Source organism: Microtus pennsylvanicus, chromosome 3 (assembly GCF_037038515.1).
Source record: "Microtus pennsylvanicus isolate mMicPen1 chromosome 3, mMicPen1.hap1, whole genome shotgun sequence".
Lineage (NCBI taxonomy): Eukaryota > Metazoa > Chordata > Mammalia > Rodentia > Cricetidae > Microtus > Microtus pennsylvanicus.
The window spans coordinates 124,957,375-125,101,553 of record NC_134581.1 but is presented as its reverse complement, the minus strand read 5'-3'; the positions used below and the strand labels follow the sequence as shown (position 1 = coordinate 125,101,553).

General features: G+C 43.3%; 3 protein-coding genes across 3 annotated transcripts; all 3 read right to left on the bottom strand.

Moving 5' to 3' along the window:
* Positions 1-513: 513 nt before the first annotated feature.
* LOC142847324 (epidermal retinol dehydrogenase 2) lies at positions 514-13,331 on the bottom strand. Its single transcript, XM_075968039.1, has 6 exons — positions 12,864-13,331; positions 10,157-10,288; positions 7,750-7,849; positions 5,307-5,451; positions 3,606-3,731; positions 514-861 (listed from the first exon to the last, which is right to left on the bottom strand). Exons 1-6 carry the CDS (start codon positions 13,194-13,196, stop codon positions 768-770), a joined length of 930 nt encoding a protein of 309 aa, XP_075824154.1. The 5' UTR covers positions 13,197-13,331; the 3' UTR covers positions 514-767.
* Positions 13,332-40,207: 26,876 nt separating this feature from the next.
* On the bottom strand, positions 40,208-63,134 carry Sdr16c5 (short chain dehydrogenase/reductase family 16C member 5). Its single transcript, XM_075968038.1, has 6 exons — positions 62,814-63,134; positions 56,466-56,597; positions 52,274-52,373; positions 51,724-51,868; positions 42,252-42,377; positions 40,208-40,331 (listed from the first exon to the last, which is right to left on the bottom strand). Exons 1-6 carry the CDS (start codon positions 63,132-63,134, stop codon positions 40,208-40,210), a joined length of 948 nt encoding a protein of 315 aa, XP_075824153.1.
* A 27,075-nt stretch (positions 63,135-90,209) lies between these two features.
* Positions 90,210-95,631, bottom strand: Penk (proenkephalin). The gene is made up of 4 exons (XM_075967032.1): positions 95,467-95,631; positions 95,329-95,383; positions 94,670-94,810; positions 90,210-91,396 (listed from the first exon to the last, which is right to left on the bottom strand). The coding sequence occupies exons 3-4, from the start codon at positions 94,805-94,807 to the stop codon at positions 90,725-90,727; spliced, it is 810 nt and encodes a 269-aa protein (XP_075823147.1). The 5' UTR covers positions 94,808-94,810; positions 95,329-95,383; positions 95,467-95,631; the 3' UTR covers positions 90,210-90,724.
* Positions 95,632-144,179: the final 48,548 nt, after the last annotated feature.

Below are 144,179 nucleotides of genomic sequence, written 5' to 3'. Positions count from 1 at the left end.
AACGCTCTTTCCCAAGCTCCTTTTGTCACGTGTTCTGTCAAAGCCGCTCAGACAACTGAAGCAGTAAGCCCCTTGCATACTCGTGGCCCAGGTTCAAAGGAGCCCAAAGTGAGAACAAGGCCATAGAAGATCTGCCTTTCTGTGTGTCGTCTGGAGAGAGGTCTTGCTGCAAGAAGCTCAAGGCACCTCCTTCGCCCCGTCAAGGTTCAACCACGGCGACCTGCTCCGTAGGAGCTGCCGTAATTAGGGCAGCTCATTGACCTCACCTCTATCTCCTAGAATTAAAATTTTTGTTTCGTTTCTAAAATGTTTTAAAATTGAAATACCCCTCCCCCATTCTCCTCCCTCCAGCCCTTCCCAGTTACTCTACACTCATTCTCTTGGGTTATATTTGTTACATACACATATATCTGTAAGCATCAATATGTATAAATAGAACTTGCTGAGTCTGTCTTTGTTGTTTGTATGTGTATAGTTTCACTGACATAGGGGTTGAAATAGAAATGACAAAAGAGTCATTTTTATTTTTCAAACAACAAACAACAGCAAAAACACCAAACGAAAAAGAAAAACACTCAACCAAAAAAAAATAAAACAAAACAAAACAATTCAATTGCATTTAAATGACACTGGAAGGACATTCTGGTCCATAGAGGAAGATGGGTTATACTTGTCTTTGGGTTCGGTCAGACGGAAGCACCTTTCTTCTTTGATAGAAGCCTGCTGTGGCAATGGGCATCAGATGACACTGGGCATGGAGCTTGGCTTTAAGCTTTCTTCTTTGGGCCAGTGAAGCCATCCATCACGTGGAAGACTCCCAGATAGTCAGCTATCAGCATTCCTGTCTTGACAGGCAAGAAGCTACAAAGAACGCAAGAGGAAACGTTTTTGGTTACCATCCGCGAACACATCTCTGCTAGGTCAGTTGAAGACAGTCGCTTGCGCAGAAGAAATCACTTGTTCATGCATTCATCACACGGGCTGGGGCTCAGAGGGTTCCTGCACGGCTTGGGATATTCAATTCGCTCATTTTGGTCTCCAAAATATCACCAACTTAGAGTAGCGTGTGTGTACTCTGAAGATACTGGGATTGTTGGCACGTGTTGGAGTAGGTGGGTCTGCCACTGGCACTCTCAATGCCAGCTTAGGCAATTTACCAGCTTGTACACCTCATATATAAGCTGAGGGTGTCCCTCTTCCTACGACCACTGCGAGGATGAGACACAACAGACTCTCCCGCAGCTGGCTAACCAAGCTAAGGTATTTGTGCTTTCCATCCCCAGCTCTGCCTGGGGGGACACACAGATGCCTCTGCCCCCCCCCCCCCCCGCTGACCTTGACAACTAACAGTTCAGAGTAACTGACGGTAGCTGCAGAGAACCTGAGATTTGTTTTCGGGGTGGGGTGAGGGAAAGGGTTTGGGCCCACTGCTGCTCTATTTGACACGCCAAGGCCTACACGTGGTCTCTGTGTTCCACAGCTTCAGGGCTCTGGTAAACTGTTGACATACTAGGGAGATTTCCATCAGTCAGCCCTTAAATCTTCGCTTGCCGCCCCCTTCTCACTGCAGTTCTGAGATTCTCTTTCCTGGCTTGATACGTATGCCAGACTTATGATGCCCAGGATAGCTTCTTTCGGTAGGGCTGGAGGTCTTGAGACAGGATCTCACTATGCAGCCCAGGATGGCAGATGCACAGCAGTCCTCTTGCTTCAGCCTCCCTAACGCTAGTGTCATGGGTATGAACAGCTTGCCCACCTAGTCTTTTTTTTTCTCACATGACATCTATCCCCGACAAGCCAATTTCTAACTCAATAGGGGATGCTTTGTATCTTGTTATTTTATGTAACCCCAGGTCCTTGAACAGTGAGTGCCGCATGGCTAACACACAGCTCTCTACGTGTCTGAAGCAGCGTTTCATGTAATTTCTCTCTCATTGAACCCATTTGTTTTTCTTCTACTTCTCCAGAATGATGTAGTCCTTCAGCAAAACATGTCCCAGAATGGGCAGGCCATAAAAGTCATAGATCATGATCCAGAGTAAAAAAAAAAAATGAAGCTTCATGTTCTTAGAGTTAGCTCTGTCATAGCGCCATCTGCACGTACACAAGCCCTACCCACTGTTCTGTGGGGACACACACTGTCCAATACCCAGATATTATCTAATCTGTATGCACCGCCAAAAACTATCATTGTGGACAAGGCAACTGAGGCCTGGACAGCAGAGGGCATGTAAGAATTACAGGCTTGATACAGAGCGGGGCCATAAGTCTGGGTTTCGAATTGCTTCTCAAAGACCGCTTGTGCTGCCTCCCACAGCCTCTTGGCTGCAGGGTTCCCTCCTGTGGTAGAGGAAGGATGGAAAAGGAAAGCCTGTAAGAACACTTTCTGTTTCTAAGTAGATACACTTAGTTAGTGGGAAAAGCATGTCTGTGACTGTTAGCCATGTGGCCAATGTGAAGAATAACGACTATGCTCGAACATTTGAAGAACTGTCATTGTGATTGGGAGTGGAGCCGTGTACAGAACCGGTGGGCCAAGAGAGGAGTAACAGGAGGTACCGAAAAGACCGATTCTACTCAACAGGAAGTGGTGACTGGCCGTGGAGTGTGTTCTTCTTTGTAAAGGTGTGGTCCCTGGGAGGGGAAGCACAAACACATCCATCACTGAAACTGAACTGAGAGACTAGGAATGAGCAGGGGGCTCAGCAGCTCAGCAGCTCAGCAGCAGCCTGCATGTGGGCCAGTGTTCTCAAGGTGTTGGTGCTGGATTTCAGCAGTGAAACGCAGTGTAGGACACAGGCGTAGGCAATGGTGCTCTCTTCTCCTCCCTCCCTCCTTCTTTTTCTTCCTCCCTTCCTTCCCTTCCTTTTTTATTCCTTTCTTTCTTCTTTTATTTCCTTTTCTTCTTCCTTGTTTTCCTTTCATTTCTTTCCTTCTTTTCTCTTTCTTTCTTTCTTTCTTTCTTTCTTTCTTTCTTTCTTTCTTTTTCCTTTCCTTCATCTTTCCTTCTTTTCTTCTTCCCTCCCCCTCTCCCTTTTCTCTCTCATTCCTTTCTTCTTTTCTTTCTTTCTTTTTTTTCTGGTGCAGGAACTCAAGCCCAGAACCTTGTGTAAGCCAGGAAAGCACTCTACTACTAACCTAGACCCAGCCCTCTGTTGCCTGGTTTGAAGATTTTTTTCTTCTCTAGTTGATAAAATTTAGCAGCAATTGCTAGTTTTACCAATACTGCAGATTTTTGAGGCATCTGGCTGACTGTACTGGAGGAAGCACAGATTCCATATCTACACTGACACAATCATTTTAGGACGAATGTAAGAACGTCGTTACCAAACAGAAACCAGGTATCTATTTAAAGCTATCCAGAGCTCATTTAGTAAGACCACTAAATTTTGACAATAAGGCTAAGTTGTTAGAGAGGGTCTCTGGAATCATGGTGGGGGCACTGCAACTGAAGAAATTGTCATGGAGATGAGAATCAGTATGGAGAAGATTTTCCTTTTAGAAATCCATTAATCTAACAAGTGCTTTCCTAGTGGCTCTTCCTGGTAGGATGTGGGAAAGGTGGTGATTGGCGCACGGGGAAACGTGGAGGCGGATGCCATTACCTTTTTAAGAACATTATGAAGTATAAAAACTTTGGCATATACAGGTACAGCTTCTCCTGCAGAATAGCTTCCACTATTTTTCTGACTGCATATTCTGGCTCCAGAATTGGTAGCAGAGAAGGACACCTAATGTAAGACAAAAACTCAAATTAATAAAAAAAAAATCATTCCTCAGGGTTAGGGATAAAGAATTTATAAGACATTGCCATATCTATTTCTTGCTATTTCTAGATTTGTGCACTTATTGTCAAAGTAGTAATAGCACAAATATAATATGAAATGGAAACATATTGTAATGAATACATTCATGTTACAAATAGTCACCCATATAGAACCTTATTGAGTGATCTAATGATTTGGGATTCCCCTCTGTAATCTGTGACTATGTTTTATTATGGTTAATAAAGAAGCTGATTGGGCCTCTCACAGGGCAGAACAGAGAAAAGCAGGAATTCCAAAGCAGAGATAGATGAGAAAGTAGGCAGAGTCAGTAAGACGCCATGTAGCCGCCAGAGGAGACAGGCACCTAGAACTTTAACTGGTAAGCCACAGCATTGTGGCAATACACAGATTCATAGAAATGGGTTAATTTAAGATGTAAGAGCTAGCTAGAAATATGCTTAAGCTATTGGCTAAACAGTATTGCAATTAATATAATTCCTGTGCAGTTATTTTGGGTCTGCGCAGCCAGGGAACAAACAAGCAGTCTCCACCATGGACTAAGCGTGACATGAGTCAGTGGGAAAAAACTGGGCTGTGTTCAGAAGATGTAAATCTGGGTATTTGTGTCTGTAAGGCCTGAAGGCATAAGGCCTAAATTTACACCTAAGCCTGACGTCCATATGGCGATTTGGATCAAGAGTTGGGGCTTTGTGGGAGCCTAGCCAGTTTGGATGTTCTCCTTCCTAGACCAGGATGGAGGGGGGAGGACTTTGGACTTTCCACAGGGCAGGGAACCCTGACTGCTCTTCAGACTGGAGAGGGAGGGGGAGAGGAGTGGGGGAAGGGGGGAGGAGTGGGAGGCTGGGAGGAGGCGGAATTTTTTTTTCTCAATAATAAAATAAATAAATAAATAAAAAATAAATTAAAAAAAAAAAGAGTTGGATCTCGGAAAGTAATTAGGTCATGGGAGCGGGGCCCTTGTGAAGGAGATTAGTGCCCTTATGGGAAGAGCCACAGCAGAAGTGGACCCTCCCTCTGTCCTTCCCACTCTTTTTATCCCTTGGCCAACAAGGTCTAACTAACAAGACAGTGGCCATACACTTCACTCCACCCTGGCTCTTGAACTTGCAGCCTGTAGTGCTATCAATAGGACCTTTCTGGGGTTGATCCACACACGGTGTTATTTGGGGAATTCTGTTGTCAATCCAGACATGTGGTGTTCTTTTAAGGAATCTTGGGGCTGTTTTCCTTTAATGATGTCTAGTTTAACTGGGCTCAATCAAGAATGCCACTGAATGGCATTGGGTGGCAGAGAGAGGGAACAGAGAAGCAGAGCTGGGGCCACAGAACATATCTGGACACTGGTGATACACCGAATGCACCAATCAGCAGCTTAAACACATGTGTGAGCTACAATTCTGAAACCACTCATGGACCAGAAAACATTTTAGAAAAGACCCAAGCAACTCCAAGAAAAGAGTACAATCGGGCGGGCAGACAGTCAATTTAAATGCCTTTAAAATCAAAAGGCATACTTACGCAGTCGTGCAACCTTCAAACATTCCGGTTTTGATAAAGAATGGGCACACAATTGTAGTTTTGATCCCATTTTGTTTTTGAGCAGATGTTTCCAGAAACACAGATTCAGCGAATCCAAAGGCTGCGAATTTACTTGCACAATAGTCTGGGGGGGAGGGAGAGAGAGAGAGAGAGAGAGAGAGAGAGAGAGAGAGAGAGAGAGAGAGAGAGAGAGAGAGAAAATGAGAGAGAGAGAGAGAGAAAATGAGAGAGAGAGAGAGAGAAAATGAGAGAGAGAGAGAAAATGAGAGAGAGAGAGAGAAAATGAGAGAGAGAGAGAGAAAATGAGAGAGAGAGGAATTGTTGTTCAGGTCTGCATGGCCCCTTGCATTCTGTCACCATGTGGCTCAGTGACTGAGTTTTTCATCATGCAAAAGTTAATGACAGCTGTGCACTGAGCAAGTCTGCCTCCATCTTTCCAGTTGCTCAGGTGATCATTAGCATCAGCTTTTAGCAGTTCCATGGTGCTCGCTAGTTTGAAGTAAATTTGACACAGCTAGAGTTATTGGAGAGGAGGGAGCCTCAATTGAGAAAATGCTTCCATAATTCCAGGCAAGCCTATATAGGGAGTTTTCTTAATTAGTAATCAATGTGGGAGGGCCCAGTGCATTGTGGGTGGTCATATACCTGAGCTGGTGGTCCTGGGTTCTATGAGAAAGCAGGCTGTGTAAATCATGTTGAGCAAGCCAGCAAACAGCACCCTCCACGACTTCTACATCAGCTCCCTCCTCCAGGATCCTGCTCTGTTTGAGTTTCTGTCCTGACTTCCTTCAGTGATGAACAGCAATGCTGAAGTGTGAGCCACATAAACCCTTTCCTCTCCAAGTAGCTTTGGCCACGGTGTTTCATCACAGCAATAGTAATCCCAACTAAGACAATTTTATTTTAAAATAAATCAAGGACAACACTTTTTAAAAGCTATAATTGCATGGTACCTTTAAGAGATTATAGTTATATATTTATATAACTTTTATTTGCTTGGAGTAACTGAAAATGTTATGTGACTTACTTTATTATAGTGATTTAGAACCAGATGCATAACAGCTCCAAGGTCTATTTGTATTGTCAAGCTTTTAAATGACATTACATTAAAGTCACTCATGATAGTAATTACAACAGAAGATGTGGCAACCATTTCAAAATGATCGTATGGGGAGGAATATGCAGTAAGTAGGAACATGGGCCATGAAATGATATGTTAATAACCGAGTGGACTCCGAGATGAGAAAGACTGCAGGATGCTCTCCTAGACCACAGTGCCAGAGTCACTTACAAGCCATTGCTTGTTGAGCTGTGACAACTATGACACAGGATGTAGGATGACCAGTCCTTACTTCAAATCACATAACCTCAGCAAGTACAAATACATACAAAATACATAAAATAGTAAGTAATATAGGGACCTAAGCAAGGATGCTCAGCATGGTCTGCGGAACTTGGGACTATAAATGTCCTTCCAACCATAAACCTTGTATTTCCAGTAATGAGCTTCTGGAACACAGCAAGACAGAGTTTCCAGTCAGTGCCACTCCCAGGGTTCTGCCAGCTCCCCCACCCCTGGGACAAAACACTGAGATAATCAGCTTGGAGAGAGGAAGGCTTTACTTCGCCTTACAGCTTTAAGGGTTTTTCTTCACGGTTACTTGGTCTTGTTGCTTTTGGACCAAGGCAAAGTAATATCATCATGCATGGGCATGTGACAGAGGAAACCAGCTTACCTCATGGCGGTCGAGAGACAGGGAAGGTAGCAGGAAGGAGCCAGGACTTCAGCCTCTGCTCTGTGGGCACACTCCCAGTGACCTCCTAACTTCCTTTCACCTGGTCACATCCTCTGTCAGTTCTACCATGTCTCCGGAATGCCAAGGCTTTTACACAAACCCCTGGCAGTTTTACACACAGAGTTTGGAAAGCAAAGGAACCTTCTCACTTCTCCAATGGCCAACCGCCTACACGTCCTGTCAGTCTCTGCTCTCTCCCCATGCCCAGCAGATTTGATAACCAAAGTTGCCAAGTGAAAAAGAGATTCACAAAGATCTCTGTAGATTACATCAGGGACCACCTAACAGAAGTCCAGGGGAAGGCTGCTGGGCTCCTTAGCATCCTGCAACAGTGCCGAGTGAATTTGATCTCTGAACACAGCTGTGTTGCTGAGCTCTCTTCCTCCCCCCCCCCCCATCTCCCTTCTCTCTTGAGTAGACAGGGCTGCACGAGACCTCAAGACTCCAAAGCGCGTAGTCCAGGTTGACGTCTGTCTATCAACAGCAGTTCTGCTGCCTAGAGCAAGTCTCGCCCACATTACTGATCAGACCTTCAGTGCGTTGACCTTTTTATTCTTAGGGCATGAGGTGAATGCTAGTGACTTAGCGCTATTCTGCAAGCTGAAGTTGGTCAGAAATGGTCTTACCTGCCAGTCCATTGACTCCAACTAGTCCAGCCGAACTTGAAATGCAAACCAAATGGCCATGGTTGTTAGCAACCATGGCAGGCAGGAAGGCTTTATATGTCTAAGAAGAGCAAAGGAAAGCCCTTAATACTTAATAACACGTGCTATGCTTTTCTCAGATGTATATGTGGATATTGTGATTAAAACATTTTTTAAACTAATGAAATGCTTTAAAGGCAATGGATATAAGAAACTAAGCACACATTAAAGAGTATTTTATACCATTAAACTATTATCTCACCATGACATTGTCAATAATATTAAAACAGTTTATCCATATTAATGCTTTGTTTGTATATGCAATATATTATATATAATATATTAATACAGTATATAATGTTGTATATGTGTGTACAACATTAAGATCACAATCAACGTGGTGCAGGAAAATCTTTGTTGTGACAGTCATAATCCAAAACCCATAAGCACTTATGGACATTGTTGTTTTGGTGTATATTACATTTCTTTCTTTGGCTTAATTCTAATTTTAAAACCTTTCCTGAACACAGTTCACAAGACACACTGCTTCCATTGAGGAAGAACTTTGTTTTAAACCAGTCTATACTTCTTTGAATGGTGGCCTTTTATTTTCAATACTAATTCATAAAGTAAAATATATTTTTAGACAGTGGGCACTTAGGCTGTGTCTCAGTCATACAGAACACCTTCATTTTTTAACTGAGACCCTACAGAAAAGTGGTACAGGAAGGGAAATGGACTTCTGAGGAAGATGTCTTGAACAACAAGCAGAAATTAACCACAGATACAGACAAGGAGATTAAGAAAATGGGTTCTAGGCTTGAGAAACAATTCTGTGGGTGTTTGTTGTCTGTACACACACACACACAAACACACAAACCAAACTAACCCCCCCCCAAATCAAAGCTAACAACAACATTAAAATAGAAAGAACTAAAAGCAGCCTCCTATAAAGGCCCAGTCTCTCCTCTCTTCAGTCATCTGCTTGACACTGCTTTGTTTCAGAGAAAGAGGCAGAAAATCAAGTGAAGAAGACAGGCAGCATCGTAACAGGGACCCTGTGTTCAGGGTCCAGGGGCCCCTCTGTGGCTCTGCTGTGAGGACTGGAGCCCAGCGGTCAGGCAGTTATGTGAGCCTCTGTCAATCAAGTCGTATGCCCATGCTTGGTCACACACAGGATTTCAAAGATATGAAGCACCCAGAAGGAAGCAACACACAGGAGAGGACAGTAGGGGCCGGGGAAACAAGAATGGCAGAGAAAGAGAAGGAGACTAGGGAAAAACAGAAGTAGGACAGCCATGAAAGCCACGGGAGCAGACTCCAAAGGGAACTGAACTGTCTAGATGTAAAGATGTAAGTAAACTCACCACACACCACACACACACACACACACACACACACACACACACACACACATCCCACAAATGAGAGGACATTTGGGACAAAATAAGTAATTCCATAGGGATACAACAGTTTCTGACATCTGGGTCTTTCTATTTTTCTTCCGTAAGGACTCGTGTGAGTTCCTACCCATAGGCTGTGTAAGGACCCATGTCGGTCCCTAACTTTAGGCTGTCTAAGGACCCATGTGGGTTTCTAACTTTAGGTTGTATAAGGACCGTGTGAGTTCCTAACCATAGGCTGTGTCAGGACCTGTGTGGGTTCCTAACTTTAGGCTGTGTAAGGACCTGTGTGGGTTCCTGGTGTGGGAGGCCCTTCTGTCACTGTTTTTATTGGTTAATGAATAAAGAACTTCTTTGAGCCTATGGCAAGGGCAGAACAGAACTAGCCAGAAAAAGCTAGGCTGTATGCTGGGAGAAAGGAGGGCGGAGTCAGGGAGTCACCCGAGACAGACCTGGGAATTTTACCCGGTAAGCCACAGCTATGTGGCAATACACAGATTAATAAAAATGGGTTAAACTAATATGTAAGAGTTAGCCAATAAGAAGCTAGAGCTAATGGGCCAAGCAGTGATTTAATTAATAAAGTTTCTGTGTTATTATTTCAGGGCTAAGTGGCTGGGAACAAACGAGCACCCTCCTTACTGCAGGTTCCTGATATTAGTCTGTGTAAGGACCCATGTGGGTTCCTAACATTAGTCTGTGTAAGGACCCATGTGGGTTTCTAACTTTAGTCTTTGTAAGGACCCGTGTGGGTTCCTAACTTTAGTCTATGTAAGGACCCGTGTGGGCTCCTATCCATAGGCTGTGTAAGGACCTGTGTGTGTTCCTCACTATAGGCTGTGTAAAGACCCCTGTGGGTTCCCAACCTCCCCCATGATTAAGATGTGTGTGTTATTTAGACCTTGATAATATTGTTATAGAGCAGGAGAAAAATACTTTGAATGCCAGAATAAATTTGCATTTAGTACGAGAATAAAAAGAATCACCCATAAATGTGCTTTGAAATTGACATCAAGTGACTTTTCCATGAGGTCATCGGGACAGTCGAGGAACTTCTTGCCTGTTACAATGCCAGCATTGTTGATGAGGATAGAGACGTCACCGACTTCTTTTTTAACCTGGAACGGATGAGAAGAATGCCACCATCAAACCGGTACTTCTGTATATGATCTCTTTCCCGACATTTATATAGTATTGATCCGTACTTCAGGCTGGATCTACATGCTCATCACAGACTCCACGCTGCTGCAACAGATGTCTAAGCCCAACACTGCACTTCCTTCTCTCCAGCACAGACGGGAATGCTATGACACCACTTTCCTCCTCGACTCTGAGCTCACCTTACCACCTACGTCTAGGAACCTTGTTGTGTGTTCTGCATTGGTAGCACATCATTCTAGTCAAATGACAGATATAAGAATAGCTTTAATATAACCAAAAAGCACATAGACCCCATCCTGGCATCCGCGGAGAGAGGGAGGAGGCAGGAGCCCATGAGAAGAAAGAAAATATATATCTTGAATATAAGGCAGATTAGAATCTGCCTGTCTTGTTTTCCTCAGCAGACTGGCTTTCTTCTCTCCACCTCGAACTTTTAGGAACAAGATCTGTGAGTCATGTTTGTTGCTGAAGTACCAGCTTGGAATAGCATCCAGGCACTGTTGCTTTAGAAGGTGTAATACTGGACCCCTCCCCTCTGACAGCCTTCAGTTTGTCATCTTGGTTCCTAACACTTGTGAGCCTTTCCAGGATGATGACAAAGCTGCTAATGTCCCTATGTTCTCCTTTGTGTCCCCTATTTCATCAGTGCCATTTAAATCACACACTAGCAGTACCTGACCCCAACCGCTGAAAAAGAATGACCCATAGAAGTTACCATGTGTCACAAAGGACACTCACGGCAGTTCCTCTTGTATCTCTAGCTGTGAGTGTGTGTACCCATGTGTGTGCATGTAGGCATATGAGTATATGCGTCTGTGCATGTCTTTGCATATGTGTGTGTACACAGATGTATGTGTGGGTATATTTGTGTGTGCACATGTACATATGAATATGTGCGTGCATGTGTGTGTGTGCACCTGACAGAACGGATAGTTTGAAGGACATCAAGTACTGCAGAATGGTACTGGCGAGGACACGTCACGGTGGAAAGGCGGAAGCTGCTGTGATGGGAGGCCTGGCCTCAGCATCTGAGTGACACGCCTGGGTTTTCCCTTAGCTGACACAGAGACAGTGAGAACCTGCATTCTGTACCAGGTTTCACATAAAGCACTGGATTAAAATCTAAATGCGTGTATGACACGAGCGAGACTATGACACGGTGGACCATTTCAGAGGTCAAGTATCTGGTAGAGATTCAGGAGACAGGGAGGGAATGATTTATAGAACCCTGCACTAATTTGCCATTGAGACGAAGGTCTTCCGTGTGTGAGGATAGGCTCATGACGCTGAAGCCTGGCTAGAGAGGTTGTGTGTAGTTAGTGCAAGTCAGCAGGTTAGGCGATAGGTGCTTCCGAGGTAAAGAGCTACAGCTGACCAGTTGACTGCACTTGAGATGCGCTCCCAGAGTGAGCCTGGCTGAGTTTATCAGGTTCGGATTCCCAGACAGCATCAGACAGTCTGTCCTGGAATAAGTGACAAGAAAGAAGGGAAGTAGAAAGGCTGTTGGAGCAAGCTGACTTAGATCCTTCCTTTCCACCAAACTGGGCAACACCAAGTCCCCTAGTTGGCCCGGGAGAGTAGTGCGTGGTGTATGTATCTCAGCGTGGATATAGAAAGCATTTAGAGCAGTGGTTCTCAACCTTCCTAATGCTGAGACCTTTTAATACAGTTCCTCATATTGTGGTGACCCAACTATAAAATTATTTTTGTTGCTTCTTCATAACTGCAATCTTGCTAATGTTATGAATTGTAATATAACTGTCTGATATGCAAGATATACGATCCCTGTGAAATTGAGAACCATTGTTTTAGAGGCTTTGGATGCAAATCAGTACTGGAGCAAATGCTTAGAAAGTACCAAGACCCTGGGTTCAAGCCCCACTACCATCAAAATCAAATAGCTATTCTCAGGATGAGAATTCTTGTTTTCTTATGAGTACCTGTAAAAAGCACATATTCTGATGGAAGGCATGAAGGGATGGGAGGGTGGACCTATCCTGGGTTTAACTCAGACTGTACAGGGTGCCCACATACTAACTATCTGATCTCGGACAAAGCACTTGGCATTTGTTTCTGGCCCCTCGAAGAAGGATTCTTCCACATTTTATTCCTTCTTACACTGCACTAATACAGTTGGCACATGGGAGGGGTGTGATCCAGAGCACAGGGTGCCACACAGGAATCAAGAAACTCAAGTCCTGGCCATACCCTTGTCAATTATCAGCTCTGTTCCTAAAAGAAGCTACATGTCGGCACAGATTCCCTGTCCTTATTTTTGGAGGGGAGTAATAATTTACCTTATAGGGTTATGTTACATGCAGGGCTTTTAGCAAAAGCATTGTGCATACAACAAGAATAAAAAATTTCGAATTCTTATTCCCCCAGGTTGTTTTGAAGTAGAGGTATATTGGAGACAATTGGAAGGCACTAAGACAGAGAGGCCGGTGAGCAATACTGATACATGCCAATGTAATTGCATAGGATTCTCACAAGCCACAGAAAGCAATGAGACCCCCCCCCCCCAAGATGTACCTGGTCGGCCACTCTGTACACTTCTTCCCTTTGGCTGCAGTCGCAGGTGTAGGCATGCGCTCTGGTGGCTCCTGCATCCCGAGCTGCCTGTAGGCTCTCCTCATTGGCCTCTTTATTCACATCCCAGAGAACGAGCACAGCTCCCAGGCGGGCGAACTGTAGGGCTAAGAGCCTTCCGAGTCCACTCCCAGCACCTGTTATGAGGACTATTTCTCCAGCAACATTCTTCTTGGGCTTTGAGATCAACTGGAAAAGTAGGGCCTCCAAAATACTAAACAGCGACTTTCCTAAGAAAACAAACATGTCCTTTGCCGATTCCAGGTTGGAAGACATGGTCCGGCCAACACCTTGAAGGCAAGAGAGAGTTTTTTCAGTTTCCTTTCCTGAGGGAAAGTATCGAGAACGTGATACAAATGTTCTTTCTGGCAGCGGACACCGAACTCAGGGGCAGACAGGAATACAGCAGCCTATGACATTGGGTCCAGCTTTCACACACGGCCTCCAGCTCCATTCAGATCTGCATACCAGCTTTGGGCCACATGTAACAATGCTTGTTAATTGGCAACTGGATCCACCTCACCCAAACTTATGCCAAGGGGCGTGCCTGGATTCCTTTCCAGTTAACCTTTGCCTCACTAACTATGCATCCTGACGTGCTGTTCAGTGATCCTGCCACATCCTGATATGTGTGTTATAACTCTTAGGGTGCTACGCTTTTGTCTCCTTTTCAGTTTCCTCTTCCTCATTTGTAGTACAGTTCTTTCATTTGGTGGCGCTGCTTAAGATTTGAAGGGAAAGGATTTAGTTCGGTGTAAGGGTGCTGGCCTAGCCGGTGTGAAGCCCTGACTTCCATCTGATTCCCAGTGCAAGAGCAAAAGAGATTTGAGAGAAAGAGGAAGCTGTAAAATCCTATCTGCACAGAGTATTTGAGGAGAAGTGACTGGGGCTCCATCTACACCCTGAGTCCCTTCCGGAGGCTGAGGGCCCCGTCCAGTCATCTCCCCTCACTTACAGGTTGGGTGAGATGAACTCGGATGCCTTCTCTGCCTCTGGGAGATGCATGGCAGTCCTCTGTCTCTCTGGATCTCTCTCCTCTCTCCTAGGCTTGGGTGTTAGGAAAGTTCTGTACCTGAGATGAGAATGTGCCTTGATCTCTCATAGCTCTGGCTCACAGACAGTGTTTCACAGATGGTACCAGTTGTCTTGGATTCATAGTACAGATCACCAAAAAGACCCAACAGGTTTTTGGGATGGGATAAGGGCTTCCCTGAGTGGGATGTCCTATTGAGAGGCTCAGATGCAGGTCTAGGTTTCCAGAGATAGGGCAGACAGTAGTGGGCCTGCACTTGGCTGGTTGGCTGAGGACCAACTAAATGCTGTCAATGATAAGGGGTAGTCCAGTTCACTTTTAGAAAAGTTTACACGTGGGTTAACAAGGGTTTGGCATGAAGTTGATGCGGCCTAAGCTCATTTCTGGCTTATTCTATACAGATATGACTGGCAGATAAAGAGGATATGTATGGGCCTGCCCAAGGCCACTGAACTAGCACTAGGCTGGGCTGGCTCCACGTTATGTGTTCATCAAGTATCAGCTTCAATTGGCTCTCTGTACGCTGGAGCTGCTGGCCCTTGGTTTTCTCATAACCTCAGGATCAGGACCCCAACTGTTCTAAGTGGAGAAACAGATTGTCAGCACAGAATTGGCTCATCACAAGCAAGAGTGTCATAAAGAAAAGTTCTCTCTGGTGGGAGACTTGATCCAGATTGGAAAAAAGCAGGAGGGAAAGATTGCTGGGAGTAACCTTACCAATGATGGCCATCAGGAATCAGAGACTGGGCAGTAGCTTGATGGGTCCTGATCTGTGCCTCTGGGGTATTTCTGGTTAACAATGCTCCTGGGAGGGGACTGAGGCTCAGATCTGTGCTTCAACACTGGGTTTTACTGTACTCTGGGAGCAACAACTCAAACCCTCTGCCAGCGTTGCTCTGATTTATTCCCAGAGTAACTTTGGAAGATTGACTATGATCCTTAGGCAATGTGCAATGAAGTCTTGAAGGAAGACTCCCATTTTAATATGCAATCCCAGGGTGTGTTCCTGCAGCCCCCGTCAGGGCTGTATGTGAAGGGACACTCTGGCCACCCTTTGGACACAGTGCATCTCACTTCCACTATTCTTCCCACTAGAAAACATACAGCAGGTGACACAGCCAGGCCACTATGTCCCCTTTTTGGCACAATATCATCATGCCATCTCCTGCCAGAAGACAGAGCTCTGCTCAGTGGTCCCCAGCCCTGTGCAGAAGGGTCAGGACGATGTAAACCCTACAACAAGGCCTGGCTTTTCCCTGTCTTGGCAAATGTGTCCTCGGAGCCTGGTAGCACATAGTAGCCTCCAGGTCAAGTTTAGGGTGTCTTCTGTGTTTTCATATGAGGACAGAGGTTGAAGTATTTGGGTTGGAATTCTACATCTGTCAGTGCCTTCCTTGCCAACTCTGATCAGCATTATTTCTTCGCTGGGATCTCAGTCTTCTCTAAGAAGCTAATGTTCATGCAAATGCTATGCTCTGGGGTTGCAGGAGGGAGCAGGAGCAGCGCAGGGCCGCTATTAGTGGTTAAAACCATTTGGACCACTTAAGAAGAAATAAAGTAGGCATCAGCCTGCACACAGATGTCACCTAGGAAACACAATTCAGAGAAGCTGGCTGGCTTTTAGTCACAGCATCATCTCCGTATCTCCTTCACAGCCTCCAGAAGGTGACATATTCAGAATATGCTGTGCTAGAGACAGGCCCAGAGGCAGCTCTGTTAGTCCCTAGTGCTGTCATGGGCATTTGCAAGAACAAACGGCCCAATGTTCTCTAACGAGACCCTTGAAAGGTGGTTATAGCAAGCACACTGACAAGCAAAAAGCGATCGTACACCTTAATTTCATCATAATGATTTTTTCTTAGGAAGATGCAAATGCACTCCATTTAATCAGGCTGAAAACTTGGCATCTTCCTCCCCAGTCCAAAGCCGAGATAACTAGGCACAAAGTAAGTCCACAGCAATTGCTCTAAGCCCAGGGTCCCTATGACAGCAATACTGCCCTGGTTCCAGGGAGATAGACATGGTCGTGGTAGATAAACCAACAACCACAGCTCCGGAAAGGGGTGAGCGAGAGGTTGCAGGGAGGAGGTTGTATATATGCAGGTCTGGGCAGCATGCCCTAACAGGGCCAAGCAGGCACCCATGCTGTTCATCCTCGAGGGACAGACGTCTGGATTTGTCCAGAACACTGCTGTCCTGCGGTGGGGGCCGACAAATTGTTGTCTCAGGGCTTGATGTTAGTCCAGGACTGCTGAGGTTCCCCTGAGCTAAACTTTCATGACTGGGTCTGGTCACCTGGCCGCTTCTGCCACCTCATTAGAAGCAGCCAGGGACTCTGGGATCTCACAACTCACCTGGGACACAGCTTCCTCTCTGGCTACCACGGCGAAGCAAGCCACTTCGTAGGTTTCAGGCACCTAGGTCCCAGGCTGGCAGCTCAGCGAGGTTCTTGTGTTTATCCCTGGGCAGGCTGAAGCACAAGCCCAAGGGCGGGACTGCGCTCCCGCGGTGGGTGGAACCTCAGCACGCACACAGGACTCTCCACACTGCGTGGGTCCGGAGTCCTTCCTGCAGGTGGTAACCGGATAGTGGGGACTGTACGTGCTGTCCAGTTCTGCCCACTCCTTTTAAAACGTCCCATGCCCAGGCAGGATGCAAGATTCTTAAAACAGAATCTCTGGGTTGAAAAGGGCAGAGTCAGGAGTAAGAGACTTTCCAACCCCAGGTGTGCTTGCAAGGGCATGTGGGGTTTCACAGGGTTTAGGGACCAAGCAGCCTGCAGTTCAGGGCACAGATGTGAAATTCTTCAACGCTTTTTGATTCTGTCACTTGGAGCCTAAAGTCTCAGGAGTCTGTAAGGAATGGAGGCATGAAGTTGGGATCTGTCAGGAGGTGGGTGCGTGGTGACTGGGGTGCCTATGGCTCAGTCAGGCGGGGGGCCAAGAGAGAATTTGTTTTAAGAAGACAAGGTTGAGCAATAAATGTAAGTAGAGTAATGGTCATTGGTGTACGATGACCTGTTTCTTTTTTTTTTTTACTTAGTAGTATTATTTTTTTTATTAATTTATTTATTTATTAAAGATTTCTGTCTCTTCCCCGCCACCGCCTCCTATTTCCCTCCCCCTCCCCCAATTAAGTCTCCCCCCAGCCCGAAAAGCAATCAGGGTTCCCTGTCCTGTGGGAAGTCCAAGGAACCCCCACCTCCATCCAGGTCTAGTAAGTTGAGCATCCAAACTGCCTAGGCTCCCACAAAGCCAGTGCGTGCAGTTGGATCAGAAACCCATTGCCATTGTTCTTGAGTTCTCAGTAGTCCTCATTGTCCGCTATGTTCAGAGAGTCCGGTTTTATCCCAGGCTTTTCCAGACCCAGGCCAGCTGGCCTTGGTGAGTTCCCAATAGAACATCCCCATTGTCTCAGTGTGTGGGTGCACCCCTCGCGGTCCTGAGTTCCATGCTCGTGCTCTCTCTCCTTCTGCTCCTGATTTGGACCTTGAGATTTCAGTCCTGTGCTCCAATTTGGGTCTCTGTCTCTGTCTCCTTTCATCACTTGCTGAAGGTTATACGATGACCTGTTTCTAAAGCATTGCCTGTGTTCAAAGACCCAAACAAAGCACAGCTGTAATATAACAGACAAAAAACAAGCGAAATCAATAAAATTAGTGAGTGATCTGATGGGAGCGGCTCGCCGCCGAAGAGCTTATAATGGAGAGTGCAGTTTCATGGGTGGCACCGCCGCGAACAGGAAAAACCGGAAGCAAGAACCAGCTTGGGTGTGGATGTAAATTTCAAGAGTGGGAAGGGGCAGAGCAGGTGGGCAAGGCCCAGAGGAGGGCAGCTGCAGTCAGACTTTGTCTGGGACAGGCTCAGGCAAGAAGAGAAAGCCTGGAAAAGAAGTGGGTAGGGAAAGCTTTGTCTGCGTTCTCGGTGCTTAGAAGTTTGCCTGGCAAAAGCAGGCCAAAGTTTGGGTGGCTGTCCTGTGGGACAGGTGTGTGGGCATTGCTGTTAGGTTAGCCATCATCACCCGGGCGCATCTCTGGGAAATCTGAAGAGTTTCTAAGGAGACCATGAACGACTGTATAACGATTGTATAATCGTCTCAGATGCCCCTAGGCGCTGTGAAAGCAGGCAGCCAGCCAGCCAGGCAGCCTAGCAAGAAGACATAACAGGATGTAGAGACCTGGGGGTGCTGCAAAGGGAGAACGGACCAGGGTGAACAGGGGAGTGATACCTAGGGATGATGGTGGACTGAGGTTTGAGGGCGCCTCCGTCATACAGTCTGTCTGTGGGTTCAGATGGATGGACACTGGAGAACACCAGCTTCCATTGCTTCATGGCTTCTCTTAGCAGAATCCTGGAATGTCACCTGTCTCTCTGCCGAGACATCGGGGAGTGACCTCAAGGAAGAAATGAGCATTATTAGGAATTTCTTCAGTACAGAATATGGGTGTGGGCAACATGGGTGCGTGGCGGGCGCAGCCGGAGCAGCTGCGAGCCTGAAAGGCAAGGGCTCTGCTTTGGCTTGACGGTGGGAGACCCAGGCTTGGTTGCTACCCTGAAAGCTACGAGAGGGTTCCTGAATGGAGTCCCTCCACAAGGGAAAGAAATGCACAGTTTATGTTGGAAACCATTTCATGGGCTAATTGACATAGGGAACACGGTCTCGGTGCAGTCTGAGGTTCTTGGATTAGATAGAGAAACACTGAAGGATAATTCCTTTCAAATGGACAGATCCTTTGAGAAAGAAGATGTGTTCATATCGGGAGGTAGGGTGTCAGTTATGTAATCCTCAAATACTGACACGCGTGCATACACACACACACACACACACACACACACACACGACCTGAAAAGCATACACCCTCTGACCCCATTCTTTCCAGGGAGTCAGGCACTATTGTTGCTTTTCAGAGGGGAAAGTGGGTCTCGGGTAGTCAGAGATGGAAAAGCCTTTGACTCTGACTCACAGACTCTGATACCACCTCAGGAATTAGATCTCTTAAGGAAAGTCTTTGATTACTCATTTCTGCGTTATGTGCAAATGGGACAGTCTCAATGGGCTATACAGTCAAGGTGTTCAAGGCTATGGAAAATACTCCACAAAATACGAGTTTTATAGACATAAATATTTCCTGAAAATTTCACCTACGGGCATTGAAGCAACTGCAGATGATTCACCAAGCTTAGCACCTTTGCTTATTAAAGCAATGGCATTCTGATCGATTTTTACTGCTTCCTTTGGCTTTTGTTTGCCTTCTTCAAGAGTTCCATTTTCAAATATTTTTGTTTCATAATAAAATGATTCTGAACACGCACACATGTTTTCAGATGGTGAACTCCGGATATGCAGCAGATCCTGCTTTCTCCCCAAATTTCACTGAAAAGAAAGAAAAGACATAGCATGTGGATAGATAGTGTGACGGAAAAAAAAAGAAGAAAGAAGAAAAGAAAAGTGGCTCCCAGGGAGTGTTGCCTAGCTAGTAATTGATCCCATGTCCAGAAACCAAGCAAAAGCAAAAGACACCAAGAGCTGGAACATACCCCGGAAAACATCGCAGACATGATTCATCCTTCCCCACCCCAAGGACCAGATTCCCTAAGATGCACACAGAGTGGAAGTGGGGCATGGGGCGCACAGATGCCCTAAGGATGTCAGTGTGACAAACAACTGCTCGAGTATTGTCAGGAAATGAAGGAGATGATTTTATAATGGGGAGAGGCAGGACAAAAGCCACGCGTAAATGCCTAAGCCATGTAAACTTCCCTACAGCAAGAAAATAAGCCAAGTAAAATAGCAGCCTAGTGGACTATGATCACAGGTAGGTAGCTAGCTACCGCAGTAATGTTTTCAGGGACCAGTTGGAATACACGAAGAAAAGTCGGGAGAAAAATGACAGAAAATTCACTGGCTAGCAGAAATAAAAGAAGGACTCTGAGAAGGGGATAGATTTTACTAGTTTTCATGGAAGTCAGTTGAAAGGATTGTTGTGAACTGTGTGGGTGTAACCTGGCGTGTCCCTTGTGAATGACAGTGGGACCCTAGTTATGTCTGTTGATTGTTACATCACTGAGTGTAATAGATCCCTGGACACAGAGAGTTTTCACTGGGGCTTCTTTCTGAAAGCAAACGAGCTGGGGACCACTTGGCCACCTCTGCTTCACTAACTGTGCTGTAGTCCGGCAATAAAACTATGAGGCTAACACTACCTTTACTGGCAGGAAAGCTTCAGAAAGTAGCTAAGGAAAAAAAAAAGCAAAGAATAGCTCCATCAAGTTCACTTCACGATCACACTGTTTGTGCCTGTGTACACTTGCTGGTGTGCTGGTGTGTTTACTATGCATGGAGACACACAGAGCATTGCGCCTAGAAGGATTCTTTGCATTCCTCACAGTGGGGAACAGATTGAGTGTGTGTGTGTGGGGGAGGGGATGGTTGCTTCCCATGTTTTAACATTTGCTTCTATGACGTCTGGTATTTTTAAAAAGTCGTTAGTTGGTCTGTGATACTAAAAATAACAATAAATTAAACATGTAAACCTTCTTTTTTTTTTAAACTTAAGAACATATCCTCAGGTGAATACTTTATAAAATACTTAAAGGAATACAGCCACCAGCTGATATATTAAAGATGTATCCATTTCATCAAATACATTGTACTGATAGAAGGGGGTACTCAAACACTTTCTGAGAACTGATTAGTCAAAAACCGTCTGTTTCGCTTGTGTTGGGATGAGAGGAGAGCTCTGCTGATTGGCTGGAGAGTGGGAGAGACACATCTGACCTGTGAACGATTGGGGCGTGTTTGTGTGAGTCATCAAGGCTGAGTCGATGGGGGCGTCTGTCCTGCTTCCTCACTGGGGGAAAGTCAGTGCATAGCAGAGTCGTGGACATGTCAGGAACCTGAGATTGGAGGACGGTGGTGACGGGGCCAGGCACATGACTGGACTTCTCTATGAGCTATGTTTCTCGGGATGGCCGGGCAGGAAGCCAAACGTTCATTCCACCTCACTCAAGCACAAAAGGACGCATTGTTATATGTTGGTTCTTGGTCTTCTATTTATTTCAAGATCATTATCACTGCTAACAATTTCCCCCCTGAGTAATCACAGTATGAATGGCATGGTAATGAATTTATGGGATTTGACCTAGATCGCTGTGTTTCCATCACGTTGGAAGATAAATCAGACAGAGCCAGTGTCCCATGGCCCAGTTTCCCTCTTCGTTCTCCCTTTCTTTTCTGAGATTTCTGTTCCCTTTAGAATCTTTGATCAGAGGAAATACTACTAACAAAGGACTTTAACTGTTTTATATCAGTTGGGGAAGAATGATTTGGGAATAAGTGACCGAGGTGAGGAGCAAGACGCTTTCTGTCCCTTTGCCTGTTTTTCTTGGTTTTGTTATACTGTATTATAAAGCTCATGCATTTGAAGCATACAGCCTGAGTGTCAGTATGCTGTGCTGTTTTGTGTTAACGCCTTTATCAATAAGTTTTGCTGCAGACATTTTAAACCACATATTGACTTAAATTTTATTGGATAGTAAGAATAAAACTGAACACCGGGCGGCGGAACGCAACGCGGCCGGAACACCGGGCGGCGGAACACAACGCGGCCGGAACACCGGGCGGCGGAACGCAACGCGGCCGGAACACCGGGCGGCGGAACGCAACGCGGCCGGAACACCGGGCGGCGGAACGCAACGCGGCCGGAACACCGGGCGGCGGAACGCAACGCGGCCGGAACACCGGGCGGCGGAACGCAACGCGGCCGGAACACCGGGCGGCGGAACGCAACGCGGCCGGAACACCGGGCGGCGGAACGCGGCCGGAACACCGGGCGGCGGAACGCGGCCGGAACACCGGGCGGCGGAACGCAGCCGGAGGACGCCCAGCGCAGCCGGTGGGGACCCACTGGGACCAGAGCGGCAGCAGAGGACTCAGGCTGCTGGCGGCGGGAACCGTCCCAGCAGCAGAAGCAGGCTGCAGGGACCGCGCGCAACACCAAGAACAGATCGCCCCACTACAATTAAACCAAAGAGGTAGGCCTTCGGTTGGGGAGGTCCCTGGCAAAGGAGGAGCCGGGTCCTATTCCTGAAGACCTTTCTGAGGGGTGAGAGGGATCTTGGCCCCCGGCAGGAACCAGGAAACAGAGCAAGGGCATTTTGTAAGAGGAGCCCCTGGCCAGCAGGGGAACCTGAACCAGTTTTAAAAGACCCCTTAGATAGCATCGATAGGAGGAGATGGGCAGGCGCCAAGGAAAGAATTCACCCAATAATCTGAAAAACAACATGAAAACACCAGAACCCAACGATCTTACAACAGAAGGTCTCCAACACCATAACACAGAAGAAGTGGAAAAAATTGACTTTATGAAAGCTGTAGAGTCCCTTAAACAACATGTGAAAAATGCCCTTATAGAAATGGATGAGAAGTATAACCAAAAATTTGAAGAAATGAGTAAATACGTACATAATACCCTGGGAAACCAAGAAAGAACGATCAAACAGGTAATGGAAACAGTTCAAGAATTGAAAACTGAAATGGAAGCAAGGAAGAAAACACAAACTGAGGACCAGCTGGATATGGAAAATCTAGGTCAACGAGCAGAGCCTACAGAAACAAGCATAATCAATAGAATACAAGAAATAGAAGAAAGAATCTCAGATTCTGAGGACAACATAGAGAAAATAAACGCTCTGATCAAAGAAAACTGCAAAGCCAACAAATTCTCATCACAAAACATTCAGGAAATATGGGACACAATAAAAAGACCAAATCTAAGAATAATAGGAATAGAAGAAGGAGAAGAGTCACAGCTCAAAGGCCCAGAAAATATTTTGAACAAAATTATGGAAGAAAACTTTCCCAACATAAAGAAAGATATTCCTTTGAATATTCAAGAAGCATATAGAACACCAAACAGACTGGATCAAAGGAAAACATCCCCTCACCATATAATAATCAAAACACAAAATATACAGGTTAAAGAAAGAATACTAAGAGCTGCAAAGGAAAAAGGCCAAGTAACTTATAAAGGTAAACCGATCAGACTTACACCTGATTTCTCTATGGAAACAATGAAAGCCAGAAGGTCCTGGATAGAAGTACTGCAGAAGCTAAGAGACCATGGATGAAAGCCCAGACTACTATACCCAGCCAAGCTTTCGTTCACTATAAATGGAGAAATCAAGACATTCCAGGATAAAAACAAATTTAAACAATACGTAGCCATGAATCCAGCCCTACAGAAAGTAATAGAAGGAAAATTGCAACCCAAGGAATCCAACATTGCCAACACTGCTTACAATAACTCAGGCATCTAGCGACCCTTCACTAGCACAACTCAAAGAAGGGAGACACACAAATTCTACTTCCAAAAACAATAAGAATATCTGGCGTAAACAACCACTGGTCATTAATATCACTTAATATTAATGGTCTCAATTCACCTATAAAAAGGCACAGGCTAAGAGATTGGATACGAAAACAGGATCCAACATTCTGCTGTTTGCAAGAAACACATCTCAACCACAAAGACAGGCATCTACTCAGAGTAAAGGGCTGGGAAAAGATCTTTCAAGCAAATGGTCCTAAGAAAAAAGCAGGTGTGGCCATATTAATTTCTAACAAAACTGACTTCAAACTAAAATCAATCCGAAGAGATCGAGATGGACACTTTATACTCATAACAGGAACAATTGGTCAGGATGAAGTCTCAATCCTGAATATTTACGCCCCTAATATAAAAGCACCCACGTATGTAAAAGAAATATTACTAAAACTCAAGGCAGACATCAAACCACACACACTAGTAGTAGGAGACTTCAATACACCTCTCTCAGCAATGGACAGGTCAATCAGACAGAAACCTAATAGAGAAGTAAGAGAACTACTGGAGGTAATGAAGCAAATGGACTTAACAGACATCTATAGAACATTCCACCCAAATAGGAAAGAATATACCTTCTTCTCTGCAGCCCATGGAACCTTCTCGAAAATTGACCACATACTCGGAAACAAAGGAAACCTCCACAGATACAAAAAAATATCAGTGTCCACCTGTGTCTTATCAGATCACCACGGATTAAAGTTAGAATTCAACAACAATCCTACCTCCAGAAAGCCGACAAACTCATGGAAACTGAACAGTCAACTACTGAACCACACCTGGGTCAAGGAAGAAATCAAGAAAGAAATTAAAGTCTTCCTTGAATTTAATGAAAATAAAGGGACAACATACTCAAACCTATGGGACACTATGAAAGCAGTGCTAAGAGGAAAGTTCATAGCACTAAGTGCCCACTTAAAGAAAACAGAGAAAGCATACATCGGAGACTTAACAGCACACCTGAAAGCTTTAGAAAAAAAAGAAGCAGATGCGCCCAGGAGGAGTAGAAGACTGGAAATAATCAAACTGAGGGCGGAAATCAACAAAATAGAAATGCAGAAAACAGTCCAAAGAATCAATGAAACAAAAAGTTGGTTCTTGGAGAAAATCAACAAGATCGACAAACCCCTATCCAAACTAATTAAACGACAGAGAGAGAACACGCAAATAAATAAGATCAGAAATGAAAAGGGGGACATAACCACAGACACAGAGGAAATTCAGAGAATCATTAGATCTTACTACAAAAGCCTGTATGCCACAAAACTAGAAAATGCAAAAGAAATGGACATTTTTTTAGATAAGTACCACATACCAAAGCTAAACCAAGACCAGGTGAACGATCTAAATAGACCTGTTAGTCGCGAAGAGCTAGAAACCGTTATCAAAAATCTACCTTCCAAAAAAAGCCCAGGACCAGATGGTTTCAATGCAGAATTCTACCAGAACTTCCAAGAAGAGCTGATACCTATACTCCTTAATGTATTTCACAATATAGAAACAGAAGAGTCATTGCCAAATTCCTTTTATGAAGCTACAGTTACCCTGATACCAAAACCACACAAAGACCCAACCAAGAAAGAAAATTACAGGCCGATCTCACTCATGAATATCGATGCAAAAATTCTCAATAAAATACTGGCAAACCGAATCCAAGAACACATTAGAAAAATTATCCATTATGATCAAGTAGGCTTCATCCCAGAGATGCAGGGCTGGTTCAACATACGCAAATCTATCAATGTAATCCACCATATAAATAAACTGAAAGAAAAAACCATATGATCATTTCATTAGATGCTGAAAAAGCATTTGACAAAATTCAACACCCCTTTATGATAAAAGTCTTGGAGAGATTAGGGATACAAGGGTCATACCTAAATATAATAACAGCTATTTACAGCAAGCCGTCAGCTAACATTAAATTAAATGGAGAAAAACTCAAAGCCATCCCACTAAAATCAGGAACACGACAAGGCTGTCCACTCTCTCCATACCTCTTCAATATAGTGCTTGAAGTTCTAGCAATAGCAATAAGACAACATAAAGGGATCAAGGGGATTCGTATCGGAAAAGAAGAAGTTAAGCTCTCGTTATTTGCAGATGATATGATAGTATACATAAGCGACCCCAAAAACTCTACCAAAGAACTCCTACAGCTGATAAACACCTTTAGTAATGTGGCAGGATACAAGATCAACTCCAAAAAATCAGTGGCCTTCCTATACACTAAGGATAAGGAAACAGAGAGGGAAATTAGAGAAGCATCACCTTTCACAATAGCCACAAATAGCATAAAATATCTTGGGGTAACTCTGACCAAGGATGTGAAAGATCTATTTGACAAGAACTTTAAGTCTTTGAAGAAAGAAATTGAAGAGGACACCAGAAAATGGAAAGATCTTCCTTGCTCCTGGATTGGGAGGATCAACATAGTAAAAATGGCAATTCTACCAAAAGCAATCTATAGATTCAATGCAATCCCCATCAAAATCCCATGAAAATTCTTCACAGATCTGGAGAAGACAATAATCAACTTTATATGGAAAAACAAAAAACCCAGGATAGCCAAAACAATCTTATACAACAAAGGATCGTCTGGAGGCATTACCATCCCTGACTTCAAACTCTACTACAGAGCTACAGTATTGAAAACAGCTTGGTATTGGCATAAAAACAGAGAAGTCGACCAATGGAATCGAATAGAAGACCCTGACATTAACCCACAAACCTATGAACACCCGATTTTCGATAAAGGAGCTAAAAGTATACAATGGAAAAAAGAGAGCATCTTCAACAAATTGTGCTGGCAAAACTGGATGTCAACCTGTAGAAGAATGAAAATAGATCCATATCTATCACCATGCACAAAACTCAAGTCCAATTGGATTAAAGACCTCAATATCAGTTTGAACACAGTGAACCTGATAGAAGAGAAAATGGGAAGTACTCTACAACACATGGGCACAGGAGACCACTTCTTACGTATAACCCCAGCAGCACAGACATTAAGGACCTCATTGAATAAATGGGACCTCCTGAGACTGAGAAGCTTCTGTAAAGCAAAGGACACTGTCACTAAGACACAAAGGCAACCCACCAACTGGGAGAAGATCTTCACCAACCCCGCAACTGACAAAGGTCTGATCTCCAAAATATATAAAGAACTCAAGAAACTAGACCGTAAAAGGCTAATCAACCCAATTATAAAATGGGGCATTGAGCTGAACAGAGAATTCTCAACAGAAGAACTTCAAATGGCCAAAAGACACTTAAGGGCATGCTCAACTTCCTTAGCGATCAGGGAAATGCAAATCAAGACAACTTTAAGATACCATCTTACACCTGTCAGAATGGCTAAAATCAAAAATACCAATGATAGCCTTTGTTGGAGAGGTTGTGGAGAAAGGGGTACACTCATCCATTGCTGGTGGGAATGCAAACTTGTGCAACCACTTTGGAAGGCAGTATGGCGGTTTCTCAGGAAATTCGGGATCAACTTACCCCTGGACCCAGCAATACCACTCTTGGGAATATACCCAAGAGAGGCCTTATCATACAACAAAAGTATATGCTCTACAATGTTCATAGCAGCATTGTTTGTGATAGCCAGAACCTGGAAACAACCTAGATACCCTTCAATGGAAGAATGGATGAAGAAAGTATGGAATTTATACATATTAGAGTACTACTCAGCAATAAAAAGCAAGGACTTCATGAATTTTGCATACAAATGGATGGAAATAGAAAACACTATCCTGAGTGAGGTAAGCCAGACCCAAAAAGAGGAACATGGGATGTACTCACTCATATTTGGTTTCTAGTCATAAACCAAGGACATTGAGCTTATAATTAGTGATCCTAGAGAAGCTAAATAAGGAGAACCCAAAGAAAAACATATAGGCATCCTCCTGAATATTAACCTTCAGCAAGCGATGAAAGGAGACAGAGACAGAGACCCAAATTGGAGCACAGGACTGAAATCTCAAGGTCCAAATCAGGAGCAGAAGGAGAGAGAGCACGAGCATGGAACTCAGGACCGCGAGGGGTGCACCCACGCACTGAGACAATGGGGATGTTCTATCGGGAACTCACCAAGGCCAGCTGGCCTGGGTCTGGAAAAGCCTGGGATAAAACCGGACTCTCTGAACATAGCAGACAATGAGGACTACTGAGAACTCAAGAACAATGGCAATGGGTTTCTGATCCTACTGCACGCACTGGCTTTGTGGGAGCCTAGGCAGTTTGGATGCTCAACTTACTAGACCTGGATGGAGGTGGGGGTTCCTTGGACTTCCCACAGGACAGGGAACCCTGATTGCTTTTCGGGCTGGGGGGAGACTTAATTGGGGGAGGGGGAGGGAAATGGGAGGCGGTGGCGGGGAAGAGACAGAAATCTTTAATAAATAAATAAATTAAAAAAAAGAATAAAACTGACGATAAAGATTAGACTCTAAACACCTTGTGATAAAAAAGAATTGCTTTTACCAGTTTTCTTTTTTACTTGACTCTGAGATGGGCTTCTTCGATGTGTCTCTCCATGGCTATCCCTCAGCCTCTCCCTTTCTGCTGTTTAACCCTTGGACAGTCGGGACGTCCCAGGATTCTCATTTCCTGTGGATGTTTTCAGGTCTACCGTCTTTCATGTCACAGGCTGCTAGGATCTGAGTTTGTTCTTAGCCGTTCACGTGCTGGGAAGTTAACGCTTACATTCAACTGCTGCTGGTATTTGAACTTGTAAGAGGGGCCCCTATGATTGGAATACTGGCTTAATGAGAGGAGGACACATGACCACACAGCCACTGAGCCTGTCTCATAAGTGCCTGCCGACACGTGATGATACGCTAAAATCACCTCACCAGATGTTGGTGGCTTCCCGGTCTCCAGACCTGAGAGAGATAAATTTATTTTCTCTGTCTTTTACCAGGAGTGTGGCATTCTGAGATAGTGGTGGATGACGCATGAAGAAGACACAGCTGGGATAGGATGGGGTAGATTCAGACCGTTAGAGGAAAGGAAGGAGACTGGTTTGCAGGTTTTTAAACACATCCTCCTCCTCCTCAAACAGGTCTGCCAACGAAAAGCCTGCGGTCTCAGGTAGTTTTCATGTCGCTCCTCGTTTCGGAGTCAACCTCATTCCTCTTTACACAATAATTCAGGAATCCAAGAAATTTCCGAGGAAATCAGCAGGAGCAAACCCAAAATTAGCTGCATGGCAAAGTGCTAAAGAGGGCACCCATTCTTTGTCTCCTCCAGGGGGGATCTGTGGAGGAAGAGACGGATGCCCACCACCTCAATATGGTGCAGCCAGAAGGCTGTCAGCTGGGCTTCCGGCCTCCGTGATGTTGGAAAGATTTTTTTCTCTCTGTGTTGTTTCCAGTCGAAGACTGTTAGAGCAGTAGGAAATGCATGACAGCCTACATTTTTCATGTTTTGGTCTGTTCTCCTCAGGGTCTGTGTACTTCAGAGAGCAATACACCAGGGCTACACAATGCTCCAACTCCCCAGCCTTCGTAACTGCCAGACAGAAATCTCTCACCCAATTTTAAACTGTGATTCTGGACACGTTCTCAATCGATCTTCAGAGAGAGAAGTTGAGTGGATTTGTCGTCCCAGGATGGTATATTAACACCCAGTTTCAAATCAAACTTTTTGAGATAGTTTAAGGGTGTGATTATGTGGTGCTTTGGTTTGACACCTGTCTTAGTCCGTGTTCTACTGCTGTGAAGAAACACCATGATCACAGCAACTCTTATAAAGGAAATCAATTCATTGGGGGCTTGGTTACAGTTTCAGAGGTTTTCTCAATTACCATCATGTGCACACAGGTAGATATGGTGCTGGAGAAGGAGCTGAGAGTTCTACACCCAGATTAGTAGGACAGCAGGTAGAAAAAGAAAAAGAATGGGCTTTTCGAAACCTCAAAGCACAACCCCCAGTGGCACAGTTCCTCTAACAAGGCCACGCCTCTTAATCCTTTCAAATAGTGCCATGCCCTGGTGACTATTTAACTCTGTAAGTCTATGGTGGCCATTCTCATTCAAACCACCACAACACTGAGACTTGAATTGTCCTTTAAGTCACACTGTGGACACCAATTGAGTAGACTAAATGCATAGCTTCAAAGTTACAATGAAGAACATTCTTAAAGAATATGAAATACACATCAGATTGAATGCATATCATTCAGTTATAATAGTGATAAATTAAAAACATCTGAAGTGATAGACAAATCATTTTCGGGGGAGTCATATTTGAATCCCAGTGGCATATACTGTGTTTTCTTTTTTCAGTGTCATGTCTTTTTATTTTCATAATTCTTGTTTTAATATTTCATCACTTTAGTAATATTAGTAATATTTTTTGGGATTTCTAGTTCTTAATTTGAGAAACATATGTACTTTAAAATTTGTGATTGTGCATGTGGGAACTCATGCTTCAGTGCACATGTGGAGGTCAGAGGGCAACTTCAGGACTCAGCAGCCCTCTACCATGGGCTCTGGGGAACAATGTTATACCCAAATAAATCCACGAAGTCCCCCAAAAGTCAACAAGGAGACTGAGTCCCGTATGTAAAAGCAAAGAGCCTTTATTTTATGCAAGTTTGCAAATTCGGTCTCTCATCATGTTCAACGTATTGGAACAATGGAGAGCCCTGAGCTCAGTTAGAGTTGAGATTTTGTAGTAGTAAAGGTGGAGTGAGGGGTTTCTGAGGTTCAGGACCCCTGATTAGCTGACATTGTCTAGGGTTGTCCTGGTGAGTGTGTTTTGGCAGGTGATCCTATCTATAGCAATTGGAACATTAGGCATTTCTTTTGGATGGTCTATTCTTGGGTGGTGCTTGGGTAATCTCAGTTTGTCGTTCTTCCTGCAACCAGGTATTGCTTCAGGGTAAACTACGGAGACTCAGGCCTCCATTAAACTTATGGATGGCTGAGTCCTACTCTGGCAGGTGATAATGGTTGGAAGTAAAGAACTTTCTTTGGGTGATCTCTTCATATTTAGCTTATCATGGCTGGCTCCTACATTTCTCCCTTTACAAGCACTGATGACAGGACCCAATCTTGGAGTCTGCTTACCCCTGGTTTTAAGGAGGCATGGAACTACTTAAACTAATTGACAACTCTGGACCTAGTGTATTAACAGGCACTATAGGTAGTTATCTTGTCCCCCACACCAGGGAACTCCCCCTTGTCTCAGCCTTTCAATCTATTTTAAGCAGGGGACATGGGACGATGTATTCCTTTCCACAACTATGTAGTAATAAGGAGCGGCGGCGGGGCTGCGTCCCCAACACCCCAGCCGCCTGCTCGGCTAGCTTTTGCCCCGAAATAACAACACACAAACTGTATTCATTTAAACACTGCTTGGCCCATTAGCTTTAGCCCTTACTGGCTAATTCTGATATCCTGATCAACCCATCTCTAATAAACTGTAGCACCGGTCTCACCGGGAAAGATTCTAGCCTATGTCCTTCCTGGGTTGGAGCTTCATCGTGTGTGTCTGCCCGGGAGAGCGGAGCATGGCGTCTCTCTGAGGCGTCTGCTCCTGAGAGGAGAGCTGTTGAGTCTGAGCTCACTTCCTCTTCCTCCCAGCACTCCGTTCTGTTTACTCCACCTACCTATGTTCTAACCAATAAAATGGGCCAAGGCAGTTCCTTTATTAGCCAATGACCTTCCTCCATCACAACTACTTCAAGCTGACATTGGGGCGCTGTTATCCAGGCCTAAGTGGGTTGAAAGGTTAGCCAAAGGTAGGGAGGAAATTTAGGCAATGGGGCACTCATCAGACTTCGTTGAAGGGACAGGGAGCATTCATATCAGCTGGACTGGTCCACATCAGCTTTCAGGAAGTCCAGGGCTCACCACCATTCAGAGCAGGTTGTAGTCAGCAACTGATGCTTAGATGCATCTGCCAGCCACGTGGAAGCCTATTGAGATAAGTTTAAAGTAAGAACAGAAGTTAATCTTTATTTACTTAAAGAAACATCCATACCATAGAAAAAGAGCCGATAATGGGTATCTGTAATCAGAAGGAATAAACTCATACCTTTGAGTCCTAGCAAAAACTACAGATTTTGGTTAGAAACATGTATGTTTTTCTGTTATCCAGAGAACTGTGTATGGTAGCTTTATAATAAGCCAACAAGTTGGCTATAGCTTTGTAGAAGAATCTGGTTACCTTTTGCTGTTAACTGACATTATAATTGCCCTAGCCGTTAATACTAACAGAGATCTCAGAAGGATAAATAAAGCATATTCGAATACAGACTAAATAGTTTCTGAATCTATTAAAAATGACAGGGACCAGGGTCCATACACAGGTCTCCATAGCATTGGAGGCAGAAATATCCAGAACAGCAGTCTTACTGTCTAAGCCAGGCTCATTAGGTGGTTTTTTCTTTTTTTCTGTGCAAGAGGGACATGAAAAAGACTGAAAGTTTTCTGGAGTCATCTCGAGGTCCTCAACTGGACATGGGCGGTGTCTATAAAGTTGTGTTTAGTATGTAAAACCCACCTGATCTATACACAGTTTTTTTTTTCTGGAAGCAAATTCTATTTCAGTAAAAACTTCACTTAAAAAGGAAAGACTACTTTTTGTGCTCTAAGAAATTTTTTTAAAATTTAATTTATTTATGTATAGATGCATGTACCTTTGTGTGTATGTCACAGGTATGTACCAGAAAAACACGATTATAGAAGGTTGTGGGGTACCCAATGTGAGTGGTAGGCACTGAACTTGGAAGAGTTCTTCTGGAAGGTCAGCAAATGCTCTCAGCCATCAAGCCATCTCTCCAGTCACCAAAACATTTATTTTAATTACTTACTTAATTAGTTAATGAATTAATTATATGGAGAATTGAGCCAGGGCTTCCTGTGTGCTTGGAGAGTGTCTTCCACAAAATCATACCCTTGTCTGTTTTATCTTTTGTTGCTGATGCTGCAAGCAGTCCTTCTCTGGAAATACCAGAGATAATGTATAGCCTACCTAAGCCTATGCAGACAACATGGGTTATTTGTGCTGCTGGGATTGTTCAGGTGAAAAATGACCAGTTTGAATACATAGTCCTAGCCTGGGGCATATGTTTTTGTTTGTTAGTTTTTTCTATTTGGCAAAGTTCCACCTGGTCAAGGGCTCAAGCCTGTCTGCAGACCTGGCTGATGCAATCTTTGTTGGGCATGTGCAATTGTGTGCAGGGCTTTTATGCAACACATTCTTACCTGAGCTGTGTAGCCTGCACCATCTCTCATTTCTGGTGGGATTAGAACCAGGGCTTGAGATAATACCACACCCACGGGAAGATTTTCCTTTTCAACTATGAGGCTACCATCTCATTAAGACTTTGAACATTCCCTATGGGCTTTTTGGGGCCAGAGACAACCCTAAGCATAGGGCAGAGCTGTAGGCAGAGGGGCACAGGACTCTTGCTAATACTAACATTATCCCTCCTTGCAGTCTACTGAAGATAGATCTCTACTCTTGGCGTCCCAGGTCTTCCATCTTCTTCATTGCTTTCTGGGTGCTCTATAGCAGGTCCTTAACCTGCAACACTGAGATAGGCAATCTCTTGATAGCAGATCCAATTCCTTAAAGACCTGATGGCCAATCTATATTCTTGAGACAGGTTCATTGAGAGAGCTTCCGCTCGACAAGATGCATAGCTTTGGCATATGTCCTTTCAATCACAGCCTGAAGATGAACGCAGTAATAAACTCAAGGATGCGATCTGCTGGTTTGTGATAGGGGGAGGTCTGTCGTCTCTGGTGTGATCGAGGACACCTGTCCCTTGCTTGGATCAGCAGCCAGGGGAGTTAACTTCTACCCTTTGTTAGGGAGTCTTCCTTTTCCTTCTCTGTCCTTACTTACGTGGCACTCCCGAGTGAGTCTAGAGCTGAGCCTGGTCTCTGAAACTTTTCTACTCCTTAAGCAGGACAGTCCCAGGGACAGAAGATGTCTTAGCCAGCTAACTGCTGCCGTGACATGATACCTGAGGAACGGTTTATTTTGACGTGCAGTTTCAGAGCGTGTAGCCTACAGGTGGTTGGTACTGTCGTTCCTGGGCCTGGAGTGAGGCAGCACACCATGACGGAGAGCACACAGTGGAGAAAGACGCCTTACCTGTGACAACAATGAAATGGAGAGGAGGGGCCGAGGCCCAATAGCCCTGCAGGGACATACCCCTAATCACCTAACTTTCTCCCAGGAGGCCTCACCCGTAACAGCAGCAGGCTGGTGACTAAACCTTTAACACTGGCCTTTGTGGGGACGTTTAACATCTAAACTATAACAGAAGAAGGGGGGGGGGCGCTGACACAATGGTTATTGAACCCCGCCTCAGCAGAAGCCCTGGAGGAAATGTAACCAGTAGCTGTGTTCAGAGCAATGAGCAACATCACTAAGAATAGTGTCATTGTTGGATTGCTGGTATCTGTTGAGGGTGGTTCAGCAGTGTCTGTGTACATGGTAGACTTCAGGTGGCTGAAATTCCCAAGCAGAGAACTAAGGAAGGGATAGAGAACCCATTTCCCATGTTAGAACTGGAGAGACTTTTGCAAATCTATTAAGCCTGGAAGTTTTCCATTTGCGGCTTTGCAGAAGTAACTTGAGAGCGGTGGGACCCTGACCACCAAACGAACGAGATCAGTTCTGCTCCTGTGCTTTCCATTCTGGAGAGTAGCAAGAGTTAGGAGGGGTTATCAGCCTCTGGAAGACCTGATCTGGAAGTAAATCGAGTTATCTTGCATTTGGTGTGCACATCTCCCTATTTCTGTCATTCTGATGTTGAGCAAACTCTTGTTGGATTTCTATGAGCGCAGTTGGCTCACCTGTACAGTGGACATAATACCACATGCCTACTCTAGCTGTTGACAGGAAAAAGCTATATGATAATGAAGATATACCTCCAAAACACTTATTGAGTATTTAATATATATTGGGAACTTATCTAACTTCTTTGTGTGCATTACTTCATAAGTTTCATTACAGATAAGAGTCCTGAAACATTTACTTGCCCAGAGTTATGTTTAGACATCATTGGTGTTGATCACATTTCAAACAGGGTTATGACGCTCTACCTTGTATCAAAAGCTATAATTTACTTGGCGTTTGCAATATGTCAGATGAGTTTTAAAACAGATAGCTATAAAGCCCCTTTCTATAGCAATTCAATCGCGATAAGTTATAGCTCCCACTTTACATGTAAAAACCCCAAGGTTCAGGGACTCCACGAAGATCACCAAGTTCCTAAGCTGGGAGTTTGGCTCTACCATCTAAGCTTCCCTGGAGAAAATATGGCTTTGTATGTGACATTTAAGGGCAGGGCTGGCTTAGAGGCTGCACAAGTCCCTGTTCTCGGGAGAGCCCAGGTTACTCTCCTGCCTTCCCTGTCTTTACATTTCGCACAACCTGTCTTTGAACTTGTGCTCTGGAAGTGAAGTCAGTGGGCAACGGAGGCAGCCTAGAAGCACAGATGTGTTCCAGGGGTTAGTCTGCGCAGGTCGGCAGATCCTCACAGTAGGCTTTGGTTTATGCCAAGCCATCACACACAACGGTGAACTCTTGGGAAAGTTCAGAGTGCCCCTGGGCCTGAAGGTTACATCTGGTCTGGATCTAGGCCCAGGCCATCATGCTCACAATGTCAACATTAACATAATTCATGGTGGCTGTGGCTCTCCCTCTAAGAGAGAGAACGGCTCTACATTGGAGAGGTACCGAGACGCGTGTGGCAGGCTTGCCAGTCACATCTAGAGTCTGTCCCTGGAGCAGTCACACTAATAGTAACGCTTCCATCTGATGCACAAAAGGGATTGCCAACTCTTAGGTAGGAAAGCTTCTAAATAAATCATTACAAAGCAATTTTATTTTGGTCTGGACCTTTTAATAAAGTGTTTCAAACCATTACCAGAATTATTTAAAGACTTATAATTCCCAGTTCTGAAGCTTGAAACTTCCTTGCGAAACAAAGATCCGTTCATAGACTTAGACGCAGAAACTGGATGTGGAGGGCAGCCTTGGCTTCAAGAACACCAGTTTAATTTGAAACTTGACACGAACCAATGAGAAGAGAGGAAGACACTCTGCAATCAGCTTTTCCCTGGCAATGGAAGACATTTTAATGCACAAATAGACATTTAAGTAAAATGTCCCCAAGTCACTTTGAGTTCTTTATCTAATACCCGGCAGTCACAGGCCAACTTAGGAAACTCTTGTGCCAAGGAACAAGTGCTCACCACAACAAACACACACAAGGCATCAAATGAGCACAGAGCTAATCTCTCCAGAGAAATTATCCCCGATATGAACTCACTGTAGATATATTCAAGTTAAAAACTGAGTAGGAATATATATATCTATATCTGCTGGGAGAACAGTTTATCATGTTCTTAGACAAGAATGTGAGGCAGAAAATTCCTAACATCAGTCAAGTTTTCACATTCATGAATGGTGTTATTTAAGATCACAAAACCAGAGTTCTCACACGTGTTCCATAGTACATTATGTAAGATCACGGAGCCAGAATTTTACGTTTGTTATAACCAACTGGGTCTGATAGTCACGTGTCAGAGAGGTCATAAATGCGCTTTACAAGTAATAGACACTTAAAAAGGAATCAACTTTCTACTTCAGTAATCTTTTCCCACTCTTGTGTTCAGACAGAGGCCCCCTCTGCCCCAGCTTTGCATGGTTGGGTCTTTTGGCGGTGGAATGCCTTGAAGCTGATGTCCCAGAACCGGACCCCTGCACCTGACACCGTGGTGCTCGCTGGAGACACCAGCACTTCATTCTGAGAAACCTGAATGGAGTCTGTGCTCTTTTCTTCCCGTTCCTTTGATTTGCCTTTAGTGCCCCCCCCCTCAGCTCTCATCTGCTTCCCCTTTCTCTTTTCCTTCTCCACAGGATCTTACGGTGTAGCCCAGACAGCCCTGGAACTCAAGATCCCCATTTCTAAGGCTGGGATTTCAGACTGGTGCCACCGTGCCCAGTGCCTGTTTTTGCTTCCTGCCAACTGCATGGTCTGAGTGTAGGGTCTTCACGGGGCAACTACTTCTCGGCTTCACTTTGAGGCCATACTTTGCACTTTATGTTAGTTGCTTCACTCAGAGCACGTGGGTTTTTTTTTTTTTTGGGCCTAAAGACTGCTAGACATGACTTCAAAGTCTCCTGTGTCTCCAACGTGAAGCAGAGGCACTTCTGGACCATCGGATGCCTGCTTCCCACTGGAGCTCCTCTTCTCTCCTGCTATTCCGTGCTTCTTTATTCCACGCTCTCTCCAGGAACTCTGGAGTCGACCTAAGGACCAAAGGCAGGAGCACCAGTCCAGCTGCACTCCCCATTCCGGGAGGGCTTCCTTCTCCAAGTTTCAAAAGTCTTTTTGGGGATAGGCATAATTCTTTTAAGAGAAGATTATCTCCGCTTTTTTCCTCCCCCCAATCCCTTGATTTTTTTCCATATCCTGCAGAGTTATCCCAGATTCTCCATTTTCTTTTTCCAAACCAAACTCTGTCTATAATGCGCAAGTACATCTGGTGATTTCACAAGCACTGTTGCTCCCAGGCTCTCCATAAAGATGGTTGCAAGAAAGCTCACTCACTCCTCCACTCAGGTTTCCAGGGTCAGGAAGGTCCAGGTGACCGGTCACTCACTCTCTTTGATGCTGGGAAAACTCTTTTAACACTCAAACAGCCTTTAGTCTTGGGCAGTTGCTATTATCAGGAAGTTCTTTTTAGTGTGAAGTCAAATATCCTTTCTAGTATTAAGAAAAGGCTCAGTTTTCCATGTCCCTGGGCAATTCTAGCACAGTGACAGAAAAATTTCACTTCATTAGCTTTTAATATTTTTCCCCAAGCCTTTGACTTTAAATGGCTCACTAATTATTATACTATTTTCACATATTTTAATTTTTAGCATATTTGATTATTTTTAATAATTAAGTTTGTCTTTTTTGACAGTTTCAGAGATATATCTAATGTGTTTTGATTACTCTCACCCACCCCCTTTTGTCTCCCTTCCATCCCTGTCCACCCTTCCCTTCCCACAAACCCCTTTCTTACACCCCTATCTTATCATTTGTTTTGTGACTCTGTGGCGTTTATCCAGGACAATTTCCATGACAGCATGGGGCTGTGCACTGGATGGCCCACCATTGGGCACACAGTCTTTTTATTACATTGGATTAAGAAAGTTTTTGGATGATTTAGGTTATTGCCAATTACAGTGTTCTAAAAAAAAGGAAGAGAGAGAGAAGAACCTTGTGTTTTAATGGCCGTCATTCTCCAAAGGCCCCTGCTTCCCAGACTGGCTGCATATGAAATGTTTTAATTGCAGTTCTTTTTTGAGACATTGGTAGAAAGAAATCCTATGTGACCAAGTTTCAGACCCACTCAATTCAGTGTTGATTAATTTGCTAGGTTTCAGGATCAATGTAAAACATGGGCAACATCACCCAGGTGCCTGCTAGTTGGCTCTCCTTATTCAATGGTTCAGATGTAAATACCTCAAGACAGAAGAGGTTCAGAAAAAAAAAAAGATTCCAGAAAGGGACAAAGGGCGAAACGTCAGTTTGCTACAGGCAGAGTGCTCTCCAGAGTTTACGCTGAGGTAGTGAGGCTTTGTGTTAGATATTACTGCTGCTCTGAAGAGGCTTAAAGCACATGGAAGAATCTGTGTGGTCATGTACAAACACCACGCACATACACACAGTTGAGGCACCCTTGGGCTTTGTTATCCATGGGCATCTTGTACCAGTCCTGGATGGATCACAATGGACATTCTACTATGAGGACTTAGAGATATTGTCATAAGAAGGAAAAGCACAATGGCGTATGGAGGCTTTTTATGTTCAACCCAGCATTTCATTGCAAAGTAAAGAGTAGGAGTTGGCTCCCTCCAGGTTGGAGGGAGGAAAGTCACTCCACCACTGAGTAGCGACAGCCCTCCTCCTCCATCCCCTTGTCCTCTCCCTTGCCAGGATCTTGGACGAGCAATAGTCTATGTAGAAGTCGGCACACAGGGCTTTGGAATGGGGCATGTGTATTGTCTGTCTTACAGTCTCATAGATTCAATACTTTCATGGCCAGAGCCTTCGCGGTCCAGGTGAGCAGAGCACTTCAGCCCCTGCAGGTGAGCAGAGCCTTCCCGTCCCAGGAAGCCCAGAGTGTGGTGTCTTTCCCCATCAGGGGCATCTGGTTCACTTTTCACCCCTGTCAAATTACAAACCATGCATCCTTATCAGCCATGGTTCTTAGAAACATAGATGATGGGCAATGTTCACTGCGCTGGTAGGGGAGTAGAACTAGGGAGTAGAGGCAATTCTCATGCAGAGAGGTAAAGGTTTTATTAACGTTTCATCCAGAATATGTCAATACAAATAAAAAGCAGGAGAACAGACTGTGCAGTTTCAAATACTCTAAGTCTACAATGTTGAACAACAATATTGACCAGGAAAAGGGCAAAACCAAACCAAACCGGTCTGTGTGTGGTTAGCAGCTCCCAGAAAGCTCTTGTTCTATATTTAGTGAGTGTCTTACTCATCTCTCTGTTTATAGCATCGTACATAGCAGGTACTTGGCAAATAATGTATTGAACTAGTGGATAAAAAGACTCTCCCTAGACTACACAGTGAAAACAAAGCAAGCCCATTTTTAAACTCCCGAAGCTGTCCAACATCTTACTGAAGTCCTTTCTGTACTGTTTTATTCCTCTGTTAGGCTAACCTTGCCCTTTTATCCCTGCCTCCGGGTAAACTGTGCTTTAGATGCCAAAGTGTATAAGGACCGTGTCCCCGGCAATATAAGGATAGATGTTACCATTAAGTTCTCTCACTAACAGAAGGCATATTGCATTGCAGCCGAAATGTACATTTCTGGTCTCACTATCACTAGTCCTTGAACGTAAGAGAGGTTAATGAGCTCAGTATGCAGTAACCACAGTTGAAGAAGCATTCCTAGCCCAGATGTCACCAGAAGTGCCATTGTTAGGACTGCGAGTGAAATGGCCAGATACGAAGTGCAAATTCCTATGTTAGGTGTCGGAAAAATAAGTTGAATTAAGACACATTAATTAAAGCTGTATTTCCTGATGCTATTACAAAAATACGTTTTATTTCTAAGCCAGCAGAGTGTAGAGGGTCTAAGGTGTTTGTTTTCCTTATGGCGTGAAAGAGCGAAGAATTCTTCAACACACTGGGATGCAGATAAAACTGGCGCTACAGACTTTCTAAAATCCAATAAGCGTGTTCAGTTTCAGTCCCTTTAGCAGTCTTCATATGGTCATCAAAACCTAGTAGGGATTAGTAAGGGAATACAAATCAACCTTCATTTTGTGAAGTAAACATTTTTAACTACAAAATTAATGTGTATGCTTCAATAGGATATTGAAAAATTATCAGTCCACCACACTGATTCACAAGCTTATTACTTATAATCACCTTTTTTTTCCCCTGAAAGTGTCTCATATTCTACTTTTAAACAAGATTTGGGCCACTTTGCATTACCATTTTATAAATATATGATCTGTATGATCAGAGTTTACGGGAAAGATTGTGATGCTTTTATTTACCCAACTGAGGAATTACATGAGAATCTGGATGGATAATAAAAACGCTTAGAAAGATAGCATGGTGATCTATGTCTACAAATCCAGCCTACAATCATGTTAAGAACCTGTGTGAGGGGGGAGGAAAAGGAAGGAAAAAACTAAGGGGAGAGAAGTAAAGGGAAAGAGCCGAATGCAAAGTGTCTCCTGGGAAAACAAGCTGCAAACTTTTGAAAGTCTGGGTGATTCTAGGTAGGCTGGCATGATCTAACTGCTCGGGGGATTCCAAACGGTGTATCCGCTCATCCTTGTGTGTGATTACCACACCTGAGGCCCGGGTTACTGCTGTTTCCTTTCTGTTCCAGCCTGCAGCTCCGCTTTTGCTCTCCCTCGGAATGACGTCATACAGGTGTCTATGCCAAGGTACTCACCCAGGGCAATCATCATTTTTGGAGATATTATTCTAAAGAAAAGCAGAGAAAACATATGATCCTTTAAGACTCGCAAAAGTCATGGAAAGGACTTCTTTGCAAAGACTAAGAGCAAATAAAATAAAGTCTGGAAGATCAAGACCCATGTTGTGCATCTGTACTAATGGGGCAGATGAATGGAGGGATACCGTTGTATCGTAGTTCAGGGCCATCAGCATCATGGATGATGGCCGATGCTTTCACCTTTTCCTACACCTGGAATCATTCCCCAAGCTTAGAAAAAGAATCCCAGTTTCTCCACATGCTACACCCATTGGCTCATTGGAGAGACCAGAAGGCTCCTTATTCACTCAGTATACCCTTATTTGCTAGACAGGAATAGCAAGCATCAGAATAAAAGCATACCACCTAAGAAGACGATTTGTGACTCAGTGGTCTGAGGCGTGAGGATGGTTCTAACGCACATGGACAACTCAGAACCGCTGCTCAGAGCAATGTTAGATTTTGGATCACTGCGGCTTGGATCAGCTCAGCTCTGCTCAACTTAACTGAGCAATCATGTCTTCATGTTTATTCTTTATCAGCCCCTGTCCTGGATGTAAATGTAGACCAGGAAAGAACTTAGAAATTGTGTCTTCAGAGAACACACAAGTTGGCAAGTGTCCAGATGTTAGATGCTAGAAGGCCATGCAAGTGTGATGGGTCACATAGTGATGAATGTTGGCTTTCCTGAGTAGTGAGGGCAGCTGAGGAAGAATAGGGAAAGCCATGAGTAGGTGGAAATAGGAAAGGCTGTCCTGTACTTCTCAGGAGCACAATCCTCATGCCTCAACTCAAAGCACCAGCATGATGCCATAAGAGGAAATATCTGAACCTGACATACATCAAGTCATAATAAAAACACGTCATCAGATGGCCTTTGGATTGTATGGAGGTGTGTAGGAAACATGTGGGTACCTGTTTAGACTTAGGTTTTATCCCCAAGATACTTCATTATATATAAACTTATTCAAATTTGAGTAAATCTGAAGCCCTGAGCACTTCTGATCCCAAGCACTGTTCACAAGGGCCATCAGTCTGGTGCACACAGCAGGAAAAGGGTCTGGTGGGGAAGCTTCAGCAGTTCCATTGCAGCATGCAGACTCTCTGTCCTCTCTAGACTCGGGATGTGCTATTTTTGAATAGCCATCAGGGATGGAGGCAACACATGGAAGAAACTACCTCCATGCTAGATGTGAGCCTGTGAGAGTCTGCTCACAGACACCCCAGAATGCATCGTGTTGGCCTTCAAGGAAGTTGCAGGAACTCTTTTACAGAATGAGATGGAGAAATTACCAAATACCTTAGCATTTTCCCAGGGGGGGAAGAAAATCAGGATTTTTGTCCATTATTGCAAAAAAATGTAACTCTATACCACATAAACTAAATTAATTGAACAAAACAGATATTAAAAAACAACAATAAATAATTGAATGTCATGTTGTATACAGTAATCAGGGAAGTTGAGGAAGGGGTGTTGAAAGCCTGGAATATGCAGTGTGATATTATCTCAAAGAAGCCAAGTAAGTGAATAAAGAAACACACACACACACACACACATCCCTACCACCGCTACCACTACCACCACCATCACCAACAGAACAAAACAACAGAAAACAACCTTAAAACTTCCCCCAATGTCTCCCACCCCAGAATGTGTGTGCTGTTTGGTTCTGTGTAAGAACAAATACAGTGTGTTCTTGAAAGGCCTAAATAATTCCTTAATTTAGTTAAAACCTAAAATAACAAAGACATAGTTCACAATAGTCCAATAACTTGCCCCTTGTAGTAGTAAAATCCTTGGTCATCATGCTAAATAACAGAGATATCTACCTTGAAGATAGAAAAGTAGCAATGATCAGACAACATGTTCACAATCAAACCAAAGGTTGATTAGGTCTTCATTAACTTACTGTTTGAGAAATAATGCAAAATATGCAAACTTGGGTATGAGGAGGAAAACTTGTTCCTCTAAAATAGCAGTGAAGATTTTTCGAGCCACATACTCCTGATCCAATAGAGGTAACAGAAACGGATACCTGGAAAGAGAAGGCAGAGGTGGAGTCAGCTGAGTGCTCTTTCCTGTGGTGAACAGTATTGACGGCTGATTTCAGACACTGAATTACAATAGAAACAATGGCTGCAAACAGTAAAAAGACGAGCGAATACTTGGGGTTATCTTGTGTTTTCTCTCGTGGCCAACACTACTGCCTCATGTGAATGCCCAGTCCTTACTTCTTTTCTGTTTTATGCTCTGAATATAAAGATGAAATTACAGATGGGAGATGGTTCAGTGATTCAAGTCCTTGCTTCACTAACTTGAGGATCAGAGTTTGATGTCCCGAACTCACGTAAAGGCAAGGTGGGCATGGCAGGCCACTTGTCATGCCAGCCTCAGGAGTTTGAGATGGGATCAAGCTGGTTAACAGACTAGTCAGAGCAGCAAGCTTTGGGTTGGATTCAGAGAACCTGCCTCAATGATAAGGTGGAAGTGTGGCCATGATGATTCCTTACGTCAACCGCAGACTTCCATGGACATATGTGCATGTGTAGCCACCCTCGAAGGAACACGCACAAGCAACACACACTCATGCGCACACACACGATACAAAACTTCATATATTTACTTTTAGAGTGTTGTGCCATTCTTTCCTTTCCTTCCTCACAAACATACAGAATCTATCATGGACACAAAACCATATGTTATTAAAAGTAAAATTGCAAAAATCATTTACCAAAACGATATCTTGAGCATGCGCAATATATCGTTTTAGACAGACGATTGTTACATTGTTAAGAGAAATGAGTTATGGAAGCCATAGGAAGTGGTAGATTAAACTGAAAGCAAAGATTCTGTATTTCTTTCATATTTCATGCTTTTTATTTTTTCAATCATTTGAACCATAAACATTCAGACACTGTTTCTCTCAGCTGAGTTTCAGAAAGCAATCACTTTTCCATGACTGGATTTTGACAACTCATGAAAGTGCCTGGTGCTCCAGTTTAAGCAGCCAACACACTGAGATGGAAGTTCTATAGGCCAGTTTCATCTCAGCCTGTAAGGGCGCTTTCGGACTAAGGAGCTTTCTTTTCTGGAGACGTCTCTTTTGTTTTTATGTACGTAGGTACGCCAAGCTTATAATATCCATTGTTAACATCATAGCTTATAGTCGCTACCATTTTGCAATTTCCTGGATTTATAGTCCTTGTGTGACCTTGACAAGCTGGCATTAAAAGCATATACTTGGTGCTCGCGAGCATTTCCGAGGTTAAGAACACTCACTGCTCTTGCAGAGGAACTGAGTTCTGTTCCTAGCACTCATGTTGTCGTTCACAGACCTGTGAAGCTCCAGTTCCAGGGATTCTGATGCCCTCTTCTGACCCCTTCAGACACCAGAGTAACTTACACATGATGTACATACATGCAAGCAAAACACTCATATATGAAATAAAATGGGTGAATCTAAAATTTTAAAAAAGCATTTGCTCACTTTATTACCAGTTCTTACTGATATTGCTTTAAATTAATATTAGAAATAAAATAGCTAAGATATTGTGCTAGCTAGCTTTATGGCAACTTGAAACAAGCCAGAATCATTTGGGGAAAAGAAACTTCAGGTGAGAAAATGCCTCCACCGAATTGGCCTGTAGGCAAGCCTGTGGTAAATTTTCTTGATGATGATCAGTGGGGGAGGGCTAAGCTCACCCTGGGTGGTGCCGCTCCCAGGGATGTGGTCCTGGGTGCTGTAAGAGGCAGGTTGAGCAAACCGGTAAGCTGCACAGCACCATGGCCTCTGCATCAGTCCTTACCTGCAAGCACCTGCCCTGACTGTCTCCGACAAATGACTGTGGTATGGAAGTTAAGAGAAAGAAACTCTTCCTTCCACAAGTTGCTTATGGTCACGGAGTTTAATCACAGCAGGAGAAACTCTGAGACAGATGGCAAAGGCATACTGGGATTTGTCACTACTCACACATGGGGAAATGCTTATTGAGATTTTCCAATTGTGAAATTTGGGCCATTTTTCTTTTTACTAATTTGTTACTAAACTTCCTTTATGTGGTTTAAAGAGAAGGCCTTAATAAGCTATAGGGTTTATCATTTTCCCCTCATTCTTTTGAGTTGTTTATTTTACTTTATTAATGTCCTTTGAAGCACAGTTTTTTTTTTCAGTCAGTTTTTAAACTGGTCTATATTAATTGTATGTGATACTGGGCTTTATGAGGACATTTTCAGACAAGTGGATAATGTACTTGGAGCACACTCCTCCTCCACTACGTCACCCCTTGCTCTTTCTCTGCCTTCTCCCTCCCATTTTCAACTTCCTCTCTTCAGACAGACTCACTTCCTTCAGATCAAACACACACATGTGCATGTGCCCCTCCCCACACCTATGCATGAATGAACACGTGTGCACACACACACACGTGTTTTACGTATTCATGTAAAATCTAAGATACACGAATGGACAAAACCCCACAGAGTCTGAATTCATTTAACGATTACCTCTGAAGCACAAACCTTTTAAAATTCGATGGATCTGTTTGTTTTCTGTGGCTGTTTGTACTTTTGGTGTCATGGCTGGTAGATCGCCACGTAAGCCAAGGCCATAAAAATTCAGTTTCCATTTATGAAAGAGGTTTATGATCTAACTTTTCACACATCTTCCGTCAACTTTTGTGTGATGGGGTTCTTAAGTTCAACTTTGCTTTTTTTTTTTTCCAGTTGTCCCTGCCCTGTTCGTTGAAAACAAACTGCTATTTTTGACATTTCGGTTGTGAGCCTAGCCTTTCATGGCTGAACCAGGTCACCGTCAAAGCGCCCTTGCTTTACTGCATTGTCCTGACGCCCCTATTGAAATTTAATGGGGGCTCAGTGTAAAGAGTTCTTTGACCATCAAGTTCTATCCTGTTGATTTGTGAGTCTGCCCTGTCCGAGCATGCGCTGTGTGCTTCTGAGCTTCTACTGAGCTTGACATTGGAAACAGGGATTTCGTTTATCTTCCTTCTGCATATTCAGGGTAGCTTAGGTTCAGTCAACCTTTCTAGTCCTTCGCATCTCCACGTACGTTTTAGCAACATCTTGGTAATTCCTAGAAAGAAGTCAGTCTGAGCTCTTTATTTTTTAGTGTTTCATATATGGGTACTGTATTTACATCATTTTCATCCTTCCTCTCCTCTCTGTAAACCTCCAATAGCCTCCTCTCAAGTTCACAGCCTCTCTAGTAATTACTATTGTTATATATATATATATGTATACATATACATGTAACAATAATATATGCACACAATCATATACTTACATGTATGTATATGTAATCTACCAATCTATTAGTGATATCTGTATGTACACAGGTTTAGGGCTGACCATTCTGTATGGGAGAACGTCTCAAGGAGCTGCTTCCCTCTCACAGCAGCATTGGGTGGTTGCCTGTTGCTCTTCATCCAAGGGTGGGTGGGGCTTTTTGAGTTTCCTCTAGAAATTGCATTGAATCTGGGAGAAATGGAATCATAAGAGTACTGTCTTTCCATTGTTGAACATGGAATTGATTTTGTCTGCTTTAATCTCTGTCAAAGATGTTTTAAAAATACTTTTTTTAAAACAGTGTGATGGATTACTTTCTGTTAAATCTGTTCCATCTATTTTGCTACAGTTATGCTTTTATAAATGGGATTGTTTTTTACTGATTTCACTTTGGGCTTGTTAATCACAATGCATAAAAAAGCAACTGATTTTTATGTTGATTTTGTATATTGATCTTGCTCAATTCACTTCTTAGACAAAATAGTTTTATGCATAATATTTGCAAATGTATATGTGTTTGTGTGTGTGCACTTCAGCATGTGTGTTCATGTGTATGCCTTAGTGTTTTCTACATGCGATATCATGTTATCTCAGAACAGGTTTTCTTCTCCATTTTCACTTCTTTATCTTTTATTTCATATGATGTCATGAGTATGCACACACTTGCTTTGCTTTCTGTCCTTTATATTTTTGTGCTGGAGTTGGAAATAGGACGCTGCACATGGTAGCTAAGCACTCTGCCACCGCTCCATGCTATACTTTCCCTGGCTTATTCTTGATCTTAGGGGCAAAGCAATGCTTTCGGCACTGAATACAAGCCAACCTGTGACTTCTTCACGGATGTCACGCCTCTGGTTGAAGCAGTTCCCTTCTATTTCTTGTTTCTTGAGTGCTTCTCTCTCTTGTGTGCTGTGACAGAAGGGGCTGGATCTTGTGGATGCCTTTTCTGTGATATTGATATGATGCATATGTGAAATTATCTAAAATACGACCCTAACCTAGCATCCTGAGGATATATCCCCTCTGATCACGGTACACGTCTCTCATTGGATGGTACTGTATTGGTTTGCTGGTCTCTTTTCCAGGACTTCTTGTTTAGTTTGTAGGAGGTGTTGATCTTTAATTTTATGTTCTTGAGGTACTTTGTCTGACTTTGGCATCAGGGTAATATTATATTTAGTGAGTGAGCTGTAGAATGTCTGGTTTCTGTCTGATTTCAGTAACTGTTCCTAATTCGGGTGTTTAATTTGTCCGATGCTTGGTATAAGCTTCCCCAGGAGGTCATCTTGATTGGCTGTTGGTATTTGGGAACCTTCTAGGTTACTAATTCAGTATTTCCCTCAAGTCAGTTGTGCCAGGCAGTTTGCCCTTGCATCAGCGACATCTGGCTTGCGTGTGGGAGTTTCCATACTTTTCCTTCTGCACCCTTCCCGTTTGGAATGGCAGTGATGGTGTTCTCGCTTAGCTCTTGCTTCCAGCTTGAGCGAGTCTTCTCTTGGCTCCGTTTGCTAGCATAGCCAGAGGTTCATTCATTTTAGTAATCTTTTCAACAAGCCAGCTTTTGGATGAATCACTTTTCTCTAATTTCCTATTCCACTCTATTTCCATAGTGAGATTTACTAGTTCTGTTTGCACTGGATTCATTGTGACCTTAGTTTGTACAGTTTCTGAAGGGAGAAGATGAAGTATTAACCCAATATTTTTATATAGCCACTTACAATTATAAATGTTCCTGAATAGTTGAACCTCATAAAAGTTTGTATGTGTATTTCAACATATTTGGAAATTTCTCAAGTTATCTTTTGTTTTGATTTATAATTTTATTCAATTTTAGCTAGACAGTATACTTCACATGACTTTATTCTTTTAATTTTTTTGTTGGCGGTACTTTATAGCCAGGCAGATGCTTCCTTCTGGGCAATGTCTGAAGCATGTTCAGCACGAGTGTGCACTCCATTGTTTACACTCAGCACAAGTGTGCACTCTGTTTTTGTTGAACAGAGTGACTGTCAGCATCTATTCCTGCTTGACTGGGGCTTTTTGTTAGCAAGGGCATCTTTTAATTTTATTTTATTCATTTATTTTATTTATCTTAAAATTTTATTTCTGAAGTTATTTGCTATCAGTTTTTCTGAGGTATAAACTATACATCTTAATTTAGCAGAATCCATTTTTTTTGGTATATATCCCCTTAATTTTGGTGTGATACAGAAATTTTGCTCCTACATAGCTACATTACTTTTCCTTCCTTTATGCTACAATAATATTATTAGAGAAATACTTTAGCATATAATCGTGCATATCTATTGCGACATTGCAGTTACTACTTTGTAAGTTCTGTGTTTTGAAGAAGGCGAAGGGACAAAGGAGACTTGGCACGTATTGCAGAGTCCCTCCATGGTGGCCTTTTCTACCTGCTAGCATTTTCTATGTCCAATGTCGCTTTGTTCCCACTCATCCTGCTTGAGTTTGCACCAATGCTATTCAGTACATGTTGTTTATGAGAGTGTATTCATAATTAGCTCAAGAAAGGAGAAAGACACACATCTCCATTGCCCTCTCCACAGTTATCTACTCTGATGAATTTTGATGGTCTTCTCATGAGAACCTGCTTATTCTCGGCTCTCACCTACTGTACCTTGGAGACCTTCCTTTTCTGTTTCTTGTAGGGTGGAGGATGGACTCTGTTTTTAGTGGTCTTCATTTCTGCAACATGGTTTTGCTGGAAAAGATCCTTGGTTGATTTCTCTTTTACTTCCCTGACTGTGCCATCTGAAGTCCTTTGTGCTCTTCATTGTTTCTGCTGGAAGTTCAGCTGTCAATTGAACTTCAGGTGGCTTTCTTATGGAGAAACGCTTTTCTTCCTGCTGTGCATCAGGTTATCCTTTGTTTTGTTTTTCAGTACTTTGGCTATGCCATATCTGTGTGTGGAACACCAAGTGCTTATCTTTCTTGGAGCTCACTGAGGTTTTAGAAAATTTCTAATGAAGCGTACTATCATGACTAAACCTTACTTATAATAACAAAGACTTTGAGATATGAAGACAATATTCCAATAATTGGAATCAAATGGACAGCTTGCCTTCACTTCATTTAAAAGATCCATTTACTGGTTCCATGATAACATGACTATTACTTTGTCTAGGAACCAGTCTGGTTTAGCAAACTGCTCTAGAATAACCTTAATTTTAGTTGAAGAGTGACCTGCAGTTGTTGAGTCATCCCGGGTAAACAGTTGATGAAAATCCACTGTTTCTTTAATACTCATTTCACACACTAACAGAACTTTAATTTTTAGCTTCTTATCTGGTGCTTGGAATGGCAGTCCCCAGAGACACCTTGTCACATAACTACACTCAGCTCTTCTGGAGGGTGGAGTCTCCCATGTGTTTAAACTGCCTTGAGAAAAGAGGCCACTATGGCTAATACACTGTAATCATTGTACTTGCTGCCTTTCATGCTATGTGACAGTCTCTTGAAATCTTACCGACAAGCCAGCCTTTTCAAATGCATTAGGAAGGTGATTTACTTGCTGTTCCCAATTCTGTCCAGATTCCCAAAGTTTCTGATGTTTTTCTCCCAGTTGCCCCCTACATGGTCCACAGAGGGATAAAAGAGAAGGACTGGGTGGGGATGATCTGCCTTCTAACACACTTCAGACATCCTTAACAAAGTCAGGAGCTGACCACAGTGGCGCCAAATTCAAGCTCTGGATGATGTCACTCTGGAACCTGAATTCTGCCGTTCATTCATTATAAACGACACTTGATGGTGTTCCTTCTGAAGTGGCTGGACAATAATTTCAGAAAGTTCGGTGGCATAAAGATTTTCAAAATGAGGGCTCATTGTTTTTGTGATTTCTCTATCTATGGCATCTAATAAAGATGTCTGTAGGTCCGCTAGTTCAGACTGATTTTGAGCAGTTTCTGAAACTATAGGCTGTACAACTAGTTGTGGCTGACACGAACTACATCATGGGATTATTCCCCAAATAAACAAATAAATGCAACAGCACTCCAGATACGTCAATGGCACTGGACAGTACTCTCCTGTAGGGCCTGTTGTACACGTTTGTGTATTTGTTTAATGGCTTTATTGGTTAGTTCAGGGAAGTCTGTCTCTTCTGACTGAATGCTGTCAATGTGTAATTTTGATGTCATTTTCAGAGAAAGGAATTTCAAGTATAACAAACTTTTCCTAGCTGTCAAGTGTCACTGGTGACTGTGGTTTTAACCAAAAATCTTGAGTGTGTATCCATGTGTGTGTACATGTGTGCATATGTGCATTTGTGCATGTGTGTACATGTGTGTGAGTGTGCGTTTGTGCGTGTGTGTGTGTGTGCGCACGCGAGCATAAACATGAGAGCTTGTGGAAGCCAAAGGTTGACACCAGGATGTCCTTCTTAATTGCCTTTCAGTCTTATGCATTCTTCTGAGATGTGATTTCTCACTGAACCCAGGGCTTGCTATTTCAGACAGGCTGACTGGCTATCAAGTCCCCAGGATCCGGTTTTCTACCACCTGGCTCTGGGGTTGCAGGTCCCTGCTGTCACTCTGGCCATGTAGGTGGGTGGTAGGGATCTGAGCTCTCTTCCCCATTCTCACGCAGCAAGTTCTTCCCTTCCTAGCCCCAGCCAGCATGCTTGTCCTAGCTTCTTCACTGATGTGCTAGTGAACTCTCTGGTTGTTTCTGCTGTTATCACATCACACCTAGTTCCAAAAGTTGCTAAGTGGTTAAGTAGTTATGCTATTCTTAAAAAATATTCTAGTCAGTGTTCCTGTCTAATGGGAGCCAGGTCCACAGGAAAAAAGATGCCTTTTTTTGAGATTAGCTTTTGCTTTCACCTTGTAGAACCTCTGCTACAGAGCACAGCACGAGGGTCTTTGCTTTTTCCTGACTAATTCTGTTTGATTCGATTCATTTTATTCTGGAAGAGGGTGGAAGGAACTGGAGGTGACAGTTGGGGTCACCATCCTATATGGATTTTCCATAACCCAGAGCCCAGGAAGGCAAGGTCTACTAATATCATCTCTTTGGTAAGTCTACCAAAAATCTGAAGGAGACTTCAAGACATGGGAGCTAATGTCCAACAGCTAAGGATACTGGGGGCTCTGGAACAAGCTGCCACTCTAGAAACAGGAGCTGCCTCCTTGCCAAAGGCTTCTCCAGAGCTTCCACACTCAAGATAGTTGGTGTCAGAGGAACAAGCCCTGTCTGGATGAGGCTACTCTTTCAGCATAGTTCATGGAAGATGTCTACTGTACAGAACTGTGGAGGTATATTTGACAAGGACTGCCTGTTGGTAGCCTGTGGAGAACAGCTCTTCTCTCGCAGGGGCTGAGGAAAGCTGACTAACTTGTTGCTTAGTTACCATGCCCACTGAAGAGGCCACCACGTAGAGACTGGTAAGGTGTGGCGCCACTAATGTCATGGCCTAGCAGGGTTATTTTGGGATTTTGAAAAAAAATTACTTAATCAGTCTTCTCAACCCTGGTATGTTCTTTATCAAGCTGTAGAAATTTGAAATGATTATCCTTACAGCTTTAAGCAGCTTAATAAACAAACCTTTAGGTTGAAACTCCCCCCTGTCCCTGTACATTCAAACAACGCTTTACCTCCTGTTTTGGAGTTTTTCACTTAATTTCATGGCCTCTGTGGACTCAGAATATCCTCATGGTCTTTTGGCTGGCTCTCTGTCTTTCTCTAAGCACAGATGCCTCTCTTACTATGGATCATGTCAGTACACTTCCTAACAATGACAATAGCCGCACGGTTCTCACGTTAAGGTCATTGTAGTTTACTGCTCCCTGTGCAAACGTCTTCACGCTGCATTGGCATTTTAGTTCAAGTTATTCTAGATAGATCTTATCTTCATATAAAAATCACCTTGCAACATTTCCTGTCTATGGAAACAATCCTTTCAAAACCGTTTATTTGGGGGTATCTACAATTTAATATTTTATATAGGAAGAGAATTATTTCATCAATAAAACAAAGCAATCTTAGTAATTTCTCACTGCCAACTTCTGTTATATCTTAAAATTATGGGAAAGTAAAGATTGCCGAAAGAGCGCACTTACTTGGTTTCACAACCTTCAAACATTCCAGTTTTGATGAAATATGGGCAAACGATGGTGCTTTTTACTTTAGATTTTTGTAGCATAGTTAATTCAAAGAAGAGGGACTCAGCCAAGCCAAAGGCTGCAAATTTGCTTGAAGAATAATCTGAAATAAAATGATACAGCTTGGAAAATTTTCATAATTATTTAAAAATAAACCTTTTCTTCTTTTCTGGCTCATTACTGAGGACAGAGTAACTCCATACCTAGTGTGGCCAATAAAAACACTGAAATCTTTTCAGTTTCTCTTAAGCCAAGACTACCAATGAACTAATAAGCGTGTGTGTGTGCATGCACTTGCATGTGCGCACCCCTTCCCCCCACACATCAGTTTATGTGTTTTTCAAAGGTACATGAATGGGAAGAAGTGCCCCTGGCCTTCTTAACCCTTCTTGTAGGGTTGAATGCTTCAGGAGTTCTGTTTAGGGCAGGCAGAGCTTCTCTGCCTTCTGGAAGGGCCCACAGGGTTCCCAGGGCAGTGGAAGAATGTGTGGTAAATGGAAATACGCACCTGAGAGCATATTAGTACCCACTAGTCCTGCTATGCTTGAAACGCAGACCAGGTGACCATGGTCAGCTTTAATCATGGCAGGAAGAAAGGCCTTACAAGTCTGGGAAATAGAAACACATTAGTTGATTAATTATTTTCAGTATTTGATGAACTTATTAGTCCACTCATTGAACTTTTATCTAATACTCATGGGGTGTTAAATTCCATGGCAGCACAAAAGTAGGAAGCATAGAGTCACTGTTACTGAGGGAATTAGAGTTTATTACGCATTCAGATATAATAAATAGTGCATGTTTTCTTTTTCCTTTGAAGTATACCTTACTAATTTAAACAAATGAGCTTTTGGTTAAATTAACAGGACACTAGTTGGGTTCCTATAAATTGTAGCAATTTTTAAGTACTCAGAGTTCTTTGTATAATTTTGACAATTTGCATTAAAATCAATCACACTTAACTTCCAGACTTTACTATCAACACAATTTGCCTTCATGTTCAGGAAGTAGCAGAAATGGGAGCAATTGCTATAGGAAGATGATTCAAGTGCGAGCTTTGCAGCTGCTGATAGGAAGGCCGCTCTGGAGCTACCAGGACCAACACAGCATGTATTGGTAACCTTTATTTGGTGTGTTTTGGTAATTATCTTTAAGCAATGTCCCCATGTCACAAATACCCTTTCTTTCTTTACTCCCGTTCCTCATATATTCTCTCAGGGAAGTTTCACGTTCTTTACCCAACCCCAATAACAGGCTCTTTTTTCCCCAGACTCCGTTCATAAATTATTTATAAAAATTGTCACTCTTGGGAATATACCCAAGAGAGGCCCTATCATACAACAAAAGCATATGCTCAACTATGTTCATGGCAGCATTGTTTGTAATAGCCAGAACCTGGAAACAACCTAGATGCCCTTCAACGGAAGAATGGATGAAGAAAGTATGGAATATATACATATTAGAGTATTACTCAGCAGTAAAAAACAAGGACTTCTTGAATTTTGCATACAAATGGATGGAAATAGAAAACACTATCCTGAGTGAGGTAAGCCAGACCCAAAAAGAGGAACACGGGATGTACTCACTCATATTTGGTTTCTAGCCATAAATAAAGGACAATGAGCTTATAATGCATGTTCCTAGAGAAGCTAAGTAAGAAAGTGAACCCAAAGACAAACACATAGTCATCCTCATGAATATTAACCTTCATCAGGTGATGAAAGGAGACAGAGACAGAGGAGCACGGGACAGAAATCTCAAGGTCCAAATCAGGAGCAGAAGGAGACAGAGCACGAGTAAGGACCTCAGGACCGCGAGGGGTGCACCCACACACTGAGACAATGGGGATGTTATATCGGGAACTCACCAAGGCCAGCTGGCCTGGGTCTGAAAAAGCATGGGATAAATCCGGACTAGCTGAACATAGAGGACAATGAGGAATACTGAGAACTCAGGAACAATCGCAGTGGGTTTTTGATCCTACTGCACGTACTGGCTTTGGGGGAGCCTAAGCAGTTTGGATGCTCACCTTTGGAGACCTGGATAGAGGTGGGCGGTCCTTGGGCTTCCCACAGGTCAGGGAACCCTGATTGCTCTTTGAGCAGATGAGGGAGGGTGACTTGATCGGGGGAGGGGGAGGGAAATGGGAGGTGGTTGCGGGGAGGAGGCAGAAATCCTTAATAAATAAATTAATTAAAAAATTGTGGTAATAAGGCAGAGATAATGGTATGACTTGTAGCACACCAGGATGTTTTCTTTAAAAAGATTTTTAAAAATTATGTATGTATGTATGTATGCATGCATGCATTTAGTGTCTGTGTGTCTTCATGTATAACCTCATTTACTTTCTATTGCTCTGATAAACACTATGCTACTCTTACATAGTGGGGGATTTTGTCTCTTATAGTCCGTAGTCTTTATGAAAGGGGGAAAGGGCAGGAATGCAAGGCAGGATCCTGGAGGCTACACCCCATGCAGAGGCCATGAATGATTGTGGCTTACCGACTTGTTTCCCATAGTTCAATTGGCCTGCTTTCTTATGTAACCCAGGGTGGCCTGCTTAGGTGTAGCGCTTGCCACTCTCAGTGGGTTGGGTCCGCCCACATCTTTCGTTAATCAAGGAAATGATCCACAGACTTGTCCACAGGCCAACTTGATGGAGGCGTTGTCTCTATTGAGGTTTCCTCTTCCCAGCTATGTCTAGGTTGTGTCAAGTTGACGAGAACTAATCAGCACAGCGGGAGTGTGTATGTATACTGAGTGTGCGTGTGTGTGTGTGTGTGTGTGTGTGTGTGTGTACCACCTGCATGAAGCTACCCACAGAGGACAGAAATGGGTGTGGGATCCTATGGAATAGGCTACCTGATGTGGGTGCTGTGAATTGATCCTAGCTCTCCTTCAGGAGCACCAAGAGCTCTTAACCATTGAGCAATCTCTTCAGCCCACAAGAAACTGTCCTAATACATTCCCATGAAGATCAGTACCAGGATTTTAATTTTATTTTTAAAAGTGAGCCATGAAACTTTGGAGCAGATGAATCCAGGGCAAGGGAGAAATACACCAAATAGTGAGCCTCTCAAATTTTAGGAATGAGTGATGGCTCTCCCTAGTTTTGGATGGAAGTGGATTCCCTGGTTCTGTTGGTTGCTCAGAATCACATCTAAATTTGATGATACACACCACAGTGGCTTATGTGTGTTTATCAATTCCTTTCACTGTTAATTGTGTGAACAAGTTAAGGCCACAACTGTACTTGCACACAATATAAAAGTACAGTATCAATGATTACAGGAGGCCAGAAAGATGCAAGGCAGGAGAAAGAAGAATCTTGCCAGAGAGAACAGCTCATGCCAAGACCCCCTGAGGAGAGTTTGACTAGGCTTTAGTCAGGATTTCAGGAGTAAATGGAACATGAGCAGAAAATGAAGGTGAGAACTGGGAGGCAGATAAGAGGCCATTACCATGTCTTCCTGGGGTTTACAGTCTATGCTATGGAAGTGTACTCCGCTCTCAATGTGTTTGGTGCCCTTTGAATGAGGGTTGTTTGAGTTATGTGTTGTATGAGATTGTTTGATTAATACAGCAGAAATACCAACTTGCTTCCATACGAAGATAGGTTAGAAGGCACCGGTGCTGGAGATGGGAAACTGTGATAAGCTGCCAGTAAAGGGAAGAGATGGCTTGGACGGCTTGCATAGAGGGTGGAGAGACTTGTACTTGAGCCTGAGTTGTACAACAGGCAAGACAGTGTCAAAGAGAAGAAGGGAATCCAGGGTGGTTTCTAGGTCTGTGATGTTACTGGGAGTGTGTGGACCCTAGGTCCACCTACCAACGTGGTACTGACCATCAACCAAGGTAAGCGCTTAGGATGCTGATGCAGGTAAGGAAATCAACAGCTTGTGGAAATGTTTATGGGAACTCTAAATATGTAAACACTGTGTTAGCTGTTTCGTTACTATCAACTGAAATAAATTTGCGGGCTCCAGTGTCATTTCAGCACTTCCTGGTGACTAAAGAAGGCAAACGTTATTAAGACTATAAACCTTGCAAAAATTTTGAGCGGCAATAAATTGGAATTAGGAGACTTGAAACGAATCCATTCCAAGGTCTCCCAGAGGCAAAAATGACTGAGGCCCTACTACCCCTTGCAAGACATATTATCCATAGCCCTGGCTTCAGTTGCTTGGACATCCTGCATCCTACATGCACCACCAGTTACTGGTAATTATTTTTGTATTATAACAAGTGCAATCCCCCTCAGTAGAAAGGACTTCGGTAATCCCAGCTTTCTTCTCTCTCTTACCCTCTCTGCAGAGTGGCACCATTCAAGGCGTTAGCCTCTAGGCATTTGTGGCTAATTAAATGTACATTAATTATTATAAATTATATATAATTATCAAAGGGCATAAATTTAAGGGTTTAACTCTTCATTTGCATCAATCGTGTTTCAAGTGGCTACCATATTAGGAAGCAGATAGAGAACATTTTTATTGTCAAAGGCAGTTAGAGATGTCCCTGAGAATTTGGAGTAGGGCAAGACCAGGAAAAACTAATCTAGGCTAGGTAGATGAGCCTGGGGAGGATGAGGCTTCCACCACCTGCTTCAACAGGAAACAACCAAATGCTGTATTTCCAGACGAATGACTGAACTGTTGCTTGGGATTTTTAGACTCACTAATAAAAACGAAAGAGAGACTTACCCAGAAATGAGAGATGGCGTTGACAAGAAATGATCTTTCCACCATGTGGTCTGGAATATCAAGGAAGGGCTTCCCTGTCACAACACCTGCATTATTAATGAGAATGGTGACATCACCTACTTCTTCTCTAACCTGGCCAGAAATAAGAGAAACATGACATCGATTGAAGCGTTGAATTTTTTTTTTTAACTTTTTGAGACAAGGTTCCTCTGTAGCTTTGGAGCCTGTCCTAGAACTAGCTTTTGTAGACCAGGCTAGCCTCGAACTTGCAGAGACCCGCCAGCCTCTCCCTCCCGAGTCCTGGAATTAAAGACGTGTACTACTACCACCCGGCAAAGTGTTGAATTTTTGACGTTTACTTTTTTCCCTTATTTTGCTCAAGTGCAGTTGTGGAATTCACAAGGTGTTAGTCCCTGACAGATAAAGGAAGTCCAAGATTGAAGTGTCTAGTGACACTGTAGCCATATTTGCTTGGGTAAGGAGACTGTGATGTCCCCACTACTATCAGATCACTTAGCAGTATGTCCTTCAGAGCACACCTCCATAGTCAACCATACTTGACTATTACTTCATTAAAACTATTCATTGTTATTGTTTCCCATAAGGAACTTCAGCAATTTAAAAGTAATCTTATGGTCAATTATATTTTTTGAAAAGAATACTTTGGGAATTTTGCTTAAAGAAGATGATTTCCTCTGGAAGGCTACCAAGGTCATAGAAATAGCTTATATGGTTTTGAGAATCTCTTAGATTCCTTGGATGAACATCTTTTAAAAGGTTTCTCATGTCTGGTACTGGGGTTTTTGTTAGGAACTCTACAACTCTTGCTAGGAGCATTGTCAGCCCTAGTGACTTAACTTCATTTAACTATATATGTTTATACACACACACACACATATATATATATTATGTAATTTTAGATAAATAAAAAGTAATATAATTCCTTATGGCTTTTTTGAACATCCTTGGTATTACTTTTCCCATCCTGCATACCTCTCCTTCTGTATTGATCTTCCTGTCCTCCACCCAGTTAAAGCCTTCCCTCGTTTTTACCATTTCCTTCTTCATATCACTTACACTGCCTTGGTGAAGACACCATGCAGTCCTGACATAGGACCTGAAGAATCTGAGACAGAGCTGCACCCCTAAATCCCCCTCTTTGAGGACCTACTTCCATAGTAATGGAAGGTGCTTTGAAAGCTGCTAAATGAGGGAGAAGCCAATATTACTACTCAACGGTAACACCTGTGGACCACAACAGGACAAAATATCCCTAAGGGTGCAACAATGGCACTCAGATCTTGGTAGTAATCAACAGCTGTCTAATTAGACCTAGGGCCCACTTAGCAGGAAGACAGTCATTCCTGGTACTGGACACCTAGACAATTTCCAGGGGCTTTTGACATATTGGATCTTTGAGGAGCATTCACTACCTTCACTTAGTAAGCCAGTGCAATACCTAACAGGATTGTAAACGTTTATCCTTAAACTCCAGATAAGTTCTTATCCCACATCAAAGAAACTTCTCTTTATGACAGATGGAGACCATTACAAAATAAACCATAACTGGTCAACACAGAGAGCTATTGATTGTGGGGTACCCAGCTCCAGCTGATACTTGACAAGGGGCCACTTACACCTAAGGCTCAGGCAACAGTGAGGAAGAGGGAGCAGAAAGATCATAAAAGCCAGAGGACCAGAAAGTCTGATATGAGATTATGTCTCCTAGACTTGACAGGGAAGCTACACCCATGACAGATCTCAGCAATATGGCTGCCTACATAACACCTGAGCAAGGCCAACACCAACAGACGTGCTGACAGGGAAGGGGGATATCTCATGGGGCCCACCTCTAAACAAAAACCTATAGACCACTAAGGAATGCTGAGAGAGGGAGAAATGCTATTCTCCATGGATGAGGCCCCAAATTGGTTATCCAATATGTGTGTGTGTGTGCATGTGTGTGTATTAAACACTGACAGAGAAAGAGACCATGAATTTGAAAGGAAACAAGTAAATGGGGAAACACTGGAGGGGCTGGAGGAAGGAAAGGGAATGGGGAAATAATATAATTATATTTTAACAAGAAAGAAAAACCCACAAAACAGCAAAAACTTACTGTGTTTATAAACCTTTATTACATTACAAAAATGCACCATTTAAGTATCAAGTTGGATGAATTTTGTTCAATTCATATACCAATGTAACCTCTACTTTAAAGAAAACATATTTCCAAGACCCCAGAAGTGTTTTTACGTCCCCCTTCTTGTTTGCTCCATCTTGGATCTGCAGTTCCCTGAGACTCGGTGCTCTTGGGACATGGGGGAGGTTTTGAGATGTGAGATCTGGTGGGGCGCTTCAGTCCTTGGAAGGATTTTCAGTGGGGATTGTGGGGTGTGGTATTGCTCTTCCACTCCTGGCCACATGGTAAGCAGGAAGGTTGCTGTGCCCTGTGCTCCCTGTGGTGAACTGCTGCCTCTTGACAGGCCTCCATGGTTCAGTCACCATGGACTGAAGTCATGAGTCATGATAAACCCGGTAATATGATTTCCTTAAGAAAATGGCCTGCTATACAGGGCAGCAATCATCTCCCTCTCCCTCTTTCTTCTTTCTCTTTTTCAAACTAAGGATTAAATCCCGTGTCTTGTGCATGTTAGCTAAGCAATCTACTCCCAAACCTTTTGCTAGCCCTCTTACTTCGAGGCTTCAGTAAGTGGCTTCAACTGAGGCTGCTCTTGCTCTGTAGCCCAGTCAGGATCTGAGGCTGTGATCCTCTCACCATTGCTTCCTGGGTAGTTAGGAAAACAGCCAGTGGCCCACACACCTAGCACAGACTGTTTCCTTTCTTGCATTTCTGTTCTTCTGGTTTTCTTTTCTGCTGGTCTTTAGTGGCCGTGAAGTGTGGGGACACTCTCTGCCTGTGTGTCTCTGAGCATATCCATTCTTACAGCCCTTAGGCTTACTGTGCGCATGTGGATGCCTGAACCGCTTCCCTGGCTCCCGTTTGAGTAGGTCAAGTCAGTACTTGGGATGAAGACATCCCATTCAATGATGTGTTTGGTCTAGTGCCCAGAGAGTTTGGCGATGCTGTGCACTCTGCCCTAAAGACTACCTCTAATCTAAATGCTATCTTCTACTGAGTTTTTACAAGCTTTCGTTCCCCACCACCCAATAGACCACTTCACCTGCTTACTAAAAACCCAGTAAACACCTGAGTCCTGTTTGGAGTAAAGCACGCTCCAGGAAATACTAAGCAAACTGTCTCTCTCTCCTACCATGCTGTCTCAGATTATAACTTTGAAGGTCACAGGGACAAAGCTGATGCTGGGACCAAGTATAAAACAGGTTAAGCAATGACTGAAAAACTTGATACATCTTTTTAAAATCCTGAAACAAATCTTTTGGCGACGACTCTTTTTTCCCTCCAGACAAGAAGTGCTGCCTACCCTGACTTTTCTACTCCTGGTCCATGCTGTATGCTAAGCCTTCCAGTTGGAGCTGCTTTGGACAGATGGGGAAACACTGCTGTTGACGTAGGTAAGTGGGGGTGGGTTGTTAAAGGGAGACTTAATAATGCCGACTTGTTAGGATTAGACCTCTGTGTTTTGGAAGCACGTAGGCCTAAGGAAATATCCATGAGAGACCAAGGACCTCTTACTGGTTTAGTGGGACTAAGAGAGTAAACAAGGGCTCAATCCTAGACTAGAGAGGGATGCCTGGCCAAAGCAAAGGGTCGAAGGAGGTAAAGTCTTTTGTGTAAAGTATCTAAATATTCAGGTAATGAATGGTCACTCAGGTCACTCCAAGGGAAAGTCTTGCCTCTGAGGGACACTATGGCAGGAGGAGGATTGTCTAGATTATGGGATTTAATTTTTACTCTACTTTGGGAAGACATTTTGGAAGGCATTATTCTAGTCCATTGGTGAGAAAATAGGCTACAGGAAACTAAGAACCTTCCTAAAGACTCACTGCTGAGAGGAGCATGGATTCACGCCCAATCTTGAGGCACACGCAATACCTGCCTTTACATAAATTTACTCTTCTTCCTCACTGACATTATTGCATCATCCTTCCCTGAACTCACAAACTGTCTTCCCCAATCTTCCCAATGATGGGACTACAAGCATGTGTGCTGTGTTTGATTGAATGTTAACTTTGCATGATGGAATTGTGGAAAGCTAATTAATAGGCCCGTTGGCGTGCTGCCATGCTGAATGTGAGCTATTGCAAAGGTGAGGATGATGTCTGCCACTTGTTAAGGTCTTACAGATAAAGGGTTTGGGTTTCCCAGTACTTGATAACTAACAAATAAGCCCAAAACAAGATAGCGTGATAAACTTAGAAAAATGACACATATAAGGTTGTGTCAAAGAAGAAATATTTCAGATATATTCCAATGGCAAATATTTTCAAATTTTTAGGACACTTTCCTGCTGGACACCAAGAGAATTTTAACCAGGCCAGAATGCTTTGTAGGGGACCGGGGTGGTGGTGCATGGGATGAGAGTGCTTTTCAGTATAGGGGAGGCTGGGGAATGCCCTCACTGTTTACAGTTCTCTGAAGATGCTCCTGCAACAAAGTAGCAGGTCTCCAGGGCCACTTAATAGCTATAATGCCCGACACATGATTTCCTGCTGCGCTCCCTGCCTCTGTTTCATTATTGACAAAGTAGCAAAATCATAGTACTTGCTTTGTTGTGAAGTTTATATATGATCAGAGATAGGGGCAAAGGCCTTTCCAGGCACCCTCATCTGACTGTTGTCTGGTCCTGAAAAAACCTTCCTAGATATGGACGGAGGGGGGAGGACCTAGGACTTACCACAGGGCAGGGAACCCTGACTGCTCGTTGGACTGGAGAGGGAGGGGGAGAGGAGTGGGAGAAGGGAGCTACAATACCTACAATGTTATTCGCTATTAGTGAGTTACACAAACCCAAAACCTGTGGGTCCCTAAACAAAGAAAGAGGAAAAAGAAAAGCAAAGAAGCATGAAGAGAGAGGTTGATAATGTATCAGGGTGCGGTAACTCGATAATTAAGTTTTAATAAATCAAAAAATGAATGCCACAAATAGAAACTGGATGCACAGCAATCCCTGGAGATGCTGTGCTCACACTGTATGTACCAACTGCCTGGCTAGGACTGTCTCTCACCAGTTCCTGCCTCGTGCTCTTGGGTGAGCTGTATGTTCAGGGTTCCTTGACTTTAGCATCTTGTTTAGCAGGAACAATGGGAGCGACACACATTTCAGAAGGCTGAGGTGCGTTGATTAACTGAGTTGTTAGGGGCACAAACGGTTTAAAATAGTAACTAACACGATAAAGATAATATACTTGCGAGTTTTATTGGTTCTTTTGTTTTTGCTTGTTTGTGACTCTGGCTAGAAACGGGTACATAAACCCTTTTGAGAAAGCCATTAATCCTGTATGTCCGACCGCTTCCCTTCACAGGGATTACCACGGTTTAGGTTATTGATACATGTACCTCAATCATGCGAGAGTCACCGACTAGAACACCAAGATGTCGCTATGCCCTAGAGCCCTTTGAAATTGTTCAAACGATCCACTTAGTAAGTAGCTTTTCTGCTCTTTTCTGTGGAAACAATAATAAAGGCGTCTGTCTCCAGTTTCCCTTCTCCTGCTTCCTGCCACACCAATGTTTCCATTTGGTGGTTCCCCGTGTGCTGCGCTGTGCCTGCCAAGGGAACTGTGGGTAAAGTGGAACATCCCACGAGAAGTCAGACAACGCCAGTAGGTGAAGTGTGGGAAGAACTCCCGTATGCTGAGTGATTCTTCCTTATACTCCCTATACCATGTCCAAAACACACAATTTGGCAGTAGTCTTGCCGTAAGAGGGGAGGGGATTTCAGAGACATTAAAGCCTTGAGACAATAGGAAGCTAAAGCTGAGTGTGATGCTGCCAGCCACTAGCTTTCAACTCATGGATGTGGAAACAGGGGTGTAGAAAGGTGAATAATTTGGCAAAAGTTGCACAACTAAAGAAGAGGAGCTGGGGCTTGTCAGAGTGTCTACCGACCGAGGAGGTATGAATCACTCAGTCGGGTGAATCACTGAGCAAAGCCACCAGGCAGGACGGGGCTCTGAAGTAAGTGAGCTACTAAGCGAATCAGTCCGGCGGTGCTGGGCTCTGAAGCCGAGCCGAGCCCTACTCCCCCTGTTTCCGTCTATGCTGCTTTTGGAGGCGGTGGAGTCACACTTAAGGCAAAGAGAATTAAACCGGAAGTACTCAAGGATCTTCAGAAGAACCCCTAACAGATTGCTCCCTCCGGTTTGAGCTCAGGCTAGAAGCAGTTTTCTCAGAATGAAAGCAAAGAGCAGCAATAAGCTCACCTGATCGGCGACCCTGTAGACCTCTTTCCTGTTGCTGCAGTCACACTTGTAGGTAAAGACTTTCACGCCACCCTTTTCTTTGGCCAGTCTACATGTTTCCATGTTGCCTTCTTGATTAATATCCCAGAGAACTAGAATGGCCCCGTGGCTGGCAAAATGCATGGCCAGTAGCCGTCCAAGTCCACTTCCGGCTCCTGTGATAAGGACAATCTCTCCAGCAACATCCTTTTTCTTTTTAGGAATTACCTTGAAAACTAACGATTCTAAAAAGTAATATAGAAACTTTGCAAAAAACACGGCTGTGTCTGCCACTGCGTTCATGCTGGTTGATTTAAGAAAGTGGTGTCCTCCTGAGGGGAAAAGCAAGCACAAAACCATTTATTTCATTTCAACAGCGACACTATAGTGGGGGCATCTCTGAGGGCAAAGGCTTTCTATTTGAGACATTATTTTCAGATTATGTGCCTTAGCAGAAATTGTCAAAACTGCTGGTTGGGAATTACATGAACAAGGATTATGAGAGCATTTTATATTAACAAGAAACATCTTATTTATAGGATTTCTTTTCCAGGTGATCTGATTGATAGGTAGGCCCCAGATGATAAGAGCAGCTCTGCAGGTAAGGGCACAAAGTCTAGTACGCTAAGACTTTGGACACTTGGTCCAGTCATTTTCTACTGTATTGTCCCAGTTTTCTATTGCCATGATAAAGATCATGACTAAAAATAACTTTGGGAAAGAAAGGATTTAATTTACCTTACAGCTTACTCTTCGTCACGAAGGGAAGTCAGAACAGGAGTTAAAGGTAAGAACTTGAGGCAGAAACTGAAGCAGAGACCGTGGAGGGTGCTGCTTACTGGTTTGCTTATCATGGTTTGCTCAGCTTGCTTTCTTATACAATCTATGCCCAGGGGTGGCACCACCCATAGTGGGCTGGGCTGGGCCCTCCCACATCAATCACTAATCAAGAAAATAAATGCCTCTCAAACTTACCTATAGACCAATGTGATTGAGGCAGTTTTTTCAACAAAGGCTCACTTTTCCCAGATGCCACTGGCTTGTGTTAAGTTGACAAAAAAAGAAAAAGCAAAACAAAAAACAAAGCAATCAAAATAAAGTTTCCATGTCTTTTCACCTGCTTGTTTTAATAATTTTTGAGAGGAACAAGCCAACTATGCAAATATCAAGTACTTTCATTGGAAGGGGGTGTCACTCAGGTAGCTAATCAAGAACATAAGTCTGCCTAACTGTTCTCTCCAGGTATTTACAACGGGAATAGGCTGATAGGCTGTTCTTGGAACTAATGGGTCTTTTGCCTACAGCCACTTTTAAAAAAAAAGTTAGGTGATTTTATATTTGGTCATCTTTTCCTGATTTTTGATACTTTTCTTCTGTCATACTTTAAGGATCCTAGACTATCATCTTATGGAGCCATTAAATATAGAGCATATTAAATCTGTCCTGTAGCCAGAGGACCTCAACAGAATGCATATAGCACACTGCTGTCAACTACTGTTATTAATGCTATAGAAATTCACATGCCAGGTAAATCCCAAGTGCCGGCAGGCAAAAAGTCATTGAAGTTTCATAAGGGATGGCCATCTTACTGAAGAGAGTGGAGTCAATAAGAGGCCAAGGAAACCCTAGTTAGTAGTAGGGGAGAAAAGGTTGACTCCACACCAGGACCTCAGTGCCCATGTCCTTAAATCTAAGCAGTAGCAACACTTTCCTATACTCAGCAAAAGACACAAGTTGATTCTGATAAGAAGAATGGTCTTTCAAGACTTTCTGTTTTAAACCAGCCAAGAATTAATTTGGAGATGTCCTACTGAGGATGCCAAAAGACCCAAGGTAGTGCCACCTTGCTGTTAGCCCTATCCTGCCAAAAATCTCCACTGAGAAAAGATGGAAAGGGAAGAGTTCTGTCTCCAAATCATCACTGTAAATATTTATGTGGACTTCAGAGGGGAAGGAAGGAAAGGAAGAGAGTTAGGTTCAAATAATGTGTCGTTTTAAAGATGCTAAGTTATAGTCTATACCACTGAGGAAGAGAATGAAGCTCTGAGACGTGGAAGGGAGGTAAACACAAGGCTCCAGCATGGTAAAGAGGTACAGGATGTGACCTAAGCAAATAGCTTGGCCTCAGAGAGGAGTGGCAGGGAGAGTGGTTATTAGGGTACTGAAGAACAGAGTGTAAAGAAGATTGGCTTATAGTTTACCCAAAAGATTTCCTTTCCAGTAACTTACCTGGATCTACTGAAAACATTAAATCTATTCTGAGAGGTTATGTGAGGGATTTGCACGTACCTTGATTTTAGAGTTAATGCTGATGACCAGTTTCTAATTAGGAACAAGATCAAGACAAAAAAAAATCCACTGTCTTCTTCTCCAAGTGTATGTATCCCTTTCTGAGTCAAGCACAACCTCAAATAACAAGTACTGCATTTCGGTGATGAAAGAAGACCATATCTGATCTTCTAGTAAAAACAATTGCAGGTTTGCTGGAGGAGGGTTGTTGGACCAGACAGGACAGGGAAACCAGTGAGGTCTGGGACTTGCCCCTGAATGGTCTCTTCTCAGAATGCTGATTCTCAAAGGATATGATCAGAAGTATCTAGAAAGGAATTCAATTTATCTTGCTATAAATTTATCTTCTACTTCATCAACATATTAGGCTTGGAACTACTTGGAGGACAAGAGACTTGTATTTTTAAGACAGGGCCCATCATTTACATGCCCACTGAGCTGCATTTTCAGACTACAGAAAGCATTCAATTTTGGATCTAAGTTTTATAAATACACACAAACCCTGGTGTAGCTAGTGGTGGCCATAAGAATTATTGTTCTCAGGTGGGTGCTTGGACACTTGGGACTACAAAGGAATCAGAACAATGTCATTATGGTGAGTAAACCCTTATCAAGCGCAGGTGTCATGACCTAATTTCCCTGCCTTATTATTTAACACTGTAGTCCAGAGGATTAATAAGAAAGGTCACATGGGTATACAATTAGCCAAGGTTTGCACCACTCAGGAAGAGGTTTGGATTGTGTTCCAGACTCCATAATTGTAGAACCCTCCCTCGCCTGGCTGCTATAAAGACAACTTGCTCAAATAACTTTCAATAAACGAGGCCTTAACTCATGAAGGCCTGCCTTCATTTTGTTCAGGCATATAGTAAGGGCTTCAAGTTGGAGAACATACTGTTAGTCATTGGTACTGCTTTCACATGGGTTTTGAGACTGGAATAAATAAGCAGGTTTATACGTGGAGGCATGGATTCCAGTGCTGTCTACTCCTGAAGGATTTCAGACATGCTTAACTTTTTTGAACCTTGGGTTCCACATCTGTGAGGTAAGCATACTACTGACATCCCCAGGATGCCACATGCAACAGAACAGCAACTATAAAGGGTAAAAAGGGAATTTTGCTGGCTGCAAATGTACTGCCAAGAGAGTTCCAGTCCCCTTCAGAAACTCCTTTTTGATGATGACATCAGATCTGCAGTCATTTGTCCATATACTTGGTCAATAACAGCACCCGAGAAACATCTCTGGGGTTTGCAGCTGGGCCTACACGATAAAACTGACCAAGAGAACTTGAAAGAGGGGTTTGTATAGGAATTCACCCAAGTCACATTTTCTTTTCTGTCTGTTGGTAAGTGTGAGATCCTCATAAGAGAGAAATTATGGGTTCTTGTATGCATATGTTGTGGCATACACAAGCCAAATGCAGTGGTTCAAGGGCTGTCAACTAGTCCATGCAAGTCCTACAAGTATGTCCCCAAATTCCCTGGGTATTTTCCCCCTTTCTTCATTTCATGTTCTCCTTAGCTTGAAAAAGGTCACAGAAAGCAAGGGAAATCTACTAGAAAGGAATAATAATGAGCCATTGGAGATAGTAAATGCCAACTCATGATCCCATCCAGGAAATTCACTCAGTCATACTGAGAAAAACAGCTCTTAACAATGATATACATCATGTGTTGAGACCAAAGGATTTAATTATACTCTGATAAATATTGCATTCAGATCATGTGCTGGCTAGTTTTATGTCAACATGACACATGCTAGAGTCATTTTGGAAGAGGAAACCTCAGTTGAGAAAATATTCCCACCAGACTGGCTGGTGGCAAAGCCTGTGGTGGATTTTCTTGACTGGTGAACAAGGTGGGAGTGCCCAGCTTTATTCTGAGTGGTGCCGTCCCTGGGCTGGTGATTCTGGGCGCTATTAGATAGCAAGCTGAGCCAGCCACACAGAACAAGCCAGTAAGCAGTCTCTCCACTGCCTCCACATCAGCTCCTGCCTCCAGGTTCCTGCCCTGACTTACTTTAATGAGAGACTGTGATGTGGAAGTGTAAGCAAAACAAGCCCCCTTCCTCCCCAAATTGCTTATGATCATGTTATTTTTATCACAACAGAAATCCTAAGACAGATGGCAAAGGTGTCCTCAGAGAAGATGAAGCAAATGTTGTGCCATAGCTGGAAGCTGTGCTTCACGTGGATTTGTTTGATGGCTCCTCCCACATTTTGACATCTGTCTAGTACCTGTCCCAGAAACTTCAACCTTGGGAATGTACCCATTATTTCCTCCATATTTTCAGTGCTGCAATATATGGCCCATATCTTGTAAATTCAGCTGTGAAAATAGCCTGGGGTGAAGGATGTGCCTTTGCGTGCAACAGCTTTTCTCCAATAAATAAGCATGCACGCCATAGAGCTTTGCAGAGCTCTGTAAGCTTTGTAAGGGAATACCTCACCTTTCTGCTTGGTTATCTTTCCCCCTGGTATCACTGCACCTCTGTCGTCAGGCCTTCATGCATCCCCCAAACCATTTCTGCCCAGAATGCAAGCATGTCCTTGGTTATTAAGGTAAATATGAATAAAGTTGCTGACTCATTTAAACAATTGGTTGGTCAGAATACATTTTTACCCCCTCCAGTTCTTTATTATGAAATTTTTCTAGCAGTCACAAAACTTGAGAAAAAGTCACATAAACATCCCAAAAACATATACTTAGATCAAGCAACTGGACCAAACATTTCACTGCATCTGCTTTTCCTCTATCCCTCTGGCAGAATTACTTGTAAGTAACCTTCAGAGGTCATGGTGTTGTTCTGGGTATACTCAAGTGTCTTCTAACAAGGAGAGCATATCACATAGCCCCAATAAAATTATTAGCCCTAATAAAATTAAGTACATATTGACATGGAAATCTCCTCTGCCTACTATAAATATGTTTTATTGTCATTGGTTAATAAAGAAGCTTTTTCTGGCCAGTGGCTTAACAGAATAGAGCTAGGCAGGAAAACTAAACTAAATGCTGGGAAAAGAAGGCAGAGTCAACGAGAAGCCAATTAGCCTCTGCCAGAGACAGATGCACCAGAACCTTGCTGGTAAGCCACAGCCATATAGTGATACACAGGTTAATAGAAAGTGGGTTAATTTATGATATAAGAGCTAGCCAGAAATACACCTAAGTTACTGGCCAAGCAGTGTTTTAAATAATATAGTTTCTGTGTGATTATTTCAAGTCAAGGTGGTCAGAAAATAAAAGAGCAACCTTCTTCAACAACATATCAGCACCTGCTAGTAATCCACATTCAAGTGTCCTCACCTGACCTGAATATTAATTACAGGTATGTGCTGCATTTGGTTGTATCTTTAGTACCTTTTGCCTAAAAGGGCTCTGCCCTAATAAATTCAAATTTATTGAGAAGATTTTTTTTATAGAACCAGCAGGCATTGTTGTAGAATGGCTCACATTCTCTGATTTTCTTTTCCCATGCATTAGTTACTTAGATTTTCATTCTATGGGTCTCTTGAAAAGTCCAAGTTACATTTAGGGGCTTTACTACATTCCTACGAAATACTTCTTTGGCAAGGAAATATCTCATGCTGAACTGTTTCTTGCTGCACACCATGATGTCCAGTGTTGATGCTATCATTGGCAGTGGGATAGATTCAGTCCCAAGGTGAAGGCCTAGGTTTCTCTATCACAAAGTCCAACTTTCCAGCGTTTCATCATTAAAACTCAGGAAGATAGTTCTTGGGTAAGAGGTATCCCTACAATCTTTCCCATAATGGTTCTTTAAACTGTATATTTTTAAATTGTTTTTATTGAGCTTTATCTTTTTCTCTGCTCCCCTCCCTTTCTCCCCCTTCCCTTCTACTCTCTCCCATGATCCCCACACTACCAATTTACTCAGGAGATCTTGTCTTTTTCTACTTGCTATGTAGATTAGATCTATGTATGCCTCTCTTAGGATCCTCTTTGTTGTCTAGGTTCTCTGGGATTGCGAATTTTAGAATGGTTTTTCTTTGCTTTATTAAAATGTACATTTTAGGCTATAGGAAAATTGTTCAGAATGATTTCCTATATACTCTTCCCCTGTGTTGTTCCTCCCTGCTACACCTTGTGCCGCGGACATTTTAGCAGCACAATGAGATGTCTGTTATGACTGCTGTGTAAAGCACATTAGGTTTCTTTTTGCGTCTTGTCTTCTCAATGGAAAGCATTCTGCCAAGAACCATGGACCGTCTAACCAGAAGTTCATTTAGGAAAACAAAACATACCTCAGAAAGAGATTGGAGGGGCTCACTGAAGAGAGTGTAAAATTTTCTGTGCTGAATTCCATGTGGTGGGTTTTTGAGGCATTTTAAGGGATATTTATAGAGTGAATAGTATATTCATGGGGATACACTGATGCATTTACCCTTTCCAAACTATGGTAGATGGAATCTGCTTTATTGAATTTCTTCCCACCATATTCCTATAAAGCTCAGTTAGGAGAAGACAAACCGAACTGTTATTAAAAATGACATTATAACAAAGCTGGGATCTTTGGAGGATTTAGACTTTTATTAGTGCACATATGTGTCTTGTTTTAGTTCTTTATATATTCTAAATACTAACGCTCTATCATATTGATGACTTTTCCCCATTCTGTAGGCTGCTGCTTTGCTTAAATGACAGTGACTTTTGCTGTATAGAAGCTTTTACGCTTCTTTTTTGATTTTTATTGAGCTCTACATTTTTCTCTGCTCCCCTCCCTGCCTCTCCCTTCCCCCTTTAAGCATCCCCCAAGGACTCCATGCTCCCAATTTACTCAGGAGATCTTTTCTACTTTCTACTTCCTATGTAGATTAGATCTATGTAAGTGTCTCCTAGTGTCCTCATTGTTGTCTAAGTTCTCTGGGATTGTGGTTTATGGCTGGTTTTCTTTGTTTTATGTTTAAAAACCACCTGTGAGTGAGCACATGTGATAATTGTCTTTATGGGTCTGAGTTACCTCACTCAAAATAATGTTTTCTAGCTCCATCCATTTTCCTGCAAAATTCAAGATACCATTATTTCTTTCTGCTGTGTAGTACTCCATTGTGTAAATGTATTACATTTTCCTTATCCATTTTTCAGTTGAGGGGCATTTAGGTTGTTTCCAGGTTCTTACTATGACAAACCAAGCTACTATGAACATAGTTGAGCACATATCCTTGTGGGAGGATTGAGTATCCTTTGGATATATACCCAAAAGTGGTATTACTGGGTCTTGAGGAAGGTTGTTTCCTCATTTTCTGAGATATTGCCACACTGACATCCAAAGGGGTTGTACCATCTTGCATTCTCACCAGCAATGCAGAAGTGTTCTCTTTCCCCACAACCTCTCCAGCATAAGTTGTCATCAGTGTTTTTGAACTTGGCCATTTGTACAGGTATAAGATGGAATCTCAGGGTTGTTTTGCTTTGCATTTCTCTGATGACTAAGAATGTTGAACATTTTTTAAGTGTCTTTCATTCATTTTAGATTCCTCTGTTCAGAGTTCTCTGTTTAGGCCTGTACTCCATTTTTAAATTGGATTATGTGTTCTTTTGGTGACCAATTTCTTGAGTTCTTTGTACATTTTGGAGATCAGACCTCTGTCTGATGTGGGGCTAGTGAAGATCTTTTCCCATTCTGTAGGCTGTCATTTTGTCTTGTTGACCATGTCCTTTGCTTTACAGAAGCTTTTCAGTTTCAAGAAATCCCATTTGATTGTTTCTCTTAGTGTCTGTGCTGCTTGGGTTATATTTAAGAAGTGGTCTCCAGTTCCAATGCATTCAAGTGTATTTCCCACTTTCTCTTCTATAAGGTTCATTGTGGCTGGCTTTATGTTGAGGTCTTTGATCCATTTGGACTTGAGTTTTGTGCATGGTGATAGATATGGGTCTATTTTCATTCTTCTACATGTTGATATCCAGTTATGCCAGCACCACTTGTTAAATATGCTTTCTTTTTTCCATTTGATATTTTTTGCTTCTTTGTCAAAAATCAGGTGTTCAAAGATGTGTGGATTGATATCTGGGTCTTCTGTTCAGTTCCATTGGTCCTCCTGTCTGTTCTTATGCCAATACCAGGCTGTTTTCAGTACTATAACTCTGTAGTAGAGTTTGAAGTCAGGGATTGTGACTTTTATTGTTCTTTTATTGTATAGGATTGCAATTGTATAGGTTTTTTTTTTTTGCTTTTCCATGTGAAATTGAGTATTATTCTTTCAAGGTCTTTGAAGAATTTTGCTGGGATTGTGATGGGCATTGAATTGAATCTGTAGATTGCATTTGGTAAGATTGCCATTTTTACTATGTTAATTCTGCCTACTCAAGAGCATGGGAGATCTTTCCACTTTCTGGTGTCTTCTTCAATTTCTTTCTTCAATGATTTAAAGTTCTTCAAGTCTTCCACTTGTTTGGTTAGAGTTACTCTGAGATATTTTATGCTCCTTATGGCTATCGTGAAGGGTGTGTTGATTCTCTGATTTTTCCCCCCAGCTCTTTTATCATCTGTGTACAGGAGGGCTACTGATTTTTTGAGTTAATCTTGTATCCTGCTACATTACTGAAAGTGTTTATGAGTTGTAGAAGTTCCTTGGTAGAATTTTTGGGATTGCTTATGTAAACTATCATATCATCTGCAAACAGTGAGAGTTTGACTTCTTTTCCAATTTGTATTCCCTTGATATCCTTTTGGTGTCTTATTGCTCTAGCTAGGACCTCAAAGCTTCTTGAGGTTCCACTTATTAATTGCTGGTGTTAGTGCCCATGCTACCTTGGTCCCGTTTTGAAAGACCTCTCCTATGTCAGTGAGTTCAAGACTATTATCCACCTCTCTTTTATCAGAGTCAAGGTATCTGGTTTAATGTTGATCCTCTTGAAGTTGAGTTTTGTGCAGGGTTATAAGTATGGATATATTTGTATTCTTCTACATGCCATTATCCAGTTTGACAGCACCATTTCATTGAAGATTCTGTCTTTTCCAGTGTATATTTCTGGCTTATTTATCAAAACTCAGATATCCTTTATAAAAAATCAGTATAGAGATTTATGCCTGGATTTTCAATTGATTTCATTGATCAACTTCCTTTTTGTATCTTATTAGAAGACAATTCGATTCCATTGAGTAACCCTCTGCTCTGAGGAACCACCATATTGAGTTCCATAATGCATGTACAAATTTACACTCCCACCAGCAATGGTGGAGTGTTCTCCTTGTTCCACATCCTCACTAGCATGAGCTGTCACTTGTATTATTGATCATAGCCATTCTGAGAGTATAAGATGTAATCTCAAAGTTTTGGTTTCCATTCCTCTGATGACTAAGGGTGTTGGGCTTTTTTTTCTTTCTCAATCATTTGAGAGTCCTCTATTGAGAATTTTCTTTTTAGAGCTTTACCCCATTTTAAATTGGGTTACTTGCTTTTATCTATCTATCTATCTATCTATCTATCTATCTATCTATCTATCTAGTTTTTTGTGTTTTTTACTTGAAGTTTTTGTCATACAAGTCTTTCACTTACTCTGTTGGAGTTACCACAAGATATTTTGTATTATTTGAGGCCATTGTGAAGGGTGTTGTTCCTCTAATTTCTTCCTCCGTCCATTTGTCATTTGTATATAGAAGGAGGGCTACAGCTTTTTTGAGTTTATCTTGTATTCTGCCACTTTGCTAAAAATGTTTAACATCTGTAGGTGTTTCTTAGTAGACTTTTGGGGGTCACTTATATATACTATTACATCATTTACAAACAATGATGTTTTGACTTCTTCCATTCTTACTTGTACCCCCTTGATCTCCTTCAGTTGTCTCAGTGGTGTAGCTAAAAATTCAAGTCCTATATTGAATAGATGTGGAGAAAATGGACAACCTTTTCTTGTTCCTAATTTTAGTGGAATTTCTTCGAGTTTCTGTCCATTTAATTTGATGTATCTATTAGCTTGTTGAAACTTGCCTTTATTATGTTTAGATATTCCCCCTTGTTTCTCTAATCTCTCCAATGCTTTCATCATGAAGGGGTGTTAGATTTTGTCAAACGCAGACAGCAAAGAGTGGGGCCAGTTCTCCTGCTCTCATGCCCATGAGTACAGCTTTCTGCACTCTTATCACCACGGCCTGCTCTACTGTTTTGCCCAGGTGAGGTGCAGGGCCTGCTTTCCCATATGCTGCAGCTGGTAAGAGGATGTGCCAACTCTCCCACGCTCATGACCTTAGAGCTAGCTCTCCCACCCACCATGAGTGGCGAGGGGAAGTATATTGGGAGATCATCTATCCTTCTCCCACTCCAACACATGGCAGATGAAGGGTTGGGCCAGATCTCCCACACATGTTTGTAGTCTTGAATCACCTGCATCCCTGTCAATGGGGTCAGCTCTACTCTGCTGCTAAGGATGGGTGCATTTTTGCTTCTTTTGATAATTAACTTCAATTGAGTGTGTTTTTCTCCCCCACAAATGACTTAATTTTTAAGACATTAATTTAATTCAACAGATGACTTTTAAAATGTTTGTTTCATGTGCTAGGCTCCAGGGGCGCAGAGGGACAAGTACAAGGCTGTTTTGCTTCTTAGAAGGCTTGGTAGAGCTAGAAAATAGATAATTGAGTGTGAACATTTAATAGCAGTTACATGGGACAGGCACACATGTATTGTAGATTCAGAGGATCTAAAGCAGATATTCCCTGGAAAAGGTGGTTGTATTTTCTATCTGGTGATATTTTACATGATTTCACATGGTATGTATACAACATTTATTTATTAGTTGGTTAATGGGAAAAGTGATTTGTGTCATTTTTCATATCATGTGCCTAACATTGATAATTGATAAAAAATAAGTATTTTAATAATATTTTATCCTTAAACAAATATTTATTATGCATAATGATTTGGTTCTTTTTATCTTCTGGAAATTTCTGAACCATGTCCCATATTCTGAAATGGAACTTCAGAACTAAAAAGGATCCTTTAAAATTATTTATTCTATTCCAGAATTTTGACATTAATATAAAAATCAATAATTAAGCTGGATGGGATAGGAAGAGAGAGGAGGTATCGGGCAGTATAGCCCCTGTAGGATGACCAGGAAGTGTAGGCGGGCTGTTCCCGGGTGCCGCAGCACTCACTCACCACAATGCTGTTTCACTCGGTGCCCAGATAGGGGAGCTCGGAACCACAATTCTTAGTTAAGGGAGCCACTTTAGGGTGGGCAAGAGACTTGACCCTAGAGGGGCTCCCAGGTGCCCAAGCTGAGGTCCCCAGTTAGTTCCTTGGGCAGCTGAGGATAGGGAACCTGAAATGACCCTATCCTAGAGCAATACTGACGAATATCTTGCATATCATCATAGAACCTTCCTCTGGTGATGGATGGAGATAGAGACAGAGACCCACACTGGAGCAATGGACTGAGATCCCAAGGTCCCAATGAGGAGCAGAAGGAGGGAGAACATGAGCAAAGAAGTCGGGACCACGAGGGGTGCACCCACCCACTGAGACAGTGGGGCTGATCTACTGGGAGCTCACCAAGGCCAGCTGGACTGTTACCGAAATAGCATGGGATAAAACTGGACTCTCTGAACATGGCGAACAATGAGGGCTGATGAGACGCCAAGGACAATGGCACGCGGTTTTGATCCTACTTAATGTGCTGGCTTGGTGGGAGCCTAGCCAGTTTGGATGTTCACCTTCCTAGATATGGACGGAGAGGGGAGGACCTAGGACTTACCACAGGTCAGGGAACCCTGACTGCTCTTTGGACTGGAGAGGGAGGGGGAGAGGAGTGGGGGGAGGGGGAGAAGGGTGGGAGGAGGGGGAGAACAGTGGGAGGAGGGGGAGGGAAATGGGAGGCTCGGAGGAGGTGGAATTTTTTTTATTCTCCTTTTATCAATAAAAAATCAATAATTAAGCCAATCAATAAAAAAATGGACTTGCTGTAAAGATCCCTGGAAGCCTAGCTAGAACTCTTAATATCTTGGGTTGTTGTAAAATTTCTTAATTGTGCAAATTCTTTTGAAATTTTTATAGCATACTATATATTTATGTAATAAGCAATTATTATAATGGGTTAATAATAATAATATTTTGCATGGACTGGCTACACTAACCAAGGGTGATAAGACACAACTAGGTAAAATTCATTTTCAAAAAAGTACTTTACTTTGGGAAGAGATGGGAAAAGCAAGGGAGGGAGGTTAACTGGTGAAAAGGGCAGAAAGTAATACAGACAGGGAGAGAGAGGAGAGAAGGACTATATAACATTAACTATATCACACTGTTTGAAAGAGCTATAGAGAAACATTATTTTATATTTACCCAAAATACATATTATATGTATGTAATATATATACATTAATTGAATTTATGGCACTTGAGGTTATAATACTTCCTTCAAGAGTCATAGCCTATCTAACAAAAACCCTAGTGCCAGGCATGGGAAACTTCCCTTTACATTCTTGGTCAGAGGAGCACAAGATACCTTTAAAACAGTATATGCTATTGATATTGTTATTGGTTGATTCCCAGAACATGGAGTTTAGACCCTTTTGCTGAAGGCATCTTAGTTAGGGTTTCTATTGGTGTGAAGAGATACCATGACCATAGCAACTCTTACAAAGAAAAACATTTAATTGTGGTGGCTTGCTTACAGTTTAGGGGTTCAGTCCATTATCATCAAGGTGGGGAGCATGGAGGCATGCAGGCAGACATGGTGCTGGAGAGGTAGGTGCTACATGTTGATATGCAGGCAACAGGAAGTAGACTGAGTGTTACACCGGGCAAAGCTTGAGCAAAAGAGGCCTCAAAGACCACCCTCGTAGTGACACCCTTCTGCCAACAAGGTCACACCCATGTCAACAAAGCCACAACTCCTAATAGTGCCACTCTCTTTGGGGGCCATTTTCTTTTAAACCACCACAACACTACACACTTTCAACACAGGTCTTGGAGAAGTGGATACAAATGTGACTTGGATGCCTCCTCTCTGAAGACTAGGTCTTGTATCTGATGGTTGATGGTACTTTGAAAACAGCCAAGGGAGGAAAGCAATAGTCCTATCAGTTATAAATCCTATAAACCACAACACTGATGGAAATGGCGACCCCCAATGATGCAATAGTGGCACTTATATTTTGGGGGTAACCCACAGCTGGATCAAAAGGAAGGAATCTATCCGTGGTGCTATAAACCTAGCCAAGTGTCTCCTCTTAGATTCAGCTACATCCTCAAGTGCAGCTCTACATCACTGTAACTGGCAACAAGGTACCCAGAGTGAGGGCTCTTTCATGTTCTCAGAGGTGCTGCTTTGGGGGTCCTTGACCAGTTCCCATCTCCTGTTCTCATTACTAAGGGGTTTTCTTCCCCAATATTGTATCATCTTAACTAACCTATAAGGAATCCAGAACTCAGGAAGGTCACACATAAAGTACAAGGCTCGTGTATCGCTAGACCCTATACTCTCACGTATAGCTCACTCCTTTCTGCAGCACACTGGATCTGGAAAAAATTAAGTGCAATGGTTCTTCATTGTAGCCATGTTCAAGAATTCACATGGCTGCCTCCCACCACCAGGAACAACATGAAATCCTACATGTATATTTCTCCAGCTACAATCAAGTTTATAAATTCAGTATAATAACACAAATATTATATAATCACAAAATAGAGTAATTACAATAACATACTATACTCCAAATCCCTTTAAGAGACATTGAGTCTGCAGGTAGTATCAATCTATAGGAATTCATATCTGGAAAGTTACAAGGAGTTAGGAACACTAGACAAACAGAATTCATGAAAAGAATTCACCAAATTATCACATGTATGCTTTCGTCCATGAATTCCCATGACTGTCCTGTAAGAGGCTTTGAGTGCTAGTATGGTATAGTTTGACTTAACTCTAAGAATGGGAATAATGACCTAAAGTGGATTTTCTTGTTTTATTTATTCCCAATATTAAAGGAATTTAAAAATGTTTTTAATTGAAATATAATTACTTAACTTCCCCCTTCTTGTTCCTTCCTCAAACCTCTTCCCTGTTCCACTCTCAAATTGATGGTCTCTTTTTTCTCATATTGTTACTGTTCTTATGCATGCATTGATATATAAATAAAACCTGCTGAATCTGCTTAGAGTTGCTTTATCTATATGATTTCTGGGTTGACCAATTGGTATTAGATAACCAATTGGGAGCCCCATTCTTGGAAAAGACGTTCTCTCTCTTTGTCAGTCATTAGCTGTTTTTAGTTCTTTTTCTAGGCACGAGAATCCCCCTTCCAGTTTAAAATGTCTGTTTGTTGCCATCATTCAGGTCTTACTTTGGCAGCTGTATTTTTGTCGTGTCATGGATGTAGCTCCCCTGCCATCGCTACGAAATAGTCTCACAATGAACTTTCTGGTCCTCTGGCTCATACAGTCCTCTCCCTCTTCTGTGATGTCCCCTGAGCCTCATATTCAGGGGTTGAGTAGCTGCATCCACTGGGCCTGGACATCATACGCTCATTTGATCTCTTCATTATAGCCAGGTGTGGTTTTCTGTAATTGTCTCTCTCTGCTGCAAAGAGAAGCTTCTTTGGTGAGGTGTGAGCGCCGTACTCATCTGTGGGCACACAGATACATTCTAGAATGCAGTTAAGCATCACATTGTCCTAGGAAAGTGGTGATGGTGGACAAGGCTTCCTCTCTGTTGAGTGGTTCTTAAGCAGTTAGATGACGGTTGGTTACCACGACGATATGAGTAATCTCAGTTTTGGTTGTCTGAGGAATTTGGAATTCTTCAGTTTCTTGACCTGTGCAAATGCCATCCTTACTGGACCACCTGGCTTGGTCACAGGATCCACGCACCACGGCTCTGCTTTGGCTCTCGGAGAGCTTCTCTTTGTCTCAGGGATTTTCATTTGTTCGTCGTGGAACATTAGGTCCCTTCAGTCATATTATTAGAATTCCAGCAGGGAAACACTCAAGGTTGGATGATTCAAGCAGCTTAAGAATGACTCTGTTTTCAGAGATATGGGGAGGGCACAAACAAGCCACCTGGGGAGATGTGATACCCAGGAACTGATGATAGCAAACTGCTTTGCCACTTCCAAGTCTTAGATTAGCACAGACAGGGAGTATTACCAGAACCAAAGCCAGAGCGGCATCATGGAGAAGACTTCCTCCTGGAATCTTACTAATATAGGTGCCCATGTAGCCAGTGGCAGCCTTCAGTGAGGGAGTAGGAGGTACGACCAATTACTGTCTGCCGGTGCCCTCTGCTTAGTTAAAGGTAGCAGGATGCCAGGGAGCACAGCCGTCCAGTGATGTGGCTTGGTGAGGTAGTGCCCCCCTGGTTACAAAGCTGAGGGGAGAAGCTGGGTCATGGGAAGCAGAGGCAGTGAGTTCTCAGTGCACTCTTCTTAGGACCTAATATCACAAACTGAGTAGAAAGAACAAAGGTAGGGCGTGACTTAGATGTGTTTCCCGGAGCCCATGTGTTAAATGGCTTGGTGATCAGGCTGTGGAGTTGTTGAGGATGGTGAACTTCACAAAAGTGGGGGCTTGAAAGAATGGTTACTGGGGGGTGTGCTTTTGAGAAGGTTACCGGAAAAACAGCCCCCTCTTCTTTGGCTCTTTGCTTTCTGGTTGTTACCTGGTAAGCAGCTTTGCCTATTGTGAGTGGCACCATAGTGAACTTCCTTGCCACAGGCCCCAAAGCAATGGGCTCAACCAGCCTCGTACTGGTACTCTAGAAACTGTTGGATAGAAGAAACATTTCCTTCCTATAAACTTGTTATTTCAAATATTTTGCCGCAGTAACGGAAACATGCCTAACCCCGAAGTGAATTTTGGCTGGCAGTTCTAGCTCAAAGTCAAGTGCGCATGTCTGGGGAATGTCTTCTCCATAGTACTTTTGAGACAGTTTAGGGTGGAGAGATCTATCCACAGTGACCATTGTACCAGTTCCGTACTTGAGGTAAACGTAGTAACTTATCAGCAGAGCAATCACACGGATAGATTAATTCACAGGTGAGGACAGAGCCATAACTACCTCTTAAAGTTCTCATGAGGTCTCATCTCAGCTTATCAAAAGGAGAATTAAATTTCAACACAGCAAAGCAAGCCGCCTTTAATTCCAGAACTTGGGAGACTAGGACAGAAGTGTCAAGAGTTCAAGGACAGCCTGGGCCGTAGAATGAGATGCGGTTTCAAAGAATTCCGACTGAGTGTTAGTAGAGGCAAACCACACGCAAGCGGCCCATGGCATGGTGGATGACCAGAGGGTGGCTCACAGGCCTCCACGGAAACCGAATGCATGGAGAGAGGTGCGGTGCCATGGTCAGTTCAGGTGAAACCCGACTTATTTTAAGGCAAAGGCTTCTGATGTCTGACAGCATTTCGGTCTGCCCATCTCTAACTTCTGATCCCTCCTCTCAGGGTAACTGCTGAGCAAGCTTGATCCAGGCTCATGCTTAGTGCGGTCCCTTTGTAAAACCTCCCAAGTCGGTACAGCCGGGAAGAGCATGTGTTAACAACCATTTGTTAAGGAAAGGAACATGGTCATGTCTTGGCTAATCATCTGCTTAACCCGCTGCTCTGGTTTGGCCAGCACTCCTCTTTCCACTGCCCGAGTTTTCCCCTTAGTTAAGAGCCTGCCCAGCCCCCCTGGGGGAGCATTTTCATTCTGTCCTCCTTTGATTGGGTGGGGAGAAAATTTACGAGCAGGGCGCATTGAAGAAGACTGGAGCTTGTAGTCACCGATCCTTGGTATTCTTTTAAAGAAATTTTGCCTTTCCCCTTGGATTGCACTTTTGGAGAGTATTTCAGTGTAGCTGTTATGCCCATCAGCCTTCACTTGTCAGATGTGGCAGCCCATCTTCAGCTCTCTATACCGATGAAGACTGCTTTAGGACTTATGTGAAGCTATTTTGCAATAAATGAGAGAAACGAGAAAGAGGACTATGGATCTGGATGCTCACGTCTAATGTATTTTTAACACCAAATTTCTCGTATTTTGTTCTCAAATTCTAGTTTCAAGAGCCAGATAAATGCTCGAGTTGACTTCTTTATGCCCTGAGTCTAGTGACAGTTCCTCTGTGACCTGAAGAGAATCCTAGGATGGGCATTAGAGGAGGCATAAGCTCATTGTTGACACCACTCAGTTTTAGACGCTTGGAATAATTTGGGGAGAGCAGTCTAAAGACTTGGAGAGTGTGCTGAGCTATTGCGGGCTCACTTTGCTCCTGAGAAGTGTTAAGTAGCGAGTCTCAGACACAAATGGAAAAGGAGAGTGGTATTCCGTTTCCAGGCCTCTCCCCAAATGTTGTCTCTTTTCTCTTTTGCAATAGATGAGTATAATTTCATGCGCAGGTTACAGTATTGCTATTGCAAAAGCAGTTCAGTCTTAAGCAAGTCATATAACCTCAGGTGCCCCGAATGAGGCAATAGTTACACCTGATTTCTAAGTTGGTTGTGAGAGAAAAGGAGGTGAGAGATGTAAAATGCTTAGCTGTGTTTGACGCAGGGATAAAGTTACAAAAACCAAATTAACAGAGCGCTAGTGGTCTACGGGATAACTTCAGTCAAATGGTGGTGTAATCTCCAAAGGAAAGAAAAAAAAAGAGATAAAATATGGTAGTTCCAAAGTATTTCTAAGTCATCAAACTATAGATCCAAAATTCCCAGTTCTGAGAAATATAATTGTGCCTAAGCCTATCGCAATCAAATTGTTTAAAACAAGTTGTAGAGTAGAAATTATTAAAAGCAGTCAGAGGGAAAATAAATCTCACATCCACAAGATCAGAGATAAGAACAAGAGCAGAAGTATTGGAAAAGGCATGCATACCTAGAAATAATAACACATCTCTAAAGAACAGAAAGAAACCCCATTGCACTGGATATATATGTGTGTGTGTGTGTGTGTGTGTGTGTGTGTGTCCAGTGAAAATATTTTCAAAGACAAAGGTTACACAAACATTTTTTTCAAAAGTACAAAGGTGAGAGAATTTATCAATTAAATCAATTAGTAAAGAACCCAAAAAGCAACCCTTCAGGAAACAGGAAAGCCATGAAGGAGAAATTAGTCCACATCAGCAATTGGAGCATCTACTGATATGGCAGAAACAATTTATTCCTTTTACGTTTTAATGTTATTAATGCTGTCTTATTTTATTAAGTGTTTGTACAGCTTTAAATATAACTGGAAATAGTATATATCCTTGTTTTGCTGCGTATTAACAAAGACATATTTAAATTTTTTTATCAGTAAGCACTGTATTCTTATATATTTTTGGGATCTTTAGCCTGCAGAAGTCATTTTTTTATTATTTGTACTTTGAGATCATTATTTCAAAAATACATTTTTGTCATTCCCTCTCCATCAGCTAACGACAAGCAATATCTCCACATCTAGGGGCGGGATTTCATGTTCAGCTCCCATCTCTGTTATGAGATTTGGCCTATCTGGGGCTTGCCCTTGTTTTGTGCATGCTGTAGCAACTACTGTGAGAACCTATGTGCAGCTGTCCTGTTGCATCCACAAACACCATTTTCTTGTAGGCATTCACTGCCTCTGACTCTTACATTCCCACCCGCCCCGTTCCACAATGACACCCGAGTCTTGGAAGCAGGGCTGCAGTATACATCTTTCATTTAGGGCAGAGGATTCCCAAGCCTCATATTTGCTGCACCCTGGACTGTTGTATGGCATTGTGTTAATTGCCACCTACTGCATGTAGGAGGAGATTTGAGAGCGACATTATGTACGCGTATAAAGGTAAGTCATTAGGAGTTGGTTTGGTATTATGTCCACTTGGCAGAACAACAGCAGTAGGTTCTTCCCTAAGGGTCTACTGTCTGTCTAGCCATAAATTCTTGGCCCAGTAATACAGTTTTCATTTTGTAAGTGGGGCCTGAAATCCAAGCATGAACTGGTTGGCTATCCCATGATGTTTATGGCACTATTGCACCCACGGGCATGCCTTGTTAGGCTATCATCACTGGATCTTTCAGGATCAGATGGGTATGCTTGATGAGTATGTTTCTACTGTGGTAGTATCCACAATATCTCCCAACCATAAGAAAGCTAGTCGGTAGGGATAAAAGCTTCTAGGTGAGTACCAGCTTGATTTCTGCAGAATACAGCTTGACTTCTATGTATGACTTAAGTAAGTGGTCTAGTCAGCAGAAAGGCTAAACAAAAGCATTGGTAATAGCCGGTAATGTTTGGAGGTCTATAATATTTTATTGTCTGACTGCTCCAAAAGAGGGGAACCATTCATGGCACTGGGTTTTCATCTGTTAGCCTCGGATGTCTATTGGGGGACATTGTTGCTTTGATATGGGGGTAACTCAACTTGAACTTGTCTTTTGTTTGAGAAAAGATGCATTTTGCTGGTTACAATCAAGTAGAAGAATTAGTTTGATTTCATAAGCATAAGAGATGAAAAGAAATTTAGTAACAGATAATTTAGCAAAGCAATGGCTACCTAAGCAGGAATACTATAAAAACTCTTTATACAGATGCTTGTAAAACATTATGAGACATAAACATGAGCCTAAATGTAAAGATACTTTTTCATTCACAGGAGTACCCATCTTCTAATAATGTTTATTCTATATAGATTGGTCTGCAGCTTTAGTATGATTCTAATGCAACAACAGAATGTTGGTTTTCGCTATATGTTAGACAGTGGAATATGTATTTGACTGGTCTCTTAAGATAAAGAGACCAGGATTCTAAAACAGATATGGAACTTTACCTGGTAAGCCACAGCCTCGTGGCAATACACAGATTAATGGAGGTGGGTTACTTTAAGACATGAGTTAGCCAGAGATACATTTAAGCTATTGGCCAAACAGTATTGCAAATAATATAGTTTCTGTGTTTCATTGAGGGACCGGGCGGGAAGCTACAGCCACCACAAATGCTACAGACACTAAGATGGAAAGTTGTGTCACACTGCAAGGGGACCTAGGCAAATCCACAGTCACAGCTAGAGGCTCCTGCTCGATCTAAGAACTCATCACGCATCATGGGTTCTACTAAATGATAGACTAGTTTAACAAGAAAATCAAATCGGGGCCTGTGAGATGACTCAGTGCATAAAACTACATGTTGTTGCACAAGTCCGACTACATGACTTAAAGCCCCACAACCCATGGTGGAAGGAGATAAATGACTATCTGAGCTACCCAAGTTCCACATACATGGTATGGCATGCAAGTGCTCACAGGCACACATACACACAGATGGGCACATGTGCAAACACACACAAGTAACAAACAAACTGACTGTAACCACTCAACAGGCTAAAGGAGAAGGATATACTAAAATATACTAACATTTCAATATACATAGTAAGCATGTCAAGAAATCGCACCATTCATCCTTCTTAAAATTTCTGGTGAATGAAAGCTAAACACTTTCCCAAGTGTTAGTGTAACTTTGGAAAACACTGCTAGCATAGCAATGCATGCTAAAAGTCACCTGCTTCTCTCTGGGGTCGGAAGCCGTGGGAGGATGTGCCATCACAGGCACTTGAGCAAGGAAATGGGTCAATGTGCACACAGACGTGAAAGGGAGAGCCCAATTGACCTGCTCACAGATGCTGCTGTCCACGCAAAACCACAGAGAAACACACAAGACAAGGCACCACAGCTGAACGTGTGAAACTGAGTGAGCATGTGGAAGGGCTGGCGGAAGAGCCGAACACTTCCCACGACACCTCATGATTCTTCTGCTCGGCATAGCCTCACGACATAAAAGCACAGTTGTATAAAGACCTGAGCACAAGCATCCGTGTGCAAATCACCCAAAAGCTGAATGGAGAAACACATTGTAATCTACCCATAAAAATGGATGAGTGATTGATACTTGCAGCATTATGGATGAAGTTCTGTACTGTTATGCTGGTTGAAGAGGGATAGGTAGAAGGGTTATTATCTTCCACGTGATCCCATTTACATTGAATTCTATAAATGAAGACTGATGTCTGGAAAGGTAAGGCTGGGAAAGGAAGGTTGCATTTATAATGTCATTAGAAAACTTCCTGCAATTAAGTTTACTAGCTTGGTTGTGGTTGCTACACAGTTGAAAACACTAAAAACTCATCAAAATAGTCATCATGCAAGTCTTTATCATTTAACAATGTCACCCCAGTAAAGCGGCTCTAATTTTCACTAGCCTCATAAAGAAAATCTAGTTTCTCACCCTTGCTGGTCCTTAAAAACAGTCTCGCCTCTAGCACCCACCAAATACCTACTTCCCTTATTATATTTATACAGAATTTTGATTTAAAGTATGCATAATTTTTCAAAAGTTAGCGCACATTTATATTGATGCTTCTGGGACAAGATACTCACATTCTAGAGTCTTATGCTGATTGTAATTTTTTGTTGTTTGTTTTCCCGCTTCCGGACTTATGGTACGTCCTTTCTCTTACCCCTTTTCTTCTCCAGTCACAGATTTTGTGCTGAATTATTAATTTGCTATGTCTTCCAAAGGGGATTTATTTTTTAAATATTTGTGCTGGTCAAAAGTGTGTCCATTCTAGACTGTTACGTACTAGTTTATGTGACTATGATTTTGTTTTGACTGGCCACCCCTTCCTCGTTTGCCCCCATCCTTAAAAGGCAGCTTCCAGAGCCTTCTATCCCATGTTACACCTGGTACAGATCTTGCAGTCTACCCAAGTTTTACCTCAGCATAGACAATTTATCACTTACAAGTACTGTTTTCAGATTTTCTGTTTGCTGATGGTGTAAGTTCAGATATTGATTTACCAATGTAAGCAGCTTGGTAACATTTTTATGTTTGTTATCTTTGAATTAATTCTGTCTTCAGTACCAAATAATTTTCAGAAGCTATTTTTTAAATAAAACTTTATTAAGATATTGTTGGCATACTGTAACATTCATTCTTTTAAATTACTGCACACTCAGTATTTGTAGTGTGTGTGCCACCGTGTGCAGCTGTCGCCATTAGAAGGCAACTGAAGAAACTGTGATCACCCCCCTCTGTCACACACATAAATGCCGGGTAGTCACTCGCAACAAATATTGCACCACCATTAGTGATTATTCTTTATCTTTTGGTCTACCAATTTCTGCAAACACTAACCTGCTTTTGGCATATGGAGTTACCCACTCTATTGAATAGTTGACTTATTGAGTAATAACAAAGAAAGTAGAATTTTAAAGAGATGGAGTCATAAGTCATATGACTTCTGTGCGTCACTCATGTGCAGAGCATATTCAAGGTTCATTCCTGTTGTAGCCTGCATTCGACAGTCCCTCATTTCACTGGCAAGTGATTTTACATTTTTGGATAGGCTGCAATTCATTTACCTGCTCGCTGGTTTACAGGCACTTGCTTGCTTTCATTTTGTGCTTGCTGGACTATCATAATCATAACTTTTCCTTGATAAAAATCTTTGTTTTATGCGCAATTGGTTCATCATTAACTTGAAATGAATGCACAAAATCATTAACGGTGTTTAGATAAAATCTGTGCTGTTTAGGGGGCTGGTGGTGTGGTTCAGTGGGTCAAAGTGTGTGCTGCACGGGCCTGATGACCAGAGGATAATCCAGGGAGGGAACAGAACCCACAAACTTGCCTTTTGCCCTCTACATGCCCCAACTGACACTGTTACCCCCACACATGTACAATCATAATAAATAAACAACATCCTGTTTAACCAGATTCTCTAATGTCTCTGCACCTCATTTATCCCTAACACTTCTCTTCATATCTGAAAAGTACATTATCTGCTAAAGCTCCTCTGGTCTTGGAGGGAAGGTTGCAGCCTGGAAGACAAGCTATGGAGCAGTGCAGTAGAATGCATGCCTGGCCACACCTTGCCTGTCAGCCTCTCGATGAGCAAGTAAAATGCATACCAGGACCTGGGTAGCAGGCAGCAGAGGATATGAAATAGAAGTCACACATTAATTGTACACACAAGCCACCAGTTATGCTCAAAGAGGCTGAATATTTCATAATTTCTCATTCCCCCTTTAAACAGAAGGTGTTCCTGTCTTTATGTCTTTGAAAATATGGAAAATCACGTTTTGTGCCTGACTGTCTTCAGGAGTCAAGCCATTCCATGTTTTTGCCCATCTTTCCCGGTATTTGTTTTTATGTGCTTGGGCATTTCACAGTGCTGCGTGTATGAAGCAGTACTTGCCTCTCTGATGTGGGCTTCCCCTCAGTATGCTGTGAATACCATTGGTTAGTAAAGAAGCTGATTTGGGTCAATAGCAGGACAGAATATAGTTAGGATGAAAGAGATGTATAGAGAGAGTAGGAGGAGTCAGAGAGATGCAATGTAGCCACAGAAGGACTAAGACTCCAGGGAACCTTACCCGTCTGGGCGGTCGGGAAACCAACAATTGATCTCCACACTTCTCCCTCCTGTTATTCCTTAAATAGTTCTGCAGTTGTGGCTCAGAAACAGCCTTTCCTTTGCCTGCTTGGGGCTGGTTTCATAATGCTGTTGATACAATTGCCAAAACCTAGGGCCAGAACTCTTAGGTGGCTTGGCCTGCAGTCATGTCCAGTCTTTCCACATTGCAACAGTGTTGTCGTCTACAGAGGTCACACTTGAGATCTACAGAATGCAATTTTAAAAAAAAATTCACAAAATATTCAGCGTATAATGTTTTAAGTAAGGTGTCCCACTGATAGCCATCCCAGGGTGCATGCAGCCCGTGGGTAGGAGGGTGAACCTGCATCTTTACCTGCACCTGTTGCTTCCACCACTCAGATGCCAAGCACTGAGTCCATCATGCAGGTACTCAGCATTGATCCCACCTCCCAGATGCCCAGCATTGATGCCACCACTCAGATGCCCAGCATTGAGTTCATCACCCAGATGCCCAGCATTGATCCCACCACTCTACTGGGAGTGGGTAGGAGGTCTTTACATCATTAGAGTCAGGCCATCAATGGGGACCAGAGGACTCTGGTCTCTCTTTCTTCTTCTTCCTGACAAGTTCTCTTCCCTATGTGTTCCCACCATGATGTCTGGCCTAGAGAGGCCAGGAGTGATGGGACCAAAGTATGAACGAACACCAAGCCGTGCTCTTTGTTACACCAGGCATTACACATCCTCTTCTTTTTGTCCTGGAACTCTCTCTCACCAGTTCACTGTGCAGGGGGCTTCATCCATTTAGCCACTGAATACATAAATTGATTTATGTGGGTGCTATATATAAAGTTCGGGGAAAATGGCAAATGCAAATATTGGAAGCACAGGGCTGTTGCCCTCTTCTCCAAGCCCATGCAAGAACCAGGCTCAGACTCTTCATGCCCCTCTTTTGGACAAAGTCTCAGAGCAGCTTGGGGTTCACGGTAAAATGTGGTGGAAAGTACAGACATTGCTGCTGCACACCACACCCCAGCCACATGGCCAGCTTTTCACAGTCAAGAAGCCAGGAGCAGGGCACAACCACCCAGTGCCCAGTATACACTGAGGTTCACTCTTAGTTTGGTCCTTCTGTGGTTTACACAGAGGTATGGTGATGTTTGAGTAGCCGATCGTGAACACGAGGGAAAAACGAACGAGGATTTAGAGGGCTCTGCAAGCAGCAACTGTCGCCTGGACACATCCTTTAGAAAAGAGTTCAACTCTGAGCTCAAATGTCACTACGTCTCTGAAAGAACAAAGCTCGACTGGGCATATGGTGGAGAATCCAAGATCCACCTAAAGAAATGGAAGGCTAAGGAACAGGACCACCCCTGTCAGCCCAAGAGCGGGCAGGCCGGTGGGCCCAGGTTTAAGGGCTTCGTTTTCTTTGACAGTGCACTACTGAAAACCTAATGAAGGACTAGGGAGAAAGTTAGGCAGGAGAGCTTCAGTGCTGTAGCTGGAATTTCCATGCAGGCCAGCTGGTCTCAGGGCTCACACTTACTAACTTTCAGAAGGAACCCCAAAGCTGCAGGATGGGATTGTGCAAACGCAGGTGCCTTGCAATAAGGGAAGAAACAGCCCGGCAAAGGATCAGAATGGAGCAGCAGTGCCCTCTGCAGGTGACGTGGTCTTCATGCCTCTTCACTTACACTTCTCTGAGCCCTCTAAAGGCAGCAGAGGCGTGGGTTCATTTTAAATCCAACCTCTAGTGCTTATTGCTGAACGCACACCGAGACAATAGTCAGGGCCCAGGTGTCTGCACCGACTGGAGTGTCCAAGGTGGCCTTAGACAACAGCACCTCAGAATTTAAACAGAGCATTCTTGAAAATATCCAGGTCTTTAAGAGTTAAAGTAAAATTCTAGCGATGAAACTGTAGGTTGGAGGGTGGGAAACAGGGGGTATCTGAATACCGAGGCAGGCCTACAAGGCACCCTGGAATCACCTGTTCTAGGCAGGAGTATGCACCATGGGATATTTCCCCCGGACTCGCAAATCTAAATCGTAAAAAGAAAAACCCTTTTCCTTCCACCGCCTTTTCTGTCCCTCTGCTCTGTTAATTCCTTCCCCGAGCAGCTTCAGAGGACTTTTTGAGTTCCTGGTTCTCTACCATTGTGTGAGACTGTTCCATTGCAGACTTTGTGTGTGTAGTTCTTGACTCGGGAGACAGGAGATGGAGTGAAGCAGCTGATAGCCGTCCATTGCTGTATATTAATAGCATTTGGGCCCCATTTTTACAGGACCCCCTGAAAGGAAAGAAAGATAGCTTGGATGTGCGTGCAGAATAACCTGGCTTCCTAGCCCTGTGCTGGCTTCTCAGACAGATCATGATGCATGCAGACATGCATATCGTATTCTCCTAGGTTGATGTATTGTGAGGAAGGAGGAAGGGAGTACCTGCCACTTCCATAGTGTAGATTGGATTCTTGCTTCCAAGGGTTCAAATGCTTTGCTCCAGGGGAGAGAATTAATTAACTCACCCCCCCTCAAATATTAGCTTCCATGTATTTTGAATCTAAAGCTGTGTTTTGTTTGACTCGATGTTTTTGCTTTGATTCCCACCTTATCTTGATGCAGCTATTACCTCAGACTGACCTGGAATTTGCCACATGGCCCAAACTGCCGTGAACACGTGTTGCTCCTGTCTCAGCCTCAGGAGGGTTAGGATTACAGGTGTGTGTCGACAAACATGCTGGGCATGCTCTCTTTTAAATGGGCCTGATTACCAGTAATGAACAGAAAAAGACAAACACCTAAGTTTAACATCTCATTGGAAACAGCTGCCAATGTGGAGTTGGATTTTCCGAGGGAGGTGGCAGCTCCTGGGGGCGCCTGCTGCAAACCCCAGAGCAGAGCAGCCTTGGTCCCTGATGCAGAACTCCAGAGCCGGCAGCTCTTTCCCACTTGCCCTCTCTTGGGTTTTGTGGCTATTACTTGCCTCTCGCTCAAAATGCAGAGTTCTCAGGGCTCTTCCTGGAAGAAACAGTCTCCATCAGAAGGGTCTCTGGGGAAAGTGATCCTTGAGGCTGGGAACCTGTGACACCTTGAGCTAATCAGGAGAATTAGGACGTCCCCAAGTCTCCACAGGGCTAGAGCTCGACTTTGGAATGGGCTCCCAGGGTCAGTGGAACTGCCTTGTCAGGTGGACCTTCCAGGCTGGAACAGGGAATACTGAGTGGGGACCCTGTAGACCAATAGGACCTGGTTTCCTGAAGAACACAGGGTGAGAGGGCTGGTGAGGGTTCTGGGGAGGTAAGTGGATGCGTGGTGTTGCCTGTAGCTTCAACTAGAAAAGTGAAAGGTCATTGTAATTTTGATATCTGAAAAAAATGCCTCAAATCCCTTTGTTAATGTGAATTATTCATCAGCCCCTTGTGTTTTGAGACTTCGTATCCCGAACGGCCATAGTCCCCTTCTGGATTGTCTGGTTGTCGAATGCATTCATTTCTTCACATCACTCATTCATCAGCTATTAGAAGCTCTACTATGGTCATGGGGAAGGGTGTGCAATGCTGAACAAGATACAGTCCCACGTTCTTCCTGGAGATCTGGGTGGGAGGAGAGGAAATGGGTGTAGAGTTATTGACTGGGAACAGTGTAGGGCTTTAATCTCACTCCTGCTTCAACTCCTGAGCAAATTTAGACCGAGTACTTAACCACTGCGGCCTCCACTTTCTGTCTGTATAAAGCAGGGGAAATTGTCTTTGCATCTAACTTTGTTCCATTGCATTTCTTTATTTAAGAGTTTGCAGACAAACTGTTAAATAAGAAAGGCTTTGTCGCCTGGATCAGGAGAAAGAGACCGGTGATTATCCTGCTATGACTGCAGTTGAGGGTACTGTTGTTGCAAGCCGAGCCTTTACTGCGAACACCCACAGACAAATGACAGCCACTTCTCACAAGAACATTGTGCAGTTGGGGTAATGGGTTTATTATATTTATGTACAAGTAAGCATTTATCGACATCTCGTCAAAAACGTAAGGGATGAGGTAACGGAAGCTATCTCAGCATGATAACAAGGTTAGCTGCAACAGACCAGTGCTGAGTTTCACGACTCCAAAGAGTACAGACCCCACACGTCACAGCTTTCAGGCAGTGTAGTTATCCAGACCACAGGGGCAACTATACAGCTCAAGCAGCGAATGACAACAAACACCATTGATGAGACAGTTGCTCACTGGGGGTGGAGCAGGCTGGTGGGCGCCTGGGGTCACTGTGGGGAAAGGGCTTTAAAATCGCATAAATCCCCCGTATCTTTTTTCTATCTCAGGAACTTCTTTAGAGTAACTTTCCCCTTCTTCGTCGGAGGGCAGAGACTCAGCAAAGCGCTTGAGGAAGCCCCCATACCTCTTCTGGTAGTCCATCCACCACTCGGGGCGACCCACCCTTCTCATGAAGCCCCCGTAGCGCTTCTGCAGCTCCTTCGCGTCATCGTCCAGCTGGGGGCTTCTTTTGAGGCCTCTCATGAAGCCCCCATACCTCTTGCTCACGTTGTCGTCCTCGTTGTCAGTGCCCTCCTGGGGGTGGCTCTCCTTCCCACGGTTGTCTCCTGTTCCCAGGAGCTCTCTCAGCAGGTCAGAGGAGTTGGCCAGGGTGTCGCCCTCATCGGCATCCTTCTTCATGAAGCCGCCATACCTCTTGGCAAGGATCTCGCCTCCGTTGGCTTCTTCTTCGGGCTCCACAGGATAAAGCTCATCCATCTTCTTCATGAACCCCCCGTACCTTTTCATGAAGCCTCCATACTTCTTGGCTAGCAAATGGCTCTCGTCCTGTTTGCTGCTGTCTTTGAGCATGTCGGGGCTATCCCAAGGGAGCTCAGGCTTGGACATCTGCAGGAGGTCCTTGCAGGTCTCCCAGATTTTGAGAGAAGGCAGCTGTCCTTCGCACTCCAGGGTGCAAGCCTGGGAAGACAAGGAGATGCATGACCAAAAGAGACCCTTTAGGGCTCAAGATGGACTGTAGTTATCTATGTCACACACTGTCACGGAGAAAGGCTATTTCTACTCTCAAACTGAACAAACGGTGAACCAGAGAGCTCTGGAAAAAGGGAGCCAGTGCGTCCTAAAGTCTTGTTAGCTGTCTTGCTGTGGATGCTGCCTCATCCCATCATTTTGAGGGATCTCCAATTCTAACTCAAAAGGCCGCCTCTGGAACCCAATCTGGCCACATTGCTTCCTACTGGAGATGCAATTTGGTCTGAGACTTTTTGAGCCCCAAGGGAGGAATTTCTCTTTACCTGACTAGGGACTTTCCCTAAATATCCCCTCCATACTTTCAACCTTTAAAGAAAAAAAATCTGCAATTCCAAAATAAGTTTACAGAGAAAGCCATTCAAAACACTACACCACACTTATTTGATATGAATTGTTTGATCAGCTGAAAAAATGAGATGTCTTTCATGGCTGATTAAAACAGATCTCATCATTTTGAACCAAACACTATTAACTACCTGGATGCAAATGCACAGGTTATTCATATTACTTTTTTTAAGATTAAGTCATTGGTGTACAAAACAGGTCTTTTCTAATACAGTCATATCTTTAATAAAGGAGGAATGAGCAGCATGCAATTATGCTTTCTTATTATAGAGCAATTAAACTCAAGCTATAGTCAGCTTTAGACTATATATCTTAAATGACCTCATTCAAACAAATTTTCAATTCAATTGCTTGCCTACAATGAAGATAACATGAATTTTAGATAACATTGCAAAATCCTATTATGTTCCTAAGCATTTTTTTCTGTGGAGGGGCTTCATGGCCTTCTAAAGGACCTTACCGACACCAGGCTACAGCCCTTGATTAAGACAGAAAATCCAGGTCTGCTCTCGGCATTTAAAAATGGATATGTTTCATTTCCATTTTCACAACGAAAGCCTTTATTCGAGATACAATAAAATATTCCGGAAACATAGCTAACCAACTTATAATGGTTATTTTAATTTTGTGTTGAAGAAAATTAAATATACAAGAGCATGTAAAAGAGGAGATAATTAAAATAAGCCATTTTATTCTTGAAAATCTATTATTAAAGACCCAAAACATCATTAAAAGGCTAAGCTGTACAAGAGACAATAAGACTTCCATTCTAAAACTGTATTTCCATGATTTTGTGGCCAAAAATGAATGTCACTGACGTCATTTTAGAAGCACACTGAGCGTTTTGGTCTAGGGCACACTAAAGGGCAACCTCTAGCAACTGTCAGGGCAACTTCTCATCTTCCCATTACCCTATCTTGTGGGAACCTGGTAAATATTTACTGACTTACTCTGTACCTTTGGCTAGGCAATCTCATTTTGCCTATGAGTTCTAGCTTAAATTTCAGAATAGCTGTAATTTTAGCAATATTTGACCATTAACTAATTCGCTGCCAATGAGAAAACAGCAACATTAAATGTACACCGCGACGGAAAACAAATCACTCAATCAAAGGCTTCCTAAAAGATGTTTTAATGGATAGTGAGTGTTCCCTAACCTGTCCTTACCGCATGTGCCCCTCCTTATCTGCACCACAGGTAAGAGGACAGAGAGCTCCAGTAACAAGGATACAGTGTACCCCCTCTACCTGCCTGGCCACCAGGGATGAGTGGCAGCTGAGAAGAAACAGAGAAACCAGAAGCTTCTCTGCTGTCTGGCAGCTACTTGTCAGGCAAGGACCTCTGTTCATGCTCTTCAGCGATGAAAAAGGAAGATGAACATCATTTCTGAGCTCGGTGAAGTGAGCAGTTGAGTGACATCTTCTCGGACAGGGATTGTTAAACGTCAGTGATCTTTGAGTTCCCAAACCATATGATTTAGTAAGTCTGCCACCATTAGAGGTCAGATTACTGGCTCTCAGACTCTTCTAGAATTCACATCATCATTATATAGCTGGCAGAGAACCCTAAACTACGTGTTGAGTTCCTAAGTTCTGACTCTGCTCGACAAGCAGAGGGTAGAGTTAAAATGTCAGTGACTCTCAACAAATACCCGTGGCTGTGCCCCAGAATTCAGGGGTCAGACAGTGACCTTCAGTATGGTATGGTTTTAATCTCCTGCGCTTAAAGTCCATTCCTCACAAGGTTAAACCTCACGAGCTCATGATTATGGGAGAAGGAAGAAGGCTGAGATGGAACAATGTTCCCCTCACAATTCCTCTCTAAGGCCAAGTTAGTCTCCATCAACTGAAATAGACCATGGGATCAAAACATTCCAGCGAAGCAAACAAACACCTAACTGGAAACACCAGCTTAGATTCTGCGTCTCTCTTGTTTCTTTTCTATTTCTAATATCTCAAAAACGTGAAGCTTCCCTCAAAGGCTCAAGCGTGAGCTGAGGCAGTTTGGACTAACATGTCCCTCTCTTCTGAACTATCAAGGAATTTTCAAGGACAGGACAGTCGATCACTGAGAGAGTAGATTAAAAAAAAATGATTCAGACCCAGTGGACCACCCTCGTGATTGGAAAGCCTGTCACCTATGAAGAAGAGAACAGCCATCTTGTCTCCCCTAGCTCCTGTGTGGGGCAGGCTGTCTTTGGACAGATTCCAGCTCCTTGGGCGCTGGCTGTCTTCTGTGCTCTTCTCCCAGCCAAATCAAATTGTCATTTTAGCCGTTATTACAAAAGTGCAGTCAAGACCAGACAAGGGGGAATTTTCTTATTCGTGGGACTCTTATGGAGTTCTTCCCTGCTTCTCCTGGTATTTTCCTACCTCTCCCCTAATCCCTTCCCTATCCAGAGAGGAGGGACTCAAGGCTAAGGAAGCTTAAGAAGAGTAAGGGGGGGGGGAGGGGGCATTCTCATTTTTTTTTAAAAAAATTACCTTCTTTGCGGGATGTTTGTTTGAAGGGCTCCCTGCTTGGGTTCTAAAGTTGGGGTGCCCACTTCTTTCTGACAGCCTAGACGAAGTGCTATCCGAGGTACTGAGAGAACACATCGAGGGGTTCCATATCCCCAAGATCAAAACGAAATTGGTTTGTGTGTAGATAGATACCTCAGCTCTTACGGGTCCCAGATAGACTGATTCCAAATTGGGAGACAGAGCGGATCCGGATCAACGTTTGGAAGTGCCAGGGTCACCCAGGTCACCAAAGGCTCCTGTCATGCACCTTACAGCGAGAGTGACCGGTAGAGGTCTGCAAGGCTGGCCACATGAACATGGCTAAGGATATCCCCTCACTGAGAATTAAACTCACCAGGAAGTTGATGTCTCCGGGGCGTACCAGGCGGTAGCTGCACTTGGCGCAGTCCTGGCTGCATTCCGCCTGCACTGTAGCCAGGAGGCAAGACCCAAGCGCCAGCAGCCAGGTGCAAAGTCGCAGGATCCGCGCCATGGGCTGTAGGAGAGAAGGATGCGCACATGGGGACCTGTCCCGTCTCAAGGTTTCCCAGGAGGGAACCATGCTGGGTGGGAGGTTGTGGAGCAAGACCCTCAGAGACACTCTTTCCTGGACCCCGCCCACAGCCCAACATCTTTTCGGGTGACTGAGGGATAACTCAGCCAGAGGGGCTCCGGCTGTTCTGGGGCTTCCCCCAAAGGCATCCTGTCTTCCGGGGGGCATTCCGGGGAAGGGTATCCTGTTTTCCAGGGGTCACTCTATCTTCCCGGGGGCGTCCTGTCCTCCCGATGGCAACCTGTTCTTCCGAGGGCGTCCCATTTTCCCGGGCGTCTGTTGCCCAGGGCAAGATTCTGGAGCAAACACTGGAGATCGCAGCTCGGGAGCGGGCGCTTGGGGAATAGAACACGGACCCCCATGGCAAAGAGGAATCCCGAGAAAGTTGGGAGAAGGCATGCAATGAGGGGGACAGGCGACGGTAGCCACGGCGCGGGAGTCTTGGGGGCTAAGGCACTCACGCTGCCGCTGTTCGGATGGAGCAGGCTGCTGGAGGAGCGGGTCCCAGATGCCACCCTGTAAAGGAGAGAGAAGAAGGCAAGTGTGAGGCGGGCCGCGTCGGGGAGCTGGGCAAGGCAGCTGGGAGATCGGGACCTCACCGTCGCTGTCCTCGGTGTCGCTGGGCTGCGGGGCTCTGAGCGCTTGCCTTGCTGTCCCGAGGCTGGCAGCGACCACAGCCACTTTATAATTAGCCCCAAACCGAAGGAGGCGCCCGCGCCCCAATCGCCAGCGGGCTGCAGCTGACGCACGCCCTACGCCAGCCCGCGCCGACGCCTGGCGGGAGGGGACGTCCTCTCAGCACGCGGCCCCCGAGGGTGGCGGGTGCGAGTGGGCGCCGGAGGTCCCCCCCACCTCGCAGTCAGGAACTCTGGGGAGGACACAGAGGGGAAAATGCGTTCCCTGCATGAATCACTTCGGTGGCACCGTGGGCGGGGGTGTTTGAAAGGGCAGACGGACTTGGGTTCCGGTGAGAAGCTGGACACCCTCGGATTCAGTGAAGCTGCCCCTTCCCCCCACCTCCTTCTCCAAGAGCTCTGCAGGGACGTCCTAATTTTTCACCCATCTCCCTCTATTTTCTTGCTGTCTAACAGGGTCGGGAGCACGCATAGTAGGCACCCAGTTAATGATTATGGAAATCAATATTCGAAACTTTCTGGGGATCCTAAACTTTCTCCCTTCGATAAGTGAGATCTCCGGCCACAGAAGCAATACCTCAGGAACAGAAAACAAAACAAAACAGCCCCCAACCCCCCAACAAAAGGAAACCGTAAAAACAAAACAAAGCCAACAAAAACCAGTTTTTGGGAAGCGTGTTGTCCGGGGACCACAGGAGGGATCAATCTGGGCTTTCTGGGCTGACTTCCAGGTTCAGGACTTTCTGTCGCCAGTGTGCTGCACCGGGTGGCTTTATTTTTTTGGGGAGGCGTTTGATGAGTAAGGTGGGGGGCGCGGGGAGGTGTGATGTCAGTGTGTCGGGAGTTTGGTGTGGAGGGAATAATGAGGAACGCTGTCCTGGACGCCTTGTTTTGGGTCTTGCACATCTTGTCTGCCGGAATGCAGAAGGTGAGGCTAGCTGGGGCTTGCAGAACAGCCCACTCCTCACTTCCTGGGTCTATAGATGGCCATTATTCAGGAAGCTTAGATCTTAGGTCTTTTTCTATTTGTCAAACGGCAGTTGAGGTAACATGCTATTATTATGTCGGCACACGAGAGAGGAGGGACGGTGCTTAAGACAGAATCATCTGGAATAATGGACGAAATCTTTTAAACTGGTCTCACGAGCTATTTTAACTAACTACCTGGCATCTCTCTCCTTTGGATCTATTATCAGTTTGTCTCACATCCCTTTATCCATTGCTTGTACCTATCTCCTTCGTCCTAGGAAGTTATCACAAACAGTTCGAGAGTTCATAAAGGGTCTCAAGGCTTTCCCACTCGTACACGTTATTTGCAAAGGATCGCCCATCCTTTTCAACCGTCGCAGTTCCTGCCTCCACGCAGCTCCTGAGAGGCTCAATCTGAAAGGCGTCTCCCATTTTGGTCGCTAGGGGGCGGCGCTCTCCTGCGTTAGTGGCGCACACCAAGGAAGAGGGCCACTATCTACTCCCCCTCAGGACTCTCTATGCTGGCTGAGGACAGTTCACAGAAAGCTCCAGAGGATACCCCGGAGCACCAGCTTTTCTCCTGGCTGGGGAGGTCTTGTACTTGGACCAGGAAAGCACAGCGCTTGTGCGGTACAGGCCAGCTTTGTTCCCTTTCTGTTTTTTTAGACTCTTTCCACCAGCGTTTGGATGAGTTTTGTTCGTTCTTGCTTCTTCTCCTCAGTGCAAAAGAGAGCTGTAAACAATTTCCTCTCGTTGCCCAGGCTTTGTAAAAGAGACGACTGCACCGCAGTGCCGTGCAATGTACTGAACAGAGAAGAAAGACACCTTTCTGCCTCCGGGTTTACGTATACCTGAGATATTATTCAAATTCTCAGAGGCCTACTTTGCTTCTCTTGGAATGTTTAATGTCCTCCCCGGGTTTCTTGGAAGGCTGCATTTTCTCAGTGGCTTTAAAAATGTCACAAGAGAGACAACAAATGTGTATGTTCCCTACAAGTCCCCGGGTCTGTCTGGCACAGATAGTTTGGTTACAGCCCATGGCTAATAAATGTGTGCCGACCGCAGGTTGGATGAGTGGGGTGTCACTGGGTTAATTTCCTTCCATCACCCCATCCTATCTACCCTGGCCGTGGAAGTCAGGTTTCTGTATTCATTTCATTAGATTTGAGCAGTAGTAGTGGCTGATTTAGGATCCATTTCTTTGTCGTGATCGTTGAAACCTATGTGGCAGATTTTGCAGCTGTATTCTGAGATGAAGCCGTCTTCAATTTAGAGATTTCTGATTCTCAGGTCAAGACCCAAACCATACCTTCTTCTGATTCTAGGAGGGCAAATATTAGCTCAGAGCCAGCCTGGTGTCTATTCCAGTTCGTAGCTGTTCAGTCAGGTGTTTGAGAAAGAGGGCAGAAGAAGAGCCTTGTAAACACCCTTCTCCCATCCTCCTTCCTCTTGCCACCCAGGCTCATGAAGTCACACACAGAGAGACTTTTCCTCTGGCCTCTCTCTCAGGCACAGTGGAGGACTGAGGAACCAGGGCGAGTGCCAAGCTCTGGCATATCAAAGGTTTGGAGCTGAGCCAGAGCCAGGGAACGCTTCCTTGTCTTCAGCTCTGATCTAAGGTGCATGCTTTGTAAAACGGTGTTCTGTGAAAGGGGCAAGCTAGCAGGAAGCATCTCTGTTTTTAAGGGAGTCTGTTAGGACAGCCCAGGAAGCTGTCGTAGAGCGACTATGAAATAGAGTCCCATCAGCTTGAACAGGATGCTTTTTTGTTGACATAAACCCCCAAATTGAGGAAATTGTGTGCTGGTTTATTCTCATTTTCAAAATCCCAGAAATGGACAGGACCCTTGACAGGGAAGGTAACTGGGTGTCTGATCCCCAGAACAGAGTTTAAATGAGACAAACGGGGGAGGAGGAGGAGGAGAGAGGATAGATGAAAATGCCAAGCACGCTGTTCAGACATTATAAACTTACAGGGAATGGAAGAAATTTCTAAGTTTGACCTTTATCTCTCAGACAGGGAAGAAGCATCACTTTTAGCATCATGTATAGACAATAAACAATGAACGAAACAAATCACATCGCAGCTCGTCAGATCCATTGAAGAAACTGCTGTGAACACAAGCAGTATAGGCTTTGTGGGGCAGATTCACTTTCAGGAGGAGCTTTTGGAAAGGTGATGAGCGACAGCCGTGCTAAAATCCCACACTGCCACATCGGACACAAGCCTTGTTTAGCAGTGTGACTTTGATTTGCTCTTAGTCATTTTCAAAATCATTTCTTGCCTCCACCTCCGTGACTCTGCCAAGGGACATGTGTCCATGGTTGAGGCTGGGTCAGAAGGGAGGGTCCAAGCAGACTTTGAGTTCTGTCAATCACTGAGATGGATCAGGTTCTTCAGGGAATTTCTGTGGAAATGACCCATGCCACAGAGGCTGCACATGACAGAGACCTCCCTAAAGCTGGCTTGAAATGTGTTTCAGATCGCCCTGGTTAGACTAGAGGGTTCATGAAGCAAACCAAAAGTCATAAGCCTGGGATAGGGACAAGAAGGAAGGGAGGGATGGAGGAAGGGAGAGAGAAGTGACAGTATACACATGTGACTGTGTTACAATATCAAACTACACAATTTTATTAATCACCACACTTGTGTACACACCCTGCGTGGATACTGGTCTGTAGCATCACAGGACTCTTCATCGTCACTGCGTTTGGGTGCTAGAGTCTGGGATGTCCTGAGTTTGAGATCTGCCTCTGTTATGTGGGGAGTCTTCTCAAAAACCTTCCATAAGATTTTATGGGGAACGCGTCCATCTGGCTATCTGCAGAGATGCAATGTCAACAGCTCAGTTTGCCAAAGGGGTGGAGTCACAGGAACAAGCACCGCCTGCTGGAGTGTGTGTGTGGGGGAGAGCATTAAGTGAGCTCAGAAGCAAAAACCAAAACCAAAACCAGCTTGCTGGAGCAGAAACTCATGGCAACCAACTTCGGGGGATGAACGTCACAGTGGGACCGCGTGCATCACAAGTGGCAATTCCTGCAGCCTCTGGGTAGCCAAGGCTGCAACAGAAAACTCGGGGATCCAGGCTCATGGGACCTCACACTCTTCTGAGTCTCATCTCTAGGAGCACGACCTGGCATCATCGTGAGTCTTGGAGAAAAGTGCACGCTTCGGGCAGAGAAGAGGGAAGATGATCAGTTACAGAGCATTCTGCTTTAAAGTCTGCTCACATGGGAGAAGCCAGACAACCAGAGACTGGCTGACCTGAGGGGAAGAAAACACCCAACTCCAGGCCACTCAGACTCTTCTGTTCCACTGACAAGGAGAGAAAGGAAGAGAGTGTGTGAAAGTCACAGTCCAGGGCACAGGCTTACTGACTAGCAGACTCACAGGGCTATAGAGTCCCCTCCTTCCAGACACAAAGCTACTACAGGCCTATTGGCTCCAGTTCCCTTTCCTCAGTGTCTCCTCTCTAGCAATCAAGCTATCAATAAAGAAGACAAGGCAGACTAAAAGGAGAAAGAACAGTTGGAAGATACAAAGAAAGCATTGGAATCATTCAGACCCACCAGGGGTATAGCGGTCATTGGGCCAGGCATTCCAAACAGCTGTGACTTATGAATGAGGAACAGGTAGAGGGTTGTAATGGGTACATACATAGCACTGCATTAGAAAAGGAGACAAAGTAGAGAGATCAGCCATTTAGTCAAGCATGCTGTAGCAGGAAAAGAGCGCGTCTGATAACATTGTTGCACTGGATACAGAGGCAATGATCTCTGAGCTTGAAGGTATGGCAACAAAAGTGCCCAAAAAAGTCAAAGAAAAAACAAACATATCAGAGACCTTTGGGGTTGTGATATGCAGCCAAGAAGGCTCCAAAAGGGAAGGAAAGCAGTTACATGCATGTTCGGAACCCTAACACTCTGGAAACTGAGCCAGGAGGGCCTCCTCCCAAGTTCAAAGCCAGCCTATGCTGCATACTGAATTCCAGGCCAGCATGGGCTTCAGAGTGAGATCCTGTCTCAGAGGGACTCCCCGATAGACAAGTGAACAAACAACAAAACCCCACCCAAATCCTCACACAAATCCCTCATATCCAGGAAGTTCACTAAGTATTAAGCCCAAAAGATGAGCACAGTGTGCACTGAACATACTATCGTCAAATCAGAGAGATTCACATCTAAGGAAAATTCCTGAAAGAGGCCAGAGAAGCTTAGAGAAAAAGGGATGAGTTAAGCCTACCTTCTCCTCTCAAGCAGATGCCAGTGCCTAGCATACTGGCCTGGCAGGCCATTCTACATTCTGTGAAACTCTTACAGTTCCGTGGTCTGTAACAGTGTCCTTCAGAAAGAGTCTTAGGATGAAAGATTAGGGAAGCTGTTCCTAACAGATGCAAGCAGTGTTAAAAGGAAGTCTTAAAGAGGAAGAGAGATGGAAGCCAAAAATCTGGGCCAAGGGAAAGAAAGAAGAAAGAGAAAGTAAATTACAAAACCTTCTTTTTTTTGTTCTTCATTGATCCAACAGATAATATGCTGTTTAAAGTAATAGTATCAAGCATGTATGTGTATCTGTCTATGCAAATAATAAAAAGCAAAAATAGAGGTCTTACCAAAAACTTTTCGAGAAAGCTTTATCTCTACTGGGGTAGTAGTGTGGGCCAGGTGGCTAGTCAGCACTGGTCAGCACTGGTCCCCTTTTCATTGTCTCCTCTTGCTTCCTGTCTTGACAGAGCAAGAGGTAAGAGACCATCCTCCCTTCCCTTCCCTCTCTTTTTCCTCTCCTCTCTCTTCCCTATCTCCCTTTCTTTCTTGAATTTCTATCTTCTCTCTCTCTCTCTCTCTCTCTCTCTCTCTCTCTCTCTCTCTCTCTCTCTGTGTGTGTGTGTGTGTGTGTGTGTGTATTGCTCATCCGTGAGTGGTTGGGGACTCCCTGACACTCTCTTTCTCCCGCCTGCTTGCTACAACAAGATATTGTGAGCAAAAGTGCCCTAAGCTTTATCTGATTGAACAAATTTACTTAACACACTCCCAAGTCTGACAGGCCCTGGGCTTCAGGCTCCTCCCACCAAGCCTTCAGCAGACAGGACAGCAAACTGTGGTAGAGGAGGAACTAGAGAGTCCTTTGCAGCCCCTCAGGGAGATGCTTTCTGAAGTCAAGTTTTTGCAAGTATTTCATATGCCTTCTTGTTCCCCAGACTTCCTTTACTGCTCTCATTTTCCTGGTCTTAGAGGGAATGGGAGCGCCATTCTCTTTCCTGTCTGCGGTTTCTCCTACAGCTTACCCTTCCCCACAGGCTTGTTTCAGCTGCATTCTGCCAAGGTCGTGCTGTGTTGCAAGCTAGATATTGACCAAGACAACATGCGAGTGTTAGCTGCAGGTTTGCGGGGAAAGAAAGACGCAAGGATTTATATTTCAAATTGGTTTTCCAATACCAAGTGGCTAGCCCTGAAATCGTATCAAGCAACACTAACCATGCTTAGCAGGTTGTGTTATGCATTTGTTCATAAAGAGCAATCAGACACAGAGGTCCTGGATTTGAGAGGGAGTAAGGAGGAGGTGGAAGGGGCTTCAGGAAAAGGGGCATGGGAGGGGTCGGGAGGGGGAAAGGAGGGCGATCTAATTAAATTTTAATGGAAGTCAGAAAAGCTTGGTGTGACCACCCCAGAGCTCCCTTTAGGCAGCACAGCTGGGCACTGAGAATACAGAGGTGCCTGTGGAATACCCACCTGCTGTGCAACCCCCAGAGCTGAGTCCAGATCGCCTTTCCCTTCAGCCTTTGCTTATGCGAAACTTTATAAAGCAATTGTTTCTATTACTTTCTGCTTATGACTGTTTTGCCTGCACTTAAGCAAGTGTACCCCATGTGTGTCTGGTGCCTGTGGAAGTCAGGAGAGGGTGTCATAGAGTGGTGACATCACAGAGGGTTGTAAGCAGTCTTGTTGGGAATTGAGCCTGGGTTCTCTGCAGCCATTGCCCTTAAGGTCTGAGCCATCTCTCTAGTCCCCTTGGGTCTCACTTTCTCTCTCCTTTCCTTTGTTCCACTCTCCCTCCTCTGTGCTATCCAGCCCTTGTGGGCAAGGTGCTAGTAAGTCCCCTATCTCCTTTGGTCCCAGTGGCCAGAGTCTATGGGTATCTCCAAGTCTGTGTGAGCTTTAGAAGGCGCAGTGTAGAACTGAGTACCTTCCCCCAGCCACCGCCAAGTAGAGAGGATGTTTGGGTTCTGAGTTGGAGAGAAGCAGGAAGTGCTCACAGTCTCTTTCTGTCTATCCCTGTTTTCTTCAGTTCATTTTGGAAATGTTTGTATCCTTCCACGTGCCAGTCTTTCACCTGTTTGGTTGAGCTTAGTCTTCGTGGTTTCAGTTCTTTCTGTTGTTACTGTAGTTCATTGTTTTATTAACTTTCTTTTCAAATCATTTGCTAGTGCATAAATGCAACCAATGCTTGTATCTTTATGTCTTTCCAACTTCGCTGAATTTGTTAGCTCTAATATTATTTTTTTGTGTAAAATATGTATGCATTTTATGTCATTCCCCAATAGATAATTTTACTTTTTCCTTAGAGATTTAGTAGCTTCCCTGGCTACTACTTTCATGCTATCTGGAATAGGAGCAGGCTTCCCTTGCTTGTCTCTGAAGGTAGAGGAAAAAGTTTGAGGCTTTTACTGTTTTATTATTAGCCCAGGCTTTTCCTGTGCAGCTTTTATTGTGCTGATGTAATTCGCTTCTCTCCTCCATTTCTGTGTTTTTATTTTTTTTTATTATAACAGTTGTTGAACTCAGTCAATCTTTCCAGCCTTGAGCTGATTATGGTGTTTCAATTTTTTATTCTATCAATATAATGTATCACATTGATTGATTTTTGTATATTGTACCTTCTTTGTGCCCTGAGGATAAATCCCATGGTTTGTCGGTAGTTTGTTGAGAACATTTTAATGCATATGTATAAATGATGTTAGACTGCATTTAGTTTTGCATCATGTCTTTTTGTTATATTTGGTTTTAGGATAATGCTGACTTTGTAGAATGAGTTCTTCAATTTTCTTTTCAACAATTTGAGAAAGAATTGTGTTTTCTCCTGTAAGTGTTTGGTAGAACTCTGGCCCTGGTTTTCACTCTGAAATGTTCTGATTATTGATTTCATCTCATTGCTGGGTTCAGAGTTCCTATTTCACATTCGAGTCTCTGTAGGTTCTATCTTTCCAAGGCTGTGGATTTCTTCTGGGTTAACTGATTACAGGGTAGAAATTTGTTAACGGTGACTCTAGTACACCAGCTGCAACAGTCTCTGCTTCATTTTGGATTTCTAGTCAGTTTCCTATCTATTCCATCACAGTACACTTTAAAAATAATTTGAGACCTGGTCTCACTCTGAATCCTAGACTTGTGAATGATTTTCCAATGCCAGCTTCCTAAGTGCTTGGGCCACAGTGCCCCTCTCTGAAGGGCATGCCTGCTCTGTTCTCTTCTTAGTTTAAAACCTTGCCTATTTTGATATTTTTAAAAAGTCAAATTTAGTTTTATTGATCTTTATATTGTCTATTTTTTATTTCTGTTGTAATTTCTATTATTTCTCTCTTTTGCTAAATTTGTGCTTTGTTTCCCTTCCGATCCCTTGAGGTGCAGCGTTAATTTTTTCACTTGAGCTATTCCGTTTAGAATTCAGAGTTACAAATATTCCTTTTGGTGCGGTTTCTGCTATGCTTAATGAATTTTGACTGATTGTGTTCTTGCTTTCATTTATCTCAAGATATTTACTGATGTTTCCTTAATTTCTTCTTTGATTCATTGGCTGTTAATGAGTGTGCTGTTTATTTCCACATGCTTGTGAGTTTTGTTTCTTCGTTGTTTGTTTTTATTTTCATGGAATTGTGCTCTGAAAAGGTATTTGGTGTGACTTCCATCATCTTAAATGTGTGACGGTTTCCTTAGTGAACTCATCTATGATGTACCCGTACCTGAGAAGAATGTGTCTTTCACTGCTGTTGGGTGGAATATCCTATGGGTCTGGGGTGCTCATTGATCCAAGGTGTTGCTCTCTCTGCTGTATCTCTATCATCATATTATTATAGAGTTACATTTCTGGCAGTGCCTCTTTCATATTTGTAGGTGCTCTGACATTGGGTACTCTTCTGGCTTGGATATAAATTGTCCTTCACAGGTTTCTGTGCTCACATGGTTCCCAGGTGATGGTACTTCTTTGGAAAATGGGGCCAAATGGCACCAAGCGATCCCTGGTGAGTGGGCCTTGGGGTTTGTTGCCCAGCCCCACTTCCTGTCTCCTCTGTACTTCCTGATGTGTGGAGGTGTAGCATGTCACATTGTGGGTGCTCACCTCTATCCAGCTGTTTATGGAACGTCGGATGCTGTTCCTCCACCCACATAAAACAGGAGCTAAAAGATCCTTAAGATACATAAATATTCACATTGTTCAATGTTTTATCTTGTTGATAAAACATTAGTCATTTTGGATCCTTTAATATTTTAACATACACATAGCATTTTACTTTTTTAAAAAAATAAGTATGTTATCCTGCTGTGTTTTGACTACTAATGTTCCATCCTTTCACTTAAATCTGAATGGAGTCATTTATAGATGGTATAAGATTGGTTTATGGATGTTAATCCATTCAGTCGGCTACATCTTTTTTTTGTTTTTGTTTTTGTTTTTGTTTTTCGAGACAGGGTTTCTCTGTGGTTTTGGAGCCTGTCCTGGAACTAGCTCTTGTAGACCAGACTGGTCTCGAACTCACAGAGATCCGCCTGCCTCTGCCTCCCGAGTGCTGGGATTAAAGGCGTGTGCCACCAGCGCCCAGCCGGCTACATCTTTTGACTGGGAAACTTGACCCATGTACACTTGAAGCAGTCATTGATAAGGATGGACTCATTGCCTTTTGTTTTCTGTTTGTCTTGCTTGTTTTTGACTGTTTTGTTTCTCCCTTTGTTTCTTACTGTCTCCCTTTGCTCTTTGTTGACATTTTGTAGGGATATACTTTATTTTGTAATCATTTTTTCGTGTCTATTCAATGAGTTTTCTTGTTGTGGTTATCATGGGGTGTTGTTACATAAAACATAGATACATGAATCTACTTTCAGTTAATAATGTTTAAGTTTAACCAAAAAAGAAACTTCTCATTCTTCTAACACCACCTCTCTTTATGTTATTACTGTACAAATGACATTTTTATAGCTATAGCTTGTTTCTCACCTTTGTCTTTAATGCCAATACCAAAATTAAAATGTCTTTCTGTGCCACTCTTACAACACTACAGTGCTTATGTATTTGTCTATGTAGTTACCTTGATCTAAAAACTTTGTATTTCTTTTGCTTCTGTGTTAAGCATCTTTTACTTTGGTCTTGGGGGACTTACTCCAACTTTTCCTGTAGGGCATGTCAGGTGTCCTTCTCTTAGATTTTGCTTATTTGGGAAAACCTTTATCTATCCTATATTTATGAAGGACATTTCCCCCAACAGAGCAGTACTATTTTTTAATGATTAGAATTATAAATTATAATATTTAATACATTCAATGTATTTTAATAAATTATTTTTAATGTTTATATATTTTAATTAAAATAGAATTGCATTATGTTCTCCATCCTCATTCCTCCTTCTTTATTTTCTCTCAACCCCATAAATTGGTAGCCTTTACCTTGATTATTACATATAGGTATACGTATGCACAGATATACAAGCACAGCCTGCTGCTGAGTCCATTTTTGTTGTTTGTGTGTATATGGTTTCAGGACTGACTGCTTTGTGTTGTATAGTCAAGAAGAGGTTCATCCATGGGAGAGGCTAATCTCACTCTCCCAGCAGGCATTAATTGCCTGTAGTTCTATGTCTAGGAGGATTTTTCTCCGTCTGCATTAGCATCTTTAGTTTGCCATGTTTTTTTCTGGTCTTGTTTATACAGCCCTTCCAATAGACTTACCAGTATCCTGTCTCTTCACATCTTTCTGTCCCCTCTTCTGTGATGTTTCCTGAGCTCTAAACACTGAGGCTGTGATGAAGATGTATCCAGGGGGCTGGACTCCCCATGATCTACTGATCTCTGTATTGTGCCCAGTTACGGTTTTCCTTGATGGTCTCCATTTGCTGTAAAGCATCTTTGACGCAAGGGTGGCAGCCACACTTATCTGTGGGTATTAGAATAAGATTTGGAATGTAGTTAGAAATGATGCTGGTCTAACAAGTAGCTGTAGCAGATTCTTTTTTCAGCTCCATGACCTCAGGGACCCCAGAAAGTTAACTAGGTTTCTAGTACCAACCATGATTTCCCTCCTATCGGCTTGACCTGACGTCCAATTAGACAGCTGTTGACTGCCACCCACAGCTGGGTTTCACTGGCTGCACTGTTATTGGTGTCTTGCCAACTGTGGTCACTGCTGTTGTCTAGAGGAGTTGCAGTTGTGTAGAACTGTTTAATTGCTTCCCACTCATGGCAGGTTAGATAGTATTTTTGGTGTCATGGAAGCTAGAATGCAGAAAGGAGGCTTTTGGGTTACATCTAGTTCAAATCATCCTAGTTTTGTGTCTTAAGTGTTCGGTGTTATCAGCAATAGGGGCTTCCATTCAACCTCTGAGAGGCAACCAAGGGCTACATTGATAGTCTGTACTGTTTGGAAGTCACTTGGAGACTACTCTGACCAACTATTCAAAAGAAGGTTCTTTTTTTTTTTGTGCGTGGTTCTAGAGTTTTTCTGTTGACTAAGTTTATGGTTCTTGTGGGGAGCATTGTTAGGCCAAGAGTCATGTCTTACTTAGGGTTGCTATTGCTGTGAAGAGACACCATGAGCATGAAAACTCTTATAAAGAAAAACATTTTATTGGGGATGGCTTACAGTTCGGAGGTTTAGTCCATTATCATCATGGGGAATCATGGTGGGATGTAGACAGACATGGAACTGGAGGGGTAGCTGACTGAGAGTTCTACATCTTGATGTGCAGGTAAAAGGAAGTGAACTGACTGTGTCCACACTGGGCATAGCTTGACAGTAGGAGACCCCCAAAATCCACCCCCAAAATGACATACTTCCTTCAACAAGATCGCACCTACTCCAACAAGACCATACATTCTAATAGTGCCACTCCCTGTGGGCTTATGGGGGACAATTACATTCAAACTCCCACACGGTAGAACTCTCTTTAAGAAAAACGCATATATACATATATGTGGATGTATGCTTATATATGTATGTATACATACATACTTATATTTATAGTGTATAATTTGAGTAAGTATAAAATAATACCATTCCTCAAGGATTTATCAAACAGTCTTGCTGCTATTTGCCCCTACTTCCTTCTTCTGCATTGACCTCCCATGGTATTCTTGGTTGGAAGTCTTTTATCTTCCAGTACTTTGAATGTGTAATCCCACTTCCCTCCCCTTGTGGTTTTGGTTTCTGCTGAGAAACCCACAGTTAGTTTTATAAGCAATATTCTTGCATATGATGAGTTTCTTTTCTCTTGCTGTTTTCAAAATTATCTACTGACACTTTGATTATAATGTGTGCTTGTATCAACTTCTTTATTAATGACTTTATAATTGTTTTACTGTGCTGTGTTGATCATGAATTTCTGAGGCAAAACAATCTTTTCTGGATTCCTGTTCTTTCATATTCTTGGCCTCTTAGTTTCGGGAAGTTAGTTTGTTTGTTTAAGCAGAGCAATCAAATAATGAAAAGCTTGGGTATTTTTTTTTAATAATTGAAACAAGTTCTTAATTTGTGAAACCCCTTATCTTCCTTACAGCTTCATGTTTCCCTTTAATAATTTTAAAACTTTATTTTCTATAGTTTGAAAATTTTAAACATGCAAATAACGTACGTTGACCAAGTTTACAGCTTCAGTCTTCCACAGGTCTCCCTATTTTCCAGCCACTAAAGTCCGTTGCGTTCACTCAGTTCTGCCTGTGCATGCATCGGTATAGGACCATGGGCAGCTTCACAGAGGATCCCAGAAACTTCCCATAGGCCCATTCCGTGTTCGAACATCGTTCCTGCAAAGTCTCGTCCGCGTGTTCCATGTGTTCATCCCGGCAGCACAACAGATCTGCCAGCGTAATACGACTGCACTTCTGAGATTCTTTGTTCTGCAAATTAACATTTCCCCTTGGATGCCAACATTACACCGTGACTATTATAACTTTACAGTAAACCTTTAAACCAAACACTGTAAACCTCTAACTTTGATTAATGTATAACTGTTTTATCTATGATAGTTTCTTTATATAGCTACATGAATCTAAAACCTATTAATCAGCCATACTTTTAATTAAGCTGCATTAAATCTGTAGACAAAACTTAAGGGCAATGCTGATTTTCATAACTATTTCCTTCAGCCTATGTTCTTTATATCGCTCCAGAAATGTTTTATGGCTTTAGGCACATAGACACTGTCAGCATTTTATCAACTTCATCTTTAGGTATTTTACATATTTTGTTGTCTTTCAAACAATTATTTAAAGTTGATTTTATGGTTATTTTTTTATTGGTTCTGTCTTATCACAGAAATGGAGTGGTTACAAATACTTCTGTGATTTTGCTTTAGACTGAATTAGAAATGGACTTTTTATATCCTACTCTGGAGGTAACTTCTGAGAGTGTTTCATTTCCCAGGTCCAGGCATAGGTAGTGATATATAATAGAACTCCACAGAATTTTGGTTTGAATGAAGGTATCACTTCGAAGATCAAATTAATTTTTATTTAGCTTTAAAAGGACCATTAAAAAGCACCGAGAATTCAGAACCCTTAGCCTGCACTACACTAAACAGCAGTGTGAAATGATCTGACAGTTATTTGACGGATTTAAAAAGCGTAGCAGATTTTTTTTCTGCACTTGATTGGCATTCAAATTATCCATTGTTAATATTAACAAGATAAATGTCAAATCACATCCTCACTTGTGTTTTCTCAGGAGGGAAGTCTAACAAAAGAGAAATGGGAAGAGAGCCTGTTAATTCCGTGTATAACAGTACTGCACTGTGGGCAGAGGCTGGTGTAGCTCAGAGGTGTTGCAGCACTCTGAGCAGTGGATGTCCGGAGCCCTAAGGAAGACCTTCAAACATCAGAGGATATTCGACTTAGGTTACAGTCACTTCTGTCTATGTGTCTGGATGAGGCGGTTAACTTACCCCCACATAAATAATTTTAGAGAGGGAAGGAATTCGCTGTGTCCGTTTTTCCTGTCCATTTGTGCTGCTGTCAATGTACCAGGACTGATGAGGTCATCAGAAATGCATCTCTCATAGTTCTAGGGGCTTAAAGTCCAAGATCAAATCTTTAGCAGGCTTGGTGTGTTGCCTTCTTCCAAGATGTTGCCTTCTTGCTTCATAAGGGTGAGCACTGTCTACTCCTGTGGCAGAAACAAAGTGAAGGGTGAAGGAGGCAGGTCCTGAGTGAAGCCCCTTTGATAAGGATGAGAAGTCCTTCTGACCTGACCAAATCCCGAGGACCCCACTCTTAGTACTGTTGGGTTGGGGATTAGATTGCAACCTGTAATTTGGAGAGGATTCGGGATTCAGCCTACACTGTATAGTGAGCAGTGTCACCATCTGTTTCTGAGGCATGAAGCTATTAATAGGAGCTGTGCTGCATGCAGAACTGCCCTGCCCATTAGAATGTGCACTGCATGCAGAACTGCCTTCCCCCATGAGGAACTGTGATGCATGCAGAACTGCCTTCCCCCATGAGGAACTGTGATGCATGCAGAACTGCCTTTCCCCATGAGGAGCTGTGTCGCACGCAGAACTGCCCTCCCCATTAGAAGCTGTGCTGCCTGCAGAACTGCCCTCCCCATTAGAAGCTGTGCTGCATGCAGAACTGCCCTCCCCCATGAGGAACTGTGATGCATGCAGAACTGCCTTCCCCCATGAGGAACTGTGTTGCATGCAGAACTGCCCTCTCCATTAGAAGCTGTGCTGCCTGCAGAACTGCCCTCTCCATTAGAAGCTGTGCTGCATGCAGAACTGCCCTCCCCCATGAGGAACTGTGATGCATGCAGAACTGCCTTCCCCCATGAGGAACTGTGTTGCATGCAGAACTGCCTTCCCCCATGAGGAACTGTGATGCATGCAGAACTGCCCTCCCCATTAGAAACTGTGCCACATGCAGAACTGCCCTCCCCATTAGAAACTGTGCTGCATGCAGAACTGCCCTCTCCATTAGAAGCTGTGCCGCATGCAGAACTGCCCTCCCCATTAGAAGCTGTGCTGCATGCAGAACTGCCCTCCCCTTAGAAGCTGTGCTGCATGCAGAACTGTCCTGCCTGTTAGAAGCTGTGCTGCATGCAGAACTGCCCTCCCCATTAGAAGCTGTGCCGCATGCAGAACTGCCCTCCCCATTAGAAACTGTGTCGCATGCAGAACTGCCCTCCCCATTAGACACTGTGTCACATGCAGAACTGCCCTCCCCATTAGAAGCTGTGCTGCATGCAGAACTGCCCTCTCCATTAGAAGCTGTGCCGCATGCAGAACTGCCCTCCCCATTAGAAGCTGTGCTGCATGCAGAACTGCCCTCCCCTTAGAAGTTGTGCTGCATGCAGAACTGCCCTCCCCTTAGAAGCTGTGCTGCATGCAGAACTGCCCTGCCTGTTAGAAGCTGTGTTGCATGCAGAACTGCCCTGCCTGTTAGAAGCTGTGCTGCATGCAGAACTGCCCTCTCCATTAGAAGCTGTGCCGCATGCAGAACTGCCCTCTCCATTAGAAGCTGTGCCGCATGCAGAACTGCCCTCCCCTTAGAAGGTGCGCTGCATGCAGAGCTGCCCTCCCCCATTACGTGGCCTATTTGATCTATTTAATAATTTAAAATTCACATTTTAGAGTAGGAATTCAGAAGAGGAGAACATAAAGGACTCACGTGTTTGTGAATTTGTGCATGTGTGCATGCATTCATGTGTGCGTGTGGCAGAATATGATTCTTCTTTCCTTTTCTTAAGTTCATGCAAGAGAAAATTTTGGCTGTGCACATATCCTTTCCTCCTCCTATGCTAAGTTTATGTGATTGAAGTCACCAGCACTGTCTTACCACGGTTTCACTCTCTGAACTTTCAGTATCAGAGGTTAATAGTGGTACCAACAACCCCATCTCATCTCAGTATAATACGATGAAGTAGATGGACAGATAGATGGGTGGATGGAGAGAATCCACGTAGCTATATAAACTACTATAGTATGTTGCTCTAATTATTCTATTTTTAACAGTAGTTATTGCTAATCTCTTATTGTGCCTATTTGCTAAATTTAGGGTTGCCGTAGGTGTATAAGCATGAGAATAAAGCCTACATTGTGATTCATAACTTCAGGGTTAGGAATGCATTGTGGGTCGTGCATCACATCCTGCTTTTGGGGTGCCCTTTTCTAGTTCAAAGTCCCCAGATTTTCCATATTCCTTCCTCAAAACACTACGGTCAGGTCCTCCACAGCAGCATTCTGCTCTCTCTAGTGCTGGCTTAAATATTAGTAACTCTTCCCTTGCACACACACAACCCACTCCAGGTATTAGTAACTCTTCCCTTGCACACACACAACCCACTCCAGGTATTAGTAACTCTTTCCTTGCACACACACAACCCACTCCAGGTATTAACAATTCTTCCCTTGCACACACAACCCACTCCAGGTATTAACAATTCTTCCCTTGCACACACAACCCACTCCAGGTATTAGTAACTCTTCCCTTGCACACACACAACCCACTCCAGGTATTAGTAACTCTTCCGTTGCACACACAACCCACTCCAGGTATTAGTAACTCTTTCTCTTGCACACACACAACCCACTCCAGGTATTAACAATTCTTCCCTTGCACACACAACCCATCCAGGTATTAGTAACTCTTCCCTTGCACACACAACCCACTCCAGGTATTAGTAACTCTTTCTCTTGCACACACACAACCCACTCCAGGTATTAACAATTCTTCCCTTGCACACACAACCCACTCCAGGTATTAGTAACTCTTCCCTTGCACACACAACCCACTCCAGGTATTAGTAACTTTTCTCTTGCACACACAACCCACTCCAGGTATTAGCAACTTTTCTCTTGCACACACACAACCCACTCCAGGTATTAGCAACTTTTCTCTTGCACACACACAACCCAATCCAGGTATTAGTAACTCTTTCCTTGTATGTACGCAACCCACTCCAGGGCACTGACTTTCTTTGGCATCTCAGCTCATGCCCACAGCTGTGTTGCTGGAGACTGGGGTGAGCTATGATGCCCCAAGACATGGTACCCTCAAGGCTAACCTCAGGACCACAGAACACAGAGAATGGATCACCATGAGTGTCGCCTTGTATACGTGTTACACATCTAACCCCTAAATACAGCTTCCCGTGTCTCCCACCATAACATTTAACCTCCCCACATACTAACACACACACACACACACACACACACACACACACACACACACACACCCTTACATACACATAGATGTGAGCATTTTTCTCTTCATTTAAAACACTGTGAGAACACCAATCAAGCAGTGATATCTTAGAGACCAGTGGAGCTTTCCCCCTACATCTCTTGAAGTGCTTACAAAGAGAGCACACATTTCAGGGATGAGCTCATCTGTGCATCTGTCATGGAAACCACTCATTGATGGAAGACAGATTCCATTGTAGTAAAGGGGCAGGCAGAGTCTAAATCCCTATCAAATGTTTCTCTTTGAAAAATGTCCCATGGAAGCCCGGTCTTTGGCTCATTTGTATTCTCTTGGTTTGGGGTGGTGGTTGTGGTAGAAGGGTTTGTTGTGGCTGCTTTCATGTTCTGATCCTCAGTTGGTGATGCTGTTTCGGGAGGCTTAGGAGGTAATGCCTTGCTTGAGAAGGTTTGTCACTGGGAGTAGACTTTGTGACTAACAAATCCCTCACTTACTGCTCTTCTGTTCCGTCTTCTTGTGGATGCTGTTACCCTGTGATGGGGATGGACCCTTCTCTCCCTGGAACTGTCAGCCTAAATGGACAATTCCTTCTATGGGTGGCCTTGGTCATGGTGTTCTATTGCAGCAATGAGAAGGTGATGGATACAACACCAGGCTTTACCTGAGCAGGAGGCACACTGATCACACGTGATTCAGCATGGCTGTGGTCTACAATGGAAGACATTTGCAACACAGGAATAAACTCTAAAAACAAAACAACTGGCCAATGCTACTTTCTGTTAATAAGCAGAACCTCCCTCGGCCCCCACACACTCTGCACAGCCCGTCCAGTCAGCCTCTACTCTCAGGACTTCAGGAAAAGACAGATTGAGTGAATAAGTCTGGAGACAGTAAGCAGGCCCCCCGGGGGGACATTCTTCTAACATGCTGAGGCCTAGTCCTCTGTGCCTGCCTCCTTATCTCCTCCCCTCATACCAGACTCCTCACAGACAGACCAGACAGACACTTTCGTTATTGGTCCTTTTCATTCCTCAGAGTCAGAAACTAGCCAGCCATGGTAACGAACACCTGTTACTGGCACTCGGGAGGATATACCAGAATAGTGAGTTCTAGGCCAGCTTGGTTGTAGCTCCTGCCTCTCTGTCTCTGTCTGCTTCTCTCTCAATATTTGTAATGCGTATGAAACAAAGGTTTCCAATTTTTACTGTTTATCTAAATTGATCCCAGCAGTGAACATTTAACTTGAAACGCCACAAACATGGGGGCAACTCTGAATGTCATTTTGTTTCCTCTCCTACAGGGGCTGTTAAATGAGCCAAGAGGAGCCTCAGACTGACTTTTTTTTTTAAATAGTAGATGTTGCAAAACAGTGACCAGTGCTTGGATCGTGGCCTACAGACCGTGTTTTGTTTGGCGCACATGGCATGTTTTAAAGTTTTGAATGTTTCCAGCATTTAAGAATAAGAAATCTCACATAAAAATTCGGATTTCCAGCTTATTTTGGAAATCAGATCTGGCTCCTGTCCGGGCTCCCTTCTTGTCTTTCAGAGTGCAAGCAAGAGCTGAACCTTAGCCACGCTGGGAGGGGCCCAGGCTCGGGCAGTTCCCTGGGGTTGTTTGGCCTTCTGTGTACACTCTAATCTTAGACCTTCAGTCCTAGCACTGGGTCAATCGCGCTTTAAGAAGGGACTTTCAGTCCCGGGTCCCAGGGTCGGGAAGGGACCTTTGCCTCAGTTGCCTAGTTTCTAACATGAATAGGGACACTCCAAGTTAGTGGGCTGCGTGTCGATGTCTGGCTTCACGCGGGATCTCTCAGTGACTCTCTGCTTCCATGTCTGAACCTATGTGGATCAAACACTTAAAGTTTAGACCCAGGAGCGGAGCAGAGGTCACCAGCGGAACTCCAGTGGTATCTTTCACTTCAAGCAGACTTAATAGGGTGTAATTATAGCACTGGGTACAGAATTCTGTGTTTGAGTCAGAAAGGGTAGGCTGCAAACCAACACTTGTTGAGTAAATACATCAATCAGGAATATAGTTAGGCAGATTTGGAGTGTGTCATCCTGCGAGGAGCGGCTGTCCTCAAGGCCAGATTTTTATGATAGACACATAATAAAATAACACACACGTCTGGGGGAAAAAGGGTCCTATTAATCTCCATCGCCAAAGTAAATAAGAAAGTGTAGTTTATTATTGGTGTCTTCAAAACCAAACCAGACCAGACCCTAGTCTCTCTGTGAGTCCTCTAAAGGTATGGAAAATACGATTCTGACCTGCAGACACGGGCCATGGGAGAATGGCAGCTTTAAATGCCTTTTATAGACTCAAGTTCACTGCTTTAAGCACATAATGTTTATAAAAGCAGACAGTACTAAAGCACACTTATACCCAAGAGAGAGTCACGGTATCTGTAATGAGTGTTGTTAAGTCCCTGGATTTAAAGCTGCAGATAAGGGGGGGAGGGAAATACTCACTGGGTGAGCTGCTTTTCGGGTGAGTCCGTACTCTCCCCTCACCCTCTGAGAACTTATTTAGAGTCATGAAATACACAGGACCAAGCTATATGCATTAAGATATGATGCCTTATCCACCCTCTGGCAAGAATGATCATGTTTTTGAGATTTATTAATTCTTATACAAGCATTTCTTGTTTAGCCATTTAAATTATATTCTAGAAAGATTAAACCACTGCTTTGATTGGGAGGGCTCAGGCTGTTTCCACTACAAACAACTGAACCTGAATACCCTTGAACTGGCTCATTGCTCAGGTGGTCTAACTGCTCAAGAAATACACCTACCGTGGTTTCCAGATGTCAGAATCGGGAGGAGATGGAGGAGATGGAGGAGAGAGAGGAGGGAGGGGAAGGAGGGGAAGGAGGAAAGAAGAGAAAGGAGAGAGAGAGAAGAGAGAGGAGAGGGCAGGGGGGAGAGGAGAGAGAGGAGAAAGGAGAGAGGACAGAGGAGAGAAGGAGAGAAAGAGAGAGAGGGAGGGAGGGAGGGAGGGAGGGAAGGAGGAGAGGAGAGGAGAGAGAGAAGACAATTGTAGGTGAAAACAGTAATTCTTATTTTTGCATTTTTGGAGAGAAAACATTGAATAGCTCAAACCTAGAACAAAACAAGACCAAATCTTGTGAGTTTGGTTCTTGACTGTATTCTGTGTTTACCACGCTCCCTCTGAGTGCTGTCTAGGCAGTGTCCTCTTGGCCCCTTTCATCCCAGTTCGGCAAAGTCTGTGCCATTTTAATCATTCAAACTTTCTCAGTGTCTCCTCTTGTTAGAATTCTCTACAGAGGAGAACCCTTGGTCCCGAGGCTTCCATTTTTCCCTGACTGTGGAGTCGGCAATTGGAGGTTGCCTGGATGGTAGACACCAGAGCGGGTAAACGCAACCATCACAGACATTAGCAAAGCTATCTTGAAAATATTTTGCGTTCAGTTTTCTGAAGTCAGGTTTGACTAACTAGAAACTGTCTCTAGGATTAATCTGGCTGACTTCAGTTGGTATAGTGGTCTTTTCTAGTGTGCTTTGTCTATGCAAAAACTCTACCATGGCACAAGCCCCACATGGGTTGGCGAACGGTAGATTACATTCATTATTTAGAATTTCTTTAGTTAATGTTTTTATGATACTTTCTTTGTTCTGGAAAATTGTGCTTGTTGGAAGCCACACACCACTCTGCTTCGGTATGTGACTGAATTGAAGTAGAAACTCTCTCTCTCTCTCTCTCTCTCTCTCTCTCTCTCTCTCTCTCTCTCTCTCTCTCAAAACCAGTGAGATTAGTGCCTTAGACCCTCATCTAACGTTGTCAATGGATGTGTGACTGTGTGCGCGTGTGTAGGTGACAGTGCATAGCACACATGCAGAGATCAGAGGACCACCTCAGGGACCCTTTGTTTGAGACGGGCTCTCTTATGGGCCCTGGGTGGTTCACCATGCAGGGCCAGCCTAGTTGGTGCACAGACTTCCAGGGTCCCTGCCTCACATCTTGTCATTGCTGACATTCCAGCCCGAAGGCACCCTTCCTTTTCACATGGGTTCCAGGTTTGTAGCATTTCAAATAGTTAATAACAACAGTTTATCTTGGGATATAATTGATTATATTAATGTCTGAGGACTAATTATGATAGAGCATGTTGGGGCTCTGTATGTCAGGTGATTTGACAGTGGAGACAAGTGCTAAGGACAGTTATGAAATAAAGAGAATAAGGAGATATGTGATGAAATGAAAATACAAATATAAGTTTGACAGGGAGCCTCAGCCTGAAGGATTCAGGAGGTAGGGAGCTCTCCCTGCATTCATACTCGCCCACTGCATTTGTAGACCCTGCTAGGGAACCAGCCTCCCCGGATGTGTCTTCCTCATCTGGGGACCACTGACTGAGCATCAGAACCAGAGCTGATGCACCTGATGTCCAGGTTGTGGAATTATAGGCATATTCACATCAGACATGTGTCTGCAGAGCTTGGGGGCCATCTCTGTAGTTGGTTGTCCTTGACATGGACTTTTTTTGGTGTATCTTGTAATGGCCTTCTTCTAGGTGCACAGCTTGTAGAAAAGAGTGCCATGGTGCCCTGTGTGGAGCATTAGCGTACGTACGGTAGTCTCTGCTTCCTGTCAGTGGTCACGATGAAATCTAAAGTCCATAATAAGCCATAGGGGAGGATTGAGTCTCAGGGGTGCCATGGTGCCCTGTGTGGAGCATTAGCGTGCCTCTGTCCCATGTATGGTAGTCTCTGTTTCCTGACAGTGGTCACGATGAAATCTAAAGTCCATAATAAGCCATACAGGAGGACTGAGTATTAGGAGCCTTTTTATAGCAACTTTATACTACTAAAATCTACCGGAATATTAAAATGTAGAACTCAAAACCATTATTATTACAGTGAGAGGCAAAACTAAGGCATCAATGTTTTTATTTTAAAATGTTTCCTTTTGTTTTTTTCCCACGAGTTTGAAGAAGTTTCTTTTTAGTGAGCAGATTTATAAATATTTCCCATATAAATATTTGAATAATTGTAGGAGTTTGAATATATTGCATATGTACAGAGACAATATATACAAGTCCCTTTATTTTTATAAGAAAAGTGTTTTAATTCAAGGAAAACATTCACAAATTATTATACAAGCAAATTAGAGCTTGATGTCACTAATACGTAAACAAATGATTCTTAGGACAAGAGTCCTGAGCATAACCCTACTTTTATAACTTTTTCTTAATTTCAGAAGCATTTTGTTGCCCATTAAATTCCTGGAAAAGCATAAACCAATTTACCGTTGTATTGGGACACATGCTTATGTATCTCTTCCCAGCAGGATGACTGTGGTTAACAATATCGTGTAGAATATGTCAAACTAGTTCAAAGACAGGTGTTTGGATGTTCTCATGAAAAGAAATGTAAGTGTTGGGGGTGATGGGTAGGAGAATTACTCCAATTCAGTCATTGTATAACATACAGATGAACTCAAACATCACACTGTACTCCATAACTGCAGACAATTTTTATGTGCCAGTTATGATATAACCATGCTGAACTCTTAAGGACTATCTTACGTGTGGTGGCGTTTCCTGGCCAGGTGACTTAGGGAATGATGTGAGGATGCAGGATGTTTCTGTCTCTTCATAAGTTGTCCGTCGTACTTGACCCTCTTCTGATGCCCTCTTCCCATGGAAGTCACTGCTCTGATTTGTTTCCCATGGTTCTTCTTTCCCAAGATGTCATATTCATGATGTGGCCTCTTGTGTTTGGCTTCTGTCTCTAAGGACAAGGCTTCATAGTTTCATCCAATCTAGGCACACTTCTGCGCCTTTCTCCATGCCGCTGAGCAGGGCTGCGTTGCACTGGACAGCACAGCAGTTCAGTTATTTACTGGTGATGGACATGCTAGTTCCTCTCTCTTTCCAGAGTTTTGAATAGATTGCCTTGGGATATTTGTTTACAGGCAGTTTGGTCTATTTTGGGTAAGTATTCTGGACTGGAGTTACTCTTCAGATACGTATGTGTGTCTTAAATAACAGACAGGTTTTCAAAGTAGTTGTGTGGTTCTCTCTTTCTGCCAGCAGCGCACAGAAGGCCCTTCGCCTATTTGGGTAGCAGTTGGCACTGTCAGTTTAAAAAAATTTTAAAGTTCTGTTTGAATTTTTTCCCATTTTTAAATTGAGCATTTTAATCTGAATTAGGGAAGTTTAAAAATGGCTCACATACCTTCTCTTTACTAGAAGAGTCTCTGAAAACTATTTTCTTCTGCTCTACAACTTCTTTTTAAATTTTTTAGTGTCCTTAAAGAGATTTTGTCATTTTAATTGATCTAATTTGTCATTTTTATGTTTAGTGCCTTTTATTTCCAAAGAACTCTTTGCCTCCTCAAAACTTGCTTTAAAGATGTTTCAATTAAATTTAAAAATAATGTGATTAGCATATTCCCTTTTTCTCCAACTTCCAAAAAGACATGTTTTAGGTGAACAAAAAGTCTTTGAATTTCAAGCAAGGGGTTTGTTTATTAATTTTAAAAAGACAATGCAGATAGGATTGTCTCTACTTGTAGCTGTTCTGACATTCGGTAGCATTTTCCCCCAGATTACTAGTCTTACTCTTTTACATTTAATGAGTCTTTGGATAGATATATTTTCCATATACCACAACAATTTTTTATTTCTCTTCATTCATCTCTCTGAGGTGAGTCTGCAGTCACTAACTGGGAAGCGTGTTCTGCCTCCCATATCCAAGTCCCCTGTGAGCCCCTTGTATTGTATCTGCTGAGGTTTGGTATTGGAGTTTATACATGAAATTGGTTTTCATTTGGAGAATTTCTATTTAGTTCAAGTTCTCCCAACTTCTGCTTTTAACTCGTCCTGGTTAGAATTTAGCCTGCCTTCCTTCCTTCCTTCCTTCCTTCCTTCCTTCCTTCCTTCCTTCCTTCCTATCTTTAACTGTTTCAAATCTTTTTGAAGGCCTATTCAATAAATTTGAGTTCTTTGGGGGTGGGGGTTATCTATGTGTTTCATAAGATGTCTGTCCAGGATACTTATTTCTTCTTGCACTCTGTTGCTTTCCAACGTGAATTGGTATTTTATAGAGGAAAATATGCATATGTATGTGTATGTTTTTATTTGGTGGAGTCTCTGGGCTATAAAATGATATTATGCAGAAATTTGTGACCATTTGATGTTGGCGACTGTGATGAGGTTCAGCATTTCTAGAATGCTTATGTGTTTTTTTTTCTGCATCAGGAGGATAGTATAATTAACAATTGCCCTGGGCACAGGTCTACAGATGATGGTAGTTCACCTTCAAGACCTGTGTGCAGAATGGTCATCCTGCTGCCTTTGAAGGTCGGTGTGCAGGATGGTGTGTGTGTGTGTGTGTGTGTGTGTGTGTGGCCACACAGATGTGTGTTCATGCACCTGTGTATGTGTAGGTGCAGAATTCCTGCTAATACCAACTGATAGCAACATTCTGTCTCCTTGTGTATGTGTCAGGATACCCATATCTTAAATTGATTCCCCCTAAGCCCTACTCTCCCAGTAGCACTGGCTCCCTCTTATTGACCAAGGTTTGCCTTTATTCTTAAAAATATTCTGTGTCCATTCCTCCAGATATACTAACCCTAGGGTTATGGGTAACTGCTGACATGCCTAGCTTTATATGGGCTCTAGGAATCTGAACTCGGGTCCTCTTGTTTGTATAGTAGGCACTTTACCAAATGGGCCATCTCCTAAGCCTGTGAAAATAAGCTTTAATCCAAAATTTATCTCATATTTTATATATTTTTAGCAGGAAGCGTGTCTTTCTGTGATAGATAATCTACCATATTGCCATAAATCCAGTCTCCACGATGGCTCTGGTTTTGACTAAAAGTGGCTTTAGAACATAGTCTTTAGGATTTACATTTTGCCATTTATTTTCACTTTTGGGATTTCTATTCCACCGCTAGATTGTTTTTCCAAAGGCTGGAAGACTAGCCCTCCGGCACAGAGTGTACAGCTTTCGTAGGCCTCATGAGAAGCTCTTTAAAGGCTTCCTTTCTGGACAGCTGCATCACCACCACCGAAGTTCCTGCTTAGCTTTCTGTTTTTATTTCCAGCTGAGCAGCCTGGATGCTTCAGTTTTCCTCTAGGACACCATGTATTTGTGCTTTGATAACAGCATCACTAAATGAGCCCAGGCATTCATCTCTGGTTGTGTTTTGCCCTCTTCTGTAGCCAAGTAATGGGTAACAAGTCTAATAATGACCCATTTTCTCCATTTTTCACCTGAAGACTTGTAGAGAATAGAAGATGTCCTCTTTTATGAGGAAGCACCTCCTAGGTATTTGTACCCACATTACAGGACATAGACTTCCTCAAGGAAGAGCTGTGTAAGAAGTGAGATAACCTCTAAGCGCCACCCTGCAACCTTGCACATTAAGAGCACAGAGAAGGGTGCAGCCACGGAGGAAACAGGAAACGGAGAAGGATCTCTGGGAGTCTGAGTCAGACCCTGACGACACTGGTAGATTTGAAGTGATGAAAAGGGAACTTCTAACAGAGAGACACCACCATGAAAATACAGCGTGTGTGGGATGTGAAGGCAGGAAAGGGACCCACGTGATTCCCACTTCAGCCACACAGGGCAGCAACACACAAAGAAGGCCCTTCAACACGCGGAGTAATTCCAATACACAAAGAAGGCCCTTCAACACGCGGAGTAATTCCAATACACAAAGAAGGCCCTTCAACACGTGGAGTAAACCCGAGTTACTCATGTGGTTCCCTCCACAAGGAACACTCTCACAGGTGGGTGAGTTCATAGCTACATCTTGTAAAACTAAAAGGCAGTGCATTGTTTCCCGCTAGGAACTCAGAAGCATCTCTAACCAGAACCTTTCCGTTTTCCTTACGTACTTTTAGACAGAACGATGTATTTCCTCCTTTAAAGGGAAAAATCTTTTTATGTTTACCCTAATGTTTGATTGAATGTGAAATGTGAAATACTTCTAGGTGGCTAACAGGGAAGAAGGGCACCAGGACAGAAATTGGAAGTCTCTCCTGGCACCTCCTTCCCTCAGAGTGGTTTTTCCAGTACCAGGGCGTGGGAACGTACTTTTCCCTCTGATACACTTAGCTCTATTTTTACTCTGAAATTTTATTTGTGTCTGTGTGTTGTGTTCGGGGGCGTGAGTGAACATGTGTTCTCGTATGTGTAGGGGCTAGAGGCCCAACTGCGTGTCTTTCTCTATTGCCCGAATTCTAATTGGTCTTAATAAAAACCCCGAGCCAGATATTGGGGTAAGTGCTGAAAGATCAGAGATACCAAGGAGCAAGCCACAGTGTGCTCTTACCTTGCTAATTCTTTAGCCGAAAAGGGCCGACCTCATGTCTCCTCCCACCTTATATTTTTCTCTCCATTACTTCCTGTCTGTCTGTACAGACCTCCAAGACTCCATGGTAAAGTGGTGGCTAGCTCCACTCTGTGATCTAGCAAGCTTTATTTGTTAGAGTACAAACAAGGTATCACAGCATTTCTCTACCCTTGTTTTGAGGCAGTGTTTCTGAGTGAACGTAAGAGTTCACTGACTGGCTACACTGACTGGTCAGTGAGCTCTGGAGAGCTTTCTAGCTCCTCCCCAGAGTGCTCTGGGGTTAAGATCCCGTGCCTGGCTTTTGTGTGGTTACTGGGGAACCAAGTTCAAATCTTTACACTGTGTGACAGGCATTTTGTCGATAGAGTGATGGCATCTCTACCCTCACCTATCTATTGGCATCTTGAAGCACTCCTGCTCTTGGTGACAGAAAACGTGCATTCACTACACCCCAAACCAGAGGCTCTAAAACAGCAGACCCGCTGTCTTCCCACCAAAAGGGCTATTCTTGTAGGACTTTCCAATGTCGGTCCCGGGACCGCCTGTCTTTCACACCAAAGCTAATGGAAGTTCAGTAATCTCTCCAGGATTCTACAGGGATCTATCTCATCCCTCAAGAGCAAGAGCAGGCTGGGAAAGCTGTTACACACATGTTTTCAATCATGCGTATTTGCATTGCTACAAATAAAAGATACATTCTTCCTAAGTATGCACAGCGGAGATGGTTAGGGAAATCTGTTCCGAGTTAAGCTTACTCCCTTTGATACATGTTTCCAATTGCTAACCAAATGCTGCTTTAATTTTTGTTTATAGGAAGCTGAAGCAAGTAAAAGAAGACTGTTGTTTGGAGCATGTGGCTTGGCTAACCCGGAGGCTGACGTTACCAGCAGTTAGAAGTCTAGGAAGACGCCACCTGTTGGACAGAAGAAAACTCAGTAAGATGCCGCTGCGCTCTTGTATTTCCGGTGCCTGCAGGGCGGAGGCTTAACTAACAGGATGTGCTTTTCCTGGGAACTGAAGGAACAGTATTACCAGGGTGAAGAGCCAGCGGGACCGTGGCTGTCACGTAACAATTGCGTGGCCAGCTTAAAGCCATTCCTGCTATAAACAAAGGTTCATAATTGGGTCCAGGTTTCCCCTGTCTTTTCTTATAGCCACCTTGTTCGCAGGCACCCCACACTGTTATCACCTCTCCTGCTGGGTTCACTTTCCTTCCCGTGCACGTTTTTCTTTCCACGTCTTGCCACAGATCTGCGCCCCCTGCTGGTCAGGAGATTCGTACCTCCGTACCCCGTGGCTCTCCAACTCCTCTGTTGTTAAGTGGAGGCACCTGGCAGCATGACTCGCCTCAGGGTCTCCTTTAGTCTCTTTCCGAACCCATTCTCCTGGTTTGTCTGATGGTTTATTTATGCTTCCCTGTCCATAAAGAATGGAGAGGCTAGTGTTGGGACGAATCCTACTACCACTTTCTTGCTGCGTGTCCCGTGAGTTTCTCAACATGAAGATAGCTTGTTTTTCCTTCTAGCATGGCCAGCTAGAAGCAGCAGAGAAAACAGGTAAAGATGTGGCCTGCCTACTGCTGAAAGTTACTGAGGTTGAGGACACCAAGGCCTCCTATGGAGGAGTTGGGTTTGACTCCTGACTGGGGTCTCAAGAGAGCTTTCCTGAAGGTGTTGTGTCTCACTGAGACTGGGTGTTGACATCACTGTTGTGTCTACAGCCTTCTTGAGCAGACAGACAAGAGCTTTCCTGCTTCTCACCTGCAGACTTTGAATTAGATTTTACTTACGTCAATTTATAACGAATGTTATCTGTATTTTGTATTAGTAGCTGAAGATGTCTGTATTGCTGTGGTCAGCTAGTATTTACAGTGAGCCAGAAGCCTCCCACAGCAGTTTGTTTCACGGTCACAGGTAGCACTGGACAGCTGGCCTCCAGGCAAGTGCCTCCCTACAGTTTATTCGGACTGTGGTGTGGAGAATGCAGGGCTAATAACTGGAAAGGAGCAGCTATTTCCCCTGCCTTACCTTGACACCCCGATTCTCAGAGAAAAGAAATGTGTACCCCCTTTATGTCCAGCTATCCAATGCCAGTTCTTTGGCTGAGATAAGAAAAGATGAAGTGTCGATATTTGGTCTTGCTTTTTCACTTGTCCTCCTGATATGGATTGAGCATTAGTGTAAGGCACTGTGCTCCTCCATGGATTCAGGTCCCATTCGGGCTTCGTGGTCAGTGTGTGTGGACGGTAAGTTTGCTACAGTTTCTGCATAGCACGCTCTAAGCTCGTGCTTAACTGGTGATCACCAAGTACCCTGTTCCTCGGGGCCACCAAGGTTCTTGGTGTCTTCGTCACTGTAAGCTTGCGGCATCTCAGCATCAATGTCACTAAATGTATATAGGGAAATGAGGTCTGTTTGGTGGCCTGGGGCTGCCATGACTGTGACAGCTAAGAGGGAAGAAGACAGATGTCTCTCCCGGCAACTCCCACCCTCAGAATCTCTCTTCTAAGAAGGATTTCTCCCTGTACCAGGGCATGGGACTTTAACTTTTCCTTTAAAAAAGCTTGGCTTTATTCCTACTTGGAACTTTTATTTATGTGTGTGTATGTGTGTCGTGTGGAGCTGTGTGCAAGTGCACACTTGCATGTATGTGTAGGTGCTGGAGGCCCATATTGAGAGTCTTTACTTCTTTTCCCACCTTCATTTTTAGGCAGTGTCTCTCACTGAACTCAGGTGTCACTGACTGGCTAGAATGGCTGATCAGCGAGCCCTAGAGATCTTTCTGTCACCTCCCCAAACTTCTCTGGTGTTGAGATCCCATGCCTAGTTTTTGAATGATCACTGAGGGGCAAAGCTTGCATGGTGGGATGGCTGGTGGTCAGAAGGTCAGCAGTTGCAACTCATGGGTCACTGCAAGGAGCTCAGATTGCCGACTAGTGGAGGCTGTGCTCCCCAAACAGCCTCACGTCTGGTCTGTTCTTATTTTCTTGGGATTGGTTTCCGTCTTGCAAATCCTTAGCGGCCTCTTGGCTCTGCTCCTCATTTCACTCATTACTATTGCGTGGTTTCTGCCTGTGTGCAGACACCTGATGTCGTAGGTTCTTCAAGCGCTGCTCTGTACATGCGTAAGCAACATGTAAGAAAGCAAGCTAATGGTGCCATCTGGGCAGTGCTAGGATGATCATGTGATCATCTGTATGGGGGGGGGCATGTCTATTTCTGGAATTAGCATTTACAATGACCTTTCTCTTGTTTAATGGTTTATCAGGAAGTACAGTATGCTCGACATCATAGAGGTATCATCATAAAAGATATGCTCCCACAAATACATGGAGCGCCCACAAGAGCAGTGCTGGAATTCAATAGAGTAGTGTCACCCTGAAGAGCTACATCAGGTGTCATCTTATAATAATCTAGAGATCCTTTGACCCCAGCACTGAGAGAAGAAAGGTCTGGGTAAGATCCCTTTGCTACACACACACACACACACACACACACAATTTGCTCAAGGTCATGAAAATGTTTTAGGGGAAGAACAAGCACAGGATCATACTGGTTTAGACTCTCAGCCCAATTCCTCCTCTGCATCTGTCTAGCCTCGGATGCCAAATGTTTTCCGAGCACTGCAGGTGCTGCCATTACGATTACTGTAGAGTAACACGTCTGCCATTGTGGGTGCCGTGTAATATATGCCTATCTATTAGATGGTTTTACTGTGGGAATGCTCAGTCATGTGCACAACAGGATATACAAATGGACCTTCATACGCAGAACATCCAGTTTCAACCACTACCAGTATTTCACTGTTTTAGTACTCCTTTGCAAGTTTCACTAAGCATTTTAAAATCCAACATCATGTTATTTTTCACGCAAATATTTCTGTTGAAATATAATCACCAAGCTCAATATTACCAGTTTCCTAATATCATCTCACCCTAAGGCTACATTTAGTTTTCAAACATCTCAAATAAGTTACATTTGACAGAGGAAGAGTCTTCAAAATGTCCTGGGGCATGCTTTGTAAAGATAGTTTTTCCCTAGCACTTACCAGCTCTCCAGCTTACGTTTGTTCTAATATTCATGAACTAAAGAATTGAAGTAATTTTCTCTAGAATTTCCTGTGTTGCATATTGAACGATCGCATCCTCAAGATGCTTTTCGACATATTTTCTTAGTCCGTATATTTTTTTTGAGTAGGGAAACTTCTCCAGCGGGTTCACTGATGTGAGCTGAAGTTTTGGCACGAATATGTTGCTAGTGATAATGTGTACATTCAGGTCACACACGCAGCAGGTGACATCTGGCAGTCCGGCTTCCAGAGGTGTTGAAATTGGTTGGGGTGCAGTTTAGGTATTTTGAATCTTATCCATCTATTATAAAGTTCTCTTGGTTTTCCATCACAAGCTTTAAGCTACCATTGCCCTGAAAGCCATTTTTAAGGGTTGTAAAATTCTGATTTCAAATTAAGTCATTGCTTTCCGTAATTATTAATAGGAATTCTTGTGTAAAGAGCTTTCTCTCATGCATTTATGTATACTTTAAAATACAGAACATATAAGGAAAGCCAACCAGGGCCTCGATTTCAATTTTCAGAAAAACAAATGAAAACAGCAGCTGTAGTGTTGATCGAGTCATGAATCAGAGCTTAAAAATCTCAATTGTCATGATCTGCTTCTTCAGCCTGATATCAATGTTACTTCTGGGGGGTTTCAAGTTGCTTTGTCTAGAGGGTGCTCCTCCGGGTGCTTGGCAGGATCACCTGTCACTTCCTTGTCTTCTGGTACAACCCAGACCTCAGATTCATGGAGACACTTCGTCTCAAGCCCAGGATGGGTATTTTGTGAAGGAGTCTTGATTCCTTTTAGAAAGAAACATTCTCTCACGTTGTACTTGGGCTTTACTATTACTTCAGGCTTTAGCAATTGCAAATTACATTACTAATTTATTTATGTGAATGTTTTTGTTTAATGTATATAACACATATCTATCTCTTCCTTTTTGTACATTGAGGGTCTAATATCTGATGCCTGCACAGCCCCTCAGAGCCCTGTGTATGGAGATGTAACTTCATGAGCCTCTCTGGGAGCAAACCCATCAAGCTCCTCTTCTGGATGCTTACTGGATAGTACACTGTGCACACATTGGGCACTCAGCTCTTTGCTAAATTAGATTAAGTTCGAGTAGTTTTAGAGTACTTGCATTTTCTAGGGCACACGGAAGTAGTGAGTCTGACTTGAGGGAACATTGGTCATATTCTAGCCCGGTTTCTTCATGTTCCCTCGAGAGGTCAATGATTTGAAGCAGCGGGCAAGGACTAATGAAAAGGAAAACATTTGTAAGACATGGAACTAAATCCAGAGCCGCATATATTCCAAGTGACTGTTTAGAACCATGGAAGTGTAAACGCTAAGGAGAGCGTTGGAGTAACACATTATGTGTCAGGAGCTGATCCTGATGTGTCCCATAGGGAACAGGAGAGGCCGAAGAAGTAGAGAGGGTGATGTGGCTTGTCAGTCATGAGCCGTAGTAGCCCTTCTTTCCTCAGAGGATGGGGCTGGAGGGAGGAAGAGGGGGAAGGAGAGTAGTGACTGCTGAGCCTGTGGCAGGTGCTTCTGCTTAAGCAAAATTGCCCTTCCCCTCACCACATTAGAGAGCTGCAAGCTCCAGCTTGAGCAGGGAAGGTGGACAGGACTGTGGATCGTGCGGCGTGCATTCTGTGGACCCTTACATTCCCCAGAGCCCTAGTTTACTTCTTCCTAGGACTTGCTCTCTGTTGTTGACTGACAAGCAAAATATGGAAGGAAAATCATAGAAGATTGTGTATTTATTTGCTTTTGTTTGCTAAAAAGCAAAGCAGTCCTTTGCAGAATAATATTGGTTTATATAAGCATATTTCTTTGGAATCTCAGTGAACTCCCGAGTTTAACACAATGACAAATACCTGTTGAATATTAATGCATATGACATTTAGATTAAGTGCACTGTTAGGAGTGGTTAGATTTTTAATCTGCACATTAATGCTGATGCCAAAGAGTATGTTTTATGTGCTCCTACAGGTATCTTACTACTGTGTTTGGGAAATAATTCAATAAAAATGAACCTTAATTCTCTCTCCCAGACATTCATGGGCATTGCAATTTCAGTTTGCTGTGCTTTCTGGAAAGCCCAAAACACATGTTGGCAAGTTTCTGGTGTACATGAAACAGCCATTTGAATTCACCTTTGTATTTTCTATACAGCCCGACTCTTGGGTCCTCAGCGAACTTATCTGTCGGCAGTGCCAATTTTGGTGAATAGTGTGTACCTCTTAGTTAAAAGACAAAACATTAGCATTTTTACTAGAAGACATCCATATAAGTTCTGGAGATCTGCTCTGACAAAAATACCACTTACCAGGGCAGGGGCACAGGGATTAGAAAAATAGTAAGGAAAACAAAGACACAGGTGAAAATAATAGAGCAGAAACCATGGATAGTACCAGGAAGGAGTTCCAGTAAATACTGAAATTCCCGTATTTATTTTCCATTTGCTTAATCTACCTCGACCCCAAAAGGTAGGAGTAAGATTAAAAAACTGTATTAATGTGGCACAAGGAAGTGAACATATTATTTGAAGGTTGCAGGCCACATCCAAAGTTAAACATTCTGTTGGTAGTACAAGATAAGTCATGCTCACACCCTAGACCAAAACGTTCTGCAGGCAAACCCACTCCCTGGGTGCAAGTCATTGTTGTTTCCTTAAGGGAGTAGGAGCTTAGTTGTATCCTTAGTCTTTTGTTTGGGATAAAAAATGTACCTGCTTTTCTATTCCTGAAGTACAAGGACTGGCTATTAGACACACCTGTTGACAATAACCCTGAGAGAGCAGAACTCTCCGGACCGGACCTAAATCTAGGTGGGACCTTTGTTTGGGGTAGAAACAGAAAATAACCTTGAAGGAACAGAAGTAAATTCCAACTCTCTGACCTTTAGTCAGGGTGGAAAGGCAACAACCTTGAACAAGCTGAAACTCTCTGACCTTCAGACAAGGTGGAAACAGGTGCACATTTTTGGGCCTCCAGATATAAGGAAGATTGCTAACAGAGTCTTCACAAGAGTGGTGGTGATGTCTTTGAAGGAGACCCGTGTACAGATGACCAAGGTCACACTGAAGAGATGCCCCTCATCTTAAGCCTCTTCATTTATGAATGTGATGAACCTTCCACCCAGCTGGTACCCTTTTCACCCCACTTTTTGTACTGTAGCCACCTTGGAGCCCATTTTTCCAGGGGGTGGTTAACTGTGGGTGTTTGCATTCTCTCCCTGTGAGAGAATTGGGCCTCCCCATCCAATGAAACCCAGGGCAGTCAAGATATAAGACCGGAGAATGATAATCATAGAAGCTTTGGATGTAAACGTTAAAGTAACTGAGAGAAAAGTGCCATTTCTCTTTTATGAAAGATCAACACAGCGTCTCACAGCAAGGTGACTGCAGAGAATTCAGTAGAGTCTGAACACGGGTCAGAAAGAAAGCCTGCCTCCTGCACTCTCTGTTCAGGGTGGTAAGGAGGGAATGGGCTCACGTCTTTCACCAGAGGTTGTGAAGGGAAATTGAGAACTTATGAGGTGGATGGAGTCACAGGGCTCTGTGAGCTATTTGGCTGCCTCCCCCAGAGTGTGACAATATTTTTAATGTAAGCACGTCTTGCCTCTTGCTGCACAAAAGCCCTGGAAATGAATTTTTGATGGCTGAGAATGAGCCCCATGAGGAAATCAAGGAATTTTTTTCTTTTTATAAATACGACCTTAAAAAATGAAATGTGTTCTGAAAGAAGGATTTGTTTGGGCTCAGTTCACCACAGGACTGTCTGGGATTTTTACCCCTTGTGGAAAAGCAGCAGGGTTTCATTCTTGCCCCTTCTTTGGGCTTTGTGCAGCCATTCCTCTGAGCCTGCAGTCTCCTGCAGCTTCCAGCCAGAGATTTCTTTCTTGCCACCACTGTGGGTCTAAGGAATGAGATGGGATTTGGGAGAAAATAGTCCCTACCGACCCAGAATAGGTCAGGATGGTAACCTAGGTGAGGGAGATCCAGCTGAAGCAAACATGACTAACGAGTAGGTGGAAAATAAAGCTTTTGTTCTTGGTTGTAGAGTGATGCAGCCCACTAGGACTGCGCTTTTGTGCCACGGCGAGGTGAACTTGGGTTATACCTCCCACTCAGGGGCAACAAGCTGGGGAACAGAAGACACCCTGTCTTATCAGCACACAGCAGGGAAACATCTGGGCATTTCATCCCTGTTCAAGCTCTCCTCAGTTCCTGTAGAAGCTCATTCCCTCCTCATTCTTGGACAAGGATGGCCCCTGCAAGGAATTCTGGGAAGGCTCGTGGAGACTCTGGGAGCTGCATGGCCACATGCAGCTGGTGCCTGCCCCTGAGACCAGCCTGTCAGTTCAATCTCACAGTGTGGTCTAATGCATTCCACGTTGGCTGCAGAGCTTCTCCCAGAGAGGTTTTAGTGACTATGAATAATATTTTGAAAGGTCCAACACCTGATCTTCTACTGACAGACCTGGGTACTTTGGTTCAGAGTGTTTAAAAAAGCCAATTATCCCGCAGAGCTCTGATCCAAGCGTACCAGATTGAATTATAGAGAACACATTTCACAAAGCTGTCCCTGCGCTCCCGTCCGCCCGGCTGAGGTAGGATGCTTACATACATGACATTTCCTTTTACAGTTGCCTTTTGCTTCTGTCCTGTTTCTGACACTTACATGTTTTAAGTGTCTCTGGTCCTTACTGGCTGAGGGGCAGATTTTTTTGCTAGCATCAACTTTCTGAGAGGTTGACATTCTTACTCAACTTGAACAATGGCAGACGTAGGATCAGAATGTCACCTTGTTGGTTGACATGGGATTTTACGTGTTGCTGGAATGGAAGCAAGAGCTAATGTCAGAACTGATTCTGTTCCGAACACAGCCATCCTTCAGGCGAGCTGTCACAGCTGGATGGAGGCCTCCTGTCATGGTTCAAAGGCTGAAGGCCAACAGGAGGACTCTGGGGGTTCAGCAGAAAGTGCAGAGGAGGCAAGGATCGCACAGCTAAAGACTCAGGGATGGCCAAGGCAAGAAAACAGCCAGAGGGAAATTGAATAATTCAATTTTTCTGAGCTTTGATTCGTTTTCAGGACTGTCTGCTGACCAGACTGCAGCCTCGTAAACTCCCTGCTGGATGAGCGTCTGAGTGTTCATTCAGCCCACCGAGCTGTGTAACTCTTCCCATGTGGAGGTTGATGTGCATGCAAGCCCACGGTATGGAGCAGGTCTGGAGGTGAGGCCTGGCAAGCAGTGGGTAGCCGGTATCGCATGGCTATAAAGGCAGAGTTCACCTTGGTTGACTTTATTATTACTTAATAAACTGAAAGTTATGCAAAGGCCTAGGCTTTGGAGAAGAACTCAGTATTGTATACAGTAAATCACTGTTTTATTTTTCTGTTTTCATCTCTCCTTCCAGAGAACTCAGCATTATATACAGTATACATTATATACAGTATACATTATATACAGTAACCCAAGGTCTCAGTGTCCTGTTTGCATTCTTCCTTCCATTTTGGCTGAGAGCAGAAAATCTTAGTGCTACAGAAAGTTGTGGAAAATAATTCCATAGTTCTCTATATATGTTTATTTTACATATCATTTCATTTGGTTCGCACATGTTGTAGCTATGGTGGGACAAGGAAGAGACAAGGGGATGGTAGTACTTCTGGCAAGCCCTTGCATTTTGACCAACCCCAGGAGAAGCTATTTTAGCATGTGTCTATGTGCAAGGATGGGTTTTGCTTACTGGTTTAAAGAATGTTTTACATTTTTTCCTCTTTTTCGGGACAGGGTCTCACTGAGTACTGCAGGCTCCCCTGGAACTTGGTACTTAGCCTGGAACTTGCACCTCTAATTTTCCTGCCCAATGCTGGTTGCTGACTTTGATTTATTTTTCTACATTTTATTATGGTGTTTTGTTCCATCTCTATCTTTTTTCTCTCTAGTTTTGGAGCCCCATGAACATTAGATTTTCACGTTTTGTCTGCTGAGGATAAATAACAACATATGGGCTTGATTTGATAGTTGTCTCGTATTTTGCTGAATTTATCAATAGTTAGTTTTGTTGCTTTGTTTTTGATTTCCAGTGAAGAGTCTTTACATGTTTTGAGTTAATGAAGAAACATCCTCATTTTCTTCCTCTGAATGTCGTTTAGATTTTGCATTTAGTCTCTAATCTACTTCGAGTTTCCAAGAGTCTATTGTAATAAATGAACCCCACTGAGCCATTTTTTTTTAAGTACTGAGCCATTTTTTATATCAGTGTCTCCAGTATCAGCGGGAAAGACAACCGTGTTTTCTCCTCTCACCTGAGACTTCGTGTCTCCATACATGTATCATGCTTCCACATACAAGGCAGCAGCTTCTAGAGTTGTTTGTTTTTTTGTTGTTCCATTTGTCTCTCTGTGTATTTGTGCACTCAAATAAACCACTCAAGTTTCATAGACCTTTTTTACTTATAAAGACAAAATAATTTATAATATTATTTTATATAAGGTATATTATCTTCAACTTGCCTGACCCATTGTGCTTCTTCTTGTTTTATTTTTTTAATAGTCATTCTTGCTTGTTTGCTTTCATTGTGGCCTCTTTGTTTAGCTCTGTATAATAGTCTTTTGATCTTTCATAAAGTCCGGTAAGGAGAATGGATGCCTTGTAGGTTTTCCTGCCAATGTGTGCTTCGTGTCGTTCCACTCTTTTTTGTAAGGTGTGTAATTTTTAGGAGAGTTTCATGATTTTCTTAATATCTACCACACACCTTAATCTTGTTAAGGTTATGCTCATTGTTTTCCTTTATAAATATAAAAAATCTTCTTTTTCATAATAACTTCAAACAGTTATCTTTTAAATATGAGAACTACTCTCAGAAGCCTACATGTGAGTCTGCCACGTGAAGCTTTACGTTGCTCGAATGTGAGGTTTTTGCACACTTCTCTGGGCACTGGTTCCCTCTCTGTCTGTTTATAGATGGGAAGCTGTGAATAAGTTTCTCTGACTAACTTGTGGGTGACATGTTTGAGCTCCCTAATACTGTTACCTGCAGGTCTCCCTTTGACTTCAAGGCTGCCCCTGCTTTCTCTCGTCTCATTACATTGTCCCAAATTGTAGACGCCAGTGTTCCTAAGTAGCTTCCCTTCAAAACACTTTACAAAGAATAAAGTTGGTTGAGTGGCTCTTGTCCCCTTCTCTCACTGTCTCTCACTTTGGCAAGAGGTCCTAATGTTGATCTTGAAAGAGACAAAGAGAACCTCAGAAGCTAACAGTTTGCAGTTGGGAATTCAGGTCTCAGAATTGCTGCAGTTCATCTGAAAAATATATTTAACTGTCAGCATTCAAATGCATCATTTTCAGAAGCTTCTGAGAGAATTGTTCACTTAATTATCAAATTTCCATATATTTTACGGGGATATTTTACATAAAAGTTATTACCTTAGCTTTCACCTAGTAAGTGAGTTAACTTGGAAAAGAAAGGTTTATTTTCAAACCCACCAAAGCCAGGAAGTTTTCTTTCTAATACTCCCCTAATGTTATGTAAGATATTTTAGGTGCCCGACCCAGAGTGACATGTTATATCTCAATGGTTTGGTGAAACACATCAGAGGACCAGGGATGTCAGGGAACATGCATGAAGCAGTCAAGTAACTGAGCATGGAAACTAGCCTGTCTCCATGGAAACTAGCCAACCTATGGCTCTGCTTGGATGTGAGCCTGTACCCACAGTGTCTTTGAGCTGGCTTTTCTGGACTGTGTGGACTTGTGACTGTTCCTAGACTGCCTGTGTGATATTTGACATATACATTACTGAATGTCAATCAAACTTGTAAATCTGTGTAGCTCTGTGGCTTTGTCACATCTGCTGGTCACGGAGAATGACTCAGTCTATCACCCTGAAAGCGTTTGTGCTTTAGTGTGAGGAAAACATTCAGGTTACAGAGCTGCCTGGGTCTTTGCTGCTCTGCTCTGTTGCTGGACTGCAATAACAGGTGTAGGTGGAGTTATTTTGGGATCGTGGGCTCCTCAATAATGACGTGGAGGCTTGACTGATAGCCTAGGCTTGTTTTTTTGTTTGTTTGTTTTATTATTAGTTTTTTGAAACAGGATTTCTCTGTGTAGCGTTGGAACCTGTAGTGGAACTCACTTTGTAGACCAGGCTGATTTTGCAGGTGGATCTCTGTGAGTTCTAGGGCTAGGCTAGTTTTTAACTAGCTCTTACAAGTTAAACTAACCCATTCCTATTCAATTTACTTTCTTTTATGTGGGCTCAGTTACCCTTACTTTTTAAAGATCCTGCACTTGCTCTGCATCCTGGTGTCTCCTTGTCACTCTACCTGTCTTCTTCCCAGCATTCTCTCTGTCTGGAAATCCTGCCTAGCTATTGGCTGTTCAGCTTTTTATTAAACCAATCCCAGTGACATATATTCACACAGTGTAAAGGAATATTCCAGAACGAACAGGTCTCCACAGAGGCCTGGCTATGGCTTTGCTCTCGGCTTCCGTGTGAATTATTTAAAGCTTCAGAAAACAGGAATTAAACAGCAAAGATCAAAAACAGTCTCAGGACTGAGCTGTTGCGATTTTCAGAGAATAAGCCTCACATGTCTCTTTTCATATCAGAACAAGGGTTTTTAAAAGATACTCTTCACGCTTTAATAAAATGTTTTGTGATTTTTTTAAAATGTGTTATACAAAAAGACAATAAGAAAGTTAAAAGGAATTCGTTTTTCATCAGCAGGTATTCAGTAATGTGTCAAATCTTAATCTGCTTAATTTGTCTTCTTTCAACTTGACTTTTGGGTTTCCTCATTGCAGTTTCTCAAAAGGTGACAGACATTGTGTGATTGTCACCAATTCCTCCCACTTGGTTCTCAGTGCTGCATTGTTCTGAGGAAGACATTGTCATCTCCCCTCCGCGGGTTCAATTTAAGGCAGCGAGGCAGCTGGTGGGTAGCGCTTTTCAGGTGCCTTGGCACAGGCTGGCATTTGGTTCTGGAGAATCTCAACACGTGTTTGAGAAAGTTCCAACTCTTTGTCCTCGTCACCTTCTTCTGTTTTTCATTCAGGACCCTGCTGTGGTTAGAACGAAGGGCACAGCAAGGATTTGTCTTGGAAAAGCAAGGGGATAGCTGAGGGTTGATACACACTTGTGCAAACGTGTTCTAGCGCTTTGAGCTAAGTGAACACTTCCAAAACTGAGGTGTGCCTGGGCTTATTCATCTGCACTTCAGACAAACAAATCAAAACCTTACAACCAGCATCCAGTCCTGCCCTCTGGACAAGCTAGTAGTGTTAACTCTCTGTTGAGCTCTGATACACACTGTGTTCCACTCTTGTTACTTTCCTGGTAAAGGTCAGAGCACACTGCTTTCCACAGAATATTCTAGCATCCAAGTGCAGATGTGAAGTTGGCTCATTTGTGCAGGCAGGAACGCAGCACACAATGTGGTGGATTTTTTTTAATATAATTAAAATATAAGTAAAATACAGGGAATCATTATTTTCATAATTTACAAAATATAGGGCACCTATTAAGACCCTGGAATGTTCTAAGCTTAAACACCATTGACTTCTATCAAATCTACTGTTCCATGCAGACATCCCTGTTAGCTCTTTGTCCATGTGCACCTCGTCTGTGTGACTGTCCTTTTGACTCTGCATGTCATGGTCTTGTCTTCTCACCATCCACTTTCCTTCTCACAGTTCCTTCAGTTATTCATATTTATTTTGATGTGGCTTTCCCCATGTTCCACCCATTCCATCAAGCAAGGGTCTCTTATACATCATCCACATTGGCTGTTTATAGTGTCCTGGCATAACCATTAATAGTGTCCCCATTTGCTATGACATTACATGATGTGGTCTGTTACCTGTGTATTGTTGTAAAGAGACTCCATTTTATATATCGATATTGCTTATAAGTATTGCTCTCATTCCTGGATTCACTTATTTTCCTCCTAAACTCATATTGGCCATCCACTGTACTTCAAATATCGTTAATGTGAATTAGAGCCAATTAAGGCTTAGAGACTGGCCGTTCTATTGTCAGTTGGTTTCCACAGCAATGAACAAAGAATCTTTTCCTGAAGTTGTCAACAGATATAGCTACAGCGCAGCTTCTATAACTGACGCTCAGGAAACATCACAGAAGAGAGGGTAGAGAGATTGTGAGAGCCAGATGTCCATGAAGTCGCTGTGACGCCATGTCTCCTAGAAGGGGCTACCTAAAGTCCTGAACAGTATCAGCATAATAGACAATTACTAATGCTAATAAAGAAGGGGAAAATGCCATGGGGTCCCACACCTAGACAAAGAGTGACAGGCAGATTCTGACTACTGGGAGAGGAATAATTAGCCTCTCAGGGTTAGATCCCTGATTGTTATTTAATGCAAGATGGTCAGTCCTGAAATCATATACATAGAAGTCACACTAAATGGGCCCAACAGGTGGTCTTAATATATTTATGCATATATATATGAAATAATAATCAAAGAAAAAGAGGTCATCAATTTGAGGGAGTGGGATGGTATGGGGGTGGGCGGGAGCAGGCATAGGAGCAGTGGAAGGGAGGGAAAGGAATAAATAGGGAAATGATGGAATTATATTTTGATTAAACATTTTAATAAATATAATAAATTAAAAACATTAAACATTAAATATTAAAAGAAACATTCACCACATTCTGTCTGTGCACACAAAACCTTTCTCTGAGACCCCAAGATGACCTTCTTTGTGTCTCATCCTACGTATTATAACATAAAAATTTTCAGTTAGATATTCCCCCTGACCATAGAGTGAGATGCAGTTTAAACAGAAAAATTTTGCTGTCCTGTTTTGTTTTGTTTGGAGGTGAATGTTCATTATCCTTATATTCTGGATATCTTGAAATAGTAAAGTGTATAAATGTTATCCCATTCTAAGCTGCTAGATGTTGAGCAGTGAAGACATCACAGAGGATGAGGCAGAAATTGCTCATGCCCAATAAACTCATCATTTATCAGATCAGTGGTACAGATCAGCTGCGGGATCCTTGAGAGCTACAGACTCCCAAGACTGGAGAAAAATGGGTGGGTGGTTGCAGTCTGGGGTCCGAGCCGGATTTCAGCCCACTTTCCACCACTCAGCTCCTGCAGGGCCGTGAACTTAGTGAATCTCTCTGATTATTCATTTCTCCCTCTGTAAAACTGGATTAGTGTTAGCATTCATTGCAAAAGGTTATTATAAAAATGAAATGAGATATTCTTGGTAAGAAGGAAGCCTATGCTAAGGAGCAGACGCCACCAGCATATTCCCCTGTAAGCCCTTTTATACAATCAACATTTGGGGTGCCACTTTAGAAGAGCAGGATCACAGCTGTCAGGGGAGGAATGGCATGCTTTAGCAGGAAAAGATGACTCCAGAAACAATAATCTAGATTCTTACACTGATTCGTTCTGTGACCAGGAACAGAGCTTAGCTTTACTTCTTTTTTTTAATTTTTTTTTTATTTTTTGGTTTTTCGAGACAGAGTTTCTCTGCGGCTTTGGAGCCTGTCCTGGAACTAGCTCTGTAGACCAGGCTGGTCTCGAACTCACAGAGATCCGCCTGCCTCTGCCTCCCGAGTGCTGGGATTAAAGGCGTGCGCCACCACCGCCCGGCTTAGTTTTACTTCTTATCAGAGGGGAAAGACTGCTTGTTTCAAGACAACAAGGGATGTGAGAGGAACCAAGTGAAACAATGTATGATAAATTAGTTATAAAATATTATATATATTTTATATAAAATAACACTTTGCATTTTCAAGATATCCAGAATATAACGATAATGAACATTCATCCCCCTCCCAAATCCTCATCCTTAATAAGCAGGTTTTGAATGAATATTGAAATGAGATACACACGAGGTATTTAATACAGTTTAAAACAAGCCACTTGCTGGGCTGTGGTGGTGCACTCCTTAAATCCCAGCACTCGGGAGGCAGAGGCAGGCAGATCTCTGTGAGTTTGAGGCCAGCCTGGTCTACAAGAGCTAGTTCCAGGACAGGCTCCAAAACCACAGAGAAACCCTGTCTTGAAAATTGAAAAAAAAAAAAACAAAAACAAAAACAAAACAAAACAAAAAAACAAGCCACTTGCTTATTTTCTCTCATTAATTCAGGACTTCAGAGAATAATTCTTCTATGAGATAACCCTATTTTACTAGATGTCTCAGCATTAATACATATTTAATTTCCATGAATCTAATTTTAGGGATTTAGTAAAGTAAATAGACATAGATATCTAGAATTCTCTCAAGGATTTGAGTCGAGTCACCAAAACAGGGGAACCAGAGTTCCAGAAGGGCCGGTGGGACAAAAGATGAATGGGGACTCTCTGTGGACTTTCCTTGGGCTGAAGCTGTCCAAATCTGTGGGCATTGTGAAGCTGGAGTGGGAACTGGCTGAGCTTTAACTATCTCAGCTAACGGTTGTTTATAGGAGCCTGGGAAGCCGTAGTTGTCTTCTGCAACCTCACTCCCGCAGTCGCTGTCTCCCTCTAGCTCCTCCCATTCTTCCTGGCTGTGACCACTTCTGAAAAGTCACAGAGGATGAGCGTAAACACCCTGCTTATTTTGTTTATAAAATCCAGAGGACAGCCTGCTGCTGGACTCAGGCCCCGCCCAGTTACCACCTTTGCCCTTTGCTGCACAGTTCTCTTCCTCATTCTTGCCTCTCCCCCTGGAGACCAGACTGACTTAGGATAATCTAATGTTGGTTGTGCTTCTATATTTAGAGATCAAGCAGATGAGTCACGGGTTCTACCTTGATTGACAATAACACAAACTTCCCAGGACAAATGAAATATGCTACTGAAGTCTTGAGATTCATGTTTAATGATGTTGGGAAATTTGCACTTGCTGCAAAAGTATTCTTTTGTTGAGTTACATCCAACCTTAAGATTAGTTTTCTGTAGGGGAGAATAGAAAATAAACAGAAAGAGAAAATAAAAAGAACGGCAATAGTTTGAGGAAGAATGGTGGGAAGGCAGTTTCTGAAAAGCAAGGTTGGGTACATCACGTAGGAAGTAGGTGGCAGGAGGATTTTAGAACTGAGATTCAGTGGTACCAATATGGAGGTCAGAAAGCTAACTTTAAAGGACCAGGGTTGATTCTGACACTGCCGCTTATAGACAATGCAGTACCCACAGCTACAGCATTTTTCCTTCGAGCCGACCTTGAGTATGTGTGCACAAGTATGGTGGAAGGAACCTAGCTCTATTCTGTCTGCCATAAACCAAATCAACTTCTTTATTAGCCAATGGTAATAAAACATACCGACAGCATGCAGAGGGGAATCCCACATCATACAACTTAAATGTGGATGGAAAAATACCATGTGATGGCATCCTGATCTAGAAAGAAAGGCAGAACAGATAAAGCCAGCTGAGGACCAGCATTCTATATTCTTGCTTTCAGAGGTGGAGTATCTCTGTGCCTTGCCAACTATGATGGATGGTTTCTTCAAATTGTGAGCCAAGTAAGTAGTTTCTCCTTTAACTTGACTGCTTGGTTGGTCAAGAGAAAAGGAACTAAAATGGCAATATTAAATACATATCATGTATTAATACTAAATATTACATATTTAATATTGGGACTCATATACTGTAAGATATCATTAGTAATTTATGTGTAACATGTATATTTATTCACATACATATATAAACCTACATATCATATATAAATTTGGAAATATGAATTTATATTTTGAATTTTGATTATTTTAATGTAAAATAATGTTACACATTCCATAGGATTTAATATCCTTCACAAACATGATTTTTAATAGATATCTGATAGATTATGGCAATGAACTGTTATTTTATTTTTTCATTTATAGTGTTTCTAAATATTCATTATTATTAAATAGCACTTTAGTGAGTGATTGCGAACCTGCAATTAATGTGTCTCTTTGATGGTATTAATTTGTGGCTTCTTCAGCACATCAGATCCAGTGATGCTTGGTTTACAAAAGCAAATGAACCTTTCTGTTAATTTTCTACAGAGTTAGTGGGCACCCTTGTTAATTCTGGCATTTGTGGGTAGGAAAACCACACCGTGTACCTTAGTCGTTATTTTCAGTAATCTTCTCTCTGCGTTATATCCATACCGCAGAGACTTAACCTGACTTCAGTGGATCCAACTCCATATAGCAGGCTTCACTGGCATCTGGGTGGGGGGACATTCCAGTGTTAAGAAAACAATCCACAGCACCTCAGCAAGTGAGACGTCATGCTTGAAAAGCTGTATGCTAATTGATTAATAGGATGCCAAATGCACAAAATCAGAGCTATTTTATGGGTGAAATAGAGTTTCACAATTCCCAGAACCAAGAGTGTCTGTTAAATCATTATTTTTAACCACTTGAGTTTTATAATTAGCCTATAAAATATGTCTTGGCATTCTGAAATGATACGAGTCTTAGGTCAACTTTCATTATGGGGACTGGAGTTTTGGGCACTGACTTTTAAATGAAGGGGATTCTGTAGGAACACAGGCGTGGAGGCTGTCCAGGCACTGCTTGTGACAGCCGGTCTCAGGGCCATCTATGTAAGCTTCAGAAGGCTCCTAAGGAGGAGATACTAATAATGTCTGTGGTGGGGGAGGTGATCTTGCTCAGCCAAGCCTCATCATAGGCTTCCAGTACTCCCCAGGCTTATTCCACTTCTGGACTTGGCTGCTTTCTTCTACCGACACCAAGCGTGTCTCCTCTACCACCCGGACCTCATGTTTCCTTGGATCCCAGGTATGTTTCCTGATGTTACACACAAGACCTGGTTGCCCCCACCCCCCACCCTCACTGGCATGAGGAAACATCTGGTGCTCCCACTGCTTGGGAATGATTCCAGCCAATTTTCACCCCACTTTACCCTATTTCTGCTTAAACTTGAATGATGCCCCAGCCTCTCCCTATATGTATTTATTTGTCTTCAAAATGTGGTTAGCAATAAGCCTGATGTTAGAATGCACGGATGATGAGATGAGGAGTTGCACATCTGGTATACTCGCTGCATGTTTGCTCCTGAGATGCATGGCATTACTGTAGTTAGACGAGAGTGCTACAAAGAGACTGTTCCTTAAACTATGGCAGAATGTTCCAGTGTGCAGACTCTCAGCTGTGGATTCTCAGCCCTGGAAGTGTGTTAGAAGGCTCTGCATTCTCGATGCCACACACAATGCCCTTTAGGACGTCTACTGTGTGTTCTGCTGGAGCAGAACTGCCTGCCAAGGGCTTTAGGGAGCCCATTTGTGTCCCCAGAGTAGGAGAATGAGCTCACCACTGTTCTCTACCCTGCTGACTTGGTTCAAACCCCAAACGTAAGCAGAGTTGCTTATCTACCTGAGTGCTGTGGGCCTAATGAATTACTTTGGAATATGAATCATTAGTCCAGTGTCACTGCTATTGTACAGATCACGTTTGCACTTCCCCCGAGAGAACGGCCTGCAGAGTCTATGTACACCCTTTGTTCCCAGTTGCTATACTTTTCCCCAAGGGTGGATTTAGGCTAATTCTTTGATAAGTGTGTATGCTTACAGAGTCACTGTGAGGATAAGGCAGAAGTTATAGGCCAGCTTAGTCAATGCACATCAACTGCCTGGATGCTTGTTTCCTTTAATAAGAAGGCTCAAAAGCAGACATGTTCCATATGTTGCCTTCTTTGATTTTTCATAACTTAGAGTGACTGGATTTGCCTTTGTCACTAATTCATGGGTAGTAATTCTTGGGAAGAATTCTATTCTCACACTAAGAGCCAAAGCCATGAGTTGAGAATGTATTTGGTCCCTTTACCTTCTTCAGTGACTGTGTCCAAATGCAGGGGGTATTTTGCAGCTTACAACCATGGAGATAAAGCCACCACCTCCCAAAGGTGATCATGTAGAACAGTAGGAAGCATTGAGAGCCTGACATCATCCTAGATCTGCTAGTTTAGCCCTTGCATATGACTAAGGTACTCTGTTTGTATGTCCAAAGTATGCCTTTGAGTTTCTGTACATCATCAGCTTTGAGCTCTCAGGATCCCCTGGTTACTGTGTTCCTAACAGAGTTCTGAGGACAATTCAGCATGATTCCTGCATGGCATTCCACTCAGGGAAGCTGGTGCGCAAACTGCAGATCGTCACCTCTTCCTCCTTCCCTCCAAATCCAATCCTGTCTCATCTCCAGCCTGGAGCAGACCAGCTGCTTCATCCTCTCCTCCCTTCCAGTTCAGATCTTCAGGGGAACACACAGATATCCCTCTCCAATTTCCTTTCCACAACTTCCAGTTTTATGTTAGCCTCCAGCTCCAGCAGGCATCCCCTGGGAACCTATAGGCTACTCCGGGCAGCAAAACAGGGAGGCTAGTGGTAGATCTTCACTCTGCCTCCTCTCCTCTGAATCCAACCCCACACTCTCATCCTCAAGCTCTGTAGCAGACTACACTTGTGGCCTCCTCTCATTCTGGGACCCTGTACCCAGGGAACTAAGCAGATCCTGGTGCCATACTCTGCTTTCCTCCCTGCTCCCTGCCTATCACCATTCCTAAGTGTCAGCTCCCAACACCTAGAAAAACATCTTACCCCCATAAGACATACCTAGCACGAACTCAGATCAGTTCCCTATGAGGTAACACACAGCTACCACACTGTCCTAAGAACAAAAGAGGACAATAGAGACCAAGGAACAAAATACACACCCAACAAAGACAAGACCAGATGTTTTAATCAACGTTCTATTGCTTTGAAGTGACTCTTTGTGGCAACTCTTAAAAAGAAAAGCATTTAACTGGGGCTTGCTTACATGTTCAGAAGTTTAGTCTCTTGTCATCATGAATGAAAGCATCTTGGCACAGAGGCAGACATGGTACTGGAGAGGGAGCTGTGAGTTCTACATCTGGATCCACAGGCAGAAGGAGGAGAGAGAGACTCATTTATGCATTTGAAACCCCAAAGACCACTCCCAGTAACACATTTTCTCCACCAATGATATACCTACCCCAACAAAAACAAACCTCCTAATAGCCATTCTCTAATGACCAACTGCTCAAATCTACGAGCCTATGCTGGCCATTCCTGTTTAAACCACCACATCAGATATCAGCACCTAGAATTATAATCAACCCAAATGCAGATGCATAGATCCTGGAATTAAAACGTGATCAATAACATTCAGGTAATATGTCTCCAGTAGAGTCCAGCAATGCTACCCACAGCAGGTCCTCAGCATTCCTGTGTTGTGAAAGTACAAGACAAGGACCTTAAAATAGCCTTATTTTAATATATAGATTTGAATATGATATGATAGAGTGCTATGAAATAATCCTCTTGGATAGTGTAAAGATTTGTCAAATTGGTTTAATAAAACACTAATTGGCCAGTAGCTAGGCAGGAATTTAGTTGGGACAACCAAACTGAGGATGATGGGAAGGAGAAGGGCAGAAACAGAGTTGCCAGTAAGTGCAGAGAAGCAAGCTGAGAATGTTGTCCTGAGAAAAGGTACCAAACCACATGGAGAAGTATAGATAGGGATATATGTTAAGTGTAAGAATTAGCTAGTAGCTATATAATAACTATATAATAACTTGGCCTGAGCTATCAGCCAAGCATTTATAAGTAACATTCTGCCTCTGAATTGGTTATTTGGGACCTGACAGTTGGGACAGGAAACTTCTGCTTATATTTGGTGCTTCAATGTGGGTCTACAATTTCCTCATAAGACCTGACAGTGATTGTGCATGCCTTTAATCTGAGCATTCTGGAGGCAAAGGCAGGCATACTATGTGAATTTGAGCCCAGCCTGGTCTAAAGAGTGAGTTCCGGGGTAACCAAGGCCATACTGAAAATCTCTTTGTCTCGAAAACACCAAATAAATAAATAAATAAATAGGATTTTAAACATACAAAAATGGAGTCAAGT

Excerpts from the sequence above, each read along its gene's own strand:
- Penk (XM_075967032.1), bottom strand. The coding sequence starts at position 94,807 with ATGGCGCGGATCCTGCGACTTTGCACCTGGCTGCTGGCGCTTGGGTCT. Across the intron at positions 91,397-94,669 it reads CCGGAGACATCAACTTCCTG|GCTTGCACCCTGGAGTGCGA; the intron begins GTGAGTTTAATT and ends TTGTCTTCCCAG.
- LOC142847324 (XM_075968039.1), bottom strand. The coding sequence starts at position 13,196 with ATGTCTTCCAACCTGGAATCGGCAAAGGACATGTTTGTTTTCTTAGGA. Across the intron at positions 5,452-7,749 it reads TGGAGTCAATGGACTGGCAG|ACTATTGTGCAAGTAAATTC; the intron begins GTAAGACCATTT and ends CCTCCCCCCCAG. Across the intron at positions 862-3,605 it reads TTCATAATGTTCTTAAAAAG|CTTCTTGCCTGTCAAGACAG; the intron begins GTAATGGCATCC and ends CGTTCTTTGTAG.
- Sdr16c5 (XM_075968038.1), bottom strand. The coding sequence starts at position 63,134 with ATGAACGCAGTGGCAGACACAGCCGTGTTTTTTGCAAAGTTTCTATAT. Across the intron at positions 56,598-62,813 it reads TCTACAGGGTCGCCGATCAG|GTTAGAGAAGAAGTAGGTGA; the intron begins GTGAGCTTATTG and ends ATTTCTGGCCAG. Across the intron at positions 42,378-51,723 it reads TTTGAAGGTTGTGAAACCAA|GTATCCGTTTCTGTTACCTC; the intron begins GTAAGTGCGCTC and ends TTCTCTTTCCAG.